Genomic DNA, 144,179 nt, shown 5'->3' with positions numbered 1-144,179 from the left:
AGGTCATAAGGGTAGAGCTCTCACAAATGGGATTAGTGACCTTGGAAAAGGGACCTCCCAGAGAGCTGTCCAGAAAAAAAGCTGTCCTTTTTCTTTCATGTGAGAATGCATATCTCTTGCATGTGGAACCAAAAAATAATACAAATGAATCTATATACAAAACAGAGACAGACTTGCAGACATAGAAAACAAACTATGGTTACCAAAGGGAAAAAAGGGAGGGGGGGAAGGACAAATTAGGGGCGTGGGATCAACAGATACAAACTACTATACATAAACTAGATAAGCCTCAAGGACTTACTGAATAGCACAGGAAATTATACCCAATATCTTGTAATAATAGAATATAACAGAGGGGGTATTTTTAAAATGTAGGCTTCCCCTAAGTCCTTCATTTAGCTACAATGTGCTCTGTATGAAAGAACAAGCTACACAGAAGACTCTTACTGAGCAATGTGTGCCCAAGGCCTAGCTCTCAGTGATATAAATAAAGTAGAAGCATTTATTGGAAGAACTAAAATGGCATCTAGATAAAATCCTTGAAGAAATAAATAAGACACAGCTGTCACAAAAAGAGACGCCCAGGGCATATAGGTTCTATCCAATTGACAGAAACAACACATAAATAAGCAAACAGACTAACTAAGCAGCTAACCTCAAATGTTATTTACCTGAACAATTTCACATAGTCTGTGCAAAGGACAACCTCCATGTCACCACACACACACACACACACACACACACTCAGTGCAGTCCACTTTGTAGCAGACAGAGCCCATGGGAGAAACGAGCAATGGGATTTTATAATTTGATGTCCCTTCAGCCCCTAAGTGCCGTTGAATGTGGATAATAAGGAACTGTGTGCATATCTTGGTATTAAGCGCTTTTGAAAAATGGAGGCTTCCAGCTGATCAGATGAAATGGAGCCACTCCTGCCTTCTATTAGCAGAGATACTATCCCGATACTAATTTCTAACATGACCCACAGGGGTGGATGCTTCCTACCAAGAGTGACACTGAACTAAATCACACATTAATTTGTATGATTAGAAAACCAAAAATTACTTTTCCCTGGGGAACATGGTTTTTTGCTGTGAAGCACAAAAGTTAAGTGGAGTGAAGAAGACACTGGAAAGATGTTAAAACAGGCAACCTTCTCAATATAAAATTAAAAATCATAAAAAGAAATTATCTGCAAATTCAACAAAACTAATGTGTAGTCAACATAGCTATCTCAGGATCCCAAGTTAACTTTGTCATCGTATGGAAGTTCATACCCAGGATTTGGTTGGGAAGAGGGGTGGTGACCATGGGGGAGAGTGGGAGAAAGACAGTGAGCAAGCAGAGTCATAAGGAAGGGCTTATGAGAATCACTACTCAGAGATGAAATGGAAAACCAGCATTTATTTTTCTCAATCATGCTTTATTTAAGCCATGTAGGCATGCTTGTGTATGTGTCTAATATACACATATACATGATGTATGTATATATTATACACACATAAATTTATATATTGTATGTGTGATTATTTGTACATTCACATGCATACACATGTATGATATATTCACATATGCACACATGTATATATTTCTTTTGGTTATGTGAATGTTTTTGTAATGTTTAATATTTTGGGGGTTTTTTTTTGTAGCTGATGTAAATAGAATCTGATCATACTCCTGATAAAGCCTATCTTTTCCTAAAGTTAAACTTATGACTCTGAGGCCTTGATTGATTAGTTTACATTGATAGATACAGTCTCTCATATCGAAAGGCAGTGCTACTGACACCCAAGAACTAGGGCATAGACTTAGAGTTGCTATTCTAGAAGCTTTTGCAGGATTTCACAAGCTGATATGTGTAGCTTAATGGTTAAGTTTAGGGACGATTCCAAAGAAGAATTAACAAGACATAATAACAGTGGTTAACATTTTTCAGACCTTACCATTTGCCATGTACTATGCTAAGTAATTTATTTTGACTATTTTATTCTCCCAAAAAATTATGACGGGAGTACTATTATTATCTCTGCCTTATAGATGAGGAAACTGAGACTTAGAGAGCTTAAACAGCTCCCCCTGATGACACACCTGGGTAGAGAGCAACAGAGGTGTATGCAAACATGTTACCTTTTTCCAGAGCCAACTTACAACTTCACTAGACTTGGGATGACCTTGGGCCAAGCAGTCACTGAGATTAAACTCCATTAAAAACCACAGGTACCTTCTATAACTATTCAGATCGGGATAAATAGTCTATAAACTTACAATCCAGACAAGAGGAAAAAAAAGAACTATATATGTTCATGCAGCATTCACGGCAATGCAATGTCATTGTCCAGGGAAACAAATGTAAAAGCCTCATCAGCATTCACAAATTTCCTAAATATGATATAAAAATACATTCCTTGTCATACTTAGTGACTATCTGCTTCCTCTTGGAGCAATTGGAACTTCATTTGCAGATTTGAATTTTTGTTTGGTTAAAGCTTCTCTCTTCCTCTCTCTCTCGCTCTCTTTTTCATCAAACCCAACAGAATCCACACACAGCCCTAGTGTCAAAGCCCGAGTGTGGAGCCAAAGCATGTTGAAGAGCAGCAGCAGAGAGAGTAAGAGGCAGTAATTCCACCACCATTGAAAGAGCAGATGCACACACACTGGAAAGCAGGCATGTTCCCATAAGACATAGATTTTGGAAAACATGGCCACTCCTCTAGGAATTAAAGCATTTTTTTCAAAGCGTTATGTCTGAATATCAGTGTCTTCTAAGGCACTGTTTATGAATATCTTATAAAATGTGGGCAAATCTCGACTGCAGTGACTGTTTCTAATACTGCGTCAGAAAGCCTGGTTTTGTAACCTCTGCATCATAAGACTGTGTCTTAACCCAACTCCAGTGAGCATTACCCAGGCCTCATCTGCAATGGCATTATTTGCTTCATAGCTGTGTTATTTTTCAAAGATCACAAAGTGGTAGAAATCACTGAAACGTTACGCTTTTTTCTGCATGTTTTATGTATATATGTGCATAGTATATGCATGCATGTATATATATATATATATGTATATATATGTCTGTCTATATTTATCTATGTATCCATATATCTATGAATATCATTGCTTTATAATGGGGATGCATTGACTCATTGTCGTTGTCCTTTTACACATTTATATTTCTTGCCTGACATCCCTATAGTCGCATTTGATTTTGTAACTGTAACTTTATATACTTCTCAAGTCATTTCAGTTGTACGTATTTTGTATCCTTAACTAGATGAGTTCAGAAAAGGAGTTCTCTCTTTTATTTTCTTCAGAGCACAGGTACATCATCTCTTACATTTGAAAGCAAAATTTTGTGTGCTTGTATATTTTTACAGAATTTATCAGACCCTCAAAGGAGTCTATTCCCCAAAGAAATTTGAAAGGTCCCATAAAGATCTCTGAATTCACATTCATGATTTTATGACCTCCATTATTTTACAGCTAGAGAAAGAAAGTGTTTTGGCAAAGGTCTATACTATATTATATTCTGTACAAATTAATGCCAGACTAGGACTAGCATGAGGTCATGTGACTAGCAGGCAAAGTGCCACTTTCAAGAATTCGATCTATGTTTAGATTTTTAATCCAGTATTTGCTTCAATTTTGTGTACCCTGTATAGTTTTTGGCAAACATAGGTAAAGCAATGATTGAATAACACAGTCCCAATTTCAAAAAGAGAAAACTTTGGATCAGTCTTCTGAACCCTATCCGAATATCTGCATTGCCTGATTCTGCTCTGGATGTGTTGATCTGGGGGTCACAGTATAAATTTTCAATGACAATGACAACAAACATCATCAAAGAGATGATTCCAGTTTTTAAGAAGAATGATGCTCGAGTGTACTTACTCTAGTGTCTTGCTTTTCTGCCTCCAGGTTACTGTGGTCAGCCACATCCTAACTTTCCCGTAAATAAAAATACATTTCAGGAAAACGAGAATGGTAGAGAAAAGAATGAAGACCACTGTCCATTTAAGAGACCATCTGGTACAAACTCAGTTGTCATCAAAGCAAAGAATTTTTGCTTCAGTTGTAGTTTTTGCTCCCTGTAGATCTTTTCCCAAGTTGCACTTCATTCACCTTCGATTACATGTGCATTGGATTGTTCCATGTGCCTTGGCAGTATATTCAGGAAGTGGTTCTTTTTCAGCACGTTTAAATCCCAAGATGAAATAAACACCACTTCAGGAAGCTGCAATCTTCAAGGCACTGGAGAGTTTCCTGAGTGCAGAACCTCCTTTTCTGAGCTCATCCTCCTGCTTAAGAAAGTAGTTTTGGCTTCACGAGTCCCACCCATCTATTGTGTTTCCTTGAAAAGCACAAAGGATAAAAACAAGTAGATGATCTCTTGAGAAAACTATGTTTGTAATCTATTTCCTGCTGAAAATTACTTCAAAAGTAAATTTGAGTCGATTTTGAAAGGCAAAGAAAAATCCCTCTGCTCCTTCTCAGTCAATATTACCTGTGACTTACTATCTCTTACTTATGCTTTTCTTACTTTTCTTTTTTTACCCACACTCTGTCCCCTTGGAGATCAAAGTCCAATCAGTCAAAAGCTTTAAGGAAGAGAGACTTGACAATTCCAGAAACAATATGTAAAGAATAAGAATATTTAATGGATGGAAATAACCAGATGAAGCACAATCTGAAAGAACATAGGGATGGTGACATTTTGTATATTAGCAAAGAAAATAAAAGTCTCAAATGAATTTTGTTTTAAAAAGTAATTGAGGGGCTTTCCTGGTGGCGCAGTGGTTGAGAGTCCGCCTGCCGATGCGGGGGACACGGGTTTGTGCCCTGGTCCGGGAAGATCCCACATGCTGTGGAGTGGCTGGGCCCGTGAGCCATGGCTGCTGAGCCTGCACGTCCGGAGCCTGTGCTCTGCAACGGGAGAGGCCGCAACAGTGAGAGGCCCGTGTACTGCAAAAAAAAAAAAAAAAAAAAAAAAAGTAATTGATGTAACTCTAAAGCACTCAAGAGTTTTATTGAGTATGTACTATGAGCACTGCTCTATGAATATACCCAGAAGAAAATGCAAGGGAATAACTAGACAGAGTCTAACCCTTAAGTCACCATTTATAGTTGAAGAAATAAAATGTAGACTTGTGAAAAGCAAATTAACAACAAGATGATAAGTGATTCGTATAGACGAGAAGTTAAAGGAGATTCCAGAAACATCCTTGATTAAAGAGTGTATCCTATTTTTAGTTATTTGTAATCAATTTTTTTATTTATGTATACTTTAAAATTACAAGACTTTTTCATATATGTTATCTCCTAATATCCCTAGATTAAGGTCTTAAAGTAGATGTGTCATTGCACAGATGGTAAACTGGAGCTCAGATATTTTCAGTAAATTTCCCAATGATATATGTTTAGAGAATGTTAGAATCATGACTTGAACTCCTGTGTTGTGAGTCATGGTCCTAAGCTGATACAAGATGATAAAAGTAAATGAAATGCTGGAACTTAAAAGAGTTCCTTTATTCATCAAGTATACACAGAACGATCAAAATATTTCAGCCACTTTGCTAGGCATTGGGCATATCTGTGTGAACAAAACATAGCCTCTGCTTCCTCAGAGAAGGATAGTAAAGAAAAATAAACAATACCTACTAAATATGAGACATGAAATGATTGAGGGAATAATGATGATCAAATAGCATTTGCTAAAGCTCTTCAAAGTCTTGGATTGTTAGACTGGAGCCCCGTCAAAGCAGGGTGGTTTAGGACATCAAGGATATGAGAACCCAGGAAGAAACAAGTATCTTGCCCTTAAAAGGGTCATCATCTGAGAAGGGAGAAGCTTACCATTTGAGAGGAAAGGAGATAGTTCCGCAGTCTGGTTAGGAGCCCAATCTTCAAAAGGAAAAATCTGTTTTTAAATCCCAGTGCTATAGTGTTCTAACTGTGGGAATTTGAACAAGTTTCTGTATACTCACAATGAATTACTGAAAAGAGAAATTAAGAAAATAATCCCATTTACAATCACATCAAAAAAATAAGATACCTGGAAATACATTTAAACAAGGAGGTGAAAGATCTGTACACTCAAAAAAAAATAATTTGAAGAAAACACAAGTAAATGGGAAGGTATTTCATGTCCATAGATTAGAAAAAATAATATTGTTAAAATGTCTATACTACCCAAAATAACCTACAGATTCAATGTAATTGCCATTAAAATTCCAATGGCATTTATTACAGAAATAGAAAATACAATCCTAAAATTGATATGAAACCACAAAAGACTTCAAATAGCCAAAGCAATCTTGAGAAAGAAAAACAAAACTGAAGGCATCACACTTTCTGATTTCAGACCATATCAAAAGGCTCAGAAATGAACCCATGCATATGGTCAATTAATTTTCTACAAAGTCTCCCAGAATAAGTAATGCAGAAACGATCATTTCTACAATAAAAGGAGTTGAGGAAACTGGACATCCACATGCAAATGAGTGAAATCCCTATCTTACACAATACAAAAAAATATCAACTCAAAATAGGTTTTGAACTTGAGCATAAGACCTGAAACTACAAAACTCCTATAAGAAAGCATAGGGAGTATGCTCCTTAACATTGGTCTTGGCAATTATTTTCTGGATTTGACACCAAAAACAAAAGCAACAACAGCAAAAATAAACAAGTGGGACTACGTCAAGCTAAAAAGCTTCTGCAAAGCAAAGGAAGCCATCAACAAAATGAAAAGACAAAGTATGGAATGGGAGAAAATATTCACAAACTACATGTCAGATAAGGGGTTAATATCTAAAATACACAAGGAACTCATACAATTCAATACCCACCCCACAAAAAAAGTCTGATTAAAAAATGGGAAAAGGACCTGAATAGAAATTTTTCTAAAGGAGATATACAAATGACCTACTGGTACATGAAAAGGTGCTCAACATCATTAATCATTAGGGAAATGCAAATCAAAACCACAATGAGAGACAAGTGGCCTTCAAGATGGTTGAAGAGTAAGACATGGAGACCACCTTCATCCCAACAAATACATCAAAAATACATCTACATGTGGAACGACTCCTACAGAACACCAAATGAACACTGGCAGAAGACCTCAGACTTCCCAAAAGGCAAGAAATACCCCACGCATCTGGGTAGGGCAAAAGAAAAAACAGAGACAAAAGAATAGGGGCGGGACCTGCACCTCTGGGAGGGAGCTGTGAAGGAGGAAAAGTTTCCACACACTGGGAGGCCCCTTCATTGGTGGGGACAGGGTGTGGACAGGGGGTGGGCAGAGGGGGGAAGCTTCAGAGCCACTGAGGAGAGCACAGCAACAGAGGTGCAGAGGGCAAAGCAGAGAGATTCCTGCACAGAGGATCGGTGCCGATCAGCACTCTCCAGCCTGAGAGTCTTGTCTGCTCACCTGCCGGGATGGGTGGGGACTGGGAGCTGAGCCTCGGGCTTTGGAGGTCAGATCCCAGGGAGAGGACCGGGGTTGGCTGCATGAACACAGCCTGAAGGGGGCTAGTGCACCACAGCTAGCCAGGAGGGATTCCGGGAAAAAGTCTGGAGCTGCTGAAGAGGCAAGAGACCATTGTTTTGGGGTGCGTGAGGAGAGAGGATTCAGAGCACCACCTAAATGAGCTCTAGAGACAGGCGCGAGCTGCAGATATCAGCACGGACACTAGAGACAGTCATGAGATGCTAAGGCCCCTCCTGCAGCCATCAAGAAGCCTGTGTGCAAGCACAGGTCACTCTCCAAGCCTCCCCATCTGGGAGCCTGTGCAGCCCTCCACTGCCAGGGTCCCGTTATCCAGGGACAACTTCCCCGGGAGAAAACACAGCATGGCTTGGACTGTTGCAACATCACACTGGCCTCTGCTGCCACAGGCTTGCCCCACATTCAATATCCTTCCCTCCCCCCAGCCTGAGTGAGCCAGAGCCCCCTAATCAGCTGCTACCTTAACCCCGTCCTGTCTGGGCAGGAAACAGATGTCATCAGGCAACCTACAGGCAGAGGTGGAGCCAAATAGAAAGCTGGACCCCAGGAGCTGTGTGAACAAAGAAGAGAAAGAGAAATTTCTCCCAGCAGCCTCAGGAGCGGCGGGTTAAATCTCCACAATCAACTTGATGTACCCTGCATCTGTGGAATACCTGAATAGAAAACAAATCATCCCAAAATTGAGGCAGTGGACTTTGGGAGCAACTGTAGTTTGGGGTTTACTTTCTGCATCTAATTTGTTTCCGGTTTTATGTTTATCTTAATTTAGTATTTAGAGCTTATTATCATTGGTAGATTTGTTTATTGATTAGGTTACTCTCTTACTTTTTTTTAATATATACATATTTTTTCTGAGTGTGTATGCATATGTTTCTTTGTGTGATTTTGTTTGTATAGCTCTGTTTTTACCATTTGTCCTAGGGTTCTGTCTGTCCATATATATATATTAATTTTAGGTATAGTGTTTAGTGCTGTTATCATTGGTGGATTTGTCTTTTGGTTTGGCTGCTCTTTTCTTTCTTTGTTTTTTAAATTACTTTTTAATTTTTAAAAATATTTTTTATTTTATATTATTTTATTTTTCTTTCTTTCTTTTTCTTCCTTTCTTTCTTTTTTTTCCCTCCCTTTTCTTCTGAAGAGTGTGGCTTGACAGGGTCTTGGTGCTCCATCTGCGTGTCAGGCCTGAGCCTCTGAGGTGGAGAGCCGAGTTCAGGATATTGGTCCACCAGAAATCTCCCAGCCCCATGTAATATCAAATGGCCAAAATTCTCCCAGAGATCTCCATCTCAATACAAAGAACCAACTCTACTCAACGACCAGCAAGCTACAGTGCTGGACACCCTGTGCCAAACAACTAGCAGAACAGGAACACAACCACACCCATTAGCAGAGAGACTGCCTAAAGTCATATTAACTTCACAGACACCCCAAAACACACCACCGAATGTGGTCCTGCTCACTAGAAAGGCAAGATCCAGCCTCATCCACCAAAACACAGACACCAGTCCCCTCCACCAGGAAGCCTACACAATGACTGAACCAACTTTACCCACAGGGGGCAGACACCAAAAACAACGGGAAATATGAACCTGCAGCCTGCGAAAAGGAGACCCCAAACTCAGTAAGTTAAGCAAAATGAGAAGACAGAGAAACACACAGCAGATGAAGGAGCAGGTAAAAACCCACCAGACCAAACAAATGAAGAGGAAATAGGCAGTTTACCTGAAAAAGAATTCAGAATAATGATATAAAGATGATGCAAAATCTTGGAAATAGAATGGAGAAAATACAAGAAACATTTAACAAGGACCTAGAAGAACTAAAGAGCAAGCAAACAATGATGAACAACACAATAAATGAAATTAAAAATTCTCTAGAAGGAATCAGTAGCAGAATAACTGAGGCAGAAGAATGGATAAGTGACCTGGAAGATAAAATAGTGAAGATAACTACCACAGAGCAGAAAAAAGAAAAAAAGAATGAAAAGAATTGAGGACAGTCTCAGAGACCTCTGGGACAACATTAAGTGCACCGACATTCGAATTATAGGGGTCCCAGAAGAAGAAGAGAAAAAGAAAGAGACTGAGAAAATATTTGAAGAGATTATAGTTGAAAATTTCCATAATATGGGAAAGGAAAGAGTCAATCAAGCTCAGGAAATGAGAGAGTCCCATACAGGATATATCCAAGGAGAAACATGCCAAGACACATGTGAACCAAGCTATCAAAAATTAAATACAAAGACAAAATATTAAAAGCAACAAGGGAAAAGCAAAAAATAAGATACAAGGGAATCCCCATAAGGTTAACAGCTGATCTTTCAGCAGAAACTCTGCAAGCCAGAAGAGAGTGGCAGGACAAATTTAAAGTGATGAAAGGGAGAAACCTACAACCAAGATTACTCTACCCAGCAAGGATCTCATTCAGATTCGACAGAGACCTTAAAACCTTTACAGACAAGCAAAAGCTGAGAGAATTCAGCACCACCAAACCAGCTCTACAACAAATGCTAAAGGAACTTTTCTAGCCAGGAAACACAAGAGAAAGAAAAGATCTACAATAACAAATCCAAAACAATTAAGAAAATGCTAATAGGAAATACACATTGATAACTACCTTATATGTAAATGGATTAAATGCTCCAACCAAAAGACACAGCCTGGCTGAATGGATACAAAAACAAGACCCATATATATGCTGTCTACAAGAGACCCACTTCAGACCTAGGGACACATACAGACTGAAAGTGAGGGGATGGAAAAAGATATTCTATGCAAATGGAAGTCAAAAGAAAGCTGGAGTAGCAATTCTCATATCAGAAAAATAGACTTTAAAATAAAGACTATTACAAGAGACAAAGAAGGACACTAGATAATACTCAAGGGACCAATCCAAGAAGAAGATATAAAAATTGTAAATATTTATGCACCCAACATAGGAGCACCTCAATACATAAGGCATATTCCAACAGACATAAAAGGGGAAATCGGCAGTAACACAATCACAGTAGGGGACTTTAACAGCCCACTTTCACCAATGGACAGATCATCCAAATTGAAAATAAATAAGGAAACACAAGTTTTAAATGACACAGTAAACAAGATGGACTTTATTGATATTTATAGGACATCCCATGAAAAAACAGCAGAATACACTTTCTTCTCAAGTGTTCATGGACATTCTCCAGGAGAGATCATATCTTGGGTCACAAATCAAGCCTTGGTGAATTTAAGAAAATTTAAATTGTATCAAGTATCTTTTCCGACCACAACTCTGTGAGACTAGACATCAGTTACAGGAAAAAATCTGTAAAAAATACAAACACATGCAGATTAAACAATATGCTACTAAATAACCAAGAGATCCCTAAAGAAATCAAGGAGGAAATCAAAAAATACCTAGAAACAAATGACAATGAAAACATAACGACCCAAAACCTATGGGGTGCAGCAAAAACATTTATAAGAGGGAAGTTTATAGCAATACAATCCTACTTCAAGAAACAAGAATGATCTCAAATAAACAACCTAATATTACACCTAAGGCAATTAGAGAAAGAAGAACAAAAAACCTCCAAGTTAATAGAAGGAAAGAAATCATAAAGATCAGATCAGAAATAAATGAAAAAGAAATGAAGGAAACAATAGCAAAGATCAATAAAACTAAAGCTGGTTCTTTGAGAAGATAAACAAAATTGATAAACCATTAGCCAGACTCATCAAGAAAAAAAGGGAGAAGACTCAAATCAATGGAATTAGAAGTGAAAAAGGAGAAATAACAACTGACATTGCAAAAATACAAAGGATCATGAGAGATTACTACAAGCAACTATATGCCAATAAAATCGACAACTTGGAAGGAATGCACAAATTCTTAGAAAATCACAACCTACTGAGACTGAACCAGGAAGAAATAGAAAATATAAACAGACTGATCACAAGCACTGAAATTGAGACTGTGATTAAAAATCTTCCAACAAACAAAAGCCCAGGAGCAGATGGCTTCACAGGTGAATTCTATCAAACATTTAGAGAAGAGCTAACACCCATCCTTCTCAAACTTTTCCAAAATATAGCAGAGGGAGGAATACTCCCAAACTCATTCTACAAGGCCACCATCACCCTTATACCAAAACCATACAAAGATGTCACAAAAAAAGAAATCTACAGACCAATATCACTGATGAGCATAGGTGCAAAAATCCTCAGAAAAATACTAGCAAACAGAATCCAACAGCAGAATAAAAGGATCATACACCATGATCAAATGGGCTTTATCCCAGGAATGCAAGGATGCTTCAACATATGCAAAACAATCAATGTGATACGCCATATTAACAAATTGAAGGAGAAAAACCATATGATCATCTCAATAGATGCAGAAAAAGCTTTTGACAAAATTCAACACCTGTTTATGATAAAATCCCTCCAGAAAGTAGGCATAGAGGGAACTTACCTCAACATAATAAAGGTCGTATATGACAAACCCACAGCCAACATCATTCTCAATGGTGAAAAACTGAAATCATTTCCACTAAGATCAGGAACAAGACAAGGTTGCCCACTCTCACCACTATTATTCTACATAGTTTTGGAAGTTTTAGTCACAGCAATAAGAGAAGAAAAAGAAATAAAAGGAGTCCAAAGTGGAAAAGAAGAAGTAAAACTGTCACTGTTTGCAGATGACATGATACTATACAGAGACAATCCTTAAGATGCTACCAGAAAACTACTAGAGCTAATCAATGAATTTGGGAAATAGCAGGATACAAAATTAATGCACAGAAATCTCTTACATTCCTATACACTAATGATGAAAAATCTGAAAGTTAAATTAAGAAAACACTCTCATTTACCATTGCCACAAAAAGAATAAAATACCTAGGAATAAACCTATCTAAGGAGACAAAAGACATGTATGCAGAAAACTATAAGACAATGATGAAAGAAATTAAACATGATACAGATGGATAGATATAACATGTTCTTGCATTGGAAAAATCTACATTGTGAAAATGACAATACTACCCAAAGCAATCTATAGATTCAGTGCAATCCCTGTCAAACTACCAATGTCATTTTTCACAGAACTAGAACAAAAAATTTCACAATTTGCATAGAAACACAAAAGACCCCAAATAGCCAAAGCAATCTTAAGAAAGAAAAATGGAGCTGTGGGAATCAGGTTCCCTGACTACAGACTATACTACAAAGCTACAGCAATCAAGACAGTATGGTACTGGCACAAAAACAGAAATATAGATCAATGGAATAGGATAAAAAGCCCAGAGATAAACCCACGCACATATTGTCACCTAAACTTTGATAAAGGAGGCAAGAGTATACAATGGAGATAAGACAGCCTCTTTAATAAATGATGCTGGGAAAACTGGACAGCTACATGTAAAAGAATGAAATTAGAGCACTCCCTAACACCATCCACAGAAATAAACTCCAAATGGATTAAAGACCTAAATGTAAGGCCAGGCACTTTCAAACTCTTAAATGAAAACATAGACAGAACATTATATGACATAAATCACAGCAAGATCCTTGTTGACCCACTTCCTAGAGAAATGGAAATAAAAACAAAAATAAACAAACGGGACCTAATGAAATTTAAAAGCCTTTTCATATCAAAGGAAGCCATAGACAAGATAAAAAGACAACCCTCAGAATGGGAGAAAATATTTGCAAATGAAGCAACTGACAAAAATTAATTTCCAGAATTTACAAGTAGCTCATGAAGCTCAATATCCAAAAAATACAACCCAATCCAAAACTGGGCAGAAGACCTAAATAGACATTTCTCCAAAGAAGATATACAGATTGCCAACAAACACATGAAAGGATGCTCAACATCACTACTCATTGGAGCAATGGAAATTAAAACCACAATGGGGTATCAGCTCACACTGGTCAGGATTGCCATCATCAAAAAATCTACAAGCAATAAATGTTTGACAGGGTGTGGAGAGAAGGGAACCCTCTTGCCCTGCTGGTGGGAATGTAAATTGATACAGCCACTATGGAGAACAGTATGGAGGTTCCTTAAAAAACTAAAAATAGAACTACCATACAACCCAGCAATCCCACTACTGGGCATATACCCTGAGAAAACCATAATTCAAAAAGAGACATGTTCCACAATGTTCATTGCAGCTCTATTCACAATAGCCAGAGCATGGAAGCAACCTAAATGTCCATTGACAGATGAATGGATAAAGAAGATGTGGCACATATATACAATGGAATATTACTCAGCCATAAAAAGAAACAAAATTAAGTTATTTGTCGTGAGGTGGATGAGCCTAGAGTCTGTCATACAGAGTGAAGTAAGTCAGAAAGAGAAAAACAAATACCATATGCTAACACATATATATGGAATCTAAAAAAGAAAAAAGGTTCTGAAGAATCTAGGCACAGGAGAGGAATAAAGATGTAGAGAATGGACTTGAGGACACTGGGAGGGGGAAGGGTAAGCTGGGACAAAGTGAGAGAGTGGCATCGACATATATACACTACCAAATGTAAAATAGATAGCTAGTGGGAAGCAGCTGCATAGCAGAGGGAGATCAGCTTGGTGCTTTGTGACCACCTACAGGGGTGGGATAGGGAGGATGGAAGGGAGACACAAGAGGGAAAAGGGATTTATGTATATGTATAGTTGATTCACTATGTTATGCAGTAGAAACTAACACAACATTGTAAAGAAATTATACTCCAATAAAGATGTTAAAAAAAAACCCACAATGAGATAGTATGTCAACCTGTTTGGATTTCTACTATAAAATAAACACACAGTAGCAAGTGCTGGCAGCGATGTGCAGAAAAGAGAAATTTTGTTCAGTGTTGGTGGGAATATAAAATGGTTCAGACATTTTGGAAAACAGTATGGAGATTTCTTAATGAACTTAAAAATAGAGCTATTATATGATCTAGCACCGCACTTCTAGATAAATATCCAAAGGAAATGAAATAACTCTGTGAAAGAGATATCTGTATTTCCATGTTGATCACAGCATTAGTCACAATAGCCAAGGTATGGAGTCAACTTAAGTGTCCATTAATGCATGAATGGATAGGGAAAATGTTATATATATACACACGTATGTAATATATATAATCCATACACACATATGTAATATATATAATCCATACATATATATGGATTAATATAATATAATAAATTAATATAATATAAACACAATGGAATATTATTCAGCCTTAAAAAAGGTGGAAATCCTGCCGTTTGCAGCAACATGGATGAATCTGGAGGTCATTATGCTGAGTGAAATAAGCCAGACAAAGATAAATACCACATGTACTTCATGGTGTCACTTATACATGGAATCTAAAAAAAGAAAAAAAATGTTGAACTCATAGAAGCAGAGTAGAAAAGTATTTGCTGGGGCTGGAAGGGTGGGTGAGGGAAATAGGGAGAGGTTGAGAAAAGGGTGCCAACTTTCAGTTATAAAAAGAATAAAGTCTGAAGATATAATGTGTAACTTGGTGACTGTAGTTGATAATACTGTATCATGTAATTGAAATTTGCTAAGAGATTAGAACTTTAGTGTTCTCACAAAAATATAAATAAGTAAAATTTAGATAAAAGTTTATTAGGAAAAAAATAATGCATTTGTGAGGGTGCTAGAAGCATGGGGAATTCCTTGATGGCTCTGTTCTCCAAGTTAGACATAGAGCAGAAGATGCTTTGTGTAACAGAACTGGGTTCTTTGATACCACTGGAGATGACAGAACACTAAAATAACAGAAATCAGAGATCCTCTGACTCGTTTTATGATCTGAGGCACTTTTCAGATCTAGAGCCCAGTTTGAAGATGAGCCTGTCTCATCAGGAAGAAAGAATTTGCAACACCAAATATATTTAGTAATGACTCCCCCCTTGTTCAGTAACTAAGATCATACATTGAAGAAAAGAGAATGACCAGACAATGTAAGGACTGTTGGTCACAGGGGCTGAGTTTTCACTGGTACTCAGATGCTATTAATTGATGCTATTAGAGTGGAATAATATGAGAATCAGGTGATAAATGTAATCTTTATCTATATCCAGCTCACAATGATCCACTAGGTCTATGGAGTTACCCTGTGGTTATTTCTCAGTCTCGGAAGGGCTAACTGGAATGGACGTACTTGATAATTTACACAACACTTAACATTATTCCTTGGCCTATGGCCTAAGAGCTATTATAGTAAGAAAAGTCAAGTGAAATCCTCTGAAATTGCCTCCTCTCCAATCCTCAACCAGGATAGCAAATCAAAAGCATAATCACACTCCCCCACCCCCAAATAGCAGAGATAAATGGTATTCTTAAAGACCTAAGGATGAATGGTGTGGTCCACATTTAACTTCCTACATCTTCCCTTTAGAAATCAGACCAATTCTAGAGTATGAAAATAGATTTCCCCAAACTCAACCAATTGGCACTTCTTATTGCAGCTGCTCTGTCAATATGAAATGTTTACTTACCAGGAGAGGTTGACATGATCTCAAATGCACATAGTCATTGACTGGCAGTGAAATTCTTTTCCATCTCTACCAAGAAGGGGGGGCATAAAGCAGTTTATCATCATAGAAGATAGAAAACAATATACGTTTACATTTTCCCAGTGTCATGCTTAATACCCTCACCCTCTGTACTGTTATTGTATTGTATTGTATTGTGTGACTATCTGATTATTCCATGTAACCTTACTTTGGCCCGGTGTACCACCAACACAATGTTAATCAAATCATATGAGCAAGAAGTTTCAAGTAGATTGTGGGCCTTGGTAAGAATATTGGATCCAAAAGTGGGAGATAAAGCCTATGAAGATTTGAAGATTATATCAGGAAATCTCATCCAAAATAAAGAACAAATTACTGTTTCTCTTAATCCCACCAATAAGAAGAAAGTATAATGTCTGGCAATATATTCAGCTTCTAGAAGCAGCATATTCCATACCTAGAAATACAACTGTGTTCCATATGGAGTGACAAGAAGACTTTAGTGCAAACATACTTGTTGCTTGGGCCGTAAAGCTGAGCAAACCCTTTGGTACAAAACTATCTGTGATAGGAAAAACATTATAAATTTATAGCAAGATTCCCAATGAGAATTATGATGTAAGCTGAAAAAAATCCATTTCCAACAAGGAATTATTCACTTTAAAAAAAAAAAACAGCTCCGTATGGATATCCAATTTTCTCAGCACCACGTGTGGAGACTATCATTTCCACATTGTGTATTCTTGGCAATCTTGTTGAAGACCAGTTGATTGTTTATGTGTGGCTTTATTTCTGGGCTTTCTATTCTGTTCCATTGGCCTATATATCTGTGTTTACGCCAGAATCATGCTCTTATAATTACTGTTGCTTTGTAATATATTTTGAAATCAGGAAGTGTGGTGCATCCAGCTTTACTCTTCTTTCTCAAGATTTCTTAGGCTATCTAGGGTCCTTTGTGGTTCCATATGGATTTTCAGATTGTTTTTCTATTTCTATAAAAAAAATGCCACTAGGATTTTGATAGGCACTGACTGATTTTGTAGATTACTTTGGCTAGTATGGTCATCTTAACAATAGTAAGTCTTCCAATTCATGAAAATGGATGTCTTTCAAATTATTTGTGTTTAAAAAAATTTCTTTAATAAAAGTTTTGTAGTTTTTAGTTCTATCAGCTGAGATAGAGCAGCAACAATACATGATAAGATGAAAGTGGTAGAGCCAGGATCATGTAAGAGCTGGGTTGGAAACACAGGCAGGGGGCACAAAGAGTTGGCCCAGAACCCTGTAACGTCTCCACTATCACACTGTGGCTGCTCCCTCAGCTCAAACCCATTGGTAACATGGGATTCCTTTTGTGAGAGAAGGAAGAAAATTATGAGCTTGGTTTATATAAGCCTGGTATATTGTATGAGCCAGAAATGGATGGTGGCTGTGTTACAGTCCCATATAGAGTGGTCCTTAAAGACAGTAGAGATGGGAAATCCTCCCAATGGGCACAACTTCCTGCAGTGTAACTTCTTATCTTCTTTATATGAAAAGAGAAGTGGCCAAAATAAGTATATATATGGATTTTCCATGGCTGTGCGTTATTGGCAAAGACAAAGAATGCGTTATTAGATAAATCCTTAGTCTAGAAGTATCAGAGGCCATAAATTTGAGTCCTTTCTTTATTAATGCAGTATGTATGTTTTCATTACAATCAATGTATCTTGCATAAATGCATAGACATTCTGTTTAAATTACTTATGTTTGCGGGAAACCACAGAAGGAAAAACTTAAAGTATCTTCATAGATGGAGGTTAGGGACTATCAAATATTATGTCATCACCCTACTCTTAACAAGTAGGTAAAATTTAGAAGAAAAGATATAATTCATTTAATAAAAACCCTGTTGGGGGCACAAAGATATAGTCACAATAATCACTTTTTAAGTCAGGCCCTGGATCATGGCCCTTGCATGGTTTGGACTTTAAAAGGTGGTCATGGGTCTAATGAATGTGTTGGTTTATTGGTAATAACTAATAAAAGTAGCTAAAACACATACAGCATCTGCTATGTACATGGCACTCTTCTGTTTGCTTTACATAGGTGAACTAATTTAAGCTTTTCCTACAGTTATTGAACTATTACTAAATCAACTTTATAGAGTGAGAAACTGAGGCATGGAGAGGTTAAGCTGTTTATTCAGCTGGAAAGTTAGACATCTAGGATGCATTAGCAGTAGTCAAAACTCTTCAGTGTTCTTGCACCAACCACAGAGAGAGATTGCTGTATCCTTCAGGAGTTGGGTGGGAAGAGGGAGCCATGTCCCCAGATAACCCAGCTAACATCAGTTTGTATAAGGTTCCACATTTCATGTATATATTTCCAGTCACAATTTGAAATCTGAAATATTGGAAAACTTTTTGTGTTCTGTCTCAAGCCAAACCTTCTGAAAGGAACTTTATAGCTGCTTGTCCTAACTCCATTCATTCCCTTCTCCAACTTATTATCTGCACTTTTGCCATATTGTTCCCCTTAAACTCTACTTCTCTTCCTGCTTAAAAACCTTCCACAGCTCTGGGAGGTCTACATGATAAAGTTGACAAACCTCAGCCAGACATCCAAGATGCTCATGTCTTTACCAGATGTCAAAGGTCAAATCTATTTACCATGTCCTGACCCCTACCCACATCTCACATTTTTTTGGCCTCCACAGTTTCACTTAAGCAAAATCAATATGCAAGGACACTTTGGTTTTTTGTTTTCTCTACAAGTTTACACAAATTATACCCACCTTTCAAGGTACAAGGTAAAATAATACTTCTATAAAGTGCTCCCTCTTCATTAAATCATAATGTGACCTATACCTTCTTTAAAAAGACTGGATAATTTACTTGGCAATTTAAAGTTTGTCTTAATTGAATATATATATATATATATATATATATATATATATATATATACATGCACACACACACACACACACATATATATACACATACACTGCATTCAGCATTTATGTGTTAAGTTTCTTTTTAATTATACTCCTACATTTGACATTTTGCATTTTGTTTGTATCCAGTATATCCACAGTATTGTTCACAGTGTTATATTTTTATATTTAAATAATGCATGGACTTAGTTTTTCTTTTTACATTTCTCTATTACAAAAGCCTAGCAGCATATTTGGTGACGATTTAAGATGGAATACATGAATAATGTTTATTAGCTCAATTCAACATGCCACCCTTCTCAAGGTGAGGCACTGACTCTTGTTTGGTAAACTCAGACCTCTCTTAGTATTTACCTGAGAGAAACTGAGTCAGTTCCCTGGATTTCTTGCAAAAATGGAAAATCATTTTTACAGAGAAGAAACAATCATTTTCTAAGCAATACGGTTATTGAACTACTTTGGCTGAGTAAATAGCTGTTTCTTCCATGGCACATTCAGAGGAAATTCTAATTCTTGTCATGGATTGTGACATATTTTCCCTTTGGTAAAACAATAGAAAAGGTGTTTTGGAAATTTTAAGCAGTTTTCAATGTAGACGTTTCCAACATGCTGATTTTCCCAAAAGTCCTACTGGGTAATCTCATTTACCTTCTTCATTGTTTGAGGGTGATGAATTATATAAAATTATTTAATTGCTTTTCTCTTTTCTCATTCTACTCTGCCCTTTCATGATGTTGTCAACTTCAGAACTATCCTGTTTCAAATTAAGCTAAAATATTGAAGTCTCTCCTGAGCTACAGTCTCCCATTTATGGCTGCTGTAACGGGACACTTTGTCAATACTTTGAAACCAAAAGCTTTACCCTCCCTTCAAATCAACATTTCCCCTTTCTTTCCTATCACCTTTCCATCCATCTAAGCCTTCCTCCACGCATTTCCTCCTTGACTCTTTGACTGCCAGCACTCTGGTATAGCAAACATTGTCTGTTTCCTGGACTAGTGGAATAGTCTTCTAAGCACCACCCCTTCTTCAGTTTTCTTTTCACTCTGTGAAATCCCTGAACTCTTTTGCCAGATTATCATTTATTATAGAACACCCTTCCTCACTTTATCACCAGGAGAATGTAAACTTCACGAGCTTTGTCTTTTGCATCCCTTTGTCACCGTTTTCTAGAAGAGTGGTTGTCCCATGGCAAGCATGTGTTAGATATCTGTTCAAGGAATTAACAAATCCCATGCGCAAATATATTCAATGGCTCCTTATTACTTAAAAAAGCTTGTTATTCAAATCTTTTTTAATGTTTATAATTACATACCGACAATAGATACAGACTGTGATTATAGTGACAATGAGGATTGGATAACACTTTAAATCAGCGGTCCCCAGCAATTTGGCACCAGGGACCGGTTTCGTGGAAGACAGTTTTTCCACAGACAGGGTGGTGGGGGGGCAGGGATGGTGATGGTTCAGGCGGTAATGTGAGTGATGGGGAGCGATGGGGAGCCATGGGGAGTGATGGGGAGCGATGGGGAGTGATGGGGAGCCGTGGGGAGCGATGGGGAGCCATGGGGAGTGATGGGGAGCCATGGGGAGCGATGGGGAGCCATGGGGAGCGATGGGGAGCCATGGGGAGGGATGGGAAGCGGCAGATGAAGCTCTGCTCACTCGCTCCCTGCTCACCTCCTGCTGTGCAGTCCGGTTCCTAACAGGCCGCGGACCAGTACCGGGGCTTGGGAACCCCTGCTTTAAATAACTTATTACCAAAAATAAAATAAAAGGACCAATTGGTAACTGAGACATTCAGAAAACATTTATAATTGCGTCTTTTCCTTAGGTCCCATAGTTTAATTCCACACTATTAGAGTGCTTTGAATTTTGTTAGTAACAAAATTAAACTATGTACTAGGTAATGTGTTAAGCTCTTTGCAAGTTTACAATCCCATGATTTAAGTTTTATTACACATATTTTACAGATAAGAAAACAGACTTAGATGAAGTAACTTGCCTATGGTCACCCAGCTAGTAAAGGTAGAGCCAGGATTTTTAATTGATCATTGTTTACAATAAAGTGTCTTATTTTCTTTGATAAGAACAGTCTACTTGCAAAGAGACAGTTTTCTCTTTGGGGATAAAGTTTTCCATCTACCTCAGAAGATCTGTGGGAGCCTGAGAGGCCCAGAACAATGTCTTATCTGCAGGTGGGAATTGAAGCCTGATGTAAGGGGCTATGACTGTAAACCCCACAGCAAACAAAACACAGTCTGCTGTCCCTAGGAGTCATAGAAATGGTGAAGTATTTGATGGCATTCAAAATATCCAGGAATACTTCCATATTCACATAATTGCTACTCTTACCCAGGGACCCTTTCTTAAACCAATTTGGAGCTGCCAAGTTAGCAAGGAACTCCCACCTACCCTGACATTTCATCTCCTTAATACCTTTCATCTTTTCCTGCTTCTTTAATAGACGGATCAAGAAAACTGCTGGAGCATGAGGGTCCCTGAGAAGCTGCTTCTTCCTTGACCCACACTCTGCTTGATCTCTTGGAAACTGCCAACCCTGGAAAGAAGCATTTCTGTCTTCCCTTTTGGCCTGGACAAAACACAAAGGGAACTTAAGGCAAGATATATTTTAATATCTTTTTCTACTCTTAGTCTCCGTGATAGCCATCTAATCCACAAACTGAGGGCTAATGCACGTGGAAGGGGAAAGAAATCTCAGCGTGTGTGCTCCTCTGACATTTTGATAAGAGCACAGAGATGGGAAGGCGGCACATCCCCTAAACTACATTTCTGAAGACATACCTTTGCAGTGCTTCTCAGAAAGCTCAGCAGCCCTCCTTTTAGTCTGCTGGGGAAATTGACAAGGGGTTTTAAGAGTCATCAAACCCACAGAAACATATTTGTCAGGTGTCTCTACAAGTGTCTCTGTAATTTAATATATTCTTACATTTTACTTTAAAATAATTCTGTCCACTTCCATTTAAAGAAAATGCCATTTTTGCTTTAAATTCTTATTACAGGATATTTATCTTGGTTTATTTGCTTGTTTATAGAATTAGAATTTATTGATAGAATAAAACTCGAAAAGGACCTTAAAGATTTTTAATATTATTACTTTGTAATTAATATTACATTAATATTAACATTATTTATATTTTTAGCAGAAACTTTTCTTTGAATGAAAACTTATTCAAACCTCAACATGGAGAAATCAATCATCAGGATTGCTTTAGGTGAAGCATGGCCATAGGGTCTGGCTCCCTCCCCATCTCCCCAGTTCTTGGAGGCCCAAGAAGGTGCTCTAAAAAACTCACTTGGAATACTGAGGAATTTATCCAAACTTCTCTGGAGGAAGACATAGGGGAATGAAGTAGCTCATCAGGCCATGTTACAAGTTGGTGGCAGAGCTGACTCTAAACGGTTGATTCTTGATTCTCACTCCTGTCTTTGAGGTTGGGTCAATCTTTCCGGTCTAGGGGAAATTAAAAAAGTACTTAAAGTGTAAAAGTTTGAAAAGAAAACAAAAATAATTTTCCTGACGGGCTATAAACAATTATCTTGAGACAGATAAAGGTTTCTCACTCATAAATAGGAATATATTAAACCATCATGGAAATATCATGCCAATGACAGGAATTTGTCTTGTTCAGTAAATTTGTTTCTGACTTATGAGTTTTCCCTGATACAGGGAACGTACCTTACACCTGTCCCCAGTCCCCTGAAATGCACTGAGGTGCTCCAGGTGGTGACTGCTTAACCTGCAGCTGTCCCAACTAGTATTTTCTATGCTTGTCATTCTTGCAAAATAACCAAGGAACCCTAGGCACATGCATACATAGGGGAAATTTGGCATGTGTACAGGAAGACAAGCAAAGCAGTCCTTCGAGAGACAAACAAGACCTTCTTGCTATAATCCAGGATATGCTCTTCAGTACTGAGCTAGCCATCATAACTAGATGTGAGGAAACGTTCTTTTGCACCAAAGAAGAGAAACACAACGATATTTCAGTATGTTTAGGAAAAAGTTTTGTCTCCCCGCATCAGAGTCTCTAAATCCCTGTTTCTTCTGCTCAAAATCACTACCCTTTTTTTTTTCTTTTTATAAATATTTAAGGTCCTTTCTTTCTTACTTGCTACCTAGTCTCTTTCTCCTTGTTTCCTTGTGGGCCTCTCATTTTTTTCTTTTTTCACTTTTTTCTTCCCTCCTTTCCACTTATTTTTCTTCTATTTTCCCCTCTAGCTTTCTTCTCCTCTTCTTTCATTTTCTCTCTTTCTTTTTTCCTTTCTGTCATTTTTTTCCCTTTCTCTCTTTCCCTCCTTCCCTTCTTCCTTGTTTCCATTCCTCACTTTTGCTCTTTTTCTTTCTGTTTTTTTTCTTCATTTATACTCTCTTTCATTGTTTTTCTTCTTTCTTCCATTGTATTTCTTCCTACTTTCTTTCTTTCTTCCTTCCACTCAGAGTCATTCATTGAGGGGTTAAGAAATTGGGTTATTTATCCACACACTTGAATTACTCAGTAAGAGAACCTCTTGGGGATTCAACTCTCTGGACGCTGAACTACCCAGTTTAGAGGACAAACTTTCCTATGTGCAAAGAATGCCCTCAGACAGAGAGACATGGGGAAACCACCAGCATGGACGTGAACTGTCTGTACTGACTGTTGATAGGAATGGGTTTGTCAACACTGGAGATGCCTCTTTTCCTCCATCATTCTTTTTTCTTTCTTTTCTTCCCTTCTTCATTAAACAACTATGCATATCCACAATGTGCCAAGTACGATCCTAAGCATTGTGACAGCTAAATAGGCATGACCCCAATTTTCTTGCAGGTTACAGTCTAATTTATTCTGACTGAGGAAATAATTATTAATCAAACAGTCACAAAACACCAGTGCTTCTTAAACCTTTCCACTTACACTGCCCTTCAAAATAGAAGAGAGAGAGGAAGTGTCCTTGGTTATCTGAAGAACTACACTTGGAAATTCTTTTGATGTTTCCATTTTATGTTTATTTTTAAATCCACACAAGCTTAATGTACTATATATTTAAATAGACCAAATTAATTTATATCAACCTTTCTAATGGTTTGAATACTAGATAACATTTAATTTTGAAATGTTGACACAGGTAAAAGCCCAAGCAACATACCTGGTAGCTATTCTATTATTATGCATAATGGTTAAAAGCTTAAGCTTTAAAGAAAATAGGGAAGTCAGGCTCAAGTACAATATCTTCTTACCAGTGGGATGGCCTTGGGCAGCTTTATTAAACTTTCTGTGACCTGGTGTATCCTCACCAGCATTACCTAACTCACAGAGATGTTAGAATTTAATCGGACACTAGCTTTTAGCACAGATTCAGAACAGTTAACACCCTAGACATGAAATTGACTATTGTTATAATCATGATATTGTCTTTTTTTTTTTTTTTTGCGGTACTCGGGCCTCTCACTGTTGTGGCCTCTCCCATTGCAGAGCACAGGCTCTGGACGCGCAGGCCCAGCGGCCATGGCTCACGGGCCCCAGCCGCTCCACGGCATGTGGGATCCTCCAGGACCGGGCCACGAACCCGTGTCCCCTGCATCGGCAGGCGGACTCTCAACAACTGCACCACCAGGGAAGCCCCAATGATATTGTCTTTAATTATTATTGTATTAACCACTGTTGCTGTGGTTTTTATGACTGTAATTAATTTGAGGTATAGCCAGGCAAGGGAGCATCAACTTACAAATATTGGAGTCTGAACAAGAGCATGTTAGCAGGTCAGTGAGGGAATGAGGGCTCAGCTCTCGTAGAGCTCATGCTCATACACAAGTAGGTATTCTAACAGTGCTTCCAACCCAGTATCTAATGGTCCTGGACACACTCTGCCTTAGGGCCCAACAGTGCTGAAACACAGCAAAGCTGGTGCTGAGCAGACAGCGGATGGATTGCCTCTGGCACAGCATGCACTAATAGAGAGCACTGGTAGGCTGAGAGGAGGGGGGAGCAGAGCAAGGATGCATTAATGATGAACATCCTGCAGGAAGGGGAGAGATCAGGGAGAGATTAGCCAAACTGCTGACTGTGCATAGGGAGACCAGCTGTGAGAGGCTAATGGAACATTAGGAGATGACAGAAATCCAAAGACAGCCAGCTGTTACCTGGGATGATGGCGTTGAGTCATCAGATTCCAAACCACCACACAACAGACAGCCACATTTGGAGGTGGCGTTATGGACCTCAGCCCTGCAGGGTTTGCTGAGAGGGCAGGTAACACAGGCACGTGGGGATGACGCTCCAAGAGACAGTGTGCTAATTCATCAGGTACTGTGATGCTTTGCCTCTTTCCCTTTCCTGAGTGACAGGAATCCCAAAGGATAGAAAATGATCCAGAGGACTTATAATGAATAAAGGGTTTTCAGTTGTTCTGTTCACTCTGGTCACATGCTCCATGCCAAGACCTAAAGTCTTCAATGTTGATCCAGAAGGAAAATGAAGAAGTTTCTCTTGTCCCTGAAATCAGGGCAAATTATCATATGCTTTTCAACAATTTAAAGAAGCAATTATCAAACTTTTGCTTGCCCCTTTGGGACTGACTTGTCAGACACCTCTACCCCAAGCATGACCACCTTCATCAGACACAGTAAGTAACCTTTGCTGCTTATTGGCTACCAGCATCTGTTTATTCCTCCCTATGAGACCATAAACACCTTTTAAAGAAATATCTAGTTCATACTGGATTTAGTTCATGAAAACCATATCCACTTGCCTGGCCCTCAGCTGAGTAAAGAACAGTATGTGATCAAAGGTAGGTTATTTATTTTTTTTTCTTTTTTTTTTTTTTTAACATCTTTATTGGGGTATAATTGCTTTACAATGGTGTGTTAGTTTTCTGCTTTATAACAAAGTGAATCAGTTATACGTATACATATGTTCCCATATGTCTTCCCTCTTGCGTCTCCCTCCCTCCCACGCTCCCTATCCCACCCCTCCAGGCTGTCACAAAGCACCGAGCTAATATCCCTGTGCCATGTGGCTGCTTCCCACTAGCTATCTACCTTACTACGTTTGTTAGTGTGTATATGTCCAAAAGGTAGGTTATTTCAGATCATTGCTCTCTGGAAACTAAAACTGATGTAGAGAGGCAAATATACTCAGAATGTTTGAGATTTCATTATGTCCTAGTAAAGGCTGCACTATACCTACTAACAGACCACTGTTGGGTTCTTTGCTTCATATTCTTTTTAGTTGTCTCTGTTCCTACAAGTTTTAAAGTCTGATTCTATAGTCTCTCAAGAAATTGTGAGCTGTCAGTATTCTTCCAAGGATATTTTAGCCTTCAGCCAAGAGACCCTAGGATAAGGAATACTTCTCAAGATATAAGATACAATTTCACATTCCTTTCTCACCTCTAAGAAAGTATTTCTAAATTCAAGTCATTGAGAAACAATTCCTGAACAACTTTGAATCCATTATTACTCATTTTTATAAATGAGACTTTCCTAGGCTTCATTACTTAATTATCAGGACAAAAATACATTTTCTAAAAACAGCTCACAATTTACAATAAATCTGTGGAAGACTGTTTTCAAAGAGAGCTTCAGTAGTTCTTCCCATCCTTGTATGCACACATCTCTGCAATTTGACTTTGGCACACTCCACATCAAGAGAAGAAATGTATTTCTTCAACCTTTGGATCTGTGCTTGAATTCGGCATTGCGACTGTAGCAAATGCTCCATAAGCAGCAGTTTGACAGGTGTCTGCACACTTGGCCTTAGCCTCTTTTGTTGGTAGAGGGAACACTATGACCAAATGGCAATGATCCTGGCTTAGCCATCTTGAAATGAAGAGAACAGAGACGCCATAGCTGACAGTTTGACAAAGACCAGGCACATGTGTGTGGCCATTGTAGATCATGTGGTCACAACTGAGCGAGCATAAAAGTACAAGTCCATAAAGTACTCCAGGTGAAACCAGCAAAAAAACCCACCTGGCTGAACACAACCCAAATTGCTATCCCAGAGAATCATAAGCAAATATAATAGTTGTTGTTTTACCTTTTGCTTCTGGGGTGGTTTTTCAGGTATCAATAAGTAATTGATATAGAAATTAGTAGCAGAACTTGTGTGTAGGTAACAAAAACTGAAAATATGTTTCATTGGCTTTGAGACTGGTTGGCAAGAACTGTTAGCGAAGGCTGGAAGTATTTCAAACTGCTGCTGGAGGCTGCAAAACTGGTGATCCATGTTTTGTGTGTGGGAACCAATGGGTAAAACTGTTGCCTAGGGTCATCTTGGGTCTGGCTGTGGTAGATTGTCTGCAAAGGTGGCCCCCATCCATTTCACTCATCTCTTACACCCATGGTCCACTTTACATCAAAAACTGGAGTCTAACTCCCTTCCCCTTGAATTTTTTAGCTCTGTATGTCAAGCTCTAGGAAGAAAGAAGTAAGCTAAAGAAAATACTGTTTAATTTGCAAGCAGAATTTGGAGAAAATGTGAGGAGGCAGGACTTATTGAATTGAAAACTGTACTGTTCACAAATCTATTCTTCCCAGTTAGAAAAAGCTTCCAAGAGTAAGACAGCATCTGAAGATGAAAGACTAAATCAATGCTATGGCTGTGAAAACTTTTCATGATAAACACACTTGATTCAGGTAAGTATTTTCATTCCCAATTTGGAGATGATGAAACTCAAATTCTGAAAGACAAAATCAGTGGTTTTCAAACTTTGTCCCACAGAACTTTGCCCTTGTGGGCCCAGTGGGAAACAGCAGTGAGTTAGGCCTGATAGAGGGAAAACGAAGTGGGCTGAGGTCTGGGTCTTTCATCTTGCTCCCAGGAGAAAATTCTACCTTTATCTATGATATGTATTTGGTTTCCACGTAACATTTTGATTGAACAGTGCTTTCCAAAGGCAACAAGAATTATGGAAAACCTCTAATAAAGAATAGAACAAGGATTTGAACCCAGGACACTTAGATTACAAAAGTTATACTCTTTGCTTTGTGTCACATTGCCTAATGCACTAAGGGTGAGTAGAGGGTCTTGAAATTACAGAGTTTTCTGACCCAGATGTATGAAGTTTATCCCCTGCATTGACATTTCTCAAGCCAAAAGCTGACACATATTTTCTAACATTTGATATAACAGCAACGTAGATTATTCAAAATCTGGACTGTTCTGGAAGATTTTAGTTGTGTAGTTGTCATATCTGATCCTTAGGAAATATAGCAAAAGATCATATGATCTGAGTGGGACTGTTCAGAAGAGATTTCAGAACTTATTGAATCAATCGATTAATTGATTGATTGATTGATTTGTTAAAATTAAAGACCTATGCTGATAACTAGAGAATGGGAGCAAAACACACAGCGAAGCCTGGTCTTTGGCTTCCAGAAGCTCAAATGTAGCAGGGGAAGCAGAGCAAGTTCATTCTCATGCAAAATGATGTCTAAAAGGAAAAGGTTTGAACAGAAACTTAGCCTTCTGAAAAGGCAGAACCCATGCTTCTCTGAACCAAGGTATCGCTCCACTAACTGGGATTCCTAATTGCAGCGACTATAGGATAAATAATGCTGTATAAATTCCACTTTTTATTTTATCATGAAAAAGAGATGTCTCTTCCCTCAGAAAAGAAAATGATTTTCATTGCTATTGTATTTCCAAGGGTGAGAGAGACCATGGACATTTCTCCTGCCCCAGGTATCCTGACTCATAACTCAGTCATTGTTTTAACTTGGTAAAATATCTAAAAGCTAAACTAATTTAAAGACGCTAAAGCCATGTCACATGAGACAATATGTGAAGCACCAGAGAAGATCTCAGATCAGAGACGTACAAGGCACATCTTTGCTTCCTTTTTGTCCCCCCAGCCTTCCAAGTTACTTCCAGCCTTGAAAGTAAGGGCAAGGAAGATGGAAATCTCTATTAAAAATCATTAGATGTTCGATATCTGTGCTTACTACAATATCAGCCATGAAACCGAAGACCAGTTTGGTAAGTTGGTAGAGACTGAAGCGTGGGCCTTGTGCCACAGCATACTTTTATTTTTTCTCTTTATTATCTACTTCATTCTGGGGGTAATCCTTAGCTTACATCTAAGGATTCGCTTTTTGTTTTGTTTTCGTTTTGTTTTTTTCGTTGTTTTTTGTGGTTTTTTTTAAACGTCTTTATTGGAGTATAATTGCTTTACAACGTTGTGTTAGTTTCTGCTGTATAACAAAGTGAATCAGCTATACTTATACATATATCCCCATATCCCCTCCCTCTGTGTCTCGCTCCCACCCTCCCTACTCCTCCCATCTAGGTGGACACAAAGCACGGAGCTGATCTCCCTGTGCTATGAGGCTGCTTCCCTCTAGCTATCTATTTTACATTTGGTAGTGTATATATGTCCATGCCACTTTCTCACTTTGTCCCAGCTTACCCTTACCCCTCCCCATGTCCTCAAGTCCATTCTGTATGTCTGCGTTAGATCTAAGGATTCTTAGATCCCCTGCAGCCTGAGTTTCCCAGGCTCCCACGTCAGCTGACTTTGGCTCATGGGAGCCACTGGGTGGAGATGGGTGGTGGGAGGAGGGGTGAAGCTTGGGAGTTTCACCACCTCCCTCTCTGTCCGGGTGGTACCTCCAGAAGCATCTGCATGTGTCTGGTGGTTCCAGCTCCCACAGGGTAAACCATTCATAGATCCAACTTCCAACAAGGGACTTCAGCCACTGGGCTCTGTTTCTGAGCCCCCTCCCTTGTGTCTCTAGCAGAGGGTGGTAGACATTTCTGGCTGTTGTCAATTTCTGGGTTACCTCATTGTTCCCCCTTTGGCTTTTCAGCTCCTCTTCACCTGTGTAAACAATTCCTTGCATTAAAATCCTCTTGTTTAAAAAAAAAATGTAAGGGCAAATATTGAGTTTTTCAAAATGAGTATCTTTATTGTTAATACAGTTTGGTAGTTTTCCAGAAAGATGGCTGCAGTAAGCCCCTCTGTCTATTGCTGTGTTTGTGAATGCATCCAGGGCACGTGGGTTTGGCTGGGAGCAAGTAGACTTGACTTTAAGATCAGGAGCGTGGGACACCAGACAAGTTCATGGAATGTTACCCACAGAAGTGCTCAACCGCGTTCACAATTGCTGTTGATGACCCTAGACAGGCAAACATTGGTGGGTAGTTATATGCACGGCTCTATGAACTTTGTATATACTCATTTGAATGTTTCAAACATTCTACAAACTAGGACTATTATGATCCCCATTTTATGATAGGAAAACCAAATTTTAGGAAGATTAAACAATTTGATTAAGATCACACATTGAGAAAGGACTTTAAACCCAGGATGCCTGGCAATATTTTTTATTGATGTGGTCTTTGTGCAAGTCATCTTTATTTTATTTGTACCATCCTCAAGGGAAAACAAAGAAAAAACATTTTTTATTCTGTCTCATTTATGCTGATGATATCTGTGACAAAAATTCTCAGTTATCTTAAAATCTTCATTTCAAAAAGAGGAAGCACTTTTAGTGTATGACTTTACAATATGGCTTAGGAAACACGTAAAAGAAAGCACAAAAGGTGAATTTGAGCTACAATCTACTCGTCTGTTAAATAAATATATAACATGTGGCTTAAAATATGAGGCTAAAGTCAAATACTTTATGTTGCAAACAAACTTGTTGCATTGGTGAAAATGACCAGCTTTTTCCCCTTTTTCGCTCCTGATGCCCCACCGCCGTCTACTCTCCATAGCCTGGGGTCTTTCATCTTGCTGTCTTAGGGAGTGTTTATTCAAGACCTGTAGTTCTAAGAAAACAAAATCTGTCCAGTGACTAACGAAAGAGCTATTTTGACCTTTAGAAAGTATTTTTATGTACTTTCTCTCCATTCTCTTACCCCGCATCTTCCACCCCCTACTCAACATTCAGCCTTTTCCTTTTACCCCAGTTGGGTGGACAAAATACATTTTATAATAGCTAAAACTATATCTAGGGTTTACTTCTGTTAAGCACTTTCTATGGATTAACTAATTTAATTCTCACAAAAAGTTAGGAGGTACATAATACTATTATCATGATCCTTTTACAGATGATAAAACTGACAAAGAGAAGTTACATTTCAGGAATGAATAGATGACAGAAAGGGATTTGAAGGCAGGTAGTCAGGCTCCAGTTTCCATATTCTGACCCTCATTCTGCAATACTGCTTCAAGGACCAGCAAATCTCTAATAACAGAGATTAGGAAAAATTACCTATTGAGTCAATTTTAAAGATTGTAAAAGATGAACATTGTTCTAATGACATGAAAACAATATCAGGGCCTTGGATTCTCAGGCATTTTGTTTACATACAGAAAGTGTGGCTTGGGAAGATATCTTATGCTTAATTTTGGTGCAAAGAAAAAGCTTTTTTGAATCTAAATGTTATTGCATCCATAGCATTTCCTCTCTTGTGGAATGTGAATCTCAGTGACTGGTTCTGATAAGTTTGTTACCAGCCATATGCTAAGTACAGTATCCCCGATGCTCAGGTTCACCTGTAGATCTTCAGCTATTCTGTCCAATTACACACAAAGGACACCCATTCAGGTTAAACCAGTGTTTGATACATAAAGCAGATTCACAACATACATACTTCCCATATTTTTGATACTTTATTACAGTCGTCTTCCATTTTTCTTTTAGAATTACAAATCAGTATTTAAGCAAAACTTACACATGCAACATGCATTTTCATTTGTAATACATTACTCTATTTCAGGCAAAATTTAAAATTAGTACTAGCCACTACATCATCAGGAAATGTATTCTATCCACTTAGCTGTGGGCAACAAGCCTGTGTCACATTCTGGAGGCGTATTAAATGCTCAGTAATATTTGTTCATTAATTGACTAATTATGTTATGATGAGATAACATCTGCACAAAACAGTAAATTTACATCCATTGCCTGTCTCATAAAATGAAAGACAAAACATATTTCTGCCTATCAATCAGCAATAGGGCTTGAGTAATTGAGGGTGTGCAGGAACACGGATTATATACATGACAGTACTTTTGATGTGGCCTCTGATTATATAGGTAACGTGTGGCATTGGATTCATGGGAGCTACTGAGTTCCCTCTCCATCAAAGCCCAGGTGCCTGGGGAGGATGAAAAAAAGAAGCCAAAAGTGAAGAACATAAGTGAGAAAGTAGAAACATTTTAAGAAAACATGTTGCCCACCGTCTCCCCGGACTATGGAACGTTTGGTTTTATGTGAATTCTTTTTTCCTCCCTTCCTTCTTTCCTTCTGTTTTGAAAAACTGAAAATGAAGCAGAATCAGGGAAGAAAGAATAACGTAAAAACTCTTCTTTTGCTTTTTAAATTTTCTGTTTTTGCCTTCTTTTGTTTGTTTAATTGGACTTATTATTCTAGGACTGTGCTTGTTGTCACTCCTTTCTTTAGACTTTAGAGACATAAAGTGATTACATTATATATAAAAAAGGCCAGGGCTTCCCTGGTGGCACAGTGGTTGAGAGTCCACCTGCCGATGCAGGGGACACGGGTTCGTGCCCCGGTCCGGGAAGATCCGACATGCTGCGGAGCGGCTGGGCCCGTGAGCCATGGCCACTGAGCCTGCGCGTCTGGAGCCTGTGCTCCGCAACGGGAGAGGCAACAACAGTGAGAGGCCTGCGTACCGCAAAAAAAAAAAAAAAAAAAAAAAAAAGGCCAGTAAATACACCCCTTTTCATTACCAGGAATTAATGTATCACTTTAGCTTTTCTGTTCCTTTCTAAGATGGAGAACAGTGATTTGACAAGATGGATAAAATAACAGGCTAATTTGGAATGGAGGTGGGGAAAATAAAATATATTTGAAGCATAAAAGAAAGATGAGGGACAGCCCAGTCCCACTGATTCCAGAAGGACCTTTGGCTTTTTCTAAATATGAAAAAAATATATATATCATAAAAATAAAATATCACTTTAAATAATTATTAAAAGTAATTCCTCAGAATTTATAAATTAAACAAATAACAAATTAGAAATTATTGTCTGTTTTGGATACAGTTTTTTTTTTTTTTACATCTTTATTGGAGTATAATTGCTTTACAATGCTGTGTTAGTTTCTGCTTTATAAAAAAGTAAATCAGTTATACATATACATATGTTTCCTTATTTCTTCCCTCTTGCGTCTCCTTCCATCCCACCCTCCCTATCCCACCCCTCCAGGTGGTCACAAAGCACCAAACTGATCTCCCTGTGCTATGCGGCTGCTTCCCACTAGCTACCTACCTTACGTTTGGTAGTGTATATATGTCGATGCCTCTCTCGCGCTTTGTCGCAGCTTACCCTTACCCCTCCCCATATCCTCAAGTCCATTCTCTAGTAGGTCTGTGTCTTTATTCCTGTCTTACCCCTAGGTTCTTCATGACATTGTTTTTTTCTTAAATTCCATATATATGTGTTAGCATATGGTATTTGTCTTTCTCTTTCTGACTTAGTTCACTCTGTATGACAGACTCTAGGTCTATCCACCTCATTACAAATAGCTCAATTTTCTTTCTTTTTATGGCTGAGTAATATTCCATTCTATATATGTGCCACATCTTCTTTATCCATTCATCCGATGATGGGCGCTTAGGTTGTTTCCATCTCTGGGCTATTGTAAATAGAGCTGCAATGAATATTTTGGTACATGACTCTTTTTGAATTATGGTTTTCTCAGGGTATATGCCCAGTAGTGGGATTGCTGGGTCATATGGTAGTTCTATTTGTAGTTTTTTAAGGAAACTCCATACTGTTCTCCACACTGGCTGTATCAATTTACATTCCCACCAACAGTGTAAGAGGGTTCCCTTTTCTCCACACCCTCTCCAGCATTTATTGTTTCTAGATTTTTTGATGATGGCCATTCTGACTGGTGTGAGATGATATCTCATTGTAGTTTTGATTTGCATTTCTCTAATGGTTAATGCAGTTGAGCATTCTTTCATGTGTTTGTTGGCAGTCTGTATATCTTCTTTGGAGAAATGTCTATTTAGGTCTTCTGCCCATTTTTGGATTGGGTTGTTTGTTTTTTTGTTATTGAGCTGCATGAGCTGCTTATAAATTTTGGAGATTAATCCTTTGTCAGTTGCGTCATTTGCAAATATTTTCTCCCATTCTGAGGGTTGTCTTTTTGCTTTGTTTATGGTTTCCTTTGCTGTGCAAAAGCTTTGAAGTTTCATTAGGTCTCAATTGTTTATTTTTGTTTATATTTCCATTTCTCTGGGAGGTGGGTCAGAAAGGATCTTGCTGTGATTTACGTCATAGAGTTTTCTGCCTATGTTTTCCTCTAAGAGTTTGATAGTTTCTGGCCTTACATTTAGGTCTTTAATCCATTTTGAGCTTATTTTTGTGTATGGTGTTAGGGATTGTTCTAGTCTCATACTTTTACATGTACCTGTCCAGTTTTCCCAGCACCACTTATTGAAGAGGCTGTCCTTTCTCCACTGTACATTCCTGCCTCCTTTATCAAAGATAAGGTGACCATATGTGTGTGGGTTTCTCTCTGGGCTTTCTATCCTGTTCCATTGATCTATCTTTCTGTTTTTGTGCCAGTACCATACTGTCTTGATTAATGTAGCTCTGTAGTATAGTCTGAAGTCAGGGAGCCTGATTCCTCCACCTCCGTTTTTCGTTCTCAAGATTGCTTTGGCTATTCAGGGTCTTTTATGTTTCCGTACAAATTGTGAAAGTTTTTGTTCTAGTTCTGTGAAAAATGCCAGTGGTAGTTTGATAGGGATTACATTGAATCTCTAGATTGCTTTGGGTAGTAGAGTCATTTTCACAATGTTGATTCTTCCAATCCAAGAACATGGTATATCTCTCCATCTATTTGTATCATCTTTAACTTCTTTCATCAGTGTCTTACAATTTTCTGCATACACGTCTTTTGTCTCCTTAGGTAGGTTTATTCCTAGATATTTTATTCTTTTTGTTGCAATGGTAAATGGGAGTGTTTTCTTAATTTCACTTTCAGATTTTTCATCATTAGTGTATAGGAATGGAAGAGATTTCTGTGCATTAATTTTGTATCCTGCTACTTTACCAGATTCATTGATTAGCTCTAGTAGTTTTCTGGTAGCATCTTTAGGATTCTCTATGTATAGTATCATGTCATCTGCAAACAATGACAGCTTTACTTCTTCTTTTCTGATTTGGATTCCTTTTATTTCCTTTTCTTCTCTGATTGCTGTGGCTAAAACTTCCAAAACTATGTTGAATAAGAGTGGTGAGAGTGGGCAACCTTGTCTTTTTCCTGATCTTAGTGGAAATGCTTTCAGTTGTTCACCCTTGAGGACGATGTTGGCTGTGGGTTTGTCACATATGGTCTTTATTATGTTGAGGAAAGTTCCCTCTATGCCTACTTTCTGCAGGGTTTTTATCATAAATTGGTATTGAATTTTGTCGAAAGCTTTCTCTGCATCTATTGAGACGATCATATGGTTTTTCTCCTTCAATTTTTAAATACGGTTTATCACATTGATTGTTTTGCATATATTGAAGAATCCTTGCATTCCTGGAATAAACCCCACTTGATCATGGTGTATGATCCTTTTAATGTGCTGTTGGATTCTGTTTGCTAGTATTTTGTTGAGGATTTTTGCATCTATGTTCATCAGTGATATTGGCCTGTAGTTTTCTTTCTTTGTGACATCCTTATCTGCTTTTGGTATCAAGGTGATGGTGGCCTCGTAGAATGAATTTGGGAGTGTTCCTCCCTCTGCTATATTTTGGGAGAGTTTGAGAAGGATAGGTGTTAGGTGTTCTCTAAATGTTTGATAGAATTCACGTGTGAAGCCATCTGGTCCTGGGCTTTTGTTTGTTGGAAGATTTTTAATCACAGTTTCAATTTCAGTGCTTGTGATTGGTCTGTTCATATTTTCTATTTCTTCCTGATTAAGTCTTGGCAGGTTGTGCATTTGTAAGAATTTGTCCATTTCTTCCAGGTTGTCCATTTTATTGGCATAGAGTTGCTTGTAGTAATCTCTCATGATCCTTTGTATTTTTGCAATGTCAGTTGTTACTTCTCCTTTTTCATTTCTAATTCTATTGATTTGAGTCTTCTCCCTTTTTTTCTTGATGAGTCTGGCTAATGGTTTATCAATTTTGTTTATCTTCTCAGAGAACCAGCTTTTAGTTTTATTGATCTTTGCTATTGATTCCTTCATTTCTTTTTCATTTATTTCTGATCTGATTTTTATGATTTCTTTCCTTCTGCTAACTTTGGGGGTTTTTTGTTCTTCTTTCTCTAATTGCTTTAGGTGCAAGGTTAGGTTGTTTATTCGAGATGTTTCCTGTTTCTTAAGGTAGGATTGTATTCCTATAAACTTCCCTCTTAGAACTGCTTTTGTTGCATCCCATTGATTTTGGGTCGTCGTGTCTCCATTGTCATTTGTTTCTAGGTATTTTTTTATTTCCTCTTTGATTTCTTCAGTGATCACTTCGTTATTAAGTAGTGTATTGTTTAGCCTCCATGTGTTTGTAGTTTTTACAGATCTTTTCCTGTAATTGATATCTAGTCTCATAGCGTTGTTGTCGGAAAAGATACTTGAAACAATTTCAATTTTCTTAAATTTACCAAGGCTTGACTTGTGACCCAAGATATGATCTATCATGGAGAATGTTCCATGAGCACTTGAGAAAAATGTGTATTCTGTTGTTTTTGGATGGAGTGTCCTATAAATATCAATTAAGTCCATCTTGTTTAATGTATCATTTAAAGCTTGTGTTTCCTTATTTATGTTCATTTTGGATGATCTGTCCATGGGTGAAAGTGGGGTGTTAAAGTCCCCTACTATGAATGTGTTACTGTCGATCTCCCCTTTTATGGCTGTTAGTATTTGCCTTATGTATTGAGATGCTCCTATGTTGGGTCCATAAATATTTACAATTGTTATATCTTTTTCTTGGACTGATCCCTTGATCATTGATCCCTTGATCAAAGTGTTCTTCTTTGTCCCTTCTAATAGTCTTTATTTTAAAGTCTATTTTGTCTGATATGAGAATTGCTATTCCAGCTTTCTTTTGGTTTCCATTTGCATGAAACATCTTTTTCCATCCCCTTACTTTCAGTCTGTATGTGTCTCTAGGTCTGAAGTGGGTCTCTTGTAGACAGCAAATATATGGGTCTTGTTTTTGTATCCATTCAGCCAATCTGTGTCTTTTGGTGGGAGCATTTAGTCCATTTACATTTAAGGTAATTATCGATATGTATGTTCCTATTCCCATTTTCTTAATTGTTTTGGGTTCATTGTTGTAGGTCTTTTCCTTCTCTTGTGTTTCTTGCCTAGAGAAGTTCCTTTAGCAGTTGTTGTAAAGCTGATTTGGTGGTGCTGAACTCTCTCAGCTTTTGCTTGTCTGTAAAGTTTTTAATTTCTCCATCAAGTCTGAATGAGATCCTTGCTGAGTAGAGTAATCTTGGTTGCAGGTTTTTCTCCTTCATCACTTTAAATATGTCCTGCCAGTCCCTTCTGGCTTGCAGAGTTTCTGCTGAAAGTTCAGCTGTTAACCTTATGGGGATTCCCTTGTGTGTTATTTGTTCTTTTCCCCTTGATGCTTTTAATATGTTTTCTTTGTATTTAATTTTTGACAGTTTGATTTATGTGTGTCTTGGTGTATTTCTCCTTGGATTTATCCTGTATGGGACTCTCTGTGCTTCATGGACTTGGTTAACTATTTCCTTTTCCATATTAGGTAAATTTTCAACTATAATCTCTTCAAATATTTTCTCAGTCCCTTTCTTTTTCTCTTCTTCTTCTGGCACCCCTATAATTCAAATGTTTGTGCGTTTAATGTTTTTCCAGAGGTCCCTGAGACTGTCCTCAATTCCTTTCATTCTTTTTTCTTTATTCTGCTCTGCAGTAGTTATTTCCACTATTTTATCTTCTAGGTCACTTATCCGTTCTACTGCCTCAGTTATTCTGCTATTGATCCCATCTAGAGTATTTTTAATTTCATTTATTGTGTTGTTCATCATTGTTTGTTTCATCTTTAGTTCTTCTAGGTCCTTGTTAAATGTTTCTTGCATTTTGTCCATTCTATTTCCAAGATTTCGGATCAGCTTTACTATCATTATTCTGAATTTTTTTTCAGGTAGACTGACTATTTCCTCTTCATTCGTTAGGTCTGGGGGTTTTTTATCTTGCTCCTTTATCTGCTGTGTGTTTTTCTGTCTTCTCATTTTGCTTATCTTACTGTGTTTGGGGTCTCCTTTTTGCAGGCTGCAGGTTCATAGTTCCCGTCGTTTTTGGTGTCTGTCCCCAGTGGCTAAGGTTGGTTCAGTGGGCTGTGTAGGCTTCCTGGTGGAGGGGACTAGTGCCTGTGTTTTGGTGGATCAGGCTGGATCTTGTCTTTCTGGTGGGCAGGTCCACGTCTGGTGGTGTGTTTTGGGGTGTCTGTGGACTTATTATGATTTTAGGCAGCCTCTCTGCTAATGTGTGGGGTTGTGTTCCTCTCTTGCTAGTTGTTTGGCATAGGGTGTCCAGCACTGTAGCTTGCTGGTCGTTGAGTGAAGCTGGGTGCTGGTGTTGAGATGGAGATCTCTGGGAGATTTTTGCCATTTGATATTATGTGGAGCTGGGAGGTCTCTTGTGGACCAGTGTCCTGAAGTTGGCTCTCTCACCTCAGAGGCACAGCACTGACTCCTGGCTGCAGCACCAAGAGCCTTTCATCCACACGGCTCAGAATAAAAGGGAGAAAAAGTAGGAAGAAAGAATTAGTAGAAGTAGAAAGAAAGAAAGAAAGAAAGAAGATAAAGTAAAATAAAATAAAGTTATTAAAATAAAAAATAATTATTAAGAAAAAAATAAAAAATGGAAGGATAGAACCCTAGGACAAATGGTGGAAGCAAAGCTATACAGACAAGATTTCACACAGAGACATACACATACACACTCACAAAAAGAGGGAAAGGGGAAAAAATCATAAATCTTGCTCTCGAAGTCTACCTCCTCAATTTGGGATGATTCGTTGTCTATCCATGTATTCCACAGATGCAGGGTACATCAAGTTGATTGTGGAGATTTAATCCGCGCTGCTTCTGAGGCTGCTGGGAGAGATTTCCCTTTCTCTTGGTTGTTCTCACAGCTCACAGGGGCTCAGCTTTGGATTTGACCCTGCCTCTGCGTGTAGGTCGCCGGAGGGCGTCTTTTCTTCGCTCAGACAGGATGGGGTTATAGGAGTCGCTGATTAGGGGGCTCCAGCTCACTTAGGCAGGTGGGAGGGAGGGGCACGGAGTGCAGGGCGGGCCTGCGGCAGCAGAGGCCGGCGTGACGTTGCACCAGCCCGAGGCGCGCCGTGCGTTCTCCCGGGGGAGTTGTCCCTGGATCCCGGGAACCTGGCTGTGGCGGGCTGCACAGGCTTCCCGGAAGAGGGTGTGGATAGTGACCTGTGCTTGCACACGGGCTTCTTGGTGGCGGCAGCAACAGCCTTAGCGTCTTATGCCCGTCTCTGGGGTCTGCGCTTTTTGCCGCGGCTTGCACTGGTCTCTTTTACGCAGCGCTCTTAATCCCCTCTCCTTGTGCACCAGGAAACAAAGAGGGAAGAAAAAGTCTCTTGCCTCTTCGGCAGGTCCAGACTTTTCCCCGGACTCCCTCCTGGCTAGCCGTGGCGCACTAACCCCCTGCAGGCTGTGTTCACGCCGCCAACCCCAGTCCTCTCCCGGCGCTCCGACTGAAGCCAGAGCCTCAACTCCCAGCCCCGCCCACCCCGTTGGGTGAGCAGACAAGCCTCTCGGGCTGGTGAGTGCTGGTCGGCACCGATCCTCTGTGCAGGAATCTCCCCGCTTTGCCCCCGCACCCCTGTTGCTGCGCTCTCCTCCGCGCCTCCGAAGCTTTCCCCCTTCGCCACCGGCAGTCTCTGCCCGAAGGGGCTTCTAGTGTGTGGAAATCTTTCCTCCTTCACAGCTCCCTCCCACTGGTGCAGGTCCCGTCCCTATCCTTTTGTCTCTGAAACATTCTTTTTTCTTTTGTCCTACCCAGGTACGTGGGGGGTTTCTTGCCTTTTGGGAGGTCTGAGGTCTTCTGCCAACATTCAGTAGGTGTTCTGTAGGATTTGTTCCACGTGTAGATGTATTTCTGGTGTATCTGTGGGGAGGAAGGTGATAGCCGCATCTTACTCTTCTGCCAGCTTCCTGGAAGCCTGGATACAGTTTTGTGTTTACTCTTTCATTTAGTTACAAGCAAACAATAAATTTGCTTCTTAATAGTTTAATGTCTTTTAGTTTCTAGTTTTGTTTTGTTGTTGTTGTTTTGTTTGTTTTGGGGTTTGTTTGGTTTTGGTCCTGAACTTTTTGTATTCAGATGTTTGGATCATTTCAGTGAACATTAAAATAAAAGAGGACTTCCCTAAAACCACAATAAACATTTAAAATCAATTTTATAATTTTCCTATTTATTCATTAGGTGTTCTCATAAACTAGACTGTCTACGTAAGGCCTGTAATTTTTGACAGTTTTTTTTTTTTGCAGAAAAGAATATGGGGGCAGAGTTTTGTGATTTGATATTTCTAAGCTATAATATATAACATGGTTCTGCTAATATTACAAAAGATGCATGGGAAAAATGAGGAGGTAACAATTATATTTTGCTGTGTCCTGCAATCAATAGGAGACTGAACTCAGGAGACAGACTGTCTGCATTCCCATCCAGGCTGTAATATTTACTAGTGAAAAAAACGTGAGTAAGTTGCATTAATTCTCTGTGCCTGCCTTTTCTCACGTCTAAAATGAGGTTTATAATAATAGTAATACCTAACCAATTAGACTAGGTTGGGAAGTTTAAATTAGTTAATATATGTAAATTGATTATAACGGTCCCTGGCACAAGAAAACACTCAAGAAAAGTTATCTGTTATTATTATTTTGCATCTGGGTTGTAATTAATAGTGATTAGATTTTTTAAACCATGGTGTGAATTATGGCAAAGACTAGAAGCAACTCTTAATCAGTGGCTTATTCAGTAGCAATTTGGTCTTTTTGAACAATGAAGCTAAAATCATTCTTCTAAAATGTCCTTCTTGTTCAATAGCAGTGAATGAAGTGGGTGTTTTACAAGGTGAACAGAGGCAGCAACAGGAATTTATACCTGATTGGGACCTGGTGATTATTTTATGGTCCAGATGAGGAAAGTAAAGTATTCAGCATTAGTAGAGGCTGCTCTGAAACCAGTATCTTCTGATTTTTTTCCACATTGTTTTGCAATAATTAAGGGACCCCTATGCTTCTCTGAATAGTGAGCATTCTCCTAGCTTGGGGGAAAAAAAGTTTAAACTGAATAAGCAAGATCAAGGTGATTAGGTATGGATTAGTAAGCAGTGTTTTCTAATTAAACAAGGGGAAGAAATTCATACTCTTTTGAAACATATTTTCATACTTTTAGGTCTAGCCAGACCACCCTCTGATCAGCGCACCCACCATCTTTAAAACAAGTTGCTTTCACTAGAATTTCTCTATTGAATTAATAGCTTCTTTTTGCTATGGTGGGCAGTGGAGGGCCCCAGTGGCCTTAAGCATTGAACGACTAAACTATGGCGTTATCCATTAAATACTTCTCATGGAATTCGATAAGCATATATCTAATACTCATACCACATTTTATATATGAATTTATAGATGGAGAAATTTATGCATTCTAAGATTAAATAACCTATCCAAGACTAAGCAGCTAACAGAAGATACATGTCCAGGATTAAGTCCAATGTTTCTGATTCCAAAGCCAGATCTCTTTGAAATATACTGCATACAGCACAATTTCCACCGGTTGGAATTGTGAATGGATTGTCTTCTGACTTTAAAGTTGCAAATAGCAGTTTTCCAAACTCCAAGTTGTATTCATGATAATAGCAATGTCCCTGGGTAGCAAAAAGAGAATGGAAGCATGTGATTGGAGAGAGTGATTTACCTGACCATTTGATTACCACAGACCACCTGTGCTCACCATAAACTTTCATTTCACAATCCTTACTACATTATTTCTAACAGATCATGGATGCAGCCATGTTTTTCAGCAATATTAAGGCAAATAAGAGCATGTTTATTTTACTGATATCTCTGGGGATTCAGAGTCATCTTGGCTCTGTATACTAAAATTTCCTGAAGTCCTAACTCCACCACTGTCACTTTGTTACAAAGATTGTCTTGAGAAGTTCTGAACTGTTTCAAACTGCTTGGGATATCAGTTTTAGGGTTTGGTCTTTTTTTTGGTGACCCTTTTTATTTTACTTTGTTATTTTATTTTATTTTTTATTGAGATATAATTGACATATAACCTTATATTACTTTCAGGTATATAAGATAGTAATTTGATATCTGTGTATATTGCAAAATGATCACTGAGGTAAGGCTAGGCAACATCCATCACCACACATAGGTGCAAATTTTTTTTCTTGTGATGAGAACTTTTAAGATCTATTTTCTTAGCACCTTTCAAATATAAAATACAATATTAACGATAGTCAACATGCTATACGTTACATCCCCAGGACTTATTTATTTATAACTGGAAGTTTGTACCTTTTAACCACCTTCACCCAATTTTGCTCACCCCCTATCCCACCATCTCTGGTAACTACCAGTCTCTTCTCTGTATCTATGAGTTTGCTGGTTTGTTTATTTGTTTTTTAAGATTCCACATGTAAGTGAGATTATAGAGATTTGTCTTTCTCTGTCTGACTTATTTCACTTAGCATAATGTCCTCAAGGTCCGTCCATGTTGTTGCAAAAGGCAAGATTTCCTTCTCTTTAACAGTTGAATAATATTCCATTATATATCACATTCTTTTAGCCATTCATCCACTGATGGACACCTAGTTTGCTTCCATGTCTTGGCTGTTGTAAATAATGCTTCAATGAACTTGGAGTTGCACATATCTTTTTTGAATTAATGTTCTTCATATTTTAAAAAGATAAAAGTCTTTCACTAAGTATTTATGAAAAATTTCAGTGCCTGTGTATACACACACACACACACATATATTACAAATATATGTAGACTCTATCTTGGTGATGTCTAGTATACACAGTAGATGCTACTCAAATATGATTTTTCACACTTTTCTAAATGTTGAAAATGGAGGTTTTAGGAATCCAAAAGCATAATGATTATAACTAGACCACAACAATATTTGGAATATCAGTTTCTCTCTTTAGCAATTCACATAACTTCTCTCAGTTTAGTCTAGTGTCATACTGGCTATCACACACTCAGAGCCTGGGGCTTACCCTATCTACCTGAGACTAGTTTATAATGTTATTGCATCACTTGGGCACAGGATAGCAACATGATCATTCGGAGAGGCCAGTATTTTCAGCAGACTCTCTAAAGCAGGGAAGGAAGGAACAGTATTACTCTGTGCCATGGCTTTGGTGTCACAATACCTGAAACGAGAGGCCGTCTACCCTGCAGCCACTCATGGTTATATTACTAGAAGAAGTAGATTAGTCATTTGCAGCTGAAACTAAGAAGACTTAGGTGTGTTCCTTTTTCTGTGAGAGAAGATTTGCATTTCTAATTTGTGTGATATTGGATTCATTTTTCCATAAAAACCATTAATTAGGATTGCAGGGGTTGCTGGATCAGATACCCATGTTCTGATGACATACATTATTGTTGAGGTCTCTCTATAGCTTTAAGTAACAGAAAAACCCCAATCCAAATCAGCAGCAGCAAGTGGGATTTATTGGCTCACAAAACTGAAACAGTTTGGAGATAGAGCTGGTCCCTACTGAGGCTTGTAACTGCCATTCAGTGACATCCTCACCATGTCTTGTCAGGGTCTGTTTCATTTCCAGGCTCCAGAATGTTTTGCACACCCACCCATACAGCTCCAAGGAAGGAGAGAGGAGAGTCCCAGCAGACTGGTGCTCAGATGTTTAGATTCCATCTCTTTCATTGGCCCAAACTGGATCCTGCATCCATTCCTGAACAAACTACTGTAGCTGGAGGGGATGCAACATGAGGATTAGCTTAGACCAATAAGGCTCCACCCTTGAAGCTAGGAATGGGGTCAGTCTCCACCAAAAGTAAGGTTGTAACACAACGGTATAGAAGTAATTTACCAAAAGGAAATTCCACGCTTGCTGGCAGAAAAAATGGAAGCCAAGGAGGCAGCCAATAAATGCCTACACAGATGCAATCCCATCTATCCTGCATGAAGTTGAAGTGTTTACCCAGAAATGAAGCGTAGACAGTATCCCTTTGGAGTGACTACCCTGAAAACCTTGAGACTGCAAACTCTGGGCACCAGTATGTCAAATAATTCAAGATCCAGATCAAAGGAGGATAAAGAGTGTTGATGTTTTCTGCCCAATAGAACCCTTAGCAATATCAAAGGGCTTTGAAGATGGGAACTACTGTATTATTTTTATCATGAACCCAAGATGGATTTCTGTTTCTCTGGAAGGTGTTCTTTTGAGCAGGGAAGGTCATGATTGTTTCATTTTGTCATCTTCTGACCTCCCTCCCCCAACCCCTTTCTGGCTTTCCTCAGAGTCTGAGACTTGCAGGGGAACCAAGGCAATGGAAACGTCTTCTGCAGGTTACTCTAAATATGGAAAAACCCTAGATTCTGAGTATAGTGACTATGCTGGGGGCAAACTGAACATCAGAACAAATATTAAGACATTGGAGTAGTGTCATGTAATAGAAAAACCCAGGCTTTGAGGTTAGATTTGAATTCTAATGCCAGTTTCATCCATAATTAAGGCATGGCTTTCCTCAGGCTCAGTTTCCTCATCTATAAATGGGAATCATATTACATGCATCGTGGAGGTGGAGGATTAAATGTGATATGTATAGATGGGTAGATAGATAGATAGATAGGAGCAATAGCCACTATACAAGAAATGAGCAGTATTCATTTCTTAATCTTCCTTTATTCTTTATTTTCTAGTTTTTAGAAAATGTTTTGAGGCCATACTTGTGTGCCACCTCTGGCTTAACTACTAACAATAAAAATAATACCTAACATATATTAAACACAGTCAGTACAATAGTTAAGAAAATAGACTATGAAGCCAGGTGCCTGGGTTTGAGCACAAACTCTTCCATTTGACTCACTGGTGACATTGAGCAAATTACTTAACTTCTCTCTGTGCTTCAGTTTTCTCATCTATAAAATGGTGACAGAAAAAGATCTGACATTTATAGAAATGCTAGGCATTCTTCTAAACCTTGCTATGTATGAACTCAGTTATCTTCCCAATAACCCCACGTAGTGGTACAATTACTATCGCTATTTTACAAACGAGGAAATTGAAACACAGAAAGGTTTAAAAACTTACCCAAGTGATGGAGCTGAGATAAAAATCCAGACAATGAGTCTCTGAAGTCACTTTGTTAACCACTAACTCTATTATTATATAACTTCACCTCAAAACTCTTCCCAAGTATTATCTCATTTAATTCACTCAAAACTGAGACATTCTAAGACATTGCTTCTACAGTACTTCTAACTTTCAGAGACTGAGGAACACTGAGCTGAAACAAATAGCTCAGGTTCACAAAGCTGGTATGTTACTGCCTAGTTTTAAAACCTATATTCAGAAAATCTAAACCCCATAGCCTCTATTTTAATGAGAAGCCGGAGACTGAGAATTTTGCACAAATACTCATAGCCCCCTGGTCTAATGGGAGCATTTGAAGTTCAGCAGAATTCTCTTCTCTCCCACACTACTCCCATAATATGGCTTGTTACCTAATATGTATTTGGGGCTTTTGTCACTGGGTTCTCCCTTCACGCCCCTACATCTTCACTGTCGCTGGTCTGTGGTGTCAGAAGGGCTGTTTGTGCAGCCTGATTGGAGTGATTGGCAGAGGGTGGGTTTTCGCTGGTAACTCCCAAAGTTTTTCTGTGCCAAGACTTGCCTGGCAGCAAGAAGTTTTAAGTGGTTGCAAGAAAAAAAAAGAATATATATATATATTTAACCATGAACTGTACCTTTTGCATTCACCCACTCACATTTTTTATAACACTTTGGTTCACTGCCTTTAAAATTAATGCATACACATCATGGCTGGTGGGAATATACAGAAAATTGCATGGAAGATATTAAAGAGTATTTATGGATCTTATCACCTAAAGACAGCTGTGGCTAACATTCAGTGTTTGTTATAGTTTGTCCAGCCTCTTTGATGTATGTGTTCATGCATGACGTATATAAAATGATGTATTCTGTGATCTGAATCAGTTCAGACACGAACAGGAATTGCTTGATTTTTACTGAGTGGTTACCCCAGTTAAGTCATGTTAACTCTTTTATCCCTAGAAGATAGTACATCCCTTAGTAGCACCTTGGACAGTCTTTCATATTTGAAATAGTTAATGAAAAGTTTATTTAGTTTAAAAAACTCTAATCTCACATTCAAAAGCTTTCCTCCCCCCCGCTCCCCCATGAAAGCCAGGAAGGAGAGGAAGAGGGGAGAGTAAAAGACAGAAGTCTCTGAATTACCTAGATACTGTAGTTCTCCCAAAAATAGCTGCTGAAGGGTATTAATCACTTGCTAAATAAAATACACACACCTTTTTCAATTTGCCATTTGCCTCTTCGAGTTGGTATAATTATTTTATAATATTGAAATAATTATAAAGTGTTACATGGAACCAAATCTAGCAAAATTTTCCTATGAATTCTACCTTCCCCATCCTAAAAAGAGAAAACATGCCTCTGAAGTCACATCCTTTACCACTACCTCTGTCATTATGTATCTGTACTTCTAAGTCCTTTCCATATATTGTCTCATCTCATCCACCTAAATTAAAACAATATAAGGCATTGCTTCTATTAGTACTTCTAAAGAACTCCTAGGTTTTTGGTTTAAGACATTTTATTCTACATTTAGCTCTTTAATATATTTGGGAGTTGGAGCATCGGAGCATTGGAGTTTCCTGCTCTGTTCAGGAGAAATATGTGACCAGCTTGGTTTTGCTCTTTTGTTAATAAAAGTGTCTCTCTTCTTTAATGCTTGGAGAATGTTTTATTCACCTATAGGTCTGGATTATTGGCTCTCTGACAGGAGACTACTCACTGGGTAGGCTGATCCAGTTCACTAAGGTGAGCATAGATGCTTTTGACAGAACTCATTAATTTCATATCAATTACTTATGAATTTTTACTAAATCTTACCATAAGGCAAATTGTAAAGAAGCATGTTAGAAAAACAAATGTCAGGGCCAGAAAACCAAGGAAAGTAACAAAAATAAAGCACTTACTTCCAGCAAACAGCCCTAGCCAGATATAAAATAAAGACAAAAAGGGATGAAATTTAATAAGCAGGTTCAACTCTTAGGAAGTCAAGTGGTGAACTTTCTGAAAGTACAAAGTAGTAAAATAAAAAAGCAGAATACTAGAGGCATTTGCCACTACTTACGAAAAAGATGTAGCCAAAGCAAATGCTGCTCAGTGAGTGTCTGGAACATTCAAAAGTTGAAGAATGACAGCGTCTGCAAAGCACAAGCAGAGACGTTGGTGGTCAGGGTGCCCCTAGTTTCCAAAGTATCAACAGCAGCTTGGGAATTCCCTAGGAAACATCGGCTTTAGCAATTATAGCAAGAGGCAAAAGCTGCTGGCACAGTTATAAAATGCCTACTCACAAGAGAATGAGCAAATAGTTTTACCAGGTAAAGTTTCCCCCAGCTCACCATGAAGCTGCCAGAGATATGGGACAGACAAAAAAAAAAAAAAAAAAGAAAACCAAGAGACTTTTAATACTCTGGATGAAAATATACTATACCTCAATAAGTGGCTGCCGCTTTTGCAAATTTTAAGGATTAATAAAATACAATTATCTTGAAAGTCACTCTGCTTGAAGAGATCCTATACACGGTTGCATTTTTTCCCAGACAAACGGTAAAATAAATGGAAATAACCTACTGATGGAAGATGTCTCCCAACTGACAATAAACTAACAGGTGGTGGTCTCCAGGGAGACCTAAGTTGATTGGCATTCTGGCAAAGCTTATACAAGGAAGGGTTTCTCTGCCTGCCACAAGTGAGCATCACTGAGTCACTGCAATAGACTTTGGCAACATCAAATGCTAAATTTCAGGAATAAAGATTCTTGGATGAACTATTATAGCTGATAAAATAAAATATATTTTATTTTATTTCATTTATTTTATTTTATTTTATTTTTTTATTTTCTGGGAGTTGGAATGGTGCTTTGAACCCTTGAGAGAATTGGCATGGAATTCATTACACTTCTGAAATCCTGAAGGATTGCATTGTTATGGGCTGAATTGTGTTCCTTCAAAATTGACACGTTGAAGTCTTAACTGCCACCCCCCCCCCCCCCCAACACCCCCCACCCCCGTCCCCAGTACCTCAGAGTGTATGCATTTGGAGATAAGGTCATAAAGAGGTGATTAATTTAAAGTGAGGTCATTAAGGTGGGCCCTAATCCAATATGGCTGGTGTCCTTATAAGAAGAAGATACCTGAACACAGAGACAGAGAGATACCCAACATATGCATGAATAAAGGAATGATGATATGAGGGCACAGTGGGAAGGAAGGCAGCTTCAGAAGAAGCCAAACCTGCCAACACCCTGATCTTGAACTTCCAGCCTTCAGAATTGTGAGTAAATAAATTTCTGTTGTTTAAACCAGCCAGTTTGTGATATTTAGTTATGACAACTCAGAAAATGAATACATATACCTATTCCAATGGAAGACATTGGAAAGAGCAATGATGGCAAAACTTCAACTCCACCCAGGCCTGAGGATGACATCTAGCTGAGAAAAAGCAGGAAAAAAAAAAGGTAAGAATGTAAATTTCTTTAGACAATTTAAGAATGTTGAATTCTTTTTGTGCTTTAACACATAAGAACAAGATAATTTCCTTTGGACTTGAATTTACAACAGCAAAGGGATTTAATATTGAATTTATTTATTTGCAGTAATTTGATTTGAGGAAGGGATTTAATTTCTACTTTGGGGCATCTCTATGTTATAGACATTTTATGATGAGTATCTTCTTTTATCAGTTAATCTTACTGTAGAACTTCTGAAGGCCTTTAAGTGGAATGTGGCTGGCCTTAATTTGAGATAGGAATTAAAAAGGCATGAGTTTTATTTTTGAGTTTAGTGTGGGATTGGGGGTGATTTAATTAATGTGCACGGAATGTTCCATTCCATAGCTTTCTGGAGGCAAAATGTACTCTGCGCACCAGAGAAATACCCAAAGGGACAGTGATCAAATACCCACACACACACAGGGACATACATACACGCACATAAATATTGGAAATATAACAAGATGGACTTCTCAAATGGTTGGAAGTACTACTTTGGTAAGCTACTTTTTTGGGAGGGGTGTTGGTGAATCCCTGAGTTGTATACTGAGAACAAACACTTAAATTTTCTTCTGAGGAGACTAGATACAGCTAACTATAGTGTTTGATTAGATGGTGAGTTTGCAACTTTGGAACCTGAGCTGAATTTCTCAGTGAAATAAAAGAGAGCCTGCAAACTGTAAGTACTTGTCCTCTTTTGCCACCCTCTGCCTTTACTCCACATAGCATTTATCCTTCCCTCCAAATAAGTATTAAAAATATTAGTGAAATAAGATTTTAAATGGGTATGAGACTACTAGCCTGCCTGGGGTGTAAATATGGACTGGGCCTTCCCTGACTCTGAGATTTTCAAATGAAAGAGCCCTTGTGGAGGTGGTTAGATACTAAAAGACAATCTTTCTTTAAACAAATCGTGTCATGAAGCCTAAACACAACTCATGCAGACTATATAGTTTGACAGAGTAGGAGCCAGAGTAGGTAGCTATTATTTACTGTTTGAATCATGAGTGTAAGAATTTTTCTTTTTAAATTAATTTCCAGACAAGGAATCCAATATAACACGGTCTAAGGCTTTAAGGGAGGATATATGGAGATGGGAAAAAGGGGTAGGTATTTTAAAGTCAAGAAACCCAAACCTTCTCTGACATAGCAGAATAGCTGAGAACAGTTTGTTTGGTGGCTTCCAGTCTTATCAAAAAGGTAAGCCCTGGGCTGCGTGGAGGCAGATTGTCTAGCAGAAGACCCCGTTTTGCTCATCTGGGTTTTATGATGTGCTGTTCCCACTAGGTCATATCTGAAGATCTCCATTCAGGATAATTACAGCAAATTCAAATCTGCATTATAAGTCAGGCTGTACTAGACAGCGAGCTCAGGGTTTAAATAACTACTCTGTTGAGGCCCTGTTTTGTTAGTCTTCATATCAACACTATGAGATGAGTTAATTTAATACCCCAAATTATAGATGAGAAACTTGTACGTAAGGAAGTTAATAACATACCTAAATTCATATAATTAATAAGGAGCATAGCTTGTAACTGAAACTTGTCGCATCCTAAAGTGTGTCACTTACCAAGACACCAGTGAATTTTCCAGTAAAGGAATTTAGAAAAAGCATGTTTACATTGAGGATTAGCTGATCTGAAACGCTAGTCTCAGAAATGTTGAAAAAAAATTTAAATAATGAATCAGAAACTTAATATTCTTTAAGAAAGAAAACCCAAAGAGGTAAGGAAATATCTATAACACTCAAGTACAAATATAGTCTTATACTTCAGTTGGGAAAGAACTGCATTAATTCGTGGTTTATCTTGCAAAAATCTTATTCAGTTAAAGTTTGAGAGCACAAGCTCAAGCCGCTCACTCCAGCAGTATTTATTTAGCATATCCATTGAGTTTCTTTCACGCTTTTCCTATGAAAACCTCAAGGTACAGTTCAAAGATCCTTTCTCTTTTTCTTGAACAAAAAAGTATGCCTCAAACATTATAATGAAGAGAAAGGACCAGGAGAATAGCAAACTAAGGAATATAGGAAAATGGCCAAGGGGGTTAGAAGAGGTCATTTTGATTGAGAAGGATACATTCCAGTGACATGACAGATAATGCAATTTATCTCTTTTACATACAATTTAACATCATGGCCACACATTAATTGGGGGTCTTAGTTTCAATTTGTACTGTGTCCCTATGCTATCTTTAATCATCCCTCCTATTTTTTTTTTTTTTTTCTTTTTCTCTTTCCTTTTCTTTCTCTTCCTTAATTCTCTCTCCCCAGGGCCAACCAATTGTTACCTGTTTTAAAGGTATGAGATTGCCTTCATGATATATTTGATTTTTATAACTCCAAGGTAAACTAACTGGTGCCTGGACCTGCAAACTAAGGGATACACTTTTAAAGTCTATAATCTGTTTTCTAGCATTTTAAATATTCTTTAGTTACTTAATAGAGTGTGAATGAATCTCAGATCTTTCTGTGAGAGCAAGTTTTAGCAGAGAAATTCCAGTCATATGCCAGCATCATCTCAAATTCTTGGACTACTATTCACTCTGAGACAGAAGCAGCCAAATAGGAATAAGCATGTTGGTCATTCCCCAAATCAGGACCCAGTTCTTTGCTTGAAAGACTGACTTTGACATGTCTGGGAAGGACTGATTCATCCTGACATCTCTGGAGATCTTGCTGTTACAAATTGATAAAATACAGTTGCATTTTACAAACTTACATAATATTCAGCTTCTGTATCAAGTACAGAATGACACGGTATGGTTGAACTTGACCACAAGATAAATTACACTTCTGGTTTAATGTTCCTATGACTCTTTGGGTGTTGTTGATATGTGTTAGCTATTCTAAAAGACTCTAATGAGTCCAGTTTAAATAAGTAAGTTGCTATTGAAATGTCAATAGGCAAAATGGTGTAGAGTTATTATTTATTCATCATTTAGATTTAACTGTGTCATTTCTCTATAAACTTTATTTTAGAAAAATAAGTGCACTACTTTTCCTTATGTTTCTGTTAATATCACCACTAAGTTGATAAGAGATCTCTGCACATGACAACCAGTAAATGTCCCAGGACATTATCCCAAAGCCATGATGTGTCATTGATGCCCCTGTCATGTGCAAGTCATCTTGCAGATAGATGTTCAAGTGGCTTCAGCAACTTAATGATTGCATTATATGCCATTCTCCTCTTGAGAAATGTGAATCTCATAATAAATATTTCCCATAACTCAGGAAGACATGCACACAAATTTAGCTACAATTCTCTGTGGCCCACAAATAAATAATGATGGTGGAGCCTAGCAAACCGCCTGGTACATAATAGACATTTTATTGCTAAGCAAATTCATGACATTTTTGGTAAATATTCACAAATATTTGTTGACAAGCAAATGCATGAACTTTCACATCCTCCCTGAATTTTCTTGGAGTGTGCATACACTTTCAAATAAGACTAAAAACTGCAATCAGAACTTAGATCAGTTCAGTAAGGAACTGGTCTTGGGCCCTATTTAATATCAATATTATGTTACCCTGTCTGGAAGTCACTGCTGGAGGAAACAGATGTCTTACTGTACCATTTGATAGAATCTCACTTTTTCAGAAGAAACTGCAGACTCATGAGAAAAGTTGAGCACTTTTGTGGGGTTTTCTCCAGCTATGCCATCACTGAGGCTGGAATGGAACTGCTTTTCCAGAGTACATCATTAGCAGCCTCATCCAGCCCTCCATATCTCACGCCTCCACAGTGCTCAGCTGTTGTTCCCACCTGGCATAAGAAATGCAACTCAAGGAAAGAAACAGCAGAAGGGAAATAAAACAAGAACAAGGAGCTGGGATTGAAGCCAGAAGAGGTAAAATGAGCATAGGGTCTGGGAAAAATAGAATCTAAATTCAAATTTACCCATTGCCTCAACCCATCTCTGAGAGTACTGGCCCCATCTCTTTCATCATTCTCCTGCCTCTCAAAAGGTTTCTAGGATGGAGGAAAATAGAGAAAAGGAGAGATGATGTGAGTGCTGCAGAAATATCAATTAGGCCAACTTCTGAGGTAAGAAGAAACTCACTTAACACCAGGAAGAGGTTTTGAAAAGGCGAAAATGCTTCCTTCCCTGGAATAGACCTTGACAGCAATCCTGTCAATTTCCCCTTTGCTGAGTGAAGGAATCTTTGAGATAGAATTTCAGAGTTTAAAGTGGATGAGAAAATATAGGAGCTTTCTGATCTCAAGCCTCATTGTTACAAAGCTTTAAGTGTCCAACATCCTCTAAGGTTTATGTGACTCTGGAACTTATATATTTAATTATTTAGAGCTAGATGGACTAGCCTGAGCCAAGCAAAGCAGAAGCTAGATCCAGTTAGCATAAGGTTTGCTCCTGATGTATAAGGAGAAAGGAGAAAAAGTATTTGCCATTGAGATACACCAGTGCAGGTCAAAAGTGAGCAAAAGAGATGAAGATTTAGGACAGACTCATTTTGTGACTACCATTTGTAGTAGAAATTATCATTATCCAGATTTGTGGTAATAGTTTTATGGGAAATTATCTATCTATCTATCTATTTTTCTCTACATATATAACATGTAGAGAATATATACATTCAATAAAGCTGTATATATACTATATATACATATACATACTATATATATATATTCAAAACAGTTCATAATTGGACACTGTAACATAAGTGTGTATTCTTTTTTTTTTTTTTTTTTTTTCGGTACGCGGGCCTCTCACTGCTGTGGCCTCTCCTGTTGCGGAGCACAGGCTCCGGACGCGCAGGCTCAGCGGCCATGGCTCACGGGCCCAGCCGCTCCGCGGCATGTGGGATCTTCCCAGACCAGGGCACGAACCCGTGTCCCCTGCATCAGCAGGCGGACTCTCAACCACTGCGCCACCAGGGAAGCCCATAAGTGTGTATTATTAACACAATTTATATATATAGCAAAATGAGAAAAAAAGCATATCTGTACACTAGAATGAAACATTTATTAAATAAATATTATTATTTAATAATATATGACATTTTCATTTCTAGGTTCATGTTCTTTTTCTCTAGTTATAATTTTGATAATGGCATCTAAATTAATTACACTATGATCAGAGGACATTGTATGCAAAATAATTGTTTATTGGCTATAACGTTCAATTTTTGCTTGAGAAGTAAACTACTGAATGTAGGGCCCAGTATATGCCTATTATTTCTGCTACTACATCCTTACAATGATATATCAATTGCTCAAAGAAAAGTGTTAAGTTTTTTGAAGCTGAGGAAAGCTTTATATTTTTCTTATAAGTTATGCAGTATTTTCCCTTATATATTTGGATGTTAAATCACTGGCTGCTTATGAGATTTGAATTTTAAATTTCAAATTAAACCTCTTAGGATCCAACAAGATTTTTTTGTCTTAAAGTTTATTTTCTCTGATATTAATATAGTCATCTCATTTATTTTATCTATTAATTGCCTTCTTCCTATTTTTCCATCTTTTAAAATTTTTCATATTCTTTTATCCTTATGTTTTAAGTGTGGATATAATAACTATAAGCCTAGATTTAAAAATCTAATCCGAGAATCTCTGTCTTTTAACTGATTAGTTTCTTATTAATATCTAATATAATATAATAATACCGATTAACTTAATACTTGTGATTGTAGATATATTTAGATTTATTCACATTGTCATATTTTATTCTGTTTTAAGTTTTGTGCTTTTTATCTTTATTTATTTTACATTTTTATAATATAAAATTTATATATTATTTTATATTTTATATATTCTTTTCTGCTTTCTGCTTTATACTGAATTGAATTTTTTAATTAAATTTTTCCCATTTTATACATTTTGAAGTTATGCACGTTTATTTTTATTTACTATTTTATTTATTTCTTTAGTTATTAAAATGAGAGCATGGATATTTGATTTAACAAAGTCTAAATGTATTCAATTTTGTGATCCTGCTTCCAAATAATATGAGGATTTTGAACATCTAAATTTCAATCTTCTTATTCCCTTCATACACGCTATTTTTGTTCAACATTTCAGGTTTTTATAAGTTGCAAAATCCTAAATTCGAATATACTGCTAGAGTGTTGTACAGTCAATACCTAACTTCTCAGGTCATTTTCTTTTCGTTTTATTCTCCAGTCATATTTTAGCTTGAAGATACAATTCTAGGTTGAGAGTTATTTTCTCTCAGCAATTGGAAAATATTATTTTACTTTCTGGTTTAAAATTTTTCACTTGATGAATGTGTATCAGCTTAATAGTTGCTGCTTTATATATAATCAGTCTTTTTCTCCCTTCATATAAGAGTTTTTCTTTGTCTTTTGGTTTTGAACATTTCTTACAATAAATCTTTGGTAGATTATTTTTATTTTCCTTACTTTAGATTTCATTATGATTCCTAAATTGGAAGATACAGGACTTTTATGAATTCTTAAAAATTTTCTTCTAATTTTTCTCTCTCTTTTTAAAATATTGCCTCTCCCACATTCATTCATTTTATTCTATGCATATCTATGTTTGATGCACGTTAGATCTTCTCATGTTATCCTTCTTGTCTCATAACCTTTCTTTGTATTTTCTATTGTTATTCCTTGGAAAACCCTAATTGAGTTTATGTATTTAATTATGGATTTCAGGAGCTTTTGACCTTGAATGGGGAGAAATCAGGAACTGGGAAAAATCTTGAAACAAATGTCAAAATTCATTTACACAAACTGAGAACTTTGCCTTCAGACACAGCCAAGAAGACAGAGAGAGTAAACTTACCTTAATGACCAACCAGTGTAATTAATAGATAACACACATTTTATTTGGTAGTGGGTGCACAAAGAAAGGAGTATTTACAAGGTGAGTGGCTTTGGGTACATTACTTAATCTTTCTCCACAATAACTTCCTTTTCTGTGAAAATGGTCATGATATTAACTGCATGGTGCTTTGTGAAGATGGCATTAAGATAATACTTTTAAAGCAGTGAGTATGGTACCTGGCACAATGAAAACATCAATAACTAGGATTAAATTTTGGGTTATAGTAATAAAAATAATAGTGGAAAATCTACCTGGAGAAAGGATTCACATGAGAAAAATTAGTAGGATTTCCCTAGAAGAACAGGAGAGACAGGGGGAGAATACCATTCTAAAGGAGGGAACTGGTAGCACACAGAGTTTATATTTATTGAGCACTTATTATGTACCAGACACCATACAAGAGGTCAGTAAACCAGAGAATCTGAGTCATATCCGAGCTAGGCCTGCTAGCTATCTGTTTTTGTAAACAGTGCTTTATTGGAACACAGCCATAATCATTTGTTTACATATTGCCGATGGCTACCTTTACATGGCAATGGCAGAGTTCAGTAGCTGCAACAAAGACCTTAGGCCCTTATCATACACTAAAATGTTTATTATGTAGTAAAAGTTTGCCAACTCCTGGACTATACAAAGGACAATGAACTAAGCAGTTAATTGCCTCATTTAATTATCACAGTATTTAGCACCACGGGGAAATAAAAGAGTGTGGTCAGTTAAGGCAATGCAATAACTTGAAATTGACACCAAATATATTTTCAGGCTGGGTGGGGAGTGTGTGGTGAAGGATAGGAGTTGAGGAGATGTAGGGAGGCAAAATTTACCACCTCAAATTGTGTCTTTTTGGCACAGGATTTATTTAGGCTGATTATTTTTCAAGCCCCAAAGACTCAGGATGAGCCTTTGACCTTCCTCCAACTGCCTAAAATAATGTAGATGGAGAACATGTCCCCGAAGGGAGCTATGACTGTAGAGAGCTCTAGTATGAACTAGGTGTGTAGACAGGGAGGAACCTAGCAAACTCTGTGTGTTAAAGTTCCTCCCTGTGTCTCATTGTCTCTGACTGGCCCAACAAACATTTGTTTACCAAACCTTTGTTTTTCCATCTCCATGTAAATTGCCTTCCTCCCCTTTGAAGTCCCAAACCATTACCTGCCAACATCCTCTTTTATCTTTAGCTGATGATGGTGTTTAAGGTGAGGGCTTTGGCCATTTTGGCCAAAACAACAACACAAAACAAACAAACAAAAAAACACACACAAAAACTTAGTTTGGTGAGTTACTTAGTTTTCCTGGTCTCTCGTATTTGGTGAGTTATTTAGTTTTCCTGGGTCTCTCCCATGTATACACATTGTTAAACTTTTGTTGGATTTTCTCCTGTTAATCTGGCTCATGCCAATTTAATTCTTAGACCAGCCAGAAGAATCTAGAAGTGTAGAGGAAAATTTCTTCCTCCTCCACAGCAAGAAAGGCAAATTACAGCCAGCTCTTAAATATTTTATTCAAAAACATTTGCAAATAATGGCAATAAAAGTGAGAGATTAGCTGGATAAAATTGAGTATAAGTTTCCAAAAATAGATGCACAGCTACCTGCTTCGATAGCAAAGAACAGCCCCTTATCTGCTACTTATTTCTCATCACAAATTAGTTGCTGTTTGTGTATCACACCTTTTACTCTGCTTAGTCAATATGTCTGTCATTCCTAAGTACTTTGCTACAAAAAGACTTCCTCATCTTTTCCATTGCTTTCCTCAACACGCATTCCTTACTTCCCACCCATCATCAGGATTTCTGTTTGTGAATTTTTTTTTCTTTATATTACACCTTATCTGAGCTGCTTCATTTTCAAACAGCTACATCCTACACAAACTCTGACTCTGGTTCCGATCTATCTTGCCAAGATTTTTCTGAGCTTGTGAGTCAGCGTTTAAAATAACTTACAAGAATTGGGCTGTAATAACCTTAGGGTATTTCACTCTCAAGAGACCGTTGCTATTGCCATTTCCTGAGGTGGAAGATGTACCTAACTCATGAACATCAACAGCTCTAATTCCCCAGAGAAAAGCTGTTTGCACTGAGGTTTATTTTCAAGAAGGTTGTAATGAGCCTACCTCAAGGAACTCCCAGAACACAATGTTTAGCATAACTGTTGAATTCACATGAATGAAGTGAAATGAGTATTTGAGATATATGGATTATGCAGATTTACAGGAAGGAAAAAACAAGATGGCCGACCTGGTTAGAAAAGGCTTTTCAAATGGGAGAAGTTAATATATAAACTGGAGCTGTAAAATTGCATTATAATCAAGTTACAACTGTAAGGATAACAATATACCTGAGACTGGATAACCTCCAGGACTAATCAAGAATGGTGGGCATTATATTCTATCAGAGTAATTCAATTAATGTTTAGTCCTTCCATTCCATTTATTCATTTATTCATTTATTCATTCATTATTTTATTCATCCAGCTTCCATTCAACAATCAATCCAAGTGCTGTGTAAATCAACAGAGATTTTAGGGATAAAGAATTTGTGGAATTCAAAGCTCAGTGTAGCCAAAAAGCATATATATATATGTATATATATACATATATATATATGGTAACTGCATAGTCATTTACCAAACATCTTGTTGTGTTAGTTGCCATTCTTACAACGTAGCAAATTTGGTATTCATATAACCACAGAAGTTCGTAGAGTTTAATCAAATTGCTCAAGGACTCACAGCTTGTAAGTCTCAGAGCTGGTAATTTAACCCAAGGTTGTCTGTCTCTAGAAAGAATTGTATATTCTTTTCCCCATGTCATGTTGCCTCTCTGGGAGGTGTGAAAATTGCAACAGCAGAAACATATTCAAGGAAACGAGTTAGCCTAGGGGAAGAAGAGACCAGCAATAGGTGTTATGAGTCAGTGGTTTTTAGGAACATATTATACTTAGCATGCTCCTTCAAGAGCTCCTAGTTCTGTTGGAGAGAAAAACACCTCGTGTATGAATTAATTAAAGAATGAACCTTTCTTTCATTATAAGATCTTTTGTAGCTGACGTCTAGAATTAGGAGCTCTTCAAGCAAATGCTCATTCCACTGGTTTTTAGGCCCTGTTTTTCTTTTCTTTTTTCTTTTTTTTTAAGTTAATACTAAATCTGACCAGAGAAGTCTCTTGCCCAATTCCCTCTTATCTTATATCAGGGTTCATATGGAATAACTGAATTTGCCTATATTAAATTGAAAGTGCCCAGGGTGATTTATATCTGAATCATTTCCAATATGAATTCCAGGCAAGCACTAGGATTTCCTCTTGTTCTCTTCAAGTTCTGCCAAACAAGTAGCAAAAGACTGCTGAGAATAAGTTTAGAATCGAAATGAATCAAAATTAGGGACTTAGGTGTATGCTGGCATTTTTCTTTGTGAGCTGAAGCCCTGACTAATGAAATACACTGTATGTTGCAATAAAAATTTTTAATGTTAGTTTCATTCTTAGAGACGATGACGTGTCTCATTTTTTGAGAGTCCCTGCAACAGTCTGAACCAATGCATCTCAAAGTTTAATGTACATACACATCACCTGGAAATCTTGAAAAATACTGATACAGACTCAACAGGTCTGGAATGGGATCTAAGATTCTGCATTTCTAACCAGCGCTCAGGTGATTCTCATGCTACTGATCAGTAGAGCTCATTCATCCAGCAAGAGATGAGGGTGTTGGAATGACAAGACATGAATGTAAATTGTACCTTGTTTTCTAGCCATCTCATTTCCTTGTTGTCTTGGGATATGTATTAGGGTTTTCCAAAGATACAGAATTAATAAGGGTGCAGTGAAGGACTACGAAGCTGATTAAGAAATACTCTGGATTCTCTGTAGTGTTTTCCCACTATCTGTGGTAAGGACCAATTTTTTCTTCCACTCCCTCTCAGATCAATAGTTTATAAAATACAATAAAAATGAATTATTAGAAAAAAAACACAACAAAGAGTTTAAAATACAAGTATTTAAAAACTTTGAGATTCAAGTGAGGTAAAATTTCTGTTACATTCATATAGGAGTTCCTAGTGTTAACTTTCAATTTCTATGCCTATCTCCTTACCAACTCTCCGCCCCAATACACAGGACGCACTTTGAGCAGCATGGCTCACCACAGGATTGTATATGATGGGGCACAAAGCTCTGCGTGTCATAAACACTCACTAACAGCCTGCTAACTGCTCACTGAAGATTCTGGGTCTTTTTCATATGAGTCATAGTGAAATGTTATTTCAGATTCTGTATTTCCTTCCTGTATAGATTCCTCCAGTTTGCTCCCTCTGGACTTTTGCTTAAAAAAATGCATCTAAACAGCCTCACTGTTACTGATTTCAGGAAGAAACGTTAGGGGAGGTGTGTTTGAAGTGGCTACAGTAAAAGGACAATTATTTTAATAGGATTTGACAGCTTCAGAGAAGGGTTGTCTGATGATGACTGAGTTAGGAAGTTGTTTGTTGGTTTGTTTTCCCCAATCATGAATTGAGGTACATATATTTAAGTGACACAGTGACACAGAAGCAGGAATGCAATGATTTCAATGACTCTGTGAGGTCACTGAAATATTGTCAAAATAATTAATCATAAGAGAACATGTGCCCTGCTTTCCAATATTGGACGAATGAAAGACAAAAGCATATAGCTAGTGCAATATGGGTGAAAGATGAGAGCACATTTTAATCCAGATTGGACAGGAGAGATTAAAATGCCATTGTTGATGGTATTACCTTATCCATTGTAAGAGACGTGTAAGACGGGTGAAGAAATTGGATGTGCCTCATAACACAACACAGATATTGTACTCAAACCCATATCAAAATCAGAAGGACTAGTGAATAAGAGCATTAGATTGAAGACAGTTCACAAGAAGTCATGTTTAAAAAATGTGTTAAATAGAAAATGTGTAACACACCTGCTGATTTGGACTTCTGCCTCCAAAGTGCCTGACCTACTCCATGTGCCAGCATATGGAACTTTTTTATTATGGGCACATTCTCCCGAGCTGAAATGAAGTCTGAAATACTTGGCTTCTTAAAAACGTTAATTACTGTGTGATTGGCTCTTTTTAACTGACCCACCTGCAGTATTAATACAGTGTGGGAATAAAGAAACTGTTATTCCCTTCTGCAGCAGAGTTTTTGTCCAAAGGGGTAATTGGAACTTATTAGAGATTGTTGTTGTTTTTTTTTTCACAATACTCTATTTCATTTTATCTCAAACTTTAAGAAAAGTGAATGTATCAAATTTTAGACAATTCAAATGATAGCCCTCTGGGTGGTTATGCTAAGTGGATTCCTCAGGTAATTATCCAACACGTGAAGCCCTAAGAAGTCATCAAGGTTTGTGGACTAGCTTTGGATATTCTGGTTTTATTTTAAAATGTGACCTTTTTTTTTTTCAGATTTCTTGGTCTTCCTGGGATCTTACATTGATGTCTACAAGTGTTGCCTTTCGAACAACCGTAAGTAAATCTCTTTGTTATTGTTTAGAAGTTAAATATTATCTATTTACTGTATTTAATTCACTAGATAAAATTTAGTTAGCCAACTAATAGGGTTTTCCATTTCTCTTTAACATTCTTCTGTGGCCAAGTAAGGGATGCCTGAGCACCAAGACATGGACTGCAAAGTTGGGAGTATCTGTTTTCCCTAATACTTTTCCTTAAAAATACTTATTTTGGGTTCATAAGCTTTGTTAACTTATGAGATGAAACTTTTTGAATGAAATACACTTTTTAGAATGACCTATATGTTATCTATGTGTAGAAAATTATATATGCATATTCCTTGTCCTGAGTAAATGTCAAGGTTGAAAGTATTGGAGTCAAATTCTTGCTTCACTGTTCACCAGCCGTGAGACCTTAGAAATGCTGCTTAACACCTCTGACCTTTAGTTTTCTCATCTTCATAGTGGTTATAATGAGTGAACTGACCTCACAGAAATTTCCTGAGCATCAAATGTGACAGTGCTTATTAAATTCTTAGCATGGATTCTGGAATATAATAAAGACTATGAATGAACAGCCAGATGAAGAGATTCATAGGGCAAGGTCCAGAAGTGTCTTGAGAACAGGTGCTCTGTCCCTGTAGAGTTGGGGCATGGCACTCTCTCAGCATGTAGATGTGTTCACCGACCCAGAAGCTTTGCTTGGAGTACCTAGAAATCAGGATTGAGTAAGAGACCTAAGAGGACCAGATAGTGCAGGTCAGCAGTCTTTGCACAGTCATCTCCTAAGACTGGGTTATTGGCAGCAACTAGAAATAATTGACCGTATAGCAGCTGAAAGTCCAAACAGAGGCACAGGGCAGTATGGCTAAAGTTTAAATGTCCAGAGAAACTTTGAATTTGGAAATTGAGGCTACAACAGAGCCAAGAGGTGTTGTGGTTTTTAATAACCAGAAATAAGCCTTAATCTGAGTGGAAGGGCATTTGTTCAATCAGGACCAGAGTAAGGTGATCCAAGTAGTTCAAGACCAAAGCAATAGAAAACTTAAAATGCCTACTTAACTTCCTTCTAGATTAGGTTTTGTTTGGCAACTGCTCACCCTTTCATGATCCCTCTTGGGTTTGGACAGTGGTGGATTGGCTCTTGAAGGTATAGAAAAGGTCATTTTGTTGCTGTCAATCCAGACTAATTACAAGTTCTATCTATGGTAGCCCTAGAAATGCAGATCTGTGATTATACACTTAACAAACTGATGGAGGCTGGGACCTAATAAATTATCTTTCTCCACATCCATCTCAAAACCAACTGACCAAGGAGACATGGATTGTTTTTATAAGCTGAGAGGTCCCTGTTGCCCTTCTTCATTGCAAATTATGTATACCTTTCTCAAGCCTCTCTGAATGATGCTGATTTTTGGTACCTACTGGAAGTCAACATTGTTCCAAGAAGCAATTCTTAGAAATTAAGTGTAGAGGCTCTAGCCTATATTTCAAGAGCTTAATCCAGGCTCCACAACCTACTAAGTCTGACCCTGAGCAAATTACATGACTGTGTTAATCTTCCTACATTTCAACTGGGAATTGTAAGACTACCGGTATCAGATAACTGTTGTGAGAAGATGAAATGAGATAAGCACGTGAAGTGTTCCAAATATTGATTGCATCATTAGTATTATGGGAGAAAAATGAAGTATTCAAAACAGATGAGGGCATCAGGAATGGGCATGGAAGTTAGGAGCTGGATAATCTGAGCTGCTTGTCTTCTGAGAATTATATGTGAGAGTATAGAATTTTGTGATATGAGCATACAAGGCAATCTCACATGAAATGGGTGAATGGTACAATGATCCCCTCTTTAAAATAAATTTATCCTAAGAAAGACACTAAGTTTAAAAAAACAAAAACAAACAAACAAAAAACCCCACAAACATTCATTTATTTTATTTGTCCAAAGTGAGAAATTGGTCAGATCCTGAAGCAAAGTGTCAAAAGGAAGAGAGCTAATGCCCTTTGCCCAGCAATAAGCAAAGAGCCAGTTTGAAACTTTTGCTAAAACACTCTAATGAAACCACCTCATTGACTCTAAATAATCATCTTTTGGATCATCCTTGGAAATTAAATTCTTTGGAGTTTAAGAAATAACAACATTTTATTGAAAGGAAGTCATAACTTTAATAAAACTATATATAGTCTTTGTGAAAGAATGTTGTCCTGCTCAAGCAATATTTCCAACAAACTTCATGTGGCAAATCTAACCTACAGATATAACAGTGGTACTTCAGGATTTATATATAAAGAAATGTATTTAGTTTGGTATTTTTATGGCAGCAAAATAAATTAAGATTATACATAAATAAGGAAACAGTGGATAAATTATATATAATAATTGATAATATTATAAAATATTATGCAGCTATTGAAAGCAAAACATTACATCAATACACATTGATAAGGGAAGGAAGGAGGAACAAAAGAAGGGAACGAGAGAGAGAAGAAGAAATGGTAGCCCTGAATTTCTAAATTTGACAAATCAGGAAGCCCTTTACAACTAATTGGGGAAAACACAAAAGATTTCTCCAGGTTTTATGAAAAACACCCTGGGTTGTTTGTCTCTCAGAACTCACAATGTGATTTAAAGATGCAGCACTTACTTGATTTCCCATCCATTTCATACTGATTATTGAATGAGAAGAAGCACACTTATCCAGGTATCTGTGGAACTTCTCACTTCTTCTGTATCAGCACAACACCTCTCTCAGCTTATGCAGAGCCTCCATCTTTAGATCTGCAGTCCTTAGACTTTTGAAGTGTGACGGCCTCATTTGAAAATACGATGAAAACAAAGAACATGACACATAAGCATAAGTGTAACACAGTGAGCCTGTCTGAGAATGAAGCCAACAAACAAAGTAGAACTGAGGAATAAGCCCAGATGGTATTGTCGCATAGGCCTGTGATGAAAGTCAGCTCAATCTGCAGATATTCAGATAAATAAACTATTCAGATAAAAAATGTCTTCCATTCCTATACACTAAGGATGAAAAATCTGAAAGTGAAATTAAGAAAACACTCCCATTTACCATTGAAACAAAAAGAATAAAATACCTAGGAAGAAACCTACCTAAGGAGACAAAAGGCCTGTATGCAGAAAACTATAAGACACTGATGAAAGAAATTAAAGATGATATCAACAGATGGAGAGATATACCATGTTCTTGGATTGGAAGAGTCAACATTGTGAAAATGACAATACTACCCAAAGCAATCCACAGATTCAGTGCAATCCCTATCAAACTACCAATGGCATTTTTCACAGAACTAGAACAAAAAATTTCACAATTTGTATGGAAACACAAAAGACCCCAAATAGCCAAAACAATCTTGAGAAAGAAAAACGCAGCTGGAGGAATCAGACTCCCTGACTTCAGACTATACTACAAAGCTACAGTAATCAAGACAGTATGGTACTGGCACAAAAACAGAAAGATAGATCAATGGAACAGGATAGAAAGCCCAGAGATAAACCCATGCACCTATGGTCACCTTATCTTTGATAAAGGAGGCAAGGATATACAATGGAGAAAAGACAGCCTCTTCAATAAGTGGTGCTGGGAAAACTGGACAGCTACATGTAAAAGAATGAAATTAGAACACTCGCTAACACCATACACAAAAATAAACTCCAAATGGATTAAACACCAGACACTGTAAAACTATGTGTCTTATAGAACTCTACATGTATTTGTGTCACTATTGGATCAAAATCGATTCTCTAGAATATGGGACTGTGCTTGTCTCCATGTGAAGCACCAAGCCTGGCAAAAGGGGAAGCTAAATAATTGTTCAATAAATGCTGTTAATGAACGTGCCAAATGTTTTGTTTGGTGTATGTAACCATGAATATAGCGATCACCATCTCTGCAAACATAGAGATTTGGTCATAGAGATTCTTGGAAACACCAACTTCTATTTCAGTGCTGGAAGACGGGGAATTGATTCAAACAAAAAAAGCTTGGTGCAGGGTAGCAGAATGAGGCAAACGACCAGAGTTCCAGTTAACTGCCTGTTATTCAGCCCCAATCTGCTTCACTGTAATGGAGGGTGCTGGGAAACTGTTTCCAAGGCAATACTGCTGATTTATGGAAATGTTCAAGACACAGGACTACTTGTGAATTTCTGCCAGACAGACATTTAATACTGTCAGTGCAGGGAAATGCATTAGAAACAATTATTCAAAAACCACTTCCCCTGGCCAGTTCTATGTTACATACTGCTGCTACTGTCATGGATATTTGTGTTTTAAATAAGAGGCTTTTTACTCTTAGCACTTTGTGCTGCTGCTCCATGATTTCAAAGCTGAGAAAATCATGGCTACCTGGCTATATTGATGAAGAGGTCTGATATGTCCTCTTAGGAGCTTTTATTATCCAGTGTGTAAGAGTACCACTTGTTTATGAAGCAAAGTCCCATACTTCTATTGATGTTACATTCTCTTGCATAAGAAAAATTCCCCTTTAATTTTGAGCAAAACGTAAACTTAGGCATCTGGTTAAAATAGCTCATAGAATGTACCTTCCTAGAGAAGGAATTTTCTGGTTAAATCAGGCCTGAGAATGGGTGAGCTAATTTCTTCATCAGGTTTTGTTGGATTATCATTGTAAACAAAATTCAAATCCTGACCCTAAGTTGGACCTCTGACACTTTTCAGTTTTCAAGTCTTGCCTTCTTTACCTTTTCTGGGCTTCTTTCCTCTTAGGTCTTTCACTTGACAATAATCCCAATTCTCTCATGGAGGTTAGGACATCTAATTTGACAATAAATTTGAAGATACAGTGTAAATAATCAAACAGTATACATGTCAATAGGTCTTATTACTGTTATGAAATCTAGGTAAAAATCATCCTTTTATCTGCCTCATATGCATAAAATATGTATCCCTTAAATATTACTTTTTCTGGGAAGTTTCCCTTGATTCTGATCCATCTTTAACCACATCCATGGTATCTTATTCTTCTAACATAGAATCACAAATCTCATGGTAATTGCTCATTTAGTTTCCTGTCTTCTCACTAGACAGGAAACACCTTAAAGATAAAGACCTTTCCTGTCTTACACACCACACTACCATCAATGTCAGCAGAATATCTAGTATATATCAAGCACTCAGTACACATTCTTGGATGAATGCATAAATAGGTAGAATAATAGATAATATGACTGTAAAAGACACTGTCTAAATAGACTGACATGAAATAGTATGGCCAGGAAAGTTATTTTTCATGTTCAATGTGTGAAAGAGAGAGGGTTTTCAACTTCACAAAGCATTAGCACAGATTAATGAGTCTCACCCTTACATAGCTACCCTTTTAGAGCTATTTACCTGTTAGTATCAAATTGGTCCTCTTTCCTTATTTATATTAACTCATATACTATTTCTTTAAATATAATCATTTTCACCAAGGGATTCAAGGAATGTCACCATTGTTTAACTATGACGCTGTTAATTTGTAATCACATTTATCACAACCTCTGGGAGCACTCTCTAACAAGCTCCAGATCCTACTCCAACTCCCTCTGTAACCTTGTAAGTGGATGCATTGGTATTGCTTCTTCACTTAAGTTGCCGCTTCCTAAAAGTGAATAAGCATGCTTTTCCCACAGTGCCTTTCTATGGACTAATTAGTTGATGCTTGCAGAGTTCCTTCAAGGAGATAAGTACCGAGGAAATGCTAAGTGCCATTGGCCCTGAAGCAATGGCTGTGGATTCCTCTGGGATGGAAGCTGCTTGAGAAATGTATTGCAGAACAATGCAGAGTGGAATGGAGCAGAGGTTCTCCCCAGGATACGGCAGCTTACTCCAGGGAGACAAAGCTTTATGAAAATAGTCTAACATAACTTTCTTATTTATTTATTTGTTTATTTATTAATTTATTGTCCATGCAGCATGTGGGATCTTAGTTCCTGACCTGGGATCGAACCCACGCTCCCTGCAGTGGAAGTGCAGAGTCTTAACTACTGGACCACCAGGGAAGTCCCTAAGATAACTTTCTTTGAAGCAGGCAAAACTTTGGGAGTGGCCATGGCTAAATGTCACTCTGAGTCAGGAACACAATTTCCTTCTACAGCCTGTTTCCCTAGAAAATTAGGAGAAAATAAGCACAGCCACTATGGAGCTTTGGACTTTTTAAGACCAAGGAGATTTCATTTCCCTCTCTGTATGAAGACTCTGCCTCATTGCCTGATAGGAGAGCTCCCTGCCTTGACCTTACCCATCCTCACTTGGTAGAATTGGGATATGTATTCCTGGAGCTGTGGACATGACAGAGCCGGCATGAGTGCCTAGTATGCAACCTTTCCTCCTTCCTTTCTGATTTTCTGTATTTCCTCCCAAAAATCGTATTGAGTTCCTACTGTTTGTCAGGCACTGTCCTAGGTAGAGGTTTGATAGGAAATAGAAAGAAAGGAGCTCTTTTATTCCTGGTTTTCTATGCACTCATCTCAACCAGTTATCTTCTAAGTGTATGTGCTTCTTCCTTAGGTGGAATCATGGATTCATGAAGGCATAGTATATTTTGATCTAAAAGAGACTTTGGAGAACCTTACTTAACATATAAGGAAACGTGTGTATGTGGTGGTGGTATTGTTACCAGTACCAACTCTATCACTACCACATATATGATGATAATGCAAAACTCTTTCTACTACCCGGCCTAGATTTGGGGTAGGTATCCTTGTTTCATAGTTTTATATTAAGAAATACTTTTCTTCCTTATTCTCGGGACAAATACAGCTCTTCTGAAGCACATACCATCAGATTATACCCTGTAGTACTCCTATTATATGAAGTCATCTGTAGACATCTTGAACATTCTTTAATCACTGAAGATTTCAGCACTTGGTCATCCTCCTTCTTGATGCTTGAACGTCTCCAGAGGTGATCCATCCTGCAATTTAGTGTCTCAGTGTTTGATTGTCTCAATTCAAGCTCTATTTTCCTCTCTATCCCTTGGCTACTTTTTCAATAAGTGTAGACTAGACCTTATTATTATCTATAGCTGTACAACCTCTAAAATCTTAGTTGCAAACATCAAAATCTACGATAACACTTCCAACTAATTTATTCTGGAGTAATAATTACTCCAGTAATTATTCAATCCCATCTTTTCTCTAATTCATTGAACTTACTATTATTTTACTTACCATGAACACTGTTGGGTCCTCAACTCTCCCATTCCACAGTTTACTTTCTATAGTCCATCATGAAAATCACTCCCTTACACACACACTTCAGCTCCTTATCTTCCTTCCCTTCCCTTTCTTCATTTTACTCATCTGGCAAAATATAACTTTCCAACTATTCTTTTCCTCTTACAAAACATAATTGGAGAAAAACATATTATGCCCTCTAGTCTTGGAATTTATGACCATAAGCTGCAAGTGAGATCTCAGTACTTCTGGGAAGCCTACTAGTCAATTTGCTTTCTCATTTTCTTCTCACCGTTGACTGGTATCTTACCTCTTATTGCCCTGAGAAAATAGAAGCAATCGTAAGTGAACTATTTTGTCCTCCCACCACAAGATCTATCAGTGATCCTGCATTTGTGCCAATAAATTTGTCTTCCCTTCTGTTAAAATGAACGGACTCTACATTCTTATCAAAATATTTCTACACTTGTTTATTGGATTGTACATTGTCACCTATGCAAAAACTTTGCTTCTGAAGTTAAGTATCCCCTTTCCTGTGTCATCACAGAATTTTCTACTGGATTATGTCCTTCAGAATGCAAGCCTACCATAATAGGTTCCATCAAAGATAAAACAACATGTCTAGAATCATTGTTCAAAAAAGTATTGGCAATTATCTGATCATTTCTTCTCTATTTTACAGCAAAAGTTCTCAAAAGTATAGTCTATGCTAATTGTCTTCTTCTCTTCACCTCACATTTTCTCCTGAACCCATTCACTGCAGGCTTTCTTCCCCACAACTTCACTGAAATTACCTTGATATAAGAGACCACCATCCTGCCAAAGTCATATATCGTCTTAGTCTTTGTTGACCTCTCAGTAGCATTTTACATAATGAATATCCTTCTTGAAACATTTTCTTCACTTGGCTTCTGAGACACAGAATTCTCCTGATTTTCTTTCTACCTTATGTACAGTTTCTTCTCATTATCCTCAGCTAGACTTACTTCCATTTCCTGAATGATAAAGGTTAGATATTTCAGGAACCAGTCTTGGAATTCATCTTTCCTTTATCTTCAATACTCCCTGAGGTGACCTTACCTAATTTCATGGTTTTAAATATTATCCAAATGCTGAACATGTAGCTCTAGCTGTGTACTCTCTCTCAAGCTTTAGGCTGCTCACTCCCTAGCCCCTTACAAGTATAACTGACTGCTCAAATATATAATTTTCAAAGCAGAGCTCTTGATTTCTATTCCAGTTTTTCCATTCTCAGTCTTTCTCATTTTAGTAAAGGGCACTACCATGTACTCAACTACTCAGGCCAAAATCCTTGATGTCATTTAAATTTTTTCTCATTTCTTAACTATACTCCTATTCCAGTCAATCTGAAAATTCTGCCAGCTTTATCTTTAAAATATATCTTGAATCTATTTGCCCCACTATAATAAAAACTATCTTTATCTATCACTAATACTTGGATTAAGGTCTCTGAACTGGTCTCCCTGTCTTTAAGCTTCCCCACTATGGTCAATTATCCTCAAAGCAACCAGAGTGTACATTTAAAATTTATGACAGCTCATGCCACTCCTCTCCTCAAAAGTCTGCAATGGCTTTCCATACTATTCTGAAAATTGAATATATATGTTTGAAAATTCCTATATCACTGGCTCCTGTGTATGCTTCCAATTTTATCTCCTGCTACTTTAGACCTTTAGCCTTGTTCTTTCAACTCACCAAACTCATTCTTGCCTCCAGGACTTTACATTGTTATTCCACCTGCCTTCAACATTCTTTACTAGACCAATCTTCATATGCCTCTTTCCCTTGCTTTACTCGGGTCTTTTCTCAAAAGTCACCACTTTTGGAAACTCTACTATGACTACATTATCTAAAAACATACTCCTACCAGTGATTTTCCATTGTCTCATGAAGTTGTATTTTTATTCATGGTTTTTATTACAACCCATCATTATATTATGAAGTTATGTGTTATTAATAGTTTCTTTGTAAGAAGAAAGGTCCATGATGAAGGGACCTTATTTACAATTTTGTGCTCATTTATACAGCCACCTAGGAAAGTACATGGAATGTGGTATGTTCTCAACTTATTCCTGAATCTTAACATTTAGTCTATCTGTTACACCAATCTAAGAATAACTTCTATGGATATGCACAGATCAAACTGAATTATCAGACTATGCACTCTTTTTGGTACTTTCAATTTCTTAAATTTTTTAAAGCAGTTTCTCCAATATCTTAAGTTTTTAAATTGTGGATTACCACCCATTTAGAGAGTCATAAAATCAATTTGGTGACTGTAACCAGTATTTTAAAAACATGAAATAGAAAAGCAAATACTGAGATATCATACATAGTAATGTTTCATGAAATGTTTCATTGTTTTATAAAATATTTTTTTCAGTTATATTCATGTGTATATGTGTATTAAATAACAATGTAAAAATATTTTTATTGGGGGTGTCAGTCAAAAAATTTGAGAGTCACTCTAATGAGGTTCCATTGTAGCAGGAAATGTCTTTTCTCCAAGGTTACAGTAAACACAGACAGCAGGGAGACTCAGACTTGATGAATGCAATGTGGTGGTCAGTATCAGAGATTCTGATGTTGAATGACTTTTTAAATTGCTGCCTCTTTTTTTTTTTTTTTTTCTGTTCAAAGACAGAAAGACTTCAAATTCCCACTGAGCTTGTCCTAAGATTCCTGCACGTCACCTTTAGTACTTTCCCCACATTGCCTTTTAAATCCATCCTTTACTCAGAAGGAGATGAGAATCTCTCCATCAACTTTCCCATCATTCTGCCTGTGTTTTGAAAATGGGTAACTAGGATCTGCTTTTGTCCATTTGTATCTTTCTGATAAGTGTCCACTGAGGTCTCATGAAAGAGGCACAACAACCATGGCTACCATGTTGCGGTTCTTCATTGGAAAACAAAATTTCTCTACCTGCCAAAAATTCGCTTTCTTTTTGGTGCTTTTCTTTGTTTCTCAGAAATTTGCAGAAATTGACTCCCTTTCCACATTTCTAAATCTCAACTCTCTCAAGAGAGTCTTCTAGTATCAGCTTCAAATTGGAAGGACAAGAAAGGAAGATAACAAAGCAAGTTTAAGTGGTTTCTACTCCCAAAACTCCAGGAGAAACTCTCCAAGATAAATGACTATATTTCTAACAATGCCACAAAATTTTACTGTTGCCTGAGAGGAAAGGAACACTAATATTTTTTAAACAATCATTATGTGCTACAACCTCCATACAGACAATGGAAATTAACCCTGTTTTATTTTACCTGCAGAGTTTTGTCTTGCAGTGTTTTAAATAAATTTGATTTAGTTGCCAAGATTTAAAAATCAGAAGATTTTACATATATTCCAGATTTCTGACTTCTCTGAAACAATCTGAAGATGTAGTTGGCTAACACACAACAGTCATATTAGTTTGCTAGACCTACCATAACAAGATACCACTGACTAGATGGCTTAAAAAGTAGAAATTTATTTTCTCACAGTTCTGGAGACTAGAAGTCCAAGATCAAAGTGTGAGCAGGTTTGGTTTCGTCTGAGACCTCTCTCCTTGACTTACAGACAGCCACCTTCTCACTGTGTCCTCACATGGTCATCTCTCTGTGTGTCAATCTCTCTTATCATAAGGACACCAGCTGTATTAGGTTAGGCTCACCATATGACCTCATTTAATCTTAATTACCTCTTTAAAGATTCTGTCTCCAAATACAGTAACATTCAGAGGTACTGGGGGTTAGGATTTCAGCATATAATTTGGGGGCGGGGGGGTGGCATAGTTCTATAATAACCCTCATGGTAACAATTTACACTGAGCCAGAGATTCGCTCTAAAGGTCACCGTAATCTCCACTGCTTCCTATTATCTCCCTGAAGCTGGGGCTGAGTAGCAGTAGCCATTTATCATTAGAATGACTTCTCTTAAGTACATTAAATGCATTTCCCTAAAAAGTGTTTTGAATTTTCCAACCAGTTTTAGAATCCCATTGGCCTCCCTTTGAATTCCAGCTGCGTCCCTTCTTAGGTAGCTTCAAGAATGTTGCTTAACACATCTGAGCCTTAACTTGCATACCTCCCAAACAAGACAAAAATGCCTATTATTGTGAGAACAAAGTGATTCAGAGCAAAATTTTAATATATAGTCTTCCTTTTCCTCACTCATATTACTTTAATATGCTTATGAAAATGGTTTAGAGTAGTGTTCAGTGAGAGATCCCCCGAGTAGCAACAGAAGCATCACCTGGGAATTTTATAGACATGTAAATTGTAAGATCCCATCCCAGACCTACTGAATCAGAAACTGACATGCGGCCCAGGAATCTCTGTCTTTTTCTTAAGCTTTCTAGGTGATTCTGAGGCATGCCAAATTCTGAGAACTACTGATTTAGAATGTGAATTCCTGTAGTGAAGTCCTTATGACTTCTCACTGGTTTCCACATTTATTTGGTAGTCAAAAAATAATAGATGAAAATACCAGGAATTCTATTTCCACATCTGCAAAATGGTTGCCTTTTAAAACCTATATCATAAATATTTTTTTTCTAAATGTCTATCTTCATGTTTATTTTGTTGGTATTAATAAAGATTAAATGAAATTAGTGATGAAAGACAACACAAATGAACACTGTAATGAAAATAATTGCACATATTTTAAGATTGGAAATAAAAGAACATTTATTCACTCTACTTGGTTTTTCTTGTTAAATGATTCATCAGATCTCCAAACAGCTGCCATACCTTGAAGAGAGGGAGATTTTACATATAAATGACTTATCAAAATTGACAGCAAATGGCATTTTCATTTACATTTGAAAACAGAACGATTCCAAAGCCAAATTTAATTCCTGTCCAATATTGGAGCAGAAGGGAGAAATTTTAAACAAGGGATAATGAAATGCTCTTAGTGATTTGGAAATTTCAGTGGATGCAAATCCTTGTTCTGAAGGGTTCACACTAGTGCCAAGTACAGGGAATGCTTATCTGAGCTGAGTTTCTTTTCTTTTTCCAGTTCCAGACTTAAGAAAAATAGACATACTTTCCTTTTTTTTTTTTTTTAACATCTTTATTGGAGTATAATTGCTTTGCAATGGTGTATTAGTTTCTGCTTTATAACAAAGTGAATCAGCTATACATATACATATATCCCCATATCTCCTCCCTCTTGTGCCTCCCTCCCACCCTCCCTATCTCACCCCTTTAGGCGGTCACAAAGCACCGAGCTGATCTCCCTGTGCTATGTGGCTGCTGCCCACTAGCTATCTATTTTACGTTTGGTAGTATCTCTCACTTCGTCCCAGCTTACCCTTCCCCCACCGCGTGTCCTCATGTCCATTCTCTACGTCTGCGTCTTTATTCCTGTCCTGCCCTTAGGTTCTTCATGACATTTTATTTTTTAATTTAGATATCGTATATATGTGTTAGCATATGGTATTTGTTTTTCTCTTTCTGACTTATTTCACTCTGTATGACAAACTCTAGGTCCATCCACCTCACTACAAATAACTCAATTTCGTTTCTTTTTATGGATGAGTAACATTCCATTGTATATATGTGCCACATCTTCTTTATCCATTCATCTGTCGTTGGACACTTAGGTTGCTTCCATGTCCTGGCTATTGTAAATAGAGCTGCAATGAACATTGTGGTACATGACTCTTTGAATTATGGTTTTCTCAGGGTGTATGCCCAGTAGTGGGATTGCTGGGTCATATGGTAGTTCTATTTTTAGTATTTAAGGAACCTCCATACTGTTCTCCATCGTGGCTGTATCAATTTACATTCTCACCAGCAGTGCAAGAGGGTTCCCTTTTCTCCACACCCTCTCCAGAATTTATTGTTTGTAGATTTTTTGATGATGGCCATTCTGACTGGTGTGAGGTGATACCTTATTGTCGTTTTGATTTGCATTTCTCTAATGATTAGTGATGTTGAACATCCTTTTATGTGTTTTTTGGCAATCTGTATATCTTCTTTGGAGAAATGTCAATTTAGGTCTTCTGCATATTTTTGGATTGGGTTGTTTGTTTTTTTGATATTGAGCTGCATGAGCTGCTTGCAAAGTTTGGAGATTAATCCTTTGTCAGTTGCTTCATTTGCAAATATTTTCTCCAGTTCTGAGGGCTGTCTTTTCATCTTTTTTTATGGTTTCCTTTGCTGTGCAAAAGCTTTTAAGTTTCATTAGGTTCCATTTGTTTATTTTTGTTTTTATTTCCATTTCTCTAGGAGGTGGGTCAAAAAGGATCTTGCTGTGATTTATGTCATACAGTGTTCTGCCTATGTTTTCTTCTAAGAATTTTATAGTGTCTGGCCTTATATTTATGTCTTTAATCCATTTTGTGTTTATTTTTGTGTATGGTGTTAGGATGACTCTGACAGGGGAAAGGACGTAGGCCAGAATCCTGTCACTTTATGTAATTCCCAGCTACGCAGCCTAACCAGGCAGCTCAGTGCCAAGAACAAGGGCTTGAAGCAACTGCTTCCCAGCTACACATGCCATCCGGCTCCACCGGGATTGGAAGATATTAAGGATTCACTGGTTACAACTTTATAGGATGTGTTCTGGAAGCTCCCTTCTCCCTTTTCTGAGACATGTTAATCTAGAAGAAAAAGACAAAAAGAGGCATATGGATGACGTGGAATTTGAAGGCAACAACTCAAAGGGGAATTTACTTTAAAAAAGAATCATAATTCCGAAGTTTATTGGATGTTTACCTCCAGAAAGGCTAAATTTTATACACAGACATATCTCTCTCTATAGCTATATATATAATTTCCATGTATCACTTTTCTCACTCTTAAAAATATCCTTTGATGGATTTTTACAGATAATGAAACCATGGAGTGGTTCTGTGCCCCATGGAGCTCACAGAAGCTGATAACTATTAGTTCTTGAACTTGTCTTACAGAACAACCAATATGGGAAACAGCTTGTTAAAACCCATTTGCTTGTAAACTGCCTTAGTTTTGTGGTGGAAGGGGATTTTTATTTCTTTTTCCCCTCTCTTTAATTGCATACCTTCCCACTCTCACGCAGCCCAGCAGTTTTTTAGGAATTCGGCGTCAGCTGCTGCCCGGTGCAAGTCTGCTGGGGCGTGGTTGGGACCGCCGACCCTAAAACTGGGCCTGCACAGCTGTCGCTTTAATGGCCTTTTGACTTCGCAGGGCAGGAAAACTCCACCCTCTTAGGACGCTAAGCGCCGCCATTTTGAATATGCAGAAGCGTGTTTCCCGGATGCGCCTGCTCCAAACACCGAGTATCTCGCTCCTTTCTCCTTGTCGCCTTTCTCCAATGCCTAAGAGCACCCTGCTTATCCATAAATATCCGAACCCCCTCACCTTGGGGGAGGCAGACCTGAGAATTGTTCTCCCCTAACTTCGTTTGGCTGCCTTGTAAGTAACCTCTCTGTGGGCTGTGAACCTCGGCTTCTCAGCATTTGCCTCACTGTGCATCTGGCGGATCGACCTGGTTCGGTGATATTTCCTTCGAATCTGCAGCGTCTCCACAGGGTCAGAGTTTCCTAGGTTATAAGGTAACTTTCCCATATTACCTCACCTAAGCTTGTAAGATATATATATATATCTTATATAAGATGCAAGTACATCTATACCTATTTTCTAGGAGACACTATTTCTTTAGTAGTGTAGCCTCTGCGTATACACTGTCCCCAAAGCGCCCTATATATAGTCTGTTTATGAAAGAAGCTCTGTCTTATAGAAGATAGGTAGGTGTCCCAGCGTTATCCAGAGAGTAAATTGTGAAACTAAGACATATCCTAAATTTTTTTAACTACAAGCGAGATGCCTACGGCATCACCACGGGAAAATTAAAGATTTAAAAAATTCTTATTAGATTTTTTTTATTAATATGCTCACCCTGTTTTAATTGACAGTCCACATTTCACTTACTCTTAGTTTTTTTTTTTTTGCGGTACGCGGGCCTCTCACTGCTGTGGCCTCTCCCGTTGCGGAGCACAGGCTCCGGACGCGCAGGCCCAGCGGCCATGGCTCACGGGCCCAGCCGCTCCGCGGCATGCGGGATCCTCCCGGACCGGGGCATGAATCTGCGTCGTCTGCTTCGGCAGGCGGACTCTCAACCACTGCGCCGCCAGGGAAGCCCAACTCTTAGTTCTGACGTTCTACCAATAATTCTCCTTCTCTGTCGTATACAGCTTTATACCTCTCAGTGCATATCCAGGGGAAAGTTGCCCTCTGGGAATATTGATTAACATACTGGGCTTCCCCCATTGCAATCCCACACAGGGAGCAGAAGGCCATTCTGCATTCATCGCCTTTAAGAAGGGATTTGACAACAAACAGAAGAGATGAGGTTCTTTCTAGCTTTGAGTTGTAAAAACACAATCATCCTAAATAAACTACTTAGGAAAGTACATGAAGAGTGGTCAATTTCTTACATAATTTATGCTAGAAAAGCATTGTCCAGGCTGTGAGGTAAGTGGTAGAGGTCATGGTAGTGAAGGCTAATCAGAGAAGGAGCCAGGAGAATGCAGTGACTGGTGAGTCCCTGAGAAAGAGGCCTAACCTCCTCTACAGGCTCCAGAGAGGCACTTAAATATTCAGATACATTTGTGGAATGTGAGAACAAGAAGACCTGTGTTCCATTTCTAAGACTAAGGAATGCAACCGGAGAAAATATGTTTTGGGAGGTATTTGGCAGATCAGACCTTAGATATACTTACAGAATTCATCATCCCCTAAGCAGGGAAATGATTTGATGATTTTCTTGTACCTGAGATGGCCAGAAACATGGCAGGAAGTGCAGCTGAGCCTAAAGTGGCCAAGAGAACAGGAAGTGGTGATGCCTTTGTGCTGCCAATGAAACCTAAACACCAAGGATGTGTATATCTTAGTGGGTTTCCACATGGTCAGATGAAACTGACCAAATCAACCTCTTCCCTGCCCTCATGCCCTGTTTCTTAACACAACACAAATACCTAAGCCATAATCACGGGAAACAAAGGAGGTAAGGAGACTCAAAATGGAAATTAGTTCACCCAAATCGCTGAAGTAAGATTTAAATTCACTACAAATATCTATATCACATTAAATAATTTTGTGCAAAGGCCACAGGATATATTTTATCACAGACTTCAAAACAGGAAATCTTAATTGTTTCTATTAATGGTTGTAGCAAATTCTCTCTGGGCCAAGTAAAATGATGTCTTGTGAAGATAACCCCTTCTCATGGGTAGGAACTCTTGCCTTGACCTAAGATGTACATTTAAAGATGAAAGCATTTCACTTGAAAGAAAGACAGAATACAGTAAATTAGAAAAAGTCCCAATCAGGCATTTGAGATTCAGCCCTATCTCTTACTGTGTGATTTCAGGTAAGTTTCTTAAAGTATCTGAGCCTTGGTTTCATTCTTGTTCAAAAAGAGGTAATATGCAAGTTGGTTATTATGACCAGATGAGATGATGCATATTTAAACACTTTGGATAGTATCTACTATTTTGCCAGTCACAACTATTGTTATTATTCTAATGATGATGATTTGATACACTCTATTTTTAAGACCTTTGCTTCCAAATTGAGCACAATTTTAGCACTAGTTTTAACTGGGGCTTAGAAATCTCCCCAGATAATGATAAACTCTATGATCCTTCACCTAAATGGTGCACGTTATTTTCTCTGAAATGAAGCCAGTTCAAAATATGAAGGCAGGCAGGAGGTGATTTGTATTGAAACCCAACAGGGGGATGGACTCATCATTGGGACAGGAGAGTCATAGAGATCTAGTGGTGGCAGATTGAACACGTGTGAATAGGGGGGTCTGGTTTACTGAATAGACTCCACCTGAACAGATGGAACCCTGGACTATCAGCTTAGTCAGATGTTGACGGATATCAGCCTTAAGAATATGAATATCTGAAACTGCCTGACAGGGAAATAAGGAGTTTTATATATGTTTCCAGACATATGATGTTTTTGCTGTGGACCACATGGAATTTGTAACTGCTTTGAGAGATGAGATATATCTGGCTTTCAAGAGACCTAGGTTCAAGTTCCGATACTACCTAACTCTGAGTGAGTAGTTCTTTTTTCTTTGACTCATTTTGGCTATCTATAAAATTATGTTTAAAATAATAATTACTGCTACCACATATGCAGAGCTTAAAATCGTGCAGACACTGTGCTAAGTGTTTTACACATACCATCTCTTCTACTTCTCATGGAGTTCTTTAACTAGATATTAGAGTGCTCATTTTATACACGAGGAAACAAGGCTTAGAGAGATCAGATGCCTTGGTCAGAGTCACACAGATGTCAAGGGGCAGTTAGGGGTTTGAACAAATTATAAGGAAATCCAAAAATTGTCCTTTTAACTACATGAAGTACTACCAGCCTTGGCAAGAAACTGAATGAGATGCTGTATCAGGTCCTTGGAGTCAGATGGCTCCTGGCTAAAACCCTTACTCTGCTATTTGTTAGTTAACCTATTTGTGCCTCAGTTTCCTCTTCTGTAAAATGGTGACACATAGAGCACCTCTGACATAGGATTATTTTTTTTAAAGGCCACAGTTTCTTTTTCTGTTTAATTCAATGTATTGATAAATATCCAACAGGATTGACATGAACAGTGCTAGACATATTCATGGTGACTTGATAAAGTATTTCTTTCTTTAAAATAAATGCTGACAAATTCTTACTGTCCCCCTTCCTCCATTGTTGATGGTAAAATTGTTGTTAAATCATTTGCTTCATACCTGATACTTCCATTTCCAACATTATATCTTTTTTTAAATTGAAGTAGAGTTGATTTACAGTGCTGTGCTAATCTCTGCTGTACAGCAAAGTGACTCAGTTATTCACATATAGACAGTTTTTCATATTCTTTTCCATTATGGTTTATCACAGGATATTGAATATAGTTCCCTGTGCTATACAGTAGGACCTTGTTGTTTATCCATTCTAAATGTAATCATTTGTACCTACCAACCCCAAACCCCCACTCCATCCCTCTCCCTGCTGCCCTCCCCCTTGGCAACCACAAGTCTGTTCTCTGTGTCTATGAGTCTGTTTCTGTTTTGTAGATAGGTTCATTTGTGCCATATTTTAGATTCCACATATAAGTGATACATGGTATTTGACTTTCTCTTTCTGACTTACTTCACTTAGTATGATAATCTCTAGTTGCATCTGTGTTACTGCAAATGGCATTATTTCATTCTTTTTTATGGCTGAGTAGTATTCCACTGTATATATGTACCACATCTTCCTTATCCATTCATCTGCTGATGGACATTTAGGTTGTTTCCATGTTTTGGCTACTGTGAATAGTGCTGCCATGAACATAAGGGTTCATGTATCTTTTCAAATTATAGTTTTGTCCAGGTATATTCTCAGGAGTGGGATTGCTGGATCATATGTTAATTCTATTTTTAGTTTTCTGAGGAACCTCCACACTGTTTTCCATAGTGGCTGTATTAACTTACATTCCCACCAACAGTGTAAGAGGGTCCCCTTTTCTCCACACCCTCTCCAGCATTTGTTATTTGTAGACATTTTAATGATGGCCATTCTGACCAGTGTGAGGTGATACCTCATGGTAGTTTTGATTTGTATTTCTCTAATAATTGGTGATGTTGAGCATCTTTTCATGTGCCTACTGGCCATCTGTATGTCTTCTCTGGAGAAATGACATGGGATTATTAATAGGATGAGATCATTTCTTTGTCTTCAGTTCTTCAGCACAGTTCCTGTGTTCCATAGATATTATTGCCATTGCTCTTTTGCTGTTATTAAAGTTAATGTTTTCATCCAGCCTTCAAAATCTATGATAAGAAGAAGAAAGGGAAGCTTACAGGAGTGACCCTGAAGAGTGTGCTTTTAACAATACCTTGATCAGATATCTAACAATATCTTAGATCACAAAAGATGGAATTGAAAACAATCTTTCTAGTAGCTTCTTAGCTACAATGATGGGAATTAAATTCAGGAAGTCAGGGACTCTGTCTTAACCATCTTTATAACCACAGAACATTGCAGAGATTCTATTTTATAGTGGGCACTTGAATTGAATTTGATGGTTTACTTGCAAAGAAATGACTGGGTTTTACAGAAATTTTAAACATGCATTTTTGGTTTAAAAATGCAACCACAAAATATAAGAGCATTTGACCTTAAACAAGCAAGGAAATAAAACCCCAACATGCATCTAGACAAAAGCGATACTTAGGGATCGCTCAGTGTAGGATTATTTTCTTTCTTTTCTGAAATACCATCTGCCTTCATTAATATGCAAATATAGATAAAGAGTATTTTTCATAGACTCCTTGTAATCTCAAGTATCAATAATTACTCCAGCAAAAGGGATCAAAAGCAAATTCCCTGGTTTTGAAGTGTTGGCTTTTTTAATATTTCACATAAATGTTTTCATTGGACTAAATCTAAAAAGTGATTTAAATAACGTTAAGAATCTGTGGTTTTTCACTTGATGCCAAATTTTGCTTGTCTTCAAATATCCACCCTGTTTGTACAAGAATTCTCTTCTCAGTATGTAAGCCATCTTCCACAGTAATTAAAAGAGTGGAAATGACAGATCAAATATGAGTCTTTACCCAGTCATCACCCAAACATCAAAGCAAACCTGGGTCTTTTAAGATGTCAAGAAAAGTTCAGCAACATTATTTCAAAGAAAAAGAGAATCGCAACCTTAAGATTTGGGTCTCTAAATGCCCTTCCTTATTTTAGATATCAAATTACATTTCTTATATAATCTAACTAAAATCTTTTTATTTTATAATTACAAAATTTTGTATCTGTTATAAAAAGTGAAATCTGTAAATGTATGGTTTAAAATGTAAAAGTTCCATACAGTTGTACTCCTATAGATGTTGTTAATGATTCAGAACATGTTCTTAAAGATCTTGAACTGCCTGAACATTTGTGCTTTTCTATTTATTAATTTTTACGGATATAGTTATATTTTAATTGTGTATACATACATATATAATATAGTCAGAAGTTTCCATATTTTCTTTGAGTAATTTATTTTGTTATTTCAAAATTATTCTTCTCAGATGTGCAAAATATTCTCTTTTATATTGAGTTTCCCAATGATTTGATCAATTTAATTATTTTATCTAGTCTAATTTTATTTGGATATGATATATACTTATATTTTCCCTAATTGCTGTCCTTTCATAGTTCCATGAATTATTAAATGAATCTTTAAAATGACTCTTTCAAAACTTGATTTGTGACACACATAAAACTTGTCAAAGGCCATCTTATTTTGAACACACGAAAAAGAAAAAAAGAAATCATGGGTGATCCTTTCTAAATGATGCTTTTGGGGGTAAATATCAAAAATAACACCTCTCAATACGACAAAATATTATTTCTATTATTAGTGTCATAAATCATTTACTGATTTTTTTTCTTCAGACAACACAGAAGCACATATTAATTGAAATAGAAGTCAGGCAGTTTGGTTGTAGTTAAGAAGGACAAGCAAGTTTTCTGAGTGGCCTTGTATGACTTAGGGGGACAAATGATGAATACACCAACTCCATATGTGATCTCTGTATTGAAGTCATCACCACAAAGCATTCATGGATTTACAGAAGAAAAATAAAAAGAGGCATGACTCGGGGCTTCCCTGGTGGCGCAGTGGTTGAGAATCTGCCTGCTAATGCAGGGGACACGGGTTCAAACCCTGGTCTGGGAGGAGCCCACATGCCGCGGAGGAACTAGGCCCGTGAGCCACAACTACTGAGTCTGTGCGTCTGGAGCCTGTGCTCCGCAACAAGAGAGGCCGCGAAAGTGAGAGGCCCGCGCACCGCGATGAAGAGTGACCCCCGCTCGCCACAACTAGAGAAAGCCCTCGCACAGAAACGAAGGCCCAACACAGCAAAAATAAAATAAATAAATAAACTCCTACCCCCAACATCTGCTTTAAAAAAAAAAAAGAAAATCACTGTGCTCACAGCAGTGGTCCTCTTTAAAAAAAAAAAAAAAAAAAGAGGCATGACTCACTTTAAATAAGTGATGAAATTTAGGTAATAGTTCCAACCACACTTTTCTGTTGATGCAAAGGATGAAAAGCATAAAGACTGCAAAATACCTTCAATTGAAAAATCATTTTAAAGCAGCATTTTAACTGTCTTAAGTGAATTCTGGATCCCTTTTACCTGATGGACTTTGAAGTCTTGGAATTCTGACAATCTAGAGTTTGAAACTTGACGCTGTCCATACCTATTTATGGCGTCTGTGGTTTTAGAAGAATCTCAGTTGTCAATCCACGTTGGCTGGCTTCCTGTGGTGTAAAGCGTTAAGCAGATGATGGTTACCCCTTCCTTTTCCTCCCACTCCTGAGATTTGACATCAAGGAGCAGGTATGAACAAAGAGGCACAGTCTGATTAGAAAGAAACCAAAAATAAAGTTAATAAGCTTCCTCTACTGTCTGAATAAAATTCCCCAAAGGGACAAAGTGACCACTTCTTCTTGACTTTACAAATGCTTTTACAGGTGATGACCCCATTAATGCACGTCTGTGATTGCCCAGTTTCTGCCACATTGGTGACTTGAACTAAGCAAGAGAACCCAATATAACGTTAACTCAATTGGGGAACTGGACTTTGCCATTTCTTTGCCCATGTGTAAAGAGGTGACCATTCATTTGGAATCCTAGGCAGATAAAGATGCTTGAGAATAGATTTGGGAAAAATTTAAGCCCCGTTTAACTGACTTCTTAATGAGAATGTCTCCCCTTTTATTGCATTTCATTTCTTTTTAAAAAATCCACTTTACTGAGGTATGATTGATGTTAAAAGAAAAAATTACATTGTTAATGTATACAACTTAATAAGTTATGAGATAAGAATACATCCATGAAACTATTGTCCGTCTGGGGTATACAAACTATATAGGAGTGCAAACGTTTTGAACCTTGTCTCTTGTCAACCTAAGCACTGAAGCAGTCTCCATTTTTGCAGTTTTTTTTTCTTTTTTTAATGTTTCATGTGTGAATCAGGACAGGACCGTGTTTCTGTTTATCTAGAATCTGTTCCTAATTCCTATTTCACCAAGACCATGGAGATATTTTCAAACAGTGAATCCCTTTGCATATGTTGTTTTTAGATAAACAACAATGATCAAACCTGTGTTTTAGTAAATTAACATTGATTATGATAATCACAGATATGCAGTTAACAGTTACCTTTGCCCAAGAACGCAGGGAGCAGATGCCCTTATTGTAGGTGGAAGGCCAAGCTGGCAAGTATGACCATGTTCTAATGAGGATGCAGCAGTTTTCAGGATGCAAGAGTTCTTGACACAAGTTACAACTTGCATTGAGGTGATGCTATGGAATGTTACTGACTCCTCCCCTTGGGGAACCCATCATTATCCTGTAGGTAGAAAATTGGAGGCCTAGTCAGACCTAGCAAAATAGATCCCAAACTGTTCATGGCAGCCCACCATTTCCTTCATAGGCCTAACAAAATAGAATCTGTAAGTTCATTGAACAGGTTTTCCACATGAGATCCAGGGACACGTGAGGACCAACCAACCTGTAGACCCAGCCTCTGGATTCAAGAAACAAAATGCCTCACACTCCTGTCTGAAGTCACTAGTGACTTATATTATTGTCACTGTTCTGATCTGTGCTAATATTACTCCTTCTGCTCTTTTAAAGTAATTTGAAATGCTAAAAGTAGGCTTATGTTCCACGGTATTTGTAACTTCTGATATATGAATGTGATCTACTCTGCCAGTGCCAGGCTGGAGAACTGAAAAACTCCGAGGTCTGTCTTCTCAGCGCTGACCACTACTCCTTCCGCCTCCCCGGATTCCCTGCCTTCTGCTGGGAGCCCACATTGTTCTCTTTCTCCTGCGGCTCAGGGAACCCAAGTGTTCTGATTTAGACACGATTCTCACGTGCTTTTTCTCAGAGGCCAACTTCAAGATTTTCACAATAAAAACTACTCTTCTCAGATGCATCTTTCTGCTCAAACCTTGTTTCAGCTAGTGATGCCATGGGCAACTATGCCGTATTATCAGTACTGGTACCACAGGAGCTGGTCCCCTTAGACATCTTCTTGAGCACTGAAAGACTGGTCAAGCGTAACAGTACCGTCTTCCTGGTTTTTGGTCATGTCATCTGATTTAAGGTTGTCCCCAATTTTCAGAGAATCTGGGGAAAAGAACTCCCAAGAATGAACTCCCATGTCTCACCCTCTGGTTTAATATGTGAAATGGCAGGTGCATGCATGGTGGATTGGAGGTGCTGTCTGGCTCTTTTCTCCACAAACTAATTGTGCTTATGAAGGTATCGAATGGGAAGGGTACAAGCTGGCCCAAGTCACTGCACACTGATGTGGTCATGACAGTTGGCTGCTGTTTGCCATTCTGGATGGAGATGAGGGTTGGGCTTTGATACTTTGTCTCAGGTGCTGCACCCTAAATGAGTTCTACGTGTGAGCACTTTGCTCCTGGACCTACTCACTATGAAAGACAGGAATGGGGTCTTTGTTATTATGTAATATTTATATGCCTTAACAACCGAATTCAAATGCAGGTGAGAGGATGCCAGAATGCATCCATACTCTCTCCCCCAGCATGAGAGTGGAGTTTACATCATATGATTTATATCATGTGATTCAGTGTGGCAGAGGCCTCCATGGTCAACACCTTGCTACCAGCCGGATCACATTGATGATCTCCCTCTGCCACTGAGAGCAGGGCTCAAGATTGTGTTCTGCATGCTGTCTGTATAGAGCAGAATCTACAGTGGCAGAGCCACAGAGCTGACCATGAAGTCTAGTAGGTCAGTTCCTCAGTGATCTGTTCCAGGTGTCCAAGAGAATCACACTCTTCCCTTTCTTTATTGGAGGAGGCATTGACCCCTCTGCAAACAGATACAGCAGTGTGAGAAGAAATGAAAATATCCATGAAGTTTTCTCCCCTTCCTCCAACCTCCACTACGCCACCCCTTACTTTCCATCCCATAGCCTGTTTGTGGAGGGACTCTCACCTTTACTTTGGAAGATGTTTTCAATGGATATATCGTTCTATTTATTTTATAGTTCAAAGATGTTTCCCCTTTTTGTCTTTTGGCATGAATAGTTTCTGGTGAGATATCTACTATTTTTCTTAACTTTGCTCTTCTGTTACCCTTCCTTATGTCTGCTTTTATTTATTTTTGTTTGTCTGTTTTATCACTGGTCTTCAGCAATTTGATTATTCTCTGCCCTGGTTTGTTTTTGCTATGTTTATTTAGTTTGTGTTTCATTGACCTTCTTATCTTTGTGGTTGTGTAATTTTTATAAAATTTGGAAAGATTTTTGACTATTATTCCTTCAAATATCTTTTCTGTCTTTCTTCCTTTCTTCTGAGACTCCAGTTCCACATATATTTAACCACTTACCACAGGTGGTTTAAAATTTTTTCAATCTTTTATTTTTAACTCTGCTTTATTTTTAATTGTTTCTATAGCTGTATCTTTTTTCTGCAGCATTCAAATTTGTCATTACATCTCTTTCAGTGTATTTTCGTTTCAGATATTTATGTCTCAATTTCAGAAATTTCATGTAGGTGTTTTGTTAAGTTTCTCATTTCTTTTATAGTCATTTTTATATTTTTATCTACTTGCCTAAACATATGCAAATATTTATAATAGCTGTTTTAACATGTTTGCCTGCAAATTCTATCATATCTATCCTTTCTAGATCTGTTTTTATTGACATTATCCTGGTTAAGTTTCAAATTTTTCTCCTCATTTGGATTCCTGATTATTTTTAATTAGATGTCAAATGTAAATTTTATGCTATTGAGTGCTAGATTTTGCTATATTCCTTTGCATAATGGTGGGTGTTTTTCTGACACACAATTAAGTTGTTTGGAATCAACTTAATCAACTTAAAGTCTTGCTTTTAAACTTTGGGAGAACAGGTGCAGAGCAAGCTTTATTCTAGGATTAATTTAGCCTTATTATGAAAGTGATACCCACCTGAAGTCCACCCCTGCCTCATGTACTACAAAGTTTTCTCACCCAGCTGGAAGAAACATGAACTATTCATAGCTATGTTAGCTTTTGGAATTGTTTGATCTACTCCTCCTGGTTATTCTTGCACTGTCTTGGGTTGTTTCTCATGCTTATACAAATCAGTACTCAGCCAAAGACTTGAGGGAACCCCCATGAAACTCTCTAAGCATCCCTCTCTGTGTCTCTTCCTCATCTACAATGCTCTGTTCCCAAAATTCTGGCAATCTTCCTCTGAATAGTCTATCCTTTGAATCTTCTATGCAGCAAACATGCCTGTTTGAAGTCTTCCTCTCTGCGTTGTGGTCTGGAAACTGCTTCCATACATTTAATTTGTGAAAACATAGGGCTAACCTTGTTTAACTTTCAGGTATCACAGTTTTGTTCTGCCTGTTGTCCAATGTCTGAAAACCCTTGTTTCTTATATTTTGCCTGCTTTTCTGTCTGTTTCTATTTTTAAGCAGGAAAATAAATCCAGTCTCTGTTACTCTGTCATGGTGTGAAGTGGTAATCTCTAATTTAGTTATTTATTTTCTGTATTGTTTATCCTTCCTGTAATGAAATGAAAGCTTTATAAGGGAACAGATATCTATGATTGATTTATTCACTGAGGTACGCCAACCATCTAGAATAGTTTCTAGACATGGTAAATGTTAAAAACTACTCATTGAATGAATAAATTGATAAAGCAATATCACTTCATAGTCTGAGATCTCATTCTTTAGCATACATTATTTTTGTTTTTCTGAGGAAACACTGATCCAACTGAAAGTTTTTGGCTACTAGACCAGTTTCTCTGTTATATCCCACAGTTTGTCACTGTTTAGCAAAATCATATAAATTACACCCTGGAGGTTCTAAAAATTGTTTGACCTGGATTATGTGGTATTTATGATGAAGAGGAGGAAAGGAGATACTCCAGAAACTTCAAATGTTTCATAATACCTACAATTACGTAATGTAATGCCCAAGGTCAGCTTTCTGGTAGGAAGTGATAGACTTGAATATTTATGCTCAGATAATTTTGAAAGCTCCCCCCTTCACTCCCCTTTCCTCCCATCCACTTACAGCAGGTATTCTGCGGTTAGGAATCTCTATTAGTATGAAAACTCAGCTGGAAGAAACTTAATCAGTCAGTCAGTCAATTTTTTAAGTAAGAAGAATTATAAAACATCTCTAGCCTTAAAAATTACTGTCATTAATCAGTACTAGGAACAGCAGCAAATAATAAATGAACCTAGAACAATTGCAAAGAAAGTTTATGACCCTGTTCAGGAAGATTTGTCCTGGAAAGGCCTCAACTAACAGAGGAAAAATGTACCATTTGCCTCAGGACTTGAAAAGGAAAAAAAAAAAAAAAAAAGAAAAGTAGCAACAGAGAGCATTAAGGGGAAAAATTACCATCTTAAATACATTCCTACACATCAGAAATGAACTAACTTTCGAAAGCTATTACTTGTTAATTGGAAAATCACAGAGCAGATGGAACCAATTAATCTACAATTACAGAATCACTACAATCCAAACAAAAATAAACTCATTTGCAAGATATAATTTTGTTAAAGAAACTCTTCCTAATATGTCTAAAATTGGGCAAGAGGCACAGCATTTCATTGTTATAGGGGAGTTTAAGCCATTCCCAGAGGCTAAGTTTCCCTCAGGCTAAAAGGGGGGTTGGTCTTATGGTGAAAGGTACAGTCCAAACTTCCAAAAAAAGAATACAGATGTAAAGTGTGTTAAGACCATTCATTTAAGAATATTATTTATATCTACTACACATGAGGAACTGTGTTAGTTGCTAATTATGAAATAGTGACTGACAACAGATAAGGATTCTGCTGTCATGGAATTTAGAGTCTAGTGTGTGGCAAATACCAAATCACCACCCGAACAGATGCCAATTTGCAATTATAATTCATGCTGTGAAGAAGGGCTAGTTGGTATAGTATGTACTATAGACTGAATGTTTGTGTTCCTCCCAAATTCATATGTTGAGACCTAGTTTGCAATGTGATGATATTTGAAGGTAAGGACTTTAAGATGTGATCAGCTCATGAGGATGGGACCCTCATGAATAGGATTAGTGTCCTTACAAAAGAGGCCCCAGAGAGCTTCCTTATTCCTTCTGCCATGTGAGAACACAGTGAGAAAAGGGACATCTATTAACCAGGAAGACGAGGGGCCTCATCATACATCAAATCAGCTGGTGCCTTGATCTTGGACTTCACAAGACTGTCAGAAATAAGTTTCTCTTGTTTATAAGCCACTATGTAACTCTGTTATAGCAGCCTGAACAGACTAAGATACTATTGTCCCAATTTATTAATGTACTATCTTCAGAGAGTTTCCAGGCTGGGTTGCAAGGAGGGAGATCCAGGAAAAAGCAGGTGGATTCCAAGAGTTGAGGAGATGGAGTTAAGAGTTCAAGGAGACAAGAGGGAGAGAGCTATAGTTCATAGGACATGGTCCCAAACAAGAAGGAACCCCACAAAGACAGAATTCCAAATATCAGTTAGGCGCTCCTCAAATATTCAGCAGAGTTCTGATTCACACATGCATTTGTGTGAATGCATTTGTGTGAACTACCCCGGAATGGAGAAAGACCTTCAGAGATAATCAGAGGCAATGCTTACTAGAGCATGAAAAGGACTGGTGATATTGCGTGTTCCCACTTGAAAAACAGAAAATCTTCATGATTATTGGAGCATCAGGTAGCATACTAACAAGGTCCTTACCTCATTAATGGAGAATAATTAGCCCTAGACCAACACTGCTCTAGTCCCACCCAACAAATCATTTTTTAAATATTTCATTGAAGTATAGTTGATTTAAAATGTTGTGTTAATTTCTGCTGTGCAGCAAAGTGATTCAGTTATACGTATATATATATTCTTTTTCATGTTCTTTTCCATTATAGTTTATCACAGGTTATTGAATGTAGTTCCCTGTGCTATAAAGTAGAACCTTGTTTATCCATCCTATATATACTAGTTTGCATCTCCTAATGCCAAACTTCCAATCTTTCCTTCCCTATCCGCCCTCCCCCTTGGCAACCACAAGTCTGTTCTTTACATATGTGTATCTGTTTCTGTCTCATAGATATGTTCATTTGTGTCATGTTTTAGATTCCACATGTAAGTGATATCATATTGGATTTGTCTTTCTCTTTTTGACTTACTTTGCTTAGTATGATAATCTCTGGATCCATCCATTTTGCTGCAAATGGTATTATTTCATTCTTTTTTATGGCTAAGTAATATTCCTTTGTGTATATATATATATATATATATATATATATATATATATATATATCTCACATCCTTTTTATCCATTCATCTGTCGATAGATATTTAGGTTGTCTCCATGTCTTGGCTATTGTAAATAGTATTGCTGTCAACATAGGGGTGCATGTATCTTTTTCAGTTACAGTTTTGTCTGAGTGTATGCCCAGGGGTGGGATTGCTGGATCATATGATAACTCTATTTTTAGTTTTTTGAGGAACTCCATAGTGGCTGCACCAATATACATTCCCACCAGCAGTTTATGAGGGTTCCCTTTTCTCCACACCCTCTTCAACATTTATTATTTGTAGACTTTTTAATGATGGCCATTCTGATTGGTGTGAGGTGGTACCTCATTGTAGTTTTGATTTGCATTTCTCTAATAATTAGTGATGCTGAGCATCTTTTCATGCGCCTCTTGGCCATCTGTATGACTTCTTTGGAGAAATGTCTACTTAGGTCTTCTGCCCCCACCCAACAAATCTTAAAATCAAGTATAAAGAGATCAAATTGTTTACAAGTAATTTAACCATGTCACAGAACAAAATTCAAAAATATTTCTGGGCATATAGATATCTAGCATCCAAAAAAGTAAAATTCACAATGTGTGGCAGCTAATCAAAGAGTACTAGATAACTGTAGGAAAATAAACATCATACAAAGAAGAAATAGAAATTAAAAGAATGACTCAGAAATAACACAGATATTAGGGTTGGCAGACATGGATAGTAAAACAGTTAATATAACTGTGTTCCAGATGTGCAAAAAGTTAAGTAGAGATATGGAAGATGTAAAAAAGAATCAAATAGAACTTATAGAAATGAAAATTATAATATCTGAGATGAAAAAGACACTGGATGAGATTACTAGCAAATTAGACTTTGCAGAAGAAAAGACTAGTGAACTTGAAGGCATGTCAAAAGAAACCATTCCAAATGAAACACAGAGAAAAAAAATTAAAAACAAAAGATACTGTCAGTGAGCTATGAAAGAACTTCAAGGAACCTAGTATATATGTAATTAGAGTCCCCAAAGAGAGGAAATATTTGAGAAATCATGGCCAGAAATGTTTTAATTTGGTGAAAACTGTAACTCATAAATCTAAGAAAACCAATGTACGAGAAATATGAATAAAACTATTTGAAGACACATTTTAATCAAATTGCTCATAAGCAATAATAGAGAGAATATCTTAAAAGCAGCCAGAGTAAAAAGACAGAGAGGAACAAAGATAATGATGATTTCTCAGCAGAAAAACATGCAAGTGAGAAGACAGTAGAGCAACATCTTCAAAGTTCTGAAAGGAAATTAAAACTGTTAACCTAGAAAGTAGTTCTTAAAAATGAAGGTGAAAAATGGCCTCTTCAGACATATGGAACATTTCATCAGCAGTAGACCTTCATGTCATAAAATTTTAAAGGAAGTCCTTTAGACAAAAGGAAAATAGTACCAGTTGGAAATAATGGATCATCACAAAGGAATAAGGAATATTAGAAATTGTAACTGTAGGTAAAGATAAAAGATTTTTTATTACAATTAAAATCCCTTTAAAATAACTGACTTTTAAAACAAAAATAAAAACTTACTGTGAGAATTATAACATATTTGTAAATAAAATGTCTAAAAAAGCATGCAAGTTGGGAGGGGAGAAATGAAAATATACAAATTTTAATATTTATTCCTTGCATAAAGTGATATAATATCACTTGAAGGTATACTGGTATAAAGATGTATACTATAAATCCTAAAGTAACACTAATATGAAAAATACAAAGTTGTAAATAATAAGCCAACAAAAGAGATAAAATGGAATTATAAATTTTAAAAAGGGTATTAAGAACAGTAGGGGAAAATAGAAAACACATCACAAGCTAATAGACTTAAAACTAATATCAGTAGTTCCCTTACACATAAATGACCTCAGCATATCAATTAAAAGACAGGAATTGTCAAATTATATATAAAATCAAGACTCAAGGGTGGGAGGGAGGAAGACGCAAGAGGGAAGAGATATGGGAACATATGTATATGTATAACTGATTCACTTTGTTATAGAGCAGAAACTAACACACCATTGTAAAGCAATTATACCCCAATAAAGATGTTAAAAAAAAAGACTCAAGCATGTGCTGCTTATAAGAAACACATTTTAAATAATTGTCATAAATAAATTTAAAGTAATTTGGTTGGATGGGAAAATATATACCATGCTAATACTCATTAAGGAAAGCTGAATCAGCTGTATTAATACCAGACAAACTAGATTTCAGAGAAAAGAATATAAAGAAGGATCTTCCCTTTTAATGAAAACCTAGAAACTAGATATCAGTTTTGTATATTTCAGCAAATAATTAAATCATTTATTTCGGAGAATAAAGTTATCTTATAAGCATCATTATCCTATTGGCCTGGACTGCAAAAAAATTAGACCACACAAAGGATGCGGGCAGCAAGAATAATAATACAGTTATAGAGAGGGTGCCAAATTAATTCCTTGCTAAACAATTGATTGTGGTATATAAATATTAACACAGAAAAAAAACAGGATTTGGGATAATTCATATTTCTTTTTTCAGGATATTAGTCCATGGACATGAGCATAGACTTATGGGACTGTCAATAAATTTTTTAAAAAATTGTTTTTCTCCTTCTAGTCCTAGAAATGGACTTTAATTGAAGCTGGCAGATACTGGATATAGACAAAACACTTGCCAACATCTATCCAGAAATATTGTCCAAAAGTGTAGCAGAATTATTTCTGAAGGTTGATAAATCCAATAAGGGGTTAGATCCCTATACTTTCAGCCTCTCACACATGTGAGATCTCCTGGCTGGTACATCATTTCTTTTCCATTCTTATAAGCCAAATCCTCTCACTCACTGAAATCCTTATTCAAGAAGTAGGTCAAGAAGCACAGCCCTCATAAAATCTTGTTACTAAAACACTAGAATCTCTAGTCTACCCCTCCTGACCCATTTAAAAAATCAAACTGCTTTAATCAAGCTGCTCAAAACATACATGTATAACTATTTTTTCTGTATTTCTACCATGGATTATATTTTAGTATTACTTTGCATATTTTTTAAAGAATCCTGCATCTTCCAACAATTTCTAATGAATACTATAAGTCTCACATTTGGAGGAAACACATTTTGAAAGGTTAAGTAACTTGTCTGATGAAACATAGTAGGTGACGAAACTTGGATTAAAGCATTTATTTACTCAACAAAAATTAATTGAATGCCTAATACATTCTAGTCACTGTTCTTGGTTTTAAGAGTGCATCGATAAATAAAATGGACAAAACAAAAACTGGAAAAAACAAAAACTAAGTCCTGCCCTTTTGGGCTCAGATGTGTCTAATGGAGAACATGTGATTTTATTACTGTCTCCTATGACTTCTTTTTCAAAGAGCATTGAAACTTTCCCTTTCTAACTTCCCGTTAAACATGACATCAAGAATGTATTTGAAATACTCCTCAAACAAAAGCATTCTAAATGAATGATAATGAACAATATTTTTAAAAAGTCTACTGGAATAGTGGAAAGGCACGTAGTGACAGGATGAGATAGGGCCTGATCTGTCAGCACAGTGACTTGTCATGCCCAACATTTGTGTTGGGAAACAGATGCCTGAAAGTCTACCTCAAAGCAAATTAAGTATTATTTATTAATTTTTACTTTATTAATAACTTTTCAGTGATAATTCCTACATCTATAGTAAAATGTGAGAGCCCCTAAAGGAATGCATAGCTAAACTAAAATGAGAAAAAGGATCTCAGAAAAGGGATGTTTGATCATACAGCAAAAATACTGAATCTGTGTATTAGGTAAATCTCTTTTGAGTATAACCTATAGAAATCTAATGCAAACTACCTCAGAAACAAAAAAATCCATTTCAGGTTAAGGCTGGTTTCAGGTACTCTTACAATGACAATTACATCTTGTTCACCACGTCCTGAGTGATCTTTTTTCTCTCTGGCTTTATTCTACATATGGTTCTCTCCATTTGATGAGGAATATACCCACTTGCAAATCTAGGATTATGTAGCAGTTACAGCTCTTACTTTCAGAGGGAGCACATGCTAAAATTTAAATTTTATAAAGGAGAACTTAAAGAATATAATTATATATTTTGATATTAACATTAATATTTGAGAGTCTAAAATCTTATATTTTATAAAATAAATTAGTTCTTCAAGAGAGTTTTTTTCCTCTTATTTTCACTGTTGTTTGATGTGATTGTTCTGCTCTTGATTTATTTACTCACTTAGCACTAGGGTATTGGAGGCAGTAATGCTTATTGGTTTTTCCTATGTGTAAGGAACTATGATCAGCACTTACCTTCATTAATCACATTGCATTGTCACAACAGCCCAGTAAGAAAAGTCCTATTATTCCAACCATTTAAAATGTAAGGAAGTTGAGTCTTAAAAGACTGTCCAATTGTATGTATCTAATAAACAGCTAAGCCAAGATGTAAATCCAGAAACTGAGCTTCTCATAGGCACAATGCTACTTTGCCTCTCTGACAGTACAGTAGGGAAAAATTACCTAAGATTACAATGCTTCCTCAAAATTAAATACTTAAATCTTTATCTTACGAAAGACTGTATTTTAAAAAACGATATGGGGTAATAAGAGATATCAAACCCTAGTGGTAACATATGAATTCAAATCCCAATTCCACCACTGATTAGCTGTGAACATTTAGGCACTCAGCTCAAATTTTATACACAGGAGTTTCATAAAATGTAAAAATATAATAATATATATACCAGTATATTTTGTGAAGATTAAGTGAAATAGTCTGTTGCTTGTATAGTAGGCAGATTATACTGTAGCCAATAATAGCATGAGAGTCAGGTAAAATATAAAAATTGTTTATTTAAAAGTGTTAAAGGGCAAGAACTCTTGCATTCTACTGGACTATAAAATGGCATAACCACTTTGGAAAACTCTTTGATGATTTCTTAAAAACACAAATATATACCTATCATAACCCAGAGATTCAACTTCTAAGTGTTCACCTAAAAATGAACATATGTTCACACAGAGTTGTACAAGAATATTTACAGAAACTTGTCCAGGATAGACCCAAATTGGAAACAATCAGACTTCCTGTTAACAGATGAATGGATTTTTAAAAATTGTGTTAATTCCATACAGTGGAATAATGCACATCAATATAAAGAAACTACCTGTTGATACACAAAATACGGATGAATATCAAAATAATTACTCTGAGTGAAAGAAGCTGATACAAAGAGTACATAGTGTATGATTCCATGTATTTTAAATAGTGGTAAATGCACAGTAATTTCTAGTGACAAGTAGCCAATCAGTTGTTACCTGGGGAAGGGAGCTAAAGGAGGAACAGACTGCAAAGGAATGTGAGGATCTTTAGAGAGAGAGAGAGATTTTACATATCTTGATTGTAGTGGTGGTTTCATGGGTACATACATCTGTCAGATTTAGTGAGTCGTACATTTTAAATGGATGTAGTTTATTATATGTAAGTTATACCACAGTAAAGTTAACTTTAAAAATGGAGAGACATTTCACGTACATGGATTGAAGGACTCAATATTTTAAAGATATAAATTCTTCCCAAACTCATCTGTAAAAATAAATGCATTTTAAATAAAATTACCTGCAGGGTTGTGTGTGTGTGCATGCCTGTCCATGCATTTGCAAGCATGTGTGTGTGAAAATTAAGGAAGTGGGTCTCAAATTTACAGAGAAATGCAAAGAACACAAAATATCTAACGCACTATAGAATAATAATAAACGAGCTAGATTAATATATTGAGGCCTGTTATATATAACACTGTAGTAATTAAGACAATGTGAAATTGTCATAAATATAGACAAATTGACCACTGAAACTATAGAGAAAATCCAGGAATAGACTTACTTACTTACATATCTATGGTTACCTAATTTTTACAAAGGAAACACTACACTTCAGTGGGAAAAGAATAGTCTTTTTTGTAAATGGAAATTCATATAGAAAAATAATAAATCTTATCCTGTTCCTTAAACTATATATGAAAATTGATTCTAGATCTAAATATGTAAGAAAAAACTTTTAGAAAAAATATTAAAATAACTTTATTACCTTAAGGTAGACAAAGATTTCTTAAACAAGAACAGAAATTACTCATAATAAGAGAAAACTTGATAAATAGATTACATTAAAATTAAAATTATGTCAAAGACATGATTAAGAGTGTGAAAAGTAAATTCAAATAGGAGAAAATATTTTTTGCATATATCTGTCAAAAATAATATCTAGAATAAAGAACTTTATAAATAAGATAAACAATAAGTCAATAGAAAAAATGAACAACATTCTTGAACAAATTTTGTTTTTTTAAATTTTATTTTATTGTGGTAAGAACATTTAATATGAGATATATCCTCTTAACAAATTCTTAAGTGTACAACAGTATATTGTTGGTTATAGGTGCAGTGATTTATAGCAGATCTCTAGAACTTACTCTTCTTCCTTAACTGAAACTATGCCCATTGATCAGTAACTTCCCACTTACCCTTCCTCCTAGTTCCTGGCAACCACCATTCTAATCTTTGATTCTGTGAATTTGACTAATTTTAGGTTTCTCAAATAAGTGGAATCATGCTGTATTTGTCTTTCTGTGACTGGCTTATTTCACTTAGCATCATGTCCTCAAGTTTGTCACATGTGGCAGAATTTCATTCCTTTTAAGGCTGAACACTGTATCTGTGGATGGACGTTAAGGTTATTTCTATATCTTGGCTATTGAGAATAGTGTTGTAATGGATATGGGAGTGCTAGTATCTGATTTCGATTATTTTGGGTAAACACCCAGTTATGGGATTGCTGACTCATATGGTAGTTCTGTTTTTAATTTTTTGAGGAACCTTCACATTGTTTCCATAGCAGCTGCACTATTTTGCATTCCCACCAAAAGCGCACAAAGATTTGAACAGACATTTCATTTAAAAATATCCAAATGGCCAGTAAACTTAGGAAATGTGCTAAACTTTATATGCCATCATGGAAATACAAATTGAAACCACCAGAGTGACTAAAATGAATAAAATAGTCTGGCAGTTTCAAATGTTAAGTAATGATGTGAAGCAAATGGAATCTTCATACTTTCCTGGTGAGAGTATAAATTGAGATATAGCCACTTTAGAAAATGCTTGGTCAGGATGCACTAAAACTGCACTAGCTCATAACTTAGGACTTAGCAGTTCCATTCCTTAGTGTATACCCAACAGAACTGCATAGTTATGTTCACCAAAAGCATTATACAAGTATGTTTATAGCAGCATTATGTGTAATAGATTGATAATGAAAACAGTCATCCAGTGATAGAAAGGATAAATACGATGAGATATTATACAGTAATGAGAGTAAGTGAACTGCAACTACATGCAGCAAGGTGGATGAATCTTATAAACGATATATTAAGGAAAGAAGCCAGACACAAGAGTAGTACATGTATATGCTTCCATTCACATACAGTTGAAAAAGAGGGAACATTATTTTTTCCCCTTGAAGTCAAGATAGCAGTTACTCTTGTGTGGTTAGTAACAGAGCTGGGGCATGAGGTGACTTTTGGGATGCAGATGGTGCTCTGTTTCTTGATTCAGGCTCTGACTGCAGGAATGTGTTTTACTTTGTGAAAATCCATTGTGTTACACACTTAGGATATGTATCCTTTTCATTATGTATGTTAAATTTCAATAAAAATTTTAAAAAGTAACACACATACCAACTATATCTTACCTTATTAAAGAAAATCACATACCATTTCATGAATGATTTAAGCTCTGTGTAAAGTAGGAGAACCCAGAGGAGGAACTTTAAACTATTTTGTAGTTGAGTGTTTAGAATACGTAAGTCAAGACACTGAGAAAGGAGGAAGTCCAAGAATGGGTAGAAGTAAATATCTACATATAATGAAGGAACATTTCTGCTTACAAAGTCTTTAGAAATTGTTTAGAACTAAATTAGTGCCATAATAGAGAGTGATAACAACATAACTTCCTATCTTGGATAAAGATAAATCAGAATCAAAAAAGTAAAATACAAATTTTTAATTTTTGTGGCAATGTGTGTATATTCACGTGTTTCCTTAAGCATGCTTAAACTTCTTTGTCCTTCCCTCTTCCCCCAACCACGCTTCTCTCTCTCTCTCTTCCTCCCTCCCTCCCTCCATTCCTTCCTTTGCCTCTTTTTCTCTTTCTGTCTTTTTTTTTTTGGTGATTATATAAATCAAACACAATAGTTGAGTGCCAATATATTTTCTTCATAGTAGCATCATTATCTATTAGTTATCATCTTAGATTCCTACAGGTCAAGGCAATTTTTTTTTTTTTTTTTACTTTGGTTGGTTGTCCATTAAGTATCGTCAGCTGCAGTCTGTCATCCTGAGATCTTATCGTCCCCATAATATTGGCAATACCAGTTACCTTGCAGCATCCGTCACTGTCAACCATAGCCTTCAGAGGATAGGTAACATCAAGCTTCTCAGATAGGCTGGTGCCCCCTGTACACTGTATTTCACAAAGCCTTAATAGAGGGAGTGTCTATTAAGCCCTTGATACTAGCAGTGTGGTTCCCACACCAGCAGAATAATCTCATGCTCAACCTGGATATATTGAATGAGAATTTGCATTTCAGCAAAATCCCTCGGTTCTTTGGATGCACGTTAAATTTTGAGAGCCACCACTGTAGGCATTCTCTGGATAAAATGTTCAAGGGGTAGGTTCTCAAGTCTTAATTGATAAATCATTTCTAACAGCCGCAATTTCCTGAACTTCTGGCTTTCCTTCGTACTCTGCCAGGGGAACTTGGAACATCCACCTCAGCTAAACCACTGTCCTGTTTACGTTTTAAAGAACTATTCTAATAAACACTAGAAGCAGCTCTGGTTGTTCTTGACATAATGCTAAATCCTAAATCATAATTGGTTTAAATGGTACCAATAAATGCTTCCCTATCCGTGACACAGCCCCACTAGTACAACATTCTCTACACTTCACCTTGGTTCATGCTGGTACACATTTGTCAGGTACTGTAACTCCTTTAATAGTAGGCTGTTTCTTCCTGGGGCAAAGGTCACACTTCCCTGCTTAGGTTGTATTAAAAGTGACTTGGATTTTGGTTCTAGAGGCAATGAGGAAGACTGGAGGAGGAACTTGTAGAAGATGAATGTTACTCTGAGATGCAGCTATTCCAGATGTAGGATTGCAAGATAAAGTTAAAATTGAAATTTAGATAAATGAAAAACCTTGTTTTAGTATAAGTATGCACTACATATTGCATCAGGCAAATTCATACTAAAGAGCACTTGTTTCTTATCTGAAGTTCAAATGTAACTGTGTCCTTTTTTCAAAAAAAATTAAATAACCTTTCTATTTTAGATATTTTACTTTTAGATTTACAGAAAAAATACGGAGGTAATAGGGAGAGCTTCCATACATTCCACACACATTTTTCCTTATTGTTATCATCCTATTTAGTATGGTATATTTGTTACAATTAATGAACCAATATTGATTCATCATTATTAACTGAGGTCCACATTTTATTCAGATTTCCTTAGTTTAGCCTAGTATCTTGTTCTATTCCAGCATGCCACCCAGGATACCATATTACACTGACTTGTCATGTTTCTTTAGGCTCATCTTAGCTGTGACAGTTTCTGTGATGTTCCTTGTTTTTGATGACCTTCAAAGTTTTGAGGAGTACTGGTCAGGTATTTTTTAGTCTGTCTCTCAGTGGGATTTGTCGTCTTTACCCTGATTATATTGGGGTCATGTGTTCTTGGGAGGAAGACCACAGGATTAAGTGCCATTTTTATCACATAACATCAGAGGTATATATTATCAACATGGCTCAACTTTGAACCTTATATTTTAAGGAGTATATTTGGAGTCACTGGTTCCTGAAGATACAAAAATTAAAATTAAAAAAGCACTTAGAGGTCATCTCATATTTTAGACCCTGAATATCTTATTCATTTCAATTTGTCCCAGAATCTTAAATTTATTAGGTACATATGGTCTGTTTGGGAAATGGATTATCAATGATCCATCCCCTAATTATACTATAGGAAGTACCACATCTGAGAATATGTTATTTAAACAGCTAATATTCATTAATATTTCATCCAATGGAAACACTCAAAAGGTGAAAATTTTCTATGAACTTTCTATCCATGAGTTGATCTAAGTGTTATGACAATTATTTTCCTTTCTTCTTTTGATAACTGAGGAATAAAGAAGGAATAGTTAGCCCGGAACATTGTCTGGCAGATTTTCCACATAATATCAAGTAATAAACACCTATGAAATCAAATGTACAGAGCCTAGCCATAATGAGTTTCCCAGAAAAAGTGAATCCACTTTGTCCAGGTTGCAGTCATCAGGGTCAACAGCCTACAAGGATCTCCAGGTGGCTTGGGAAATTGCTGGGTCTGGGGAGATATCCTGAATGCTAATATTGACATTCCCTTTTGCGAGTTCACTATAAAGATGAGTACAAATACATCCTTTATTAGTTAACCAAATATTTATTTTTCTAAATGTCTTTGTTTGAGTGTTCTTATTCCAGAGCACAAAATCCATAACCCTCTTGGTATCTGCTCTAATACTTTATGTGTATAATTTGCCAATCATTTAGAAAATATGTAATTTTTCACCCCTAGTAACATTTTCTTGTCTGTATTTGTCACAACTTTTCAGAGACGTTCACAGCTTTTCCTTGTTCCTTTGTGTGCTCTAAGTGTCTGCTTGTTGTCATCATTAAACATGCTGTGTCCACTGTTGAACTAGGAATGGTTAAGAAAACAAAATAATTAAAACAATATTTGTTAAAACCCTACTGTGTGCCTGGCATAATGGTGGGTTCTCAAATAAAAATAAGAAAGAATAAACAGTAAAATTTACAAAAATGCTGAAGAAGAGCATGGCGTTTCTCAGGAAAAATAAGTAGTTTAACTCGATTAAAATACAACATACAGAGAGAGTGGTAAAAGATAAAACTGTAAACCTAATATCTGGTGGATCATAAAAGTCCTCTCTTATCTCCTAAATGCCACGGACTTCATTTTAAGCACCAGTGTTCTAAGATTGAATCTCAGCTTTTTGAAGTCTTCCCTGGTGGCTATATAGGGAAGAAAGAAATAAAAATTCAATGGCCTTCCCTAGGATAGATGAAAATCTACTTGAAAAGGCAAGACTTAGGAACATGGGGTAAGGAATAATTCAAAATGGAGTATGGTCAAGTAGAAAATACTGGGCTAAGAAATATATTATCCATAACAACTGGTGTTTCTTTAATCCATTTTCCTCATTGCAGCCAGAATTACCTTGTTAAAGCATAGATCCAATCATTTCAACCTCTACATTGCACGGCCCCTGAAATCCTTGACTGATTTTCTAGTGCTTATAGAGAAACAAAATTGTTTCTTTAACAAGTATTAACAACCTCTATCCCATATTTATAACCAAGTTTCTTGATTTCTGCATTTCAACCACACTGGCTTTTATAGGCCCACACAACAATATTTAGTTTTTCTGTAAGCCCACACGGGCTGCTCCCTGTTTGTGGAAAGCCCTTCCCATCCTGGCCATCTTTCCTTTTCATTTAATTCCAAACATTTCCTCTCCAGAGGTATCCTCTGGAAAACTTTCATTGGCCTCCCTTACTTGTGCAAATCCCCATTATTCAGTTTAATACTGTATTAGTCAGGGTTCTCCAGAGAAACAGAACCAGTAGAAGATGGTGGATAGGTAGATGATGGCAGCTAGCTAGCTAGCTAGGTAGATAGCTAGATATCTAGCTAGCTAGATATTTAGAAAGATTTATTATGAGGAATTGGCTCACATGATGGTGGAGACTAAGTCCTATGATCTGCCATCTGCAAGCTGGACACCAAGGAAAGCCAGTGGTATAGTTTCACTGCAAATCTCAAGGCCTAAGAATCTGGACCACTTATGTCTGAAGGCAGGAGAAGATCCGTGTTTGCCCTTCCTCAGCTTTTGTTCTATTTAGGCCCTCAATGGATTGAATGATGGCCACAATGTAGGTGAGGGTAATCTTTACTCAGTCTACTGATGCAAATTCTCATCTCTCTGGAAACATCCTCACAGACACACCCAGAAATAATGTTTTGCCAGCTATCTGGATACCCCTTAGTCCAGTAAAACTGACATAAAATTAGCCATCACAGTAAAGTTCACTTCATTTGTCTCCCATCTCTCAAGGATCAATTTCCTTTAGCTATTCACTCTTCCTTCTCCTAGACCATCAGTTCTTCTCTTTATAATTTTTTAAAGTATACGTGAAAAAGTATGTTTCTCAATTAAAACACAAAGAAACCTTTCTTGACCTTATAATATCTTCCAATTACATGTCCATTTTTCTACTTTCCTTCACAGAAAAGTTCCTCAGAAGAGTTTTCTACTCATTGTCTCAAATTTCTCCCTTCTTATTCTTTATTGAATTCAGTTCAGCCAGGTTGCAGCTCCGAGCATTCTTCCAAAATAACTCTCATTAATGCAGTGACTGGCAGATATATTGCTAAAAACAAATGGACAAAACTCAGTCCTCATCCATACTTGACATGTCACCAGCAGTTAGGACATGGTGACCATTATTTCCTCCATGACAATTTCTTCACTTGAATTTCAGGACCCTACAACTTAATGGTTTCTTCTTGCTGTGTTGAAGGCAGTCTGCTCAGTCTTGTTTGCCGGCTCCTCTTTCTCCCATATTCTGTCTTAATGTGGGACTGCCTAAGGAATCAGTCTTAAACCTCTCTTGGATTCCAGCTTACTCCCTACCATGGTGATTTCATCCAATCCCATGCCTCAAATGCCACCTGTATGCTTATCGGTCTAAGTTTTATAGGCTAAGCCCAGAACTGATCCCTGGACTTTTGGGTCAGATATCTAACTAAAAATTCAGTATATTTGTTTGTATTGCTAAGAGGAATCTCAGACTTAAAAATTAGCTTCTGATCTCTTGACTTAAAACCTGTTCCTCTGCCAGTCTTCCCTATTTCAATTAGAGTCCTCATTTTATCTACATGGTTCTCCAATTCTGGGGTCAAACTTAACTCCTGTCTCTTATATTCTTACACTACCTCTTCCATCAATTAGCAGAGTCTGTTCACTCAACCTTAAAAACATATGCAGAATCTGGCCAGTTCTAATCATGTCCACTGTTATCTATCACTTTGGACAAACCTACAGTTATCATCATTTCTTGTACAAGTTATTGTAATTGCCCTCTAACTGGTCTCTGTATTTTTTCTTTGCCCTACGTAGTCTACTAAGCAGAACAGCTGGAATGATCCTATTAAAAGTAAGATGAAGTTATGTTTGTAGGGAAAGTTCTTCAATGGTGTCTTATTGCTCTCAGAATAAAGTTCTTTAACCTGTGAGGCCCTATACAATCTGGCCCTCTGCAGACTCTTTGATCTAATTTCTTGATTTTCTTTTTCTTTGAGTCTGCTTCAGTCACAGTGGTTATCTTGCTGTGATTTTTTTCTTTTTCTTTTTTAAACTAGGAACTTTCTCAGTGTGGGAATTCTTGGCACAAACAAAGTAAGCTGCCAGGACCCAGTTAATTAACTAAAAGAACGGCTGCTATTATGGTTGATATCTGAATTGTTAAAGGTCTAGAAAGGGGTGCCTGTAAGTCTGTGCTTTGTTGCATAAAGTAGACCAATTCAAAAGGGGGCTAGTTAATGGGCACAAAAATTCCCATGATCCCTCCCACTTCCTTGCTACTGTATCATCAGAAGTAGGGCAAGATCCTTTTAAGCTAACAGATCTGAAATTGATTTACTGATAGATTGCTTAAGACTGATTCAGGAATGGGGAAGTGCTAAATTGGTAGGTAGAAGTTATTATTAACGTGTTTTGGAAAATACTGATTCTCTACCTTGTCCCAATCTTACTGAATAAGAGCGTTAATGTGGTGGAGCTGTTGAATCAATGTTTTAAAGAAGTTATTGTATAATTTTTATGCTTATCCAGGTATAATCCTAGCTGCAAAAAAAATCCCTGACGATCTTTTAAAAAATGCTAATAGTCATGCTTAACCTCAGAAATCTGATTTAATAAGCAGCAGGATTGAGAATCTATGGTCAGATTAGAGATCATTATTGAATGAATGAAATGAGTGAGTGACAACTGATTAAAATGTGAATTATTATATACTTATATTCCTTGACAATTCAGTTATGTTCTCATTTTCCCTTGGATTGTCTTTAGTTTCTCAATGTGCAGGAAAGACTAAAAATTAAATTCCTCACTTCATATTACGGTTGAGAAAGTCTTCATTACCTCTTGTCTGCAATTTCTGCCCTTGTTTTGCCATTTCCTCCTTACTAAAGCTAGAGCTGTTTTTCTAGAACTCAACCGATCATATTATGTGCATATTTAAAAACTTGTTTATGTTTCTATTTATTAATCTGGAACCTTTTGGTTGTGACGGAAACTCAACTCAAACCAGTTTAAATGAAAAAAAAATTTTTTTTCAATTGGCTAACATAACAGATCTGAGCTGAATCTAGGATTCCATAGGATTCTATTTATTTCCAGTTTTACCCTAATTTCTCCCTTTTGCTTAATTCTTTCTTGAAATTTCAGATTTGCTATTTAGCAGTTTAGCATCTGTGGTAACCCAAACAAAATTTCAAGATTAACCCAGGTATTCAGCTTGAATCATGGGTTCATCCCTTAGCTGCACTGGAGCCAGAAGGATGGGACGATCTGACTGGTCAAACGTGTGCCTCTTATGAGTGTGCATTTTTTGGGTTTTGAGAGTGTTGAGATAGGTTTGCACCACCCAAGACATACACACTGAGACTGGCCCAAAGGGAAAAAGAGAGGGCTCTTACCAGGAGAAGAAAGGAGAAATCCAGAGCAGACAAAATGACACAACAGGATATATTCAGGATGATTTAATTAAAGTGTTAATGCTAGTCCCCAAACCATTACTACTTGTGCCCTATTTACCTCTATAGCCCTGAAGGTCATTTACTTCTCCTCCTGTACCCACCATTTCAGTCACACTGAGCTACTTGTTTCTGGAACATGCCATACTCATTTATATGTATGCCTTCACTTGTGGTATTTCTTATATTAGGAATACTTGCCAAATTTCTATTCATTTTTCAAGGTATATCTTTCGATCATCTACTGCTGTGTAACAAACCGCTTTGAAATTTAATTATTGACAAAAGCCATTCTATTACTTACTCATGAATCTGCGATTTGGGCAGCGCTCAATAGGAACAGCCCATCTCTGTTTAACATAGTGTCAGCCTGAGAAACTCAAAGAGCTGGGGCCTCATCTCTCAGGAGGAGGTCAAGCTGGGTCATATATCTGAGACCTCAATTCTCATTGTCAGCTGAGTGTTCATCTGGAGCCAGTCATAGGGGCACCTTAGTTCCCCTCCACATGGCGTGAGGTTCCTGTAGCATGGCAACTTGACTAAAAGGGAGAGAAGTGGAGGCTGCCTGCCATCTTAAGGCTCCAGACATCACTCTGCTGCATTCTCTTGGTCAAAGATAGTTGAAAGGCCAACTTGGGTTCACAGGGAGGGGAAGTAAGCTCTCTTCTCCATAGGAGGGAGATGTGCGGAGTGACATGCACATTTAAGTGGCGGCGGTGTTGGGTCTGGGGGTGTATGGCTCTTCTTCCAAGACGCCTGCAGCCTAAGTCCAACTTAGCTGTTTCCATTTTCCAGTAGGCTGGCTCAACCTCTGAATGACACCAAGTAAAGTTAATTTTTGTGTCTCTATTCTTTTAAAAGAGTGTTTCTCAGGGTATGTTTAACAGATTTGTTGGGAAGCAAATAGGCCCACTACAGAAAAGAAAAAAATAGATTTTATTTTTAATCCACTAAATTGTGGAGGATTTCCCTATTGCAGGAAGTCTCAGCTTTTGTAATATGCTGATGTGCATTGTAAACCTCCCAGTGATAGAGTAAGGAAGTTAGGTAGAAAATAGGAAAGGTTACATAATAGAGCCTAACAGCCCACTTGTCATGTAATTTTATAATTATTTGATTGTCAATTTGTATGTTGTACTATGAGCTCTCCAATCATGGTAATTTGGCGTTCTTTTGTTATTTTATGTCCAACTATCACAGGGCCTAACACATACTAGTCTTTTATTTAGTAAACATTTCAGGAATAAGAGGTAAGGAAAAAGAGAGAGGAGGGTAGGGAGGAAGCAGTTTTAAACCCTTCATTATGTAAGCCCAGCCTCCATATATGCAATCTGACCACTTACAAAATTCCCAATTCATTTGATAGAATCCAGTCTTTCTGTGCAGATTCCTCAGAGGGACTTATCATTATTTCAGATCAAATAAAACCTTGTTGCTCCTGAATAGTTCCATTGTAATAGAAAGAATAATAGTCCCTGAATGATGTTCACATCCTAATCTCTAGAACCTGTAATGGTTACAGTACCCAGCAAAGGGAATTAAAGTTGCAGATGAAAGTAAGGTTGCTAATCAGCTGAACTTAAAATAAAGAGGTTATTTTGGATTATCTGCATGAACCCAGTGTAATCACAGGAGTTCTTAAAGTGGAAGGGGGAGACAGAAAAGAGAACCAGAGCAATGAAGTGTTAGAAGAACTTAGCCAGATGTTGCTGACTTTGAAAATGGAGATAGAAGACAATGAGCCAAGGTATGAGCTAGGGTGACCTCTAGGAGCTGGAAAAAGCAAGGAAATGGATTCTCCCCTAGAGCCTCCAGAAGGAACACAGCTCGACTGATACCCTGATATAAGCCCTGAGACCCATTTTGGATTTCTGACCACCAGAACTATAAGATAATAAATTTGTATTGCCTTAAGCTATTGAGTTTCTGGTAATTTGTTACAGCAGCCATAGAAAACTAATACACCCATGGATGATTACCATATTTTCTGGTTGACTAGTGATTAAAAAGAAATTATTTAAAAGCAAGAATGGTACAGCCCTGGCTACACTTAATTTAATAGATTCAGTTTTAATTACCTTGATGTGACTCTGTAGTATGTTAGCAAATACACCATAGTCCATTTGTAAAACTGACTAATCTATATTAATAGATGCTCTCAGTATGGTATTCGGTCTGGGCTAATTCCACTATAGGAAAGCATGCGTGAATATTTGTGGGATATGGAGATGGTTATTCTTTAGGTTATATAACTCTGAGAAACACTGTGCTTTGAGGATGATTTGCAGCTTACAGAAGCAGATCAATGTTTTATAAGGAAAGGAGCATTCCAAAATATGAGAATTTTAATAATATATAAATAATTCATCCAAAGTATGTTCAGTTATTTAAATTTTCTTTCCTCAAGTAGCTAATAAGCACCTCCCCGTGTCTGTCATGATCTCAGGTGGTGGGGATACACTGGTGAGTTAAGCACAGTCACTTAAGATTCATATCTTTTATTGGAAGAAACTGACTAAAATTTAATATTGAATCAATGTGAATGATGCTCTAATAATATTTACAAAGTATTGTAGAAGATCAGATGAGAGTTCATCCAACTTTTAAGAAAAAAAACTTTACGATGCCGATAATATTGCACTGTATCTTTAAAGTATTCAGATGAACAAGTTAGAAAAATAGATTCCAGGAAGAGGAAAAGACCCATGTGAAAACACTTATATCTCCAAAAATTCATTTGTTTGAGAGATGGGAAGCAATTTGTGGCACTGGGATACAGGCTATGCCTGAAGGATATAGCACAGTGGAAAGGGAGGAGCTTATTGAAAATTTTCCCAGGAAAACCATGCAGGGACTAACAATGTGAGGGTCTTTGTAAACATACCAAGTATGTTGGATTTCATCCTGAAGGATGTGGGAAACAAAGAATTTTTAAACAAACCCATAACAGCAGATTTTCTCCAGAGAAATCTAAAGATGTGTGGATGATAAATTGGAGAGATGTTATTAAAATGAATCAGAAAAACATGATGAAAGTTGAAACTAGGAAGATGGTGATTGTTCGGAGATTAGAAAATTGGGTGACACTTAATGAGCCGATTCTATAGTTTTGGTGATTGAGGAGAAGTGGAATTAAAAAAAAAACTCTAATGGTAATAATTTAGACAACTAGTGAAACTACGTTTCCTTATTCAGATATCATAATAAGAAAAACATGTATATCGTTTATCATGGTTAGGATTCTTTCTGATGACAGTAATAAAAAAATATAACTCAAACTTGTTTTAAAAAAAAATAAGGAGATACAAAGTCTCACATAACCTGAAATTACAATAAAACTTTGAAGAGGCTTGAAGGTGAGCCAAATAATGATTCCAAAACAGTTTATATCTCCTTTCAACTCTGCTTACATTGTCTTTTTGCTTATATTCATTCAGAGCGCTGTCTTCAACAAATGTTTTTACATGACGATACTTGTTAAAAATGTGTCTCAATTGTTTTGAATATTTTACCAGATTTAGATGTGAAAATTATAGGTCTTCTCAGTTCCATTCCTTTGCAGAGTAGAAAATAAATGATTAAAATTGAAAGTAAGATCTCCATGAATGTATGCTTTCCAAAGTTGAAATATTATAAACTTAAACTATAGAGTTTTAATATTAAAACCTGTATTCTGTTTGAACTCTCACAATTAATTTGCTCAAATCCACTGTTACCTTTGAAGTAGTAAATTTCAAGTTTTCCCTGTTTGCAAGCTTTATTTTTAGTCATTGCAATTCATTAAATCTTAAGAAGCTGAACATTTATGTTCTTTTATTTCTTGAATAAACTGATTAAAGATTTTCAATTGATTTTGAATGGAATGCAAAGTCTTGGTTATAAAACAAGTTAAATACCATTGCAGAACACTTAAATTGATATCCAAGTAATTCTTGTTTTTAAATTTATTTTGTTATTTTATTTTATTTTGGCTGTGTTGGGTCTTCGTTGCTGTGCGCGGGCTTTTCTCTGGTTGCGGTGAGCAGGGGCTACACTTCATTGCCTTGCGCGGGATTCTTATTGCAGTGGCTTCTCTTGTTGCGGAGCACGGGCTCTAGGAATGCCGGCTTCAGTAGTTGTGGCACACAGGCTCAGTAGTTGTGTTTAGTTGCTCTGTGTCATGTGGGATCTTCCCGGACCAGGGCTCGAACCCGTGTTTCTTCATTGGCAGGTGGATTCTTAACCACTGTGCCACTAGGGAAGCCCTCCAAGTAATTCTTGAAATATTTAAACATTGCTAAAATCCAATTGATGATGACAGAAAAGAGAAGGCCCAGATAAATTCATGTTGAAATATGTTTTAATGCAACATCAACCATATACATACAAAAATATAGTTGTTTTTCTATTTCTGTGCATAAAGTATTTACAAATTTTGACTACAGCTATTTCAGTGCAATTATTAATTTGTGTACCACAAGAAATTCTAGGTATATTTCTTTTTTGTTTGTTTTTTTTGTGGTACGCGGGCCTCTCACTGTTGTGGCCTCTCCCGTTGCGGAGCACAGGCTCCGGACACGCAGGCTCAGCGGCCATGGCTCACGGGCCCAGCCGCTCCGCGGCATGTGGGATCTTCCCGGACCGGGGCACGAACCCGTGTCCCATGCATCAGCAGGCGGACTCTCAACCACTGTGCCACCAGGGAAGCCCTAGGTATATTTCTTGATAAATAGGTTTTTTACTTTAGTAAGACCATTGTTTTCACCATAACACTGTACTCTAACAACTTAGTATTTCATATTTTTATCCTTGCAAAAACAAAATATTTAACTCCAATGTTGAGTGTTTTAATAGTGTTCACACTGCTGCTTTCAAGAAAATGAACTTGTAAAACTTTACTTTGATGCTATGAATTAGATGAAAAAAGGTGAACCATTATTGGACTTAACTGATTTTCTATTTGAAGCATGTGCTGATAACACTTATATTATTCAGCTGTTTGTGAAGTTCTGTTGATGGAGTCAACATTGTCATCTATTCCTTCACTTTTCCTATCTACCTATGAAAAGTTGGATATGTATTCACTTAGAGAAAGTCAGTTGATCTAAATGAAAAGTCATAGTTTGCAGTATGATATGTTACTCTCCCTTGGGTAGCTGCACACATTTGTCATCTCAAGTATAGTTCACTTTAAATGGACAACATTCTTTAAATAAATACTGATGCTACTTCTGCAGATCTGTGTCCTCTAGCTTTTCTCTCCTGAGAGTAGATGGTAACACCAATTAATATTTTATTCAAGTTAAACTTTTACCAACTTTTTAAGAAATGGAAACTCTGGAAGTAAATTTTTAAATTTATTTATATCAAATGATTTATTGCAAAAAATAAAATAAAATGCTACCAAACAATAAATGAGATAAATATATATATAGATATGCAACATTAAATAAATATCAAAACCACTTAAGAAGAACATTAAGACTACAATTTTTGATAGGACAACACAGCTATTATTTCTTGATCATTTTTCAAGCACACATCAACCTATAATTTCACATTGACCTGACTAACTGGAGGTTCCATGGATTCCAGTTCTCAAAGGTCATGGCACAAATCTTGACATAAATGGCTGGTATTCCAAGTGACCAGCAGGGGCAGTAAAAACTTCTACTACTACTCTAGACCTGAAAAATGTAGCTCTTTCCTACATGTCCTTTTTTTTTTTATAGACTTTATTTTTTTAGAGCAGTTTTAGGCTTTCAGTACAATTGAACACAAAGTACAGAGAGTTCCTATATACCCGCTGACTCCACACACTACATATCCTATTATAATTATTTTATCAGAAAATTTTTGCATTCTGCCCTCAAAAGTGAGATATTATATCTGGAAAAGAAGAGTGAAAAAACACTGGTAATCTTCCAGGTAGCCACATGTTAAAGTTAGAACTCTGTTCATTGTACATGAGATTCATCCATTATTATACAAGATTATGGCAGGAGCTGAAAGTAAAATTTTAATGCAACTATTATTAATAATACATTACTAAAAAATGAAAAACCTAGGATAAATGTTGAACTGAACAGGACTGAAGACAATAGGCATGTATTTCAGGCAAACTTGGATACATGTTCACCCATGTATTATGACATTGATGTGATTATCATTTCAGAGTGTGCATGGAAAACACATTGTAAAGGTTAAGCAATAAAAAGCACTAAACCTCACATTTATGTTGAAAATGCTTATTTTTACTATTTCCATCGTGCTAATATGGCTCAGATTTCAAACTTCCTGATCAGTTGACACAAGTGTACAGACAAGAGTGTGTTAAGGGAGTCTTCTGGAATCGAATCGAAATCTGACTCTGCCACCTTCTAGCTCTGTGACCATCAACACATAAACTACTTTTCTGAAATTCAGTATATTATCTTATAATACGGGGATGATGTTACTTCCATTAAAGTGTTCTTATAAGGTAATGTGAGTTCACAGCAGCAAAGTGCTAATATTGTAGTAGCTCAGTAGTTTAATTTCCTTCACTTCACTTTTATGTCAAGAGTGTGATACTTCCCATCCACCCATCCACATTAAAATGACTAAATTAGGGGTAGTGACTATCTATATAAAGTCTCCCTTGTCTAATTTTTACTGCAGTTGGGACCCATTTGGGTGCTGGCAAAAGGATTTATAGTCAGTTAATTATGAACATAACAGTTTGTGGATTAGAGGAAGAAATGAAACTGTTTAAAGGCCTAATGGTACATTTTAGATTCTGGAACTTCTAATATGAGTCCTAACAATGTCAGGGAGGTTGGTTTTTTGTTTTGTTTTGTTTTTTTCCCAGTTGTGGGCATGAGGAGTTAGGAGATCAGTTTAAAGAAAGAAAATATTGTATGTTCAAATATCATAAAGTGACCCTTTGAAGAAACTAACAATCAAGAAAGAGCAAAGTAACAGTTCCTTTATGTTTCTCCAAAGATTGACTGTGTTGAATCAAAATTACCTTACAACGTACATAACAGGTGGTGTGTACAGCTATAGGTTATGTATATATATAGCTCATAAAAGTCATTAAATAAAATAACTTGAATAAAAAAACAAGGGTTAGAATAGGTCATTAATAGAAGAAGAACCCTGAAATGTCATTAAACGTGAAACACTTTTCAACTACAATGATCTAGGAACTGCAAACATGAGACAAAAATGAAATACACAAATATGACACCATTTTACATCCATTAGACTAGCAAAAGTTAAGTTTAACAGTAGCAAGTGTTGACAAAGATGTGGGAAAATGGAATCACAGAATCATGTTAACACTTTGGAGAGTAGTTTTACAATACTACTTACTAAAATTGTCAATGTGCAACCCTATGACTAACAGTTGTACTTCTGGGATTATATTCTATAGAAATTCTCTAAAATGTGCAATAGGAGACTTGTGCAAGGATATTTATGGCACCATTTTCAATAATAGGAAAATGCTACAAATGATCAAAATCTAATACTGGAAAAATGGAAAATGAAATATGATATATTTGTATAATTCAGTACTTGACATCAATTAAAAGGAATGAACTAGACTTCTTTATAGCATTGGTCATCTCAAAAACATAAGTTTTGAGGGAAATAGGCTATTTGAAGAATGATACATATAATAAATATATATGCAAATTTAAAACCATAGATAATACTATACACAAATATATATAAATGAGTGTTGTCTGTCTATTTACCTATCCATATCTATCAGGAATTGTTATGCATTCATGAATTTATCCATCTTTCTATCAGTCCATTAATATATCCATGTGTATTTTAAAATGTACTAGAATAATGCACATAAAATTTATGGTTGCCTGGGGATGGAAGGAAATTTGCTAGAATGGAATTGTAGATAAAGCAGAGTGCATTGTAAGTTCATTTACAATGTGTATCTTTTCATAATTTAAGAAAAGAAATGAAGCAAATTTTACAAAATATAATTATTGTCTATTTTAGGTGGTGTGTACAGCTATAGGTTATACCATTCTTACTTTTAATCTTTCTTATTTGTCCAAAAATAAGATTCTAAGTGATAGAATTAAATATATATAATGCTGGATTTTTAGCCCTTGAAATCTGAATATGTTTTTATTGACTAGAAGAGGCAAATATGGTCACTTGTGTGGAACATCTGTAATGGGCCGTGAAACAATTCATAAAGGAATGGAATTTGGCGTCTGTCCAGAGGACCCAGATCTACACAAGTCTTGCCCTGGTAATTATGTCTGCAGTGAGAGAAGTAGCTCTGAGAAATGAAGTAATTATGGAAGATCAGAAGTAGAGACCTCAAGAAACCATCCAGGAAGATCCTGTCATTTGATCGATGAAGAAACTGAGGTCCATGCAGGGGCAGCCACTTGGCAGTCGATTCTCTGAACTTCTAGTTGAGTGCACCGTACAGAATTACATGTGCTTCTTCTGGGAACCCAAATTACTTTTTCCTGTTCCAGTGACTTTTGCTTCTGGGCAAAAGCGATGAAGTCAGAAGCAATGCCAATTAGCCATTCCTGTATTCTGCTCTGAGCCAAATAGCAGGGGTGGGGGCATTCTCCAGGGCTCTACCTCAGGGTCTGGGCTTCCATCCATCAGCTGTCAGGTCAGCTCATGGGACATACCCAGCTCCCCCTTGTCCTTCTGTCATCACACCAGTTTTGCCTCCCTTGGCTTTGGCTTCACTCTCATTGATTTCAGGAAAATCCAGGGGGAACAGTTCCTTCTTGAGAGATGCAATTTTGAAGGGCTTTGGAGGCTTGTAAGGGGCTTATTAATAAAGTCTGGAATTAATTAAAAAAGAAGGTCAAAGGAGCTTAACCACCTATTGCTCTGGAAGGACAACAAGGCACCAAATGAGTGACTGTTATTGATAAAGCATCTTGATTGCCTGCTTGGTCAGTCAATCAATACTAAAGAGTCAGATTCTTCAAAATATTAAACAAAATGAAGACAAGGATTTTAGCTCGGAGCCTGAATTCCTAATGTTTTGCTAAAAGTTAGGTAGAAACCTCTTTGCATCCAGGTGAATTGTGGGAAAATAAGTGAAGGCAGAATGATGGATTATGGAGCTGCTTGAAAAGCAATAGTTGCTGCCTGTGGCTCTTATAATTTACTCTGGAAACTGTGTCCTGAGGCTTGTGGTAAGAGTAGATCAGATATAATGGGTATTTTTTTTCATCATTGAAACGTAAGGGATATTTTTCTTCCCATCAAGGACAGAAAAGCAGCTCTTTACTGAAGAATCCATTTCAAACGTTAAAGGGACGTAGGTGATTGTTCTCATTTTATAATTGAAAATAGTCCAACAGTTCTAAAAAACAGTGCTTCCAAGGTCTAAAAGAGAGGTCAAGGCAGAACTGAAAGTTCGTGCCATTTCTACCCTAAAGGCAAGAGCTAGATGGTCCTTAGTAGGGGGTCAGGCAATGTTGACTCATTTAATTCTCACAATAAACCTCTGAGGCATGTGTTAATATTATCCCCCTTTTATAGATAAGGAAACAATCATAGAGAAATTATTTTGCCCGATGCTTACTCAGCTGTTAATAGCAGAGCTATGATCTGAATTGAGAAAGTTTGTATCCCTAGCCACCAGCCTAGTAGTTTTCCTGTTTTAACACACACCAGAATCACTGGGAGGGCTTGTTAACCACAGAATGCTGGGCTCCATCCCCAGAGTTTCTGATTTAGCAGGTCTGGGGTGGGACCAAAGAATTTAAATTTCTAATAAGATCCAAATTAATGCTGTTACTCCTGGCCTAGAATTCAGGCTTTGAGAACCACTGTGCTAGGCTATGGCACTTGATATGTCCCTACTTCCCTACCTAAGATTCTACAACATTCACAGTGCAAATGGCTCACAGGTATGACTCTTAGACTGTCAGTTTTTTCAGGTTTGGGGTCATAGTTAATCACCCAAGCATAACACCATGGATAATTAAAACCTCTTTTATTATAGGATCTATGATTGCATTTTTATTAAAGTTTACATAAATTTATTCAGAATCTATACTTCCTCCCACCCCCCATCTCTGGCAACCATTAATCTGTTCTCTCTCTATATATAAGGGTTTTTTTTTTCATATTTAGATTCCATATGTAAGTGAGATCATACAGTATTGTCTTTCTCTCTCTGACTTATTTCACTTAGCATAATGCCCTCAAGGTCTATTCATGGTGTCACAATTGGCATGATTTCGTTCTTTTTTATGGTTGAGTAATATTCCATTGTATATATATTGTAGGGACAGAAAAAATTTTCCTTCCTCTCTTTGGCTAGTCTAGTAATTAAATTAACATAAGACAGATTAACAGGAGAAAAAACAAATTTAATTTTATACACACAGAAGACCCAAAGATATGAGACTCAAGGGCAAATTGGGCAATTGAGGCTTATATGCCATCCTGAGCTAAGGAATGAGATAGGATTCTGGGGCTTCAAAGGGGAGGAGAATGATTCACTGAATGATAAGAGCAGATGTTTGGTAATTAGAAGTTTGCCCTGCCATGCAGATAGATCTTTCAGATAAAAAAGTTACCTCTGGTAATAGCTTTTCTTCTGGTGCAGGCCCTTTATCTAAATTCTTTTAGGTAGTTAGGGGAGAGGTCAAAGTTTTTCCTGAGTCTGCTGCATTGCCTTTTGCTCAAAATAATCCATATGCCAAAATGGCATATTTTGGGTGGCATATTCTGTGCTCCTTCAATGTGTCACAATTTCTTTATCTGTTCATTCGTTGATGGATACTTAGGTTGTTTCCATATCTTGGCTATTGTAAATAATGCTGCAGTGAACATAGGAATGCACATACTTTTTTGAGCTAGTGTTTTCATTTTCTTTACATGTATACCTAGAAGTGGAATTGCTGGATCATATGGTGGTTCTATTTTTAATATTTTGAGGAACCTCCATACTACTTTCCATAGTGGTTGTACCAATTTACATTCTCACCAACAGTTTACAAGGGTTCCATTTTATGTGTTTCAGGTTTTATGGGTTTTAGTCTTCTGGTTTCTGGTTTCAGATTTTCAAGTCTTTAATCCATTTTGAGTTACTTTTTTATGTATGGTGTAAGATAGGACACTTAAAACGTTTTAATAAGTAGAGTAAGCAGTAAGAAAGACAAAAGCACCAAAGTTTAAGTGTATCATGTTTGAGGTCTAGATGTGATATATGTTATGACTAAAGCAAATCATTTGTAAATTGAATTATGGCTATAACGCTGTCATTTCCCCTCACTAAATGGCAGTTGCCCTATACCCAATTATTTGTTGATGGTTCACAATGTGTATTTTCATACCCCTAGGCTGTTTCCTTTGACTGAATGCTCCCTCATCTCTTACTGACAGACATCCTACTCATCCTTCAAGGCCTTTGTCAGCTCCGTTGTAAAGTGTGAAGTTCCCATGGTTGAAAGGGACCTGAATTGATAAGATAGCCATTCTCTAGACTAGTTTGTGGCAAAGAAAAGTTGCACTACAAGTCAGCAGCTTGAGATCATCAGAACATGAGCTTTGTTCATTCCTCTTGGCTCCCACATCAAGATGTCCTTACCTCTACCCTTGCCCTTTTCCTGTGTTTACTCACTTCTTTTTGGCCTTACGTATTGAGCACCTCAAGTTCAGATTCTAGAAGAATGCAAAGAATGCATGACTGATGTCTTTGACTTTAACTTTGTCCCATGTGGTTGTGATATTCCAAGAAACAGGCTACATCAGCTCATCAAACAACTCTGAATTCCCATGAACTTCTCCAGAAAGTTCAGCTAATAAAGGAAGATCTCAATTACCTTTGTAGTTCAAAAACCTTCAAATCCACTGAAATGCATAGAACCTCCTAGTAGAGCTTGCTTTATTCTTGAATCCTCCGTGGCCCCATTTGTATGGCCTTATAGGAACACCATCTAGCTTTGGAAGTTGATATCAAATGAATATGAAGACAACTCCTAAATCTTGTGCAAAAAGAATGCAAGTTGGTGATACTGCTGCTTGGCTCTGATTCAGACACGGGCAGAGTGGAGTGAATATCTTGACATCTACCTCCCTCCTTCTTTCTAAGGTGCCTGTGCTGCTTTGGAGTTGATGGAACTTAGGGTCAAAATCAGAAGGAAACTAGCCACCTCCACATACTATGGATGGAAGCCAGACCTTCTTGTATTCTGCAGGTAATTAGGGAATTCATAGTAGACTTCCCTGGAATCCAGAGGACAGGAAGCTCTATAGAGGGAAAAGTTGTCATGATAAGTATCAACCATGGCAAACCCCAAATGTAGGTTTTACAGATAAGAAAACTGAGGCTTCAAGCAGTTGAGAAGGCAGAGAAGACGCAGACCAGGATTCCAAGTTAGGAGCCTTAGATCCCAGAGTATATGAATGCAGTCTCCATTTGAAAACAAACCAACAGACATAACAGCTCCAACTGTGCAGATTGTCTTGTAGCCCTGCATTAGTCTCAGAGCCTTATTTCAAGGTGGTCCTTGTACTTAGATAATTTTATGGAAAAATTATGTAATCTCCAGGGACTTCATTCTCAAACACTTGCTAATTCATTTAAGAAATGAATTTAAGAGTTCCCCTTTCAGATTCCTCTACAGTGTTGGTGAAAGTGTAAATTGGTGCAGCCACTATGGAAAACAGTATGGAGATTTCTTAGAAAACTAAACATAGAGTTACCATATGATCCAGCAATCCCACTCCTGGGCATATAGTATCTGGAAAAGACAAAAGGTCTAATTCAAAACGATACATGCACCCCAGTGTTCACTGTAGCATTATTTATAATAGCAAAGACATGGAAGCAACCTAAGTGTCCATCAACAGATGAATGGATAAAGAAGATGTGGTACATATATACAATGGAATATTACTCAACCATAAAAAGAATGAAATAATGCCATTTGCAGCAACATGGATGGACCTAGAGATTATCATACTAAGTGAAGTAAGTCAGACAGAAAGACAAATATCATATGATAGCACTTATATGTGGAATCTAAAAAATAGTTCAAATGAACTTGTTTACAAAACAGAAACAGACTCATAGACATAGAAAATGAATTTATGGTTACGAAAGGGGAGAAGGGGAGGAGGGATAAACTAGGAATATGGGATTAACAGATGCACACTACCATGTATAAAAGAGATAAACAACAAGGATTTACTGTATAGCACAGGGAGCTGTATTTAATATCTTGTAATAAACTATGGTGGAAAAGAATCAAAAAAAGAATATAGATTATACATATATAAAAAAATTTTCCTTAAACTCTGACCTTCTAGACATTTATTATGTGACTTCCTTATGTACTGTGACAGGTTTAGAAAGTGGTAGAGTGAAAATAAGGACTGTGGGGTCACACAGCCCTATGTTTCATTACCCATCTGCCCCTTTGAGCATCCTTGTGCAAGTTACTTCTCTCTGAGTATTAGTTTCCCCCATGGATATTGTAAGGTTGAAATGATACAATACACATGAAAGTGTTTCACAATTCTTAAAACAAAAAAATCCTGTGGATTCTACTGCTATCACGATCCTTAATTAAAAAAAAGAGGGGCTTCCCTGGTGGCACAGTGGTTGAGAATCTGCCTGCCAATGCAGGGGATATGGGTTCGAGCCCTGGTCTGGGAAGGTCCCACATGTCGTGGAGCAACTGGGCCCGTGAGCCACAACTACTGAGCCTGCGCGTCTGGAGTTTGTGCTGCGCAACAAAGAGAGGCCGCGATAGTGAGAGGCCCGCGCACCGCGATGAAGAGTGGTCCCCGCTTACCACAACTAGAGAAAGCCCTCGCACAGAAATGAAGACCCAACACAGCCAAAAATAAATAAATTAATTAATTAAAAAAAAAAAAGAAACCTCTTTACCATAAGCATTTTGTTTGAGGATGTACACAGGAGGAAATGAATAGCTTCTTTAGGCCAGCTCCCTAGAGGCAGCAGTTACCAAGAGCAGTTGATAGAGCTCTTACCCCAGTGGCCAGCTGCTCACCGTCTCTGAAATGGATTCTGCTGACAGGCTTTAGAGAGAGGAGGATTACCAAGCAGAGTCTCCACCAGGGACTGGGATATGGAAAGCTGCAGCTTTTGCCATAGTGCTATTAAAACCTTGAGCCTCAGCTCTCTCTGGCCCATGCTGAGCTCAAACACTTGGCCATGTTTGCTTCTCATGAATCATGAGACTGTGTATTTTGGGTCTCATTAGCATCCTTGATGAACTTAGATACTTTTAACACCCCAGTTATGGGGTAGGCAGCCAGGGTAGCCCAGTTCCTAAATATAGCTCCCAGGAACTGTGTACCTTCTGTTTGCCAGGCATGACATACCACACTTGACTTCTGGAATTTTCTCATAAGGTTACAGTGCAAAAATGACTTATTTGTAGGGGGCTTCCCAATATGAGAGACCTGGTGAAAACATAGCCCACTACTACAGAAATAAAGAGGTCCAAAGACTCCTTTTCCCCATCCTCTATAGGTACAGTGGAGGCATATGAGCTCGGCTTGGCCAATTGGATATTTCTCCCTGTCACTTTGAAGTGGAACCAGTAATACAATGAAGCATGCTCAGTGCTAGAAAGCAAAGATGGATCCAGAATCCGTGGTGCCCATGACATCTGGGCTAGTGGTGGCTCCCAGTATTAACCATGCAGTTCCCGTGCTAGTGTGATCATAGCTGTGGTACTAATGACTTTAGCTTCCTCAGCATTCTGCCCATTCTTGACTTTCTGATAACTGGGGAGCTTTCCTTCGTTCCTGCGATTCTTCATTTTATGAACTACCCTTTATACTTTCAATAGATTACGTTTCTGCTACATTAAGTATATTTGTTCTCTGTCACTTGCAACCAAGATTGATACAAACATAGTAATATTGACACTAGTAATCCCAATTTACAAAGACCAAGATTAAAATATAATGTGAAGAGAAATTAAGAAATGTTCCCATGTGTATAAGCCTGACAAATCAAATATACCAGTGCTTTCTCTTCTTCTCTCTATTAAATATCTCACAGGTTTATAGTTTAGAGCAGAAGGGACTTTAAGAACCATGTTGCCCGAACAGTCCATTTTAAGGGAAGGATGTTTTACCCTAGACAGGGTGACGTTAGCGAATCTGTGGCAAATCTTTTCCCCTAACTATGTGGTCTTTCAAAACTGGTTTCTTGAATCTGAGAGCAAGGAAACAAACTTTAATAGAAAGGAAGTTGATGTTGGAATGGTACAGCCCTCTGACTGTATAAAACTCAGGCCTGCTCCAGGAGTAATGGAAGATGAACACTGAGATTATAAGTAGAGACAATCCGGAAAGTTTGGGATGGGGGGATGACTCATGAAGGAGCAGAAGAATGATCTCTTAATTCTGTTATTCTACTTCACATCTACAGGATGCCTGGCAGCTTATTAATAGTATTAAGAGTACTAGGAGGAACAAATAATCAATCTGCTTTAATCACTTCCATTTCCCTTTTCTGACTCTCCAGTTAAGAGAGGGCCTCCAGTTAGAGAGGCTGGAGGACCTCTCTTCTGTTCCACCACCATGCCAAACACCTAAGAGAACCTCTTACAATGCATTGTATTCTTCCAGTTACTTTCCTGCCCAGCAGGGTCAGCTGTGGGCTCCTAGAAGGTGTCCCTAGCTCTGCTCCCTTTGTTCCAGACCCCGAGGACATCTCCAAACTGGGATGTTACAGCCACATGATAGGCATGTGTTAATTGTTTGTTAAATGTTGAGACTGAAGAAACATAAGTGGCAAGTATATTTTCCCTCAGCATAAACTAGATGTGCAAAAAAAAAGTAAAATTTCTTCTGTTTTCTTGCTGGTTTCTTCTATCTCATCTTACAATATAAGGATAAGTTAATATCTTCTGGGTTTAAACAGATGCTCTGTTCATATGGTTAGGTTTTCTTTCCCTTTTCCTCTTCTTTTTCTTTTCTCCAAATGGCAGTCCGTACAGGCAGAACACCCAGGGACTCTCAACTGGCCACCTTCATCTGTTCTTCTATGTATCACAAAAGGGATTCCGAGAGAAGACTGTCCAGAGAAGAAGCATTCCAACAAGCTGCATGTTTCTTGTGACCTACCCTCTTGGAAGTTATATGGTATCACTTTCACCACATTCTCTTGATTACAAGAGGATTAGACACTTCCCCTTTAGGGAGGCACATGTTGTGTAGGGCTTAAAATTAAGGACCAATGCTATATGCTGTCTTGACATCTGATAAAACCAGGGCCTCACCTTGAACGGCCTAACTGCAAGTTTCCTTCCCTACTCTGCTCTCACAGATAAAGTGTCCTAACCAAACAACCCTCCTTATTAAGGGGAGCAGGCACAGTTCCTGCTTGTTTCTGTTTCCTGACAGCTTGCAGAACCATTTAAGCAAGCCAGTCACCCTGTGCAGCCTGAGCCAGGGCTCACCATCACCTTCTTGGTACTACAAAGCCTGCCTCTCACAGCGCTTGGATTTTCACTCTGTTCCCAAGTGCAACCCCCAGGTGGCAGTGTATACCACGTGGTGTCCCTTTCCCTGGGACTATGAATATATGTGACTAATAACCTGCTATTGACCTCATCTGTCCACTGTTGAGTATTGTGTGTTCAGCCATCTTCAAGGGTGGGAATCCCTCCCTAACCGATGGGATGAATAGAAGGCAATTAAAACAGCATGGCAAAGTCACACTGCAGAAGACTATTAGATATAGAATGTAATATATTGTTGTGGTCATTGTTAGAAAATCTAATCCCCACTTCATCTCATCTTCCCCCGCCCCCCTCCTCAATGAGATAGGGGAACTCTCAAATATGTCCCAATAAATTTAGAAGCCACTGAGAAAATTGTGTGATTTAGGATTAATTCTTATCACCATCTTTATTACTAAACTGTTTGAGATGGATAATCTTTATCCCAAAGCACATTCTGGCACTATGGAACCCATCTTGAAAGATCCTGAAGTGTGTGGGAGATTTATTTATTTTTAGTCTAGGTGTGCTGCTCTACTCATGAGGCATTCTAAAATGGGTAGCGTCTGAAACTATGCCCAGATGATTCAGTGGTTAATATATTACAGGTGCTATCCCTACATAAATCAAAGTTGGTTTTTAGTGGTAAGTTGCCACTTAGGCCCATTCTGTTTAAATTATAGATTTTGGAGTCTTTTCTTCTGAAGCATCTTAACTGCTTCAGGTGTGTTTGATGTGTTAACAAGTTTTCTGAGCTACTGGAAGGAGGGATGTTTCTGTGGATCCGTTTGGAAGGAAATCATCAAAGACTTAGGCTTTTTCTGCCGAGAAAGCCAGGGCTGTCTTGCAGGCAGCTAAAGAGGGAAGACACTGGCATCTGAAGAGCTAACATGGAAACATGTATTCATTCAAATTATACCCATTGTATTTTTCAGGGTTCTCTAGAGAAACAGAACCAATAGGAGATTATATATAGGATCATACAATTATGGAGACTGAGAAGTCCCACGATCTACTGTCTTGCAAGCTGGAGACCCAAAAAAGCCAGTGCTGTAATTCTGTCTGAGTCTTAAAGCCTGAGAATCAGGAACACCAAGGGTAGGAAAAGATGGATGTCTCAGCTTGAGTAATCAGGCAGGAAAGAACAAATTCTTCCTTCTTCCATCTTGTTATATTCAGGCCCTCAGTGGATTGGGTGATGCCCGCCCACACTGGGGAGGTCACCAATTCAAATGCAAAAACACCCTAACAGACACATCCAGAATGTTTAGTCTGGGTGCCCATGGTCAGACAAGTTGACGTATAAAATTAACTATCATAGCTATTGTTCCTCAAACATGCAATTTTCTGGTCACAGTGATAACATTGGGCTGTCTCTCAATCCTGACTCTTTCCCTTTTATGTGATCCTCTCCAACCTCTAGGTCCACCCTCATTGTCCTAGGTATCCAAGACCATGCCTCTTCATATTCCAGTCTTCTGCCCCTTCCCAGGCTGGTTGATCCTCATTTAGTTCCCCTTGGACATAATTCTTTATTTTCTTTTTCAATTTATTGTTAAGGCATCTACTCTATATCTTGCTTTCTGTAAGGATTTCCTTTATGTTTTTCAATAGACTTTTCTCAGAAACACGTGCTTCACGCAAATCCAATACTTTGACTTTCAAAGCTATTGTTTCTTATAAAACTTTTGAGAGCTTATATTAAAAATGAAAAAAGGAATATATTTCCCTTTGAATTACTGACATAGAAATATAATTCTCCTTGAGTTTTGTCACAGTGTGTAGTACATAAATAAATACTCAATAAGTGTCAGCTATTATAAACTACTACTACTACTATTCTTATTAGTCTTACTACTCCTGATAAAAAAGACTTAACAAGTATTTAAGAATAGAGGTAGAGCATAAATTCAGATATATGGATTCTAAGTCTAGCAATCATTTAAATAGAAAAATCTTGTTTTAAAAGGATTAATTTGTCAGCTGTTTGCTGCATGGACTAGAGAATGGAGGAGCCATCTCTTTATAAGTAATTTAGACTAATATGAGAGAAAAAACAAATTTCACTTGTAGATTATCACAGATGTACACACTAACACACATACATACACACAAATATAAGAAAAATGGCTTATTACAGGCACATCAGCTTTTACTCTCATAAATGCAAATTTAAAATGAAGAAAGGTAGAAAATAAACACAAAAGAGGAAAAAAGATGAGAAGGAGGGAAGAAGAGAGGAGAGAAGAGAAAAGACAGAAAGTTATGAGATTAAGTGATTGCTTAGAAAGGACTCACAAAAATAAAAATCTCAGTTCTGAATATTAGAGATTTCTAAATTATATTTATTATCTGTTTTTCTGAGTGTCTCCTCTTGACTGCTAGCCTACAAGCTCCTTTAAAGCAAGCAGTAGCTTTGTTAAGTTGATCTTTGTAACTTAGAAAGTGTTGCATAGACTATGTACTTAATAAATTGAATGAGAGAATGAATAAAAGAATAAAGGAATAATTGATTAATAAATGAATGCACAAAAAGAAGCAACAGATTAGAAAACATAAGGAATCATTTTTCCAAAAAGAAATGATTAACAAGCAGGGATAGCCACAGGAGTTGGGCCAGAGGCCTTTTAGGTGTGTTCTGACTGCCTTCTGCAAAGTTCTGTAGCTCAAAAGATAAGTACTCCACTGCCTATCAAAAAGCCTGAAGTTTTCTAATAGAATTCTTTGCTTTGACCTCAAGGGCTTTTCTGCCTTTAAGAGTTGTCTGTTAAATTACAGATATCTCTGGGATACATAAAATGTGAAGCTATTATCAGCTGGAACCTCAGTGGGGATTAGTCGATGGGTGGTTGTTGGGAAGGTGTATGCCTAGGAAGATAAAGGAGAGAGAAAAGGAAGGAACCTAGACTGACTGAAAGTTTAACATGTGAGGTGTTTTACATATATCATCTTCTGTAATCCTAAAACCAAAACCAAAACATTGCATAGTAGCTATCATTACACCCATTTTTACAGAGAGGAATCAAGCTTATGGAGGCTAAATCACCACCTGAGATAACTCGGCCAGCAAGAAGCAGAGTTGGAATTTGAACGGAGACTTGTCAGGCTCCTTCACTGGGCAGAACCATTGCCGAAGCCCAGGAGGAAACCCCAGGTTCTGACAAGCGATAATTTTGTTCAGTGCTGGATGTTATGACACTTCCCAGCTTCCTTTTCTGAAAGGCAGTTAAGCATTTGTATTATCTTCTTAGGGCTGCTGTGTAACAAAATACCACGAACTAGAAAGCTTAAAACAACATAAATTTATTGGTTCATGATTCTGGAGGCCAGAAGTCCAAAATCAAGGTGTTGACAGGGCCATGCTCCCTCTGGGGCCTCTAGGGAAGGATGCTTCCTTGCATTTTCTCTAGCTTTTAATAGCCCCCTGGGTCCTTAATTTGTGGCAGCATAACTCCAGTCTCAGCCTCCATCTTCACATGGCCATTGTCTGTGTTTTTATTTGTCTTCACATGGTGTCCTCTTCCCTGTGTCTCTGTCTTCTCTTCTTGAAATAAAGCCAGTCGTATTAGATTAAAACTCACCCTATCAAATATGACCTCATTTTAACCAGATTACATCTACAAAGAGTAGACTCACCAAGCGAGTCTGTTTAATGGAAGGCAGAAAGGGAAAAACCAAAGAAGGAAGGGTTAGGGCTCCTTTCTTTAAAGAAGGTGGTTTTATTGTCATGCTGGAGGCAAGGGTCTCCTGCATTTGCATTCATACTAGGCAAAGAGCTCCAGAGGGATTAGTGCCTTAGAAAACCTTGGCTGTGTTTACTGTAGGGATAAAACGTTGAGCAAAGCCTTTCTTACCATATTTCTAAGCAAACAACTCAGTGTATTGCCATTTTTGAGATGAGAATGCTTCAAATGAGATTACTGCCGCATTGAATCTGGGTTGCGATTGGAGATGATTTATCCTTTCAAATGACCAACATATTTGCAAGACCCTCCAGAGTGACTGACTTTCTGTTGCACATTGTGTTGATCTCTCATTTATGGTAGACAAAGACTAATGATCAGAGCTGGAGGAAAAGCACTTTCAGCTCTGCATTCAAAGGATAATCTTAAGGCAGCCTAAGACCCTTTGAATTTTTTGTTTATTTTTACATTTGTGGTGCAGAGACTCCAGAAGCTCTGACTATCAATCCTGGCTTTTTTATTTCAGGGGCAAATCATGTACACTCAGTATCTTTGGGGAGGAAACTTGAGGGCATAGGCAATGTAGGAGTTATCTGCTAAGTGGTCCTTTAGATAGTGCATTAGTCATAGCGCACAATGGATCAGAGACTCAGGAATCATCCTGTGGACTCAGCACACGTTTCTGCCCTCTCTCACCTTTCCCTGCACAGGCTGGATTCTAAGACTGACATTTGAGAAGATGGTGGAGAGTCTGTATCCCTATCAAAATATGCTCTTGGTGTTTCCATCCAGACTTCCTTGCTTTACCTCCTCATTTTGACAGAGCCTTTCTGTGAGAAAATGGCATGTACTTCCAGAGAAATGTCAGCAAGATAGGCAATTAATATGAGTTGTCGGCACATCTCAGGGTCAGAAGATTAGAGTACTTCAAGTATTATTAGAATTCCATCTCTAACTCTGTGCATGATAGAGGGCAAAGGAGCTCCTTAAAAGAGAAGGAATAGGATGAATTCAGAAACAATCCTTGCATCAGCACAGACACGTGAACTCACACACACAATTATCACTGTCTAGTATTCATGCTGATTCAATGCATACTATACAATTACCTTTTAATTACAGTGCCCCATGAGAGGGGTATGAATAGTGGCAAGGCAAGTTTCAGGCCCTCGCAAAACTCACAATGCATATGTGGAATGTGACAGATACATAAATGGCTCTAAAATAGACAGAGCACTGACAAAGATGGCCTTAATGTTTCCATAAGTTTGACTAAACTTGAGATATGTTCTTCCTGACTCTAGGTCCCTCCCCTATAAGCCAACCCTTACAGAATCCAGATGGTCTCTTCCCTTTCTTTTCTTGGAGCATTTACTTTAGAAAACTCATAAATTTTTTCTACTCTTTAGTGATATAAAACTTTCTAAAAGTCTCTGGCCAAAAAATCTCTGCTTTGATGTAAACAGATGCTCAAATTTTGAATCATATTCAAACTATTGACTTTATATATATATATATATATATATATATATAGAACACTGATGCATACAAAAAAAAGGCCAGAGCTCAGGGATGACAGGTGAATGTCCCACTGACCTGCCCGAAAGGGGGCATCATGCCATGGGTGAGATGAGGCCAGCCTCAGTTTCCCCATTGGCTGTGCAGCCTCAGGTCTAAATGGGGCCACAGTACTCACAGGCTCTGAGCGCTGCAGTGCTGGTGTCAGCACCCATGCAGGCTGTGGCTCATGAAGGGCAGGAGGTGAATTCAGGCAGGTGAGAAATGGTGACGCTCCACCTACCTGTCTGGAGGAGCAAAGAATCAACTCGAATGCCTCAGCCAAGGCCTGAGTCAAGCTCTCTAAGCGTGGGCTGCTGGAGGGTGGGCGTTGTGAGGGGGTGGGAGGCTGGGGACAGGGGAGATCCCCCTCAGCGAATAACCCTTCCTTCTCTCCACCCATTAGAAAAATAAAAAGGCACTGGCCAATTATAACCCCTGACTGTCTTTCTCAAGGACTTGGGAGTCATCCCTTTGAAATGTAATCACAACAGAAGATAATACCCCTATCTCCCAATCTGTGGGGGAGGACAAGAGCCTAACTTCCTGCTCCATGTTTTTAGCCCCCTGTCCTAGAGACGAAAGTTTACTTTTCCTTTGGGTAAGGCCCAAGGAAAAAGGCCCAAGGAAAAGGTCCAAGGAAATGGCCCAAGGAAATGGCTCAAGGAAAAGACCCAAGGAAAAGGCCCAAGGAAATGGCCTGTGCTCTGCCCCCTCCGCTCCAGCTCCTTCAAACCTCTTCCACTTTCTTCCAGTGGCGTTTAGTTCAGACTGCGTTCTGCTTTCTTTCTCCTATTTCAATAGCCTTCAATTACATTTTCCTAACTTTCTAACTTTGCTCACTGAAATTTTTGCTTGGATAGCACTAAGGTAATGCTCTGGACAGTCAGAAGAATGTATGTGTTGGGGGACAGCATGCAAGGTTTCAAAATACTGGAGGCACTTAACACCAGATCTTTGGATTTTAATGAGTAGTATTTTCAGAGGAAAAAGTAGAGAAAGAATAAGATGAAGCAAAATAAGCAAACATTAAAAAGTTCATCCATTGGTCAAACATCAATTCAACAAATGATCTTTACCAAATGGAAAAATAAAGTATTAAAGTTAGGTTTTGAGTTTCTATCCATTCACAATGGATGGGTGCAGAATGGAGGCTGTGGCTACCAGAATTCCGTTGTTACCAAGCTTCCGGGCTCTCCTGCTCTCCTCCTGACCCCTCTCTACCTCTCAGGCTAACCATTATTTTTATTTCTTTGCTCCTCAGGCTTTCTTCTACCCCCTTCCCATCTCTATCTCCCTACATCTAGTGACTTCCTCTGCATCCCTCAGTCCCTCCCCACCATGCGTCCTCATGCAAGTAAAGGGAGCTGGATAAGAGAGAGGAAGATGAGTCCATAGTCGAGTCTCAGCCACTGCTCCCTCCCAAAGGGTGAAAAATCATGAGCAGAGAAGAAGTGGAAGACTGAGGGACATTGAGTAAGGGATACTAAAAGACAGTGTTCTGTAAAGAAAAAAATATGACACTTCCAAATTAGGTTAATTCAAAAAGGCCTATAAAAAGGGACTATTTCAAAGGTGTCCATAGAGTGTAGGGAAACCACAAAAATAGTACAGTATCCCAGGAATAGTACCCCCAGACTAGTGTGCCACCCCTAGTCTTGAAAGTTTAAGGGGAGGGAGAAGTTTCTAGAGTCTGTAGGTGAGAGAGCTGGCTCGAGAGCTATCTGACAGGGCCTATGACTTTTAGTCTGTGGGTAGTGCCAGCTATAGCTACCATGTAGGCATAATAATCCCAACCTCTTTTGCTCTCTTTCATTTTCTTGCTAGTGTTTCCTATTGGCCTAACCCTTCTGAAAGCCAGAGGGCAAGAGAGCCCACTGATGCCATCCATATAGGTCAGTCTTGGGGAAGAGAGGAGAATGGAGAAGAGGAAACCGATCTGAAGGGGCAAATGGAAGATGTTTGGCATAGATAAAAAATAGGAAGACAGAGGCAGAGAGAAAGGCGACCAAGGGGTTGAAAAGCCCTAGAGGGCAGGAAACATCAAGGAGCTACATAAGAGAGAATAAAGGACAGAAAGAGGGAAAACTGAAGCATGGAACTAAGAGAAACAAAGGGACAAGGGATCTGGACATGGAATTCTAACTCTGCAGCCATCCTAGAATCTGTCAAACCATTAAATAAAAATTCTCGTAAAGATTATTAATAGAAACCAAGAAGAAAGAAGTCTTTAGGAAGTCAGTATCTTTGGTGAATTTGGCATATTGTCATTAACAAATTGATATTTTGGCAAATGAAACAGGGTTTCAGTAAATTTATTTTTTCATGTTAGATTGCTTCCAAGGAAAGTTGTATAATTGGAGAAGTTTAGGGAACAGTAGGTTTGGTTTGCTGCATATTTATTATCTGGTAAAAAATGTTGGTGTGTTATAAAGAGAGATTGGGGCCCATGTCAATCAAGAGGCTATCAACTTCTAACCCATGCATAGCCTTACCATCTTGGTGACAGCTGATTCCCAACAGGGAAGTTCACCCAAGTCTTTGTGTTTAGAGTTTTTCTCGGGGCTTAGTCACATTGGTATTGTTTGTTGCACACATAGCTGACCTTAGCCTCCAGCCTCTCTAGATGTTGAGCTCGTAAGCATAGTCCAACTCCCCCCCAACCTGCCACCATAAATCACATTGTTAGCATAGGCTGTCTGGTATGGCCCAAGGCCCCAAATAAATAAAGACCCTCCTATCAGGCAGGGCATACCAAGGGCTTAGAGGTTACCTCTCAGGAGCCAAGACAAAGGGCCAAACATTTCTCTCTATTTACTGCACAGAGGACCTTGAATACAATGACCTATGGTGGAGAGTTTGGTGTTCAGTAGCATCTCACTGCACTTACTGGGGGAGGTAGCAGGGGAACCATTGAATAATGTTTTTTTTTCCTCAGTGCCAATATTGATATGAAAATAAAATAATGCATTTAACCTGCTGTGTTTTCTTCTATGTATTTTCTTTTCCCTTCTATTGTATCTCTATTTTAATTGCCCCTCCTACCTCTATTTCCCTTTTGTCAATACTGCACTCCTTCAGTAACCTTGAACTCTTTGTGGTGACCCAGTAATTTATGCAGAACAGAGACTAAGCTTCATTTTCATTGCAGAATCTTAGAAAATGCTTTTATCTTGTGCTTTTGGCCAATATTATAGGGAGACAGAATATAGCCTTTCAAATGCAGCTCAAAGACATAAATTTTCCCATTTATATTGGTCAGTTCCTTTTCTAATAACAGCGATTTCTCTCTCCTAAAGATTCATGATATATGAAGAGATGGACAAATCATTCTCTCCATTTTCATAATATTTCATCAGAGAAATCATCCAGTGATTATATGAAGCTTTGATATAAAAGTCAATCAACATAAGATTATCTTTTAATCAGAGTCCTTTTGATTTTTAGACACCAGATATTTTACTGTAAGTCACAGGTATCCCTCCACTCCAGATTTCAGAGGCAATAGTGAAGATGATTTAGGAGTCGTATATTCTATATTGCAAATACAAGGAAGCAAAAACAATCAGCTATATCTGTTACCCATGGAGCCTATAAGATATTCTAAGATAAAAGTTAATGTAGAATATCACTGGGAATGTTAGATAATGAAAAGGGCAAATAAGCAAAAACAAAGGGGTCTGGAATAATAGGAGCTCTACAATAAGGCTGACTGAGGTAAACTCTGCCCTGCTAAGCCTTATTCCACTGGAGGATACTGTTTTGACATCTTCTCATCCCTTTAATGCTTCCTTCCTTCCTCTTGAAGTTCTAAAGCTCATGAAGTGAGGTTATTGTTGCTGCTTGTTAACCATTTCTACCTTGTCACTTTACAGCCACTGGATTGGATTATATTTCTTGAACTTCCTTGTTTGGGTGGGGCAAGTGACAATCCTGGCCAACAAATAATAAGCAAAAGTAATACCTATCACTTCCAGTAGGAGAATTTAATTACTTGTGCAAAGACACTCCAGAGCTTTTCCTTTCCTTCTAACAACACCTTTTGCTTTCCTGACAATGATTCCTACTTCAGCGTGGAATGCAGTGACAGTGAGTAGAGTGATCGCCCAACCAATCAGAGGTTGACAGGTACTATAAGTGAGGTGTATACCACTGTTTTTTTAAGTCAATGATATTTGGTGTTTTTTCAGCAGTATAATCTACCCGATCCTCACTGATACATGCAGCTCTGAGAATTAATAAGCTAAGTGAACCTAGAGCTCATTGTAAATAAAATTCACTCTTTTTCCTAAGCCTTAACCCCAAGATTGGTAATACAAAGCTGGACCCTGTCTGCATTACAGATTTAGACCTCTGGAAATGTTTATTCAAATTGTGTTGATTGTACTACATAATGAAGAAATGTGAATCTCACCTCATTCAAGTGGATCCCAAAATTTATTATGGCTCTAAAATTACCTCATTCTATACATTGCTAAGGGACTATTGAAAGGTATGGAGATATAATGAATATACCTTTCTGAAGGATTTCAAGCATCCAAGAGAGAAGGTTATTGAGGGTGAATGAAGGTGTTGTTGGATGTTTGTTTATTGCATAATGGGTGTGGGTTCGTTCCTGGCATTGCCCATCTTCCATCAGCGCTGCTTCTGAATGCCAGCTTAAGACCTTATTTTACATTTATTGTTTTCACTAATTTCCCTGAAGTATTACTTTTCAATATATGCTAAACTAGTCTGGTATTTAACTTGTTTTTACCTTTAACTTGTTGCAAATAATGAGTTAGAGTGGTAGAAAATCAACTTGGCTAGAAGCCATTCTTTTACTTATTCAGTGGTTGGTCTCTGATGGGAGGATCCTTCTCTAGAGAGAGTCTTAAAAGCCGAGGTATAAAGCTGGGAAGGTAGACTAGGAGAAACGTGGCAGTTTGACCAGTAAAGGTACACATCTCTTAATTCCAGAAATGTTCAGAGTACCACTACAGCTTTGTGCAGGAGGGAGCATGTATATGCAAAGGGAGATGTGGGTAGATCCAATGGCCTTTAATATGAATCGATCAACAAGGTAGAATTTACGACTCTCCTGTGCTGTTGACCTCAGATAATGGGAGTTCCCTTTTAACGTCTGTAGTCATCTGATATTTAAATAGCTATATATTTTTGCTGTCAAATTTAGAAGGCATCTGTTACCACAGTTATTCTATTTGTAGATGCCAAGGGGAAAATTTGCATATGCACTATTGCTGAACCAGGTCTCTTTTAAGGCTCCCAGGGTTTCAGTATTATGATCCAAATCAGGCAAATGAATGAGTAATAATGACAAACTGTAGATATAGCAGGTGAGCTTTTGAACCTGTTACCCGATTAACGACAGGATTCCTGGGACTGGTGGAAAATGTCATTATTAAGGGACCGCCAAACGGTCCTGAGATCAGACCATATGCATATTATCATGTCTGTTTACAACACCATCTTGCAGAGTTGAAGAAACCCATCTTGCAGAGTTGAAGCAATTGTTAGAAGTAAATGAGCAACAAAACCACAGACTAATTATTATAGTGAGTTTTCCTATCAGAGTCAGAAGTCCCAATCTCAGTGCTGGCATTTTTTACTAAGGAATGAAGACAGTTCATTCATATAACAAATATTTATTAAGCACTTATTGTGTATCAGACTTTTTTTTTTTACTAGACACTGGAGTACTTTGTGGAACCAAACAGACAAGTAAGCCAGAGGCATAGTCCCTGCCCTCACTAAGCTTACAGACTAATGTAGGGGAGGCCACATGAATTTTAAAAAATCAACAAATAAATGGACAGTCTCAACTGTAATAATTCCTCTAAATGCAAGGCGTTAATTTCCAGATTTTTTTTCCTGCTGGACTCTGAAGTATTATGAACTATGAATGATCTTTATTAGAAAGAAAATACTAGTGCTCCTATTTGATTGACATAGCACACTCCTCACTGGAAACAGTCTTGACAGTTGCAGCCTCCCTCTCACTCTCTCCCCACAATGTCAACGTAATTTTTTAGAAAGCTCCCATTTGGCAAACTCAGTTTCCCATTCTCCCATACAGCAGAATATAGATCTTGCTTGAAAGCATATGTAAGATAAAAGAAACTTTCAATGAAAGTTGTCACAACTACATTCTGCAAATACAGTATCCAGGATGATTCCGAAACTTTATAGTAAATCTCAGTATAGAAAGAGGGAAATTGCAACTGTGTGGAAAATATAATAATGAAATTATGGAAGACAAACTGAAACTCAGTAGTAGAAATAGAATTCTTGATTACGCCTGCTCTAGTTCTCTCTGAGGTGAATGAATAATGAAACGCAAGCAAATGAAGAAGCTTAATAACTCATTTTTAAAGAATAATTCACAGACGTTTTGGGAGAAGGCTACCAGAATTAAAAAACTTGACTTTTTAAAGAGATATTCTTTATACTTTTAGTTTTGAATAAGGTATGGCACATATCCTGTTGATCTAACAGTTACAATATGAAAAGGCAGCTAAGGCGCTGATGGGTGGGAGCAGTGTTTGGAAGGATGATGCAGTTGAGTGTCCTTTGGTCTGCACGAACCGAGGATTAAATCATGCTCTTTGTCACCAACCCTTATGTTTAGGAACCGTGCTGTGCTTCATAGCGTATATTTTCAATGGAGGCATAACATGTGAGGGAGCATGCATTTAGAGGATAGTTGGCTGCAGAGGAGAAGGCAACACTGAGTTTCTAGACATCATAAACCCCTGTCTCTTACAGGTAATTAGGATAAAGGAATCAACCTGCAACCTAGATGGCGTACACCTACATGGTAACATCATATATATACATAACCATATATATGCATCACCATATATATATATATATATATATATATATATATATATATATATATGGTGATTACTGTGGATGTAGGAATTGAACGTGCAATCAAGACCTCATGCGTAGCCATATCTTGCTCAGGCTAACTCTGCTAAGCAGATTCTAAAGCCTGAGGCCTAAGGAAAAATATTTTAAACTTCTGGTCAAGTGAAACACTTGAGAAATAAGTGAGCCTTAAGGGGATGTCTCTACTCTGCAAGTGGGGGAACATAGTAAATAACCCAAAAGAGCTGCAGATAAAGATTTTCATTTTCTATAGCAATGCTCCCAAAGAGTGGTATGCCTTAAGGAAAAAATGAGAACCGTAAAACAAGAGAGAAAGAGACTTTTTATGACTGTATGGTTTAGAATACCTAGGCTCCTAAGGGAATCTAACTGTTGGCATATAGGAAAAACTTGGAGAGAAAACAGTATGAGAAGTTTAAATTTCACTTGCTCCCATCTTTTCTTTACCGTCTGTCCTTCACAGTAGGAAAGGATTTTCTAGGGTGAGAGAAAAATGAGAGTCAGGGGAAAAAATGAGACAGAATTGAGGGTAAATCCCAGAGGAAGGGGCCCTGTGCCCACTCGCTGGGACACGTTCTAAGAGGTGGTGAGCCATCAGATACATTTATAGGATGGGAAAACAGAGAGGCTCGTGCCCTGCAGTAGGATAACAAAGGTAATTGGGGGGTTTTAGTAATATATACCTAAGCTTACAATTAGTTCATACTTTTTAAATATGTTATCCTTTAATAAATATTGATTTCTACATAGAAGTTATTCAGAGAACTCCCAGTTGTTTAGCTGTTCTCTGCAATGGGTTATTGGTGCCCCCCAAGTTATGCACATATCCTAATTCCCAGAACCCGTGTGAATTTTAAAAATCATCTCTGCAGATATAATTAAGGTTCTTGAGATGAGACCATTCTGGATTATTGAGGAATGGGGACCCTAAATCCAATGACAAGTACACTTATAGGAGACATACAGGAAAGAAATACAGAGAGAAGAGGAGAGCACATATGAAGACAGTGGTAGAGATGCAGCCACAAACCCAGAAGTGCTGACAGTTACCAGAATCTAGAAGACCCAAGGGTCCTCCCTAGGGTCTGTGGGAGGAGTGTGACCCTGCCAACACCTTGGTTTTGGGTTTCTGACCTTCAGAACTATGAGAGAATGAATGTCAATTATTTTAAACTGCCAAGTACTTTCATACAGCAGGCCTAGGAAACTAATAGAACCCCACCCACATGCTCAGCTGTAAGCAGATACATTCCTAGAGTAACTTCGTGACTGTTGAGACTCATTCCAGCTCCCTTCTGCAGCAGTTAACTCCATATACTGTGTTTAAACAGAATATTTGAAATAAACAGTGATAGCGCGGTAATTACAAAGATGAGTAACAGAACTTGAATTATTTCACTTCTGCCATAATGTGTGACTCATGAAATTTTTATTTGTGCTTAAAATTTTAAAGAGTTCAATAGAGCATGAACTGAGAGGTATGATATTTTTGTTGGTTGAGTGTACGTATGAAATATTTTACTGAATTTAAATATCTTTAACATAGAGAATTTTCAACTTCTTTATTGTAATTGTTATTAAATTATGGTAGTGTTATCACAGCAGAAGAGTACTATTTATTTTAAATTTCCCCCAAAGGAACATCAGTTTAATTAGAAAGTACAAATTTATTACTCTTTTCTTTTGTACTGTTATATTTATTATTTATTACTTTACTGGTATGATCATATATACAAAGTTTAATAAAAGAAAATTTTCACTGAGTACGTTTTTTCTGACCATTATTATTATTCATGTCATTTTGTCATTATTTGACAATAATTTTGATGTATAAAGAATGAGTTTTCAAAACTAGCTCTCTGAGACACAAATATATTAGGCAAGCCCACTGCTGGCTTGTTGTCTGGTTACAGCCCAATAGTAAGGCAAGACTGTGCGGGAGAAATGGCAAGTGCTCTACTGGGTAGATGAGGTTGTAGTGTCACAGAGGATCCCTTGTCCCAGCATGTTTTGAAATCAGGAGGATTTCCATGTGCTCCACAGTGATAATAATACAGTCAAGAAAGTCACTGAGCCTGTAGATGGCTCTCTGATGACTTTTGTGAACTAAAGTCTATACACAATACAAGATGATGCTGGCCTTAGTGGATGCTGGTCCAGACGGATACTTAGAATCACTCCTCTTTACTGTTCACCATTAACACCTTTGTAAGCCTTCTCAACTTCCAAAATGAAGGAAGTAGGGTGGGGCATCCAACTGACGGAGATATGTTTCTACCTTCTTTGCAGAATGAAAGCTTATAGAAACTTAGCTAAAGTTGGAGTTTACTAAAGTTACTTTCTTGCTCGTCTTCCCAGTGGACTAGAATTTATATATATAATATACATTTCCCAGAAGAGTAAACTGAGATTCAGATTATGTGACTTGTCTAAGATCTCACAAGTAATTAAAGAGAGAACTAAGATTCTAACACAGGTCCATCTAATTCCAAGAACCCCACCTTTTCTACCATGTTAGGTTATCACTCCAGGAACCACTGAGACTTCTGAGTTATGGAAAAAGAATAAACTGCGACAGTTTCAGGACAACAAAGTGTTGTCCCCTAAGTTTTAGAATTATTTTCTCCCAAAGTTTTGGTTATTTTTGTCCTTGGCTTACCTTGGAAGAGCAGTATGGCTCAATGGCAAGCTGGATTCAATCCATCTTTACCTCTCATCAGCTGTGTGACCTGGGGAAATTTCTCTACCTCTCAGTATCTTTTATTCTCATCTCTTATATGAGGAGAGAAATAACTAGAGAAATGCAGAGATTAGAAATTGCAAATATAAAGCATCTGGAACCTAGTAGGGCATTACCAATTGGAGCTATTTTATATTACCTTTATGAAGATATAATATTCCAGAATAGTTGCAAATGTCATTATCATTCTATACACAGCCTCTGATAACTAGTATTTGAAAAGGTATAACTGAAGATTACTGTTTTACTTATCCATTGATATATTGTTTATTTTTGCTGACAATTTTGAGTATATAGGCCTGCCTGGTGCATACAGAGAAAGGTTCAACCTAGATGGGGCATTAATTCCCTTCAAATTCTCTTTCTTTTATAACTTGCTGATCCTCTCTCAGCATGAAATTGATTAAGAAATTCACATCACTTAATTCTTTTCATAATCACCTAGTGCAAAACTAGCAAGGAAGGACTTTTTTTTTTTTTAATGGGTAATGAGCCAAGTGAGGCATGCAGAAGGGAATAGAGTTGGCTATTCAAGTGCAGGTTTCTTCCCTCTTATGAAATGCCCTAGATAAGCAGTATTCCCTGCTGAGCTTCACAGATCAGATCGGTGTTCTGGAAGTCTGTTATGTTGGTAGAGACAGAAAGCAAAAGGAATAAGAGGTGAGAACAGGGAACACTGGTTGTGGAAAATGGAAAAATGAACAAAACTAAAGCAACTCATCCTGGCTGTTTCTGAAATGAAGCAGTGGAAAGGGGATAAAGAGTGCATATGAGATGAGACTCTCTATTAAAAAGATGTCCTTTAAAATATTTCTGCTGGAAAATAAAGGAGAAAAGAGATGAAAGCACTTATCTTTGATAGAAACTTCATACTTCTAACGATAGTTTCCAAGAAGTAGAAAAATCATGGCGTTTTGGAGATGGACAGACCTGGGACTGAATCTCTTGTGGATTATCAGTGTGACACATGGCTAGTTACTTAACTTCTCTGAATCACTGTCTCCTCATCTGTTGCTAGGTATGCTATTTCTCCACTTATTGATAATTTAAGGGATTAACTTTTCTGCACTCACTATTTTATGTCTTTGATCATTGTATTAAACTTGTTTGGAACTTCATATCCCTTTGTCTATCTATTCTGGTTGACTGAGCTCATTGAGGGCCGTGGTGACGTCTTCGATCTCTACTAAGTTAATGTCATTACCACTCCATTTTTGCTAGAAGCTGAAGTTAGTTGCATGATGACTTTCAAGGTGGGCAGCTAATGGATTTTATGCTTGGAGTATATGTCTAGGAGAGACAATATTTAGACCTTGACAGGAGGGAACCAAGCCTTGCATCCTGCTCTTTAAACGGTCTTCTCTGACTCTCCTCTGTTTACACCTTTCCCCATTACGCAATAATTTCCTGGGGCCCCAAAACTGTGCCCAAACTTATATCATGCCCTCGTCTACACCACACTATGGATATCAGAGCACAAGAATCCCCTGCCTTCCTTAAACCTGACACAGCTTCCAAGGCTGGATGTGTCCTTCAGGGTGGAATTTGCAAGTGATGCCCTGACTTCTAGGTCTCAAAGAAGGTTATTTGGGAAGGGTTATATAGGACTTGGGACGAGAGGCTGAGTCACTCCCCCAAATGCAGATGGGGCCCCCAAATGGCATGGAGCAAGGTATGAAAAAAGAAAGTTGCTGGGCCCAGGCCAGCCCTCCCCATGCAGCAGAGAACTCGGAGGAATCTGAGAATTCTGAATTTAAATCTGACCTTCCAGGTCATTATAAAGGTCAGAGATAGAACACTTTTTAACAGTGAGCTTGATTTACATCCTTAAATATTTAGACATATGGCAGACAACTCTCCATTTGTACTCCTGCCAATGTTAGGGGCATACCTGGAGAAATCCACCCCTGTGATCCTTCCTTTAGTGGCAAAAGTAGGAAGTTTCATTATACAGCATGAATATTAATTTCTAAATCACTTTGATACCCCTTTTGGAGGATATCATCTCCAAAGAAATTCTTCTTCACCTGTGTTTGGATCCCATGTATTTACTATGGGCCTTTTTCTTTAGATTGGCTTTTATGTTTGCCAAGAAATACTTGGCAACATTTTGAAAGATAGTCAGTGAAACGCCATGGTCTCTTCCTGTCAAAATTTGTAACCATCAGGGTGACACTAAAATAAGGAAATGTCAAAGAGTGAAGGAAGCCACATTGAATCCATACATCTCCGTGTCTCCACATAAGCTTTCTATGAATGCTCAAGAGGAAGAGGTCTTAAGATTCAGGATTCTGAGGCTCCTAATTAAAGTCCACAGGTTAGAGAAACAATTAGCCTAGAGAAAAGAAGCATTCATTAAGGAGGCTGGAATCTTAGACTAAGAATACTATTGATGCAGTTGGAAGGCTGATGTTAACGTAGAGGACTTGAGTAGAGAAAGATAATATGTCCTCATAGCCTTTAAAATATACATGGTATGGCACATTAGAAAGAGAGAAAACACTCCTTAAGCTTGTGTCAGGTCAAGGTCCAATGCCAAGGACTTGCATTGGGAATAGAATTTGATCTAAACCTTGTTCAATAAATAGCTCTTCCCTTGGAAGACTAGGAGAATGAGAAAATGTGCATTCTGTGTTTCAGCCCTTTCAAATGCCCTTGTGATTTTGGAGTCAGTGGACCTGTGACTCTAATGACATGGGCAAATCTCTGTACCTCTTGTAGCCTTAGCTTTTCTACCTTGTAGAGTTGCTGTCCGAGAACTGCTCTCAGGTGGTGCATGGAAATGGCCTTTATAACCTGAGCAAGTTTATTACTTGGTGGCCATATGAATAAAAGAATTGGTTATTAGTTGAAAGCTAATTATTATTAGGAATGGTCAACTTAAGAATTGCAGCTTCTAGAGTGGTGGTTGTCTATGCACTAGTTAGTAGTATTCTAGGGTTTAAATTGTCATAGGTGCAGGTTTGTCGCTATACTTTTCTTGTCAAATTCATACTAAGAAACTGTAATATCCTTGCTATTCTTTAACAAAATGCATTTCCTAATTCTATACTTGGGTTTCTAAAACATTTTTAAACAAATCTGAAGAAAGTGAGAATAACCATTACATATCTTAACTTCTCCCAAATTATTTCAATCTCACATACTTCTGTGGTAATGAGTCCAGGCTTTCTTTTCAGGATGATGAAATGTTCAAAACTGATTGCAGTGATGGTTGAACAACACTGTAGACATGGTTAAAAGAATAAAGTGTACATTTTAGATGAATAAATAGTATGGCACCAAATTATATCTCAGTACACTGTTATTTTAAAAAATCTCCCTTTTCAGATGTTTTTCTTAAAAATTATATATTTCCCAATCCTCATCCCAGCACACAAACTCCACTATGAACATAGAGGACTTATTCTTCCCTGAAGATTTACTTCCTCATGCCCTTATTTGTGGTATTTATTCTTTCAGTTGTACTACTTCTGTCCCTTGAATTCCTATACATCTCTCAAAGCCAGCATTAAATACTGCCTTTTTTAAAGCACTTCCTTTACTCCCACTTACCGTAAAATTAATGTCCTCTTTCTTCAGGTAATCATAATACATTGTCTCCCAAACTTCTTTTTTTTTTTAATTTATTTATTTTATTTTTGACTGTGTTGGGTCTTTGTTGCTGCGCGCTGGCTTTTCTCTAGTTGCAGCGAGCGGGGGCTACTCTTCGTTGTGACGCATGGGCTTCTCACTGCAGTGGCTTCTCTTGTTGCAGAGCACAAGCTCTAGGCACGCGGGCTTCAGTAGTTGTGGCACACGGGCTCAGTAGTTGTGGCTCTCAGGCTCTAGAGTGCAGGCTCAGTAGTTGTGGTGCATGGGCTTACTTGCTCTGTGGCATGTGGGATTTTCCCGGACCAGGGCTCGAACCCATGTCCCCTGCATTGGCAGGAAGTTTCTTAACCACTGTGCCACGAGGGAAGCCCCCAAACTTCTTATTTTTAAAGAAAATTAAGTGATTTCAAGTTTTGTTTTATTTTAAAGTAAAAGTGAAGTTAACCTTAAAAGAATTTCTCAACATGTATCTGTGATCTAACTTCCTTATCTTGTGAGATCAAGAAGGCATGGTATTTTATTTGCTGTGTTTCCCCCAATATCCATCTAGACTTCCACGTTTCATGTAACATTGATACAGTAAATGTTTATTAAATTCAATTGAATAGTTGTAATACAGAGAAGTTATCTAAGGAAAAATTGTTATCCTCACTATTACATTGGCCTAGAAGACATGGGTCAGATGTTAAACATGTTGAATGCTCTTCTCATAAGGCTTCATTTACAGTCTTTAATGTCAAAGGATGACAATCATACTAAATACTGAAGACTGGATTTTTTAAAACATGTGTTAACATTTGGATTCATCTAGCTTTACTGTTAAATCCCATATTCCTAGTTCTTTCCTGCTGTCTCCAATTAGAGCATTTCTGTTATCCTCTAGGATTTTTGACACATTATATGGGGCAGATTTTGAATACCATTCTATATTCATTTAAAAGTAAATTCACTCTAGAAAGAGAAATAAAAGATAGGGCACATCTTACACTTACCCTTTTAGTAGGTTTATTATTCTAAAGCATTTATATAAAAGGGTTTCAAAATATTATTGATTTTGTATCATACTGTCATTCCAAAAATGGAGAATTATTATTTTTCAATTTTTTGTTTTATCACCTTATTTAAAATTATTGCTTTCTCGCAAATTAAAAGTCCATTACATTTTGTATTTCTATGCAGTGTTTTCTTCCAGTGTTGACAGATTACTCTCAATGCAAAGATGAAATCCCCAACATTTTGGCTACTCACGTGCTTTGTAGAGTTCCTCTTGGTTGCAGGAGACTGGCTGCCAACAAAATGTCAGAAGAGAGAGTAGAAGGGAAGTAGATTTTCTCTAGGAAGTGTGTATCATGACAATACTTGGTTACTCATTTTTATGTGTGTATAAATTGACCTAATAGTCATAATATTCCTATTTCATGTAAAATAGGTATTATTATTATAAATTTAAATAGAAGAACATAGGCTTATAGAAGTAAGATAACTTTTTCAGAGTAACACAGCTAGTAAGTGACAGAACTGGGGTTAAAAACCCCATATGTATCTGTTTCGAAAACTTATGCCTTCCTGACTTGCACAGACTTTCATTTCTCCTCTTATTTACCTTTCTCAATCTCCAGATCTACGTAAGGTTTATTTATCACTTGCACTACTACAAGCAAACCTAGATTCTTCTTTTCAGATATCTGTTGTACAGTTAATATTACATTTTGATAGTTGCCACAGGGTCATTTTGTCAACTTTCTACTTGAGCTAATGAACATAAAGTTTGTATTTGTACATCACATTTATATGTGAGTTAATGTGAATGCTCAGGAATGTTAGTGAAAAGTAAAAGATTCATTTTGTGGAAAATTCCAGGATAATTAAAGTATATTAACTTATTTGTATGCAATGGCTGCAAACAAATGTGGTATTTGCTCAAAGGAAGTCATATTTTTGGGAGGTCACTTCATAGAGAATGGTTACATACTATATATAGTATCAGTTATAGTACTACCAAATGTTAAAATTAGAGTGTAGAGATATTTTTAAACAAAACAAATGTAGATTTTTAAATATGGCCATAAATTCTGATATATGGATATCAGTTAATTAATGTTTCTTTTTTTGTTGTTTTTGTTCTTGTTTTGCGGTACGCGGGCCTCTCACTGTTGTGGCCTCTCCCATTGCAGAGCACAGGCTCTGGACTTGCAGGCTCAGCAACCATGGCTCACGGGCCCAGCCGCTCCGCGGCATGTGGGATCCTCCCAGACCGGTGCACGAACCCGTGTCCCCTGCATCGGCAGGCGGACTCTCAACCACTGCACCACCAGGGAAGCCCTAATTAATGTTTCTTATTATGTACATGAAAGACATGAAAAATATATTCAGTGAATAAATGAAGTAATATTTTTATTCACCTGTTTTGTAAGTACATCCTGCCTAGACATGCTTTCCTATGCCATGTTAAGAACTACAGGTGAAGTTCCATTTACTGTAACATCCTCTTAATTCATCTCTGTGACTCCAAATATTAACTTCATTAATTCATTCTCCACATGATTTCCAGTGATTTTTGAAATTCCAGGTCTGATGACATTTCTCTCATGTTAAGACCTTTCACTGGCTTCCTATTAATGTAAAATAAAAACTCTTTAACTTGGCTCATAATGATCTTTGTAATCTAACTCTTTCCATCTCTTCCAACTTTGTGTCATTCTTCTTCCCATCTTGTTCTACCCTCCATTTTATTTGATAAACTACTAAGTTGTAGTCACCAGGATCTCTCTTGCTTCTGGGCTATTTTCCCTTAGTCTGGATGCAAGAGTGATAGTTTTCCAACGATATCTATTCCATTCTTCTTATTGGACACATGGCTGCCCAGCTAGATTTATGTCCTACTATCTTTGCAATTAGGTAAAGTCACATGGCCTGGTATTTGCCAACAAAAAGTGAGAAGTGCTGTGTGTTGCTTCTAGGACTCAGTCTGAATATATTGGGTACACCTCTTTCACATTTTCCACTGCTTGGAACCCAGATATTGTATGACCAGCTTTGACAATGATAGCAGACAATAATTATGCCTTAGAAAGTTGAGAAGCAAAGGTTGAAAAGAACTCAAGTCCATAACTGACTGTGAGAAAAAGAGCTGTGTTGCTGACCTAGGCATTCTCATTTGAACTATCTGCAAGAGAGAAGTAAACTTCTTTGTGTTTTATGTTATTGTATTGTTGGGCCTTTTTGTTACAGCATCTCAGTCTTTGCTTAATAAAAATCTTCCTTTTCCTTGCTCTTTGCTTTGGTTGGGATATTCTTACCTGTTTTTTGTGTCTAAATTTAGATATCTTACTTGACTGACCTCCCACCAAGTCCAGGGACCTCATCTATGTTCTTTCAATAGTATCTGGTTCTTAAAAATATTACCTAATATTTATTGATCATGTGCTGTATGTCAGGCACAATTTAAGCATATATGTGTCACCCTATTTGATATAATAACCTTATTAAATAGGTATTAATACCATCTCCATTTTATAGATGAAGAAAACAGATTTACAGAGAAGTTAAGCATGGCTGTATTTTCCACAAGTTAACTGCAACAATGTTTCTTATCTTATGTGCTCTCTTATAGTGTGACTTTAAATCATCTCCCTGTGAGAGATGGAGTCTATGTTTCCTATATCTGATTCTGGGTGGCTTGTGACTACAGAAGAAGAGGTAGTCTCTGACTTCTAAAGCTAGACTGGGAGCTGTGTCAGTGACTCTCAATGGTTCTCTTGGGATGCTCACTTTTGAACCTCTCAGTAACCAGATAAAAGATCTGAAGCTGTAATGCTGTGAGAAAGCCAAGATAAAAAGGACTGGCCATAGTGCCCTGGCCAACAGCCAGAGCCAGAGTCTCAGCCAGTGTCTATTGCTAGACATGTGAATGAAGACTCCCACCTCCTGATGATTTCAGCCCTGAGTCGTCCTCACCTTGAGCTTCCAAGACTTATTAGATGAAGCTCGAAGCATATGGACTCGAGATAAGTTATCATTATGCTCTCTTTAAATCCATGATCACAGAATCTGTGAGTGTAATAAAATGATTGTTTTAAACTGTTAAGTTTTGCTGTAACTGGAACATTGCCCAAAGGAAAAAGTTTAGTAAGTAGAAGATCTAAGATTCAAAGCTAAGTAGTCTGATTCCAGAGCCCTTAGACGTTACATCCTTTGTGCTTATTTTTTATATAGAAAATTCTTGTTTATTTGTTTGTACCCCCAGCCAGTTTAAAAACTACATTACAGCAGGGATTTTATTTTTCTCATTCATCCAAGAAAGCAAGTATTTTTACCTGTTTTGTTCATTTCTGTACCCCATAGTCTAGCACAGTGGCTGATACACAGTAGGCACTCAATAAATGTTTGATGAATGAGTATCTAATAGGGTTTATGATTGGAAGTACTAAGAGTACTGACTGCATCTTGTAGAATTCCACAAGCATCTAGTATAAGGTAATGTTTATTAAGCATCTACCGGACTGGGTACTATGCTAAACACTTTAAAGATGTTCTTATTTAATCCCTACATCCCCATAATGGAGGTGTTATTAAGAGACTCATTTTACAGATGAAGAGATGAAGACTTTGAATTAGTAAACAACTTACTCAGGGCCCCATAGTTACTAAAAGAAAAAAGTTTGGATCTGAACTTTGTTTGACCCCAGCCTGTGCTCAGAGTCTTCATTTGCATTTTCCTCTTCTCTGCCCTT

The 144,179-nt window shown here is 37.5% G+C and overlaps 1 long non-coding RNA gene and 1 pseudogene across 1 annotated transcript; one reads left to right on the top strand and one right to left on the bottom strand.

Moving 5' to 3' along the window:
* Positions 1–55,477: 55,477 nt before the first annotated feature.
* Positions 55,478–81,866, top strand: LOC114886453. Its single transcript, XR_003791346.1, has 4 exons — positions 55,478–55,596; positions 60,983–61,042; positions 78,182–78,293; positions 81,657–81,866. It is a non-coding gene; the product is annotated as an uncharacterized LOC114886453 (long non-coding RNA).
* Positions 81,867–83,575: 1,709 nt separating this feature from the next.
* On the bottom strand, positions 83,576–126,621 carry LOC114887597 (annotated as a pseudogene).
* Positions 126,622–144,179: the final 17,558 nt, after the last annotated feature.

The sequence above is a fragment of the Monodon monoceros genome, unplaced genomic scaffold, assembly GCF_005190385.1.
Source record: "Monodon monoceros isolate NGI ecotype Baffin Bay Population unplaced genomic scaffold, NGI_Narwhal_1 Super_Scaffold_7, whole genome shotgun sequence".
Taxonomy (NCBI): domain Eukaryota; kingdom Metazoa; phylum Chordata; class Mammalia; order Artiodactyla; family Monodontidae; genus Monodon; species Monodon monoceros.
This window is presented reverse-complemented; position numbering and strand designations above follow the sequence as displayed.